At 42.0% G+C, this 144,179-nt stretch overlaps 5 protein-coding genes across 16 annotated transcripts in view; 4 read left to right on the top strand and 1 right to left on the bottom strand.

Moving 5' to 3' along the window:
• Window positions 1–5,820, top strand: part of cadm2b (cell adhesion molecule 2b) — a 361,274-nt gene extending 355,454 nt beyond the window's left edge. For all 3 annotated transcript variants that reach the window (XM_034293120.1, XM_034293119.1, XM_034293116.1), the window contains 2 exons: window positions 1,192–1,297; window positions 2,255–5,820. In XM_034293120.1, coding sequence (XP_034149011.1) covers window positions 1,192–1,297; window positions 2,255–2,372 — 224 coding nt within the window. In that variant the 3' untranslated portion in view covers window positions 2,373–5,820. The remainder of the gene's footprint in view (window positions 1–1,191; window positions 1,298–2,254) is intronic.
• Window positions 5,821–39,518: 33,698 nt separating this feature from the next.
• On the bottom strand, window positions 39,519–45,168 carry rwdd2b (RWD domain containing 2B). Of its 3 annotated transcripts, none has more exons than XM_010905527.3 (6): window positions 45,122–45,168; window positions 44,605–44,844; window positions 44,375–44,442; window positions 44,079–44,287; window positions 43,688–43,859; window positions 39,519–40,044 (listed from the first exon to the last, which is right to left on the bottom strand). In XM_010905527.3, exons 2-6 carry the CDS (start codon window positions 44,803–44,805, stop codon window positions 39,807–39,809), a joined length of 888 nt encoding a protein of 295 aa, XP_010903829.2. In that variant the 5' UTR covers window positions 44,806–44,844; window positions 45,122–45,168; the 3' UTR covers window positions 39,519–39,806. The 3 variants fall into 3 exon arrangements, with proteins under 3 accessions (XP_010903829.2, XP_010903830.2, XP_010903828.2); XM_010905528.3 differs by having other exon boundaries at window positions 44,605–44,749; window positions 45,122–45,149; XM_010905526.3 differs by lacking the exon at window positions 45,122–45,168 and having other exon boundaries at window positions 44,605–45,115.
• Window positions 45,169–49,263: 4,095 nt separating this feature from the next.
• On the top strand, window positions 49,264–64,598 carry usp16 (ubiquitin specific peptidase 16). The gene is made up of 19 exons (XM_013135914.4): window positions 49,264–49,512; window positions 49,827–49,886; window positions 50,764–50,963; window positions 51,066–51,169; window positions 51,446–51,561; window positions 51,716–51,987; window positions 52,167–52,262; window positions 54,229–54,359; window positions 54,626–54,713; window positions 58,562–58,637; window positions 58,886–58,977; window positions 59,346–59,399; window positions 59,795–59,977; window positions 60,296–61,163; window positions 61,318–61,512; window positions 61,846–61,940; window positions 63,025–63,111; window positions 63,481–63,628; window positions 63,882–64,598. Exons 2-19 carry the CDS (start codon window positions 49,832–49,834, stop codon window positions 63,998–64,000), a joined length of 2,979 nt encoding a protein of 992 aa, XP_012991368.3. The 5' UTR covers window positions 49,264–49,512; window positions 49,827–49,831; the 3' UTR covers window positions 64,001–64,598.
• A 347-nt stretch (window positions 64,599–64,945) lies between these two features.
• On the top strand, window positions 64,946–76,695 carry LOC105031215. Of its 5 annotated transcripts, none has more exons than XM_010905524.5 (5): window positions 64,946–65,848; window positions 66,698–66,965; window positions 71,026–72,741; window positions 75,658–75,864; window positions 76,306–76,695. In XM_010905524.5, exons 2-5 carry the CDS (start codon window positions 66,726–66,728, stop codon window positions 76,681–76,683), a joined length of 2,541 nt encoding a protein of 846 aa, XP_010903826.2. In that variant the 5' UTR covers window positions 64,946–65,848; window positions 66,698–66,725; the 3' UTR covers window positions 76,684–76,695. The 5 variants fall into 5 exon arrangements, with proteins under 5 accessions (XP_010903826.2, XP_010903824.2, XP_010903825.2 ...); XM_010905522.5 differs by having other exon boundaries at window positions 64,947–65,848; window positions 66,695–66,965; XM_010905523.4 differs by lacking the exon at window positions 64,946–65,848 and adding an exon at window positions 65,855–66,006.
• Window positions 76,696–84,063: 7,368 nt separating this feature from the next.
• Window positions 84,064–143,723, top strand: mtus2b (microtubule associated tumor suppressor candidate 2b). Of its 4 annotated transcripts, none has more exons than XM_029122613.2 (15): window positions 84,064–84,169; window positions 92,071–92,764; window positions 93,147–95,027; window positions 95,199–95,427; window positions 96,364–96,573; window positions 108,659–108,757; window positions 115,072–115,268; window positions 127,857–127,923; window positions 132,218–132,432; window positions 135,610–135,715; window positions 135,930–136,003; window positions 136,304–136,402; window positions 136,485–136,604; window positions 140,291–140,391; window positions 141,481–143,723. In XM_029122613.2, the coding sequence occupies exons 2-15, from the start codon at window positions 92,435–92,437 to the stop codon at window positions 141,737–141,739; spliced, it is 3,987 nt and encodes a 1,328-aa protein (XP_028978446.2). In that variant the 5' UTR covers window positions 84,064–84,169; window positions 92,071–92,434; the 3' UTR covers window positions 141,740–143,723. The 4 variants fall into 4 exon arrangements, 3 of the variants coding, with proteins under 3 accessions (XP_028978446.2, XP_028978448.2, XP_028978447.2); XR_004576019.1 differs by lacking the exon at window positions 84,064–84,169 and having other exon boundaries at window positions 90,183–92,764; window positions 141,481–142,563; window positions 143,034–143,723; XM_029122615.2 differs by lacking the exon at window positions 84,064–84,169 and having other exon boundaries at window positions 90,183–92,764; window positions 96,367–96,573.
• Window positions 143,724–144,179: the final 456 nt, after the last annotated feature.

Raw genomic sequence — 144,179 nt, 5'->3', positions numbered from 1 at the left:
ACGTCTATGGGGAGATCTGAAAAGTGCACAGGAGATGTCCTCGCAATCTGATGGATTTGGAGAGCTTTTGCAAAGAAGAGTGGGCAATTATTGCCACGCCAAGATGTGCTATGCTAATAGACTCCTACCCAAAAAGACTGAGTGTTGTAATAAAATCTAAATGCGCTTCAATTATGTATTAGTTTAAGGGTGTGCACACTTATGCAACCAGGTTATGGTGAGTTTTTTATTTGTTATTTTTCCCCCTCAAAGATTTCAGTTTGTTTTTGTATTTAATTGTTCACGTTATAGGTCACATTAAAGGTGGAAAAAGTTCAGACACGATTTATCTTTGTCTCATTTATCTTTGTCTTACATCACAAGAACCAGGCATTTTAACAGGGTTGTGTAGACTTTTTATATCCACTGTAAATGTATAAATCGTGATCTAAATGAAAACTGTTTAAATGCATTTAAATATACCAACAGCAATCTTAATTATAACCATTTAATTACTTTAATTTTATATCCACTCTAAATGTACAATGGTAATCTATATGAAAACCATTTAAATACATATTAATGTACCAACAGTGATCTACGTGAAAACCGTTTTAATACATTTAAATGGAACAATAGTAATCTACAATTTAGATACATTTAAATGTATTTGTCAGTGTTCTATTAGCATTTAAATATAACAAATACATGTATAATTATCAACAGTTTGTAAGGTAAATTGAGTTGCTTTTAGTAATTTAGTTGTATTTATATTTGAAGATGGAATCAATCATTTTTGTCTGATACTGTCGAGCCAAAAATGGCCCCTGAATATTGGGTACTATCCCTCTACTCCAGTCTCAAAGTAGACAGCCCATACAACCTCAGCCCTTGAATCAAGGACCGAGGGGACAGCTTTTCTAAACTGAACCGGTACTTCAGATCAAGGCAATTAAACCTGCATCTAGGCAAGGTGGCTAGGGCAAGTGCTTAGGGGCTGTCTACTTTGAGATTGGAGTAGAGGGTTTGTCATGTATATGCCGATTTGTGCCCCATGTCATCAAAACCACTCACTTTCAAATGTTGAATTTCATGATAGTAATACTTGTTATAGATTATGCACATATAAACAACATATTAAACATCCAGCCCAAACTGAATCTTTATAAACATCTTTACTGCGTGTGCTGAATAACTATGGTCTGTGGACAGGAACTTACCTAACACATGAGGCTAAAGGCTCGGAGGATGCCCCAGATGCTGACACAGCCATCATCAACGCAGAGGGAAACCACCTGCATGCTGAAGAAAAGAAAGAGTACTTCATTTAGACCTCTTTTGTTCATTCTGTTTCATTCTGTCTGTTTTCCTCAACTATTCAAAGTGTTTTCCTTTCCTTTGTTTCATGACCTGTTGGCCATCAGAAGCAGAGATGGACTCAGACCACAAATTGACCTGGCCATTTTGATCACGCTAGCCCATTGCTCTCCTCCAGGTGCATTATAAACCAGAAAATAGATATTCCTGACTGGCAATGCTACAGATAGACCAGGCCCAGGCCAGCAGAGGACAGTCGGTAACAGATTCAGTCTTTAGTTGACTCTGGTGCAGAGGAGTGTTCTGTAGTTAACTCATTCCTCTATTGTAGAGGAGTGGTCTGTAGTTACCTAGTTCTCCGTTGTAGAGAAGTGATCTGTTGTTACCATAGTGCTCTATTGCAGAGGAGTGGTCTGTAGCTACCTCAGTACTCTATTGCAGAGGAGTGGTCTGTAGTTACCGTAGTGCTCTGGAGCAGAGGAGTGGTCTGTAGTCAACTCAGTGTTCTGGTGCAATGGAGTGGTCTGTAGTTAACTCAGTGCTCTGGTACAGAGGAGTGGTCTGTAGTTAATGTAAGTGTGCTCAGCTGCAGAGGAGTGGTCTGTAGTTAATGTAAGTATGCTCAGCTGCAGAGGAGTGGTCTGTAGTTAACGTAAGTATTCTCTGGTGCCGAGGAGTGGAGTCTACTTATCTACTTTCACAAAAGAGAAAAGCTCTGAAAGTCAGAGAATCTTGACTTCTCTGACAGATTTGACTACATTTACTCACTGGTCAGAGAGATGAGCATCCTGTACAGTTCAGGAGAGCAGCCATAAGTCAGTAGGCATGCGTGATTTGAAGATGCCTAAACATAAAGCCCTGTTCTCCTTGGTCTCCTGTTGTCTTTGTTTCAAGTCTTGTTTTCTTCAGGATGCTGCGTCCCTGCCCCCTCACTGTGGCTGTTATGTCCCTGTTACAGATATTACCAGGAAGAGGCAAGAAATGTGCTTCATCCGATGCCGGAAAACCTTGGCTATACCAATAATTATGCTTTAAGAGAGGAATATGTGAAATGTATCAATGTGAACCATATTTGATGGAGTTTTGTTGTAAAAATTATTTAAGAAATTGTATCAGGGTGTCATCTGGACTTTACAATATTATTGGAGAGGCACCATGTGGTTGAATTCAATCTACAGAATAGTTAAAAAACTGACATTATATGGAAACTAAAAGTTTCATTGCAGAAAAAAGCACAATCCGTATGATTGTTGATGTTTGAATGTGGATATTAATCGATGGGATTTACTTATTTTCTTGGATTTATCAGTATATCCCTGTTTAGCTGAGAAAGCCTGGCCTAGTATCATGATTTCTTTTTTTTTTAACAGAGATTATAATAAAAGCACAATGTCCAAGGACACAAACACAGATATATTCACACAGTATAACAATTCAGTTTTCACTGCATCTAAATTCTCTGAAATGTTCAGACTAATGGGTGGAGATTTGGCCTGGGATTCATTCTGATTGCAGGTGTTTGACAATATTTGTGGTCGCAAATATATCGTTCGAGGTAAGACTGCATGCCATATCATTGGTTCAATTTGGCTTTAAAAGTGGTTGTTGACAACCCGTAGTCAAATGAAATCACCCTTGGCCTCTGCTTCAGATACTATGATGAACCCTTACTGAGTCACTAACTAACCATAATTACACTGACTATGTCACCTATGACTATGTCAACTATGACTATGTCAACTATGATGTCCCTAAGTCATGAACTAGTGTAATCCTGACTGAGTCACTAACTATGATGACCCTGACTAAGTCACTTAATAACCATAATGACCCGGACTGAGTCACTTATTAAATATAATGACCCTGACTGAGTCACTAACAAATTATGATGACCATGACGATGTCTTTACCTATGATGACTCTGACTAAGACACTATGTTAGCCCTGATAGTCACTAACTGACTATGATGACACTGACTAAGACACTATGTTAGCCCTGATAGTCACTAACTGACTATGGTGACACTGACTAAGACACTATGTTAGCCCTGATAGTCACTAACTGACTATGATGACTCTGACTAAGACACTATGTTAGCCCTGATAGTCACTAACTGACTATGGTGACACTGACTAAGACACTATGTTAGCCCTGATAGTCACTAACTGACTATGATGACACTGACTAAGACACTATGATAGCTCTGATAGTCACTAACTGACTATGATGACACTGACTAAGACACTATGTTAGCCCTGATAGTCACTAACTGACTATGGTGACACTGACTAAGACACTATGTTAGCCCTGATAGTCACTAACTGACTATGATGACTCTGACTAAGACACTATGTTAGCCCTGATAGTCACTAACTGACTATGATGACACTGACTAAGACACTATGATAGCCCTGATAGTCACTAACTGACTATGATGACTCTGACTAAGACACTATGATAGCTCTGATAGTCACTAACTGACTATGATGACACTGACTAAGACACTATGTTAGCCCTGATAGTCACTAACTGACTATGATGACACTGACTAAGACACTATGTTAGCCCTGATAGTCACTAACTGACTATGATGACACTGACTAAGACACTATGTTAGCCCTGATAGTCACTAACTGACTATGGTGACACTGACTAAGACACTATGTTAGCCCTGATAGTCACTAACTGACTATGATGACACTGACTAAGACACTATGTTAGCTCTGATAGTCACTAACTGACTATGATGACACTGACTAAGACACTATGTTAGCTCTGATAGTCACTAACTGACTATGATGACACTGACTAAGACACTATGTTAGCCCTGATAGTCACTAACTGACTATGATGACTCTGACTAAGACACTATGATAGCTCTGATAGTCACTAACTGACTATGATGACACTGACTAAGACACTATGTTAGCCCTGATAGTCACTAACTGACTATGATGACTCTGACTAAGACACTATGATAGCCCTGATAGTCACTAACTGACTATGATGACACTGACTAAGACACTATGTTAGCCCTGATAGTCACTAACTGACAATGATGACACTGACTAAGACACTATGTTAGCCCTGATAGTCACTAACTGACTATGATGACACTGACTAAGACACTATGTTAGCCCTGATAGTCACTAACTGACAATGATGACACTGACTAAGACATTATGTCAGCCCTGATAGTCACTAACTGACTATGATGACACTGACTAAGACACTATGATAGCCCTGATAGTCACTGACTATGATGACACTAAGACACTATGATAGCCCTTATAATCACTAACTGACTAAGACATTATGATAGCCCTGATAGTCACTGACTATGATGACACTAAGACACTATGATAGCCCTTATAGTCACTAACTGACTATGATGACACTGACTAAGTTACTTACTATTAGAAGTAAAGGGCATTAGCTCCTGTTTATCTCTCAGAAGAAGACAAGTAACAGAGGATTAGTACTGGATGGGCCATGAATAGGAGGATATTAGGTCTGCTCCCTAAATGGCACCCTATTCACTTCATAGAACATTACTTTGACCAGAGCCCTGAGTGCACCACCACAGGAAGGGGCTGCCATTTGGGACTGGGGCGTAACTTTATTTTTATAACACTCCCTTGTTCGTTTTGCTGTACATGACTTTGCTAATGTGATTATTACTGGTGGACAATATTGTTGAACTTTGGGAACCTGGGAACATTTAAATGTGTATATCAGACAACACAGCATATCTATTTAAAGTATTCCATGTGTTTTTTGTTGTTCTTTTTGTTCTTTTTCATTTCTTCAATTAAGAACAAGCAGTTTATTTCACAACAAGGGATGTAAATATTGTATAAGTATTACATTTTGGTAAAAAAATTACAAAAAAATGAATTGAATTGAATCTTTTCATTTCAGGGCAGAGCAGTTGGAGTCAATTTTCCTTTTTCATTGCTTTTAAAAAATTCTGTAAATGTGAATTCTAATTGATTAATTCAGACTCACAGATAATGAATTGATTCTTATTGATTGATTATATTGTACTATATTCATTGATAATATTACAATAGTAGCTGTCTGATGTTTACATTTCATAATTTTATTCAAATCAAGTCAATTATTCAAGAAATGTCTTTCATGAAAACAATAAAACAATCACCGTTATGGCCTTTGAGTTTGCTGCAAACAGTTGTTATGGCATGTAAAGGCTTTGGTGAACCAGGCTTCTCCACACTCTGTACATAGGTTCTTTATCAAAGACATTCAAACACATGACAGATATTCATAATACATAATGTTATTTTGTTTGTTCAGTTTAATGCTATTAATAAGTAATTTTTGTATTGAATCACTGTTATTGCGTTGCATTTAAGGACGAGGGGGGGTTTAGGTGGGGACTATGTGAGAGTGAGATTGGCTTTTTCAGTATTAAAGATCCATTTTCAAAACTATGCCACTGTAAAAAAATACATGAATATGAACACTGAGGAAAAGTGATGATTAAAAAATGAACAAACATACATCTGTTTATCTTGATTGATTGCTGTATTGTGTCATTTATTACCTATATTTATGCAGAATCAAACCAATCAAACCACCTGTGATGTCTCCTGGACTAGTCAGTTTAACACTCAGCATCCCTGTTGCTCCTCCTAGTTGATGAGAGTGCGCAGTAGGTCAGTGGTGAGCAAAAATGGTTCTTAGCTGAGAGACATTGGCAGGATGCAGTTGATGGTAACTACAATAAACCTTTAAAATATCTGCGATTTTATTAATTTATTAAAGAATCTAATGCTGCAGTATTAGACTAAAGAATCAGTATTCGTGCACTGTTCAACGGGGGGCAGACCCACCGACGTAGCCGCAAATCTGGGGCTGGTGCTAGCAAAGTCTAAAACTTGCAAGTATAGAGAGTACAGAGATATTGTTATTCATCAGGAGAATGTCCTCTTTTTAACAAAATATGGCTTGCGCCATTCAATGATTTCAAACGCTAGACTAGAAATAGTCAGAAAATTTGATTTTTTTATATACTTCCACGTAATGCAGGTAAATAAACTCAAAAACGACAAAAGAACGCTGGCTGAGCTGGAACGCTAGCGCGTCCCCATAGCAAGTGAATTGAAACAAACCTTTGTTCAGCCTCTTCAACCTGAATGAAGCTTAAAATTCCATAGCCTCAAAAAAGCACCAAAACAGGTCTCCTCTTTTATTTTACTAATCTAACCTCATTGGACAACGAAACTGAAAAATAACAACTAGCATAGGAAGTAAACATCTGGTCCTATATGGTATTAATTGCGCCTTAAACTGCATTACGTGGAAGTATATAAAAAATCGCCTTTTCTTACTATGGCGCAAGCCATATTTTATTAAAAAGAGGACATTCTCCTGATTAAAGTGATGGCCCACTTGTACTTCGAAACTTAAATGATTCACGTATTTCTTTTTTTTCAACAGCATCACTCATCTTGTTGTGAGTTTAGGTGTTTACTAATGCGGATGAGTATTAGTAAGTAAGAAACTGCAATGCAGACTTCTAGAGAAAAGCGGAAGTTCCTCACTACGCTGGTTCACAGAGTCTATTGCTGGCTGAAAACAGAGTTCTGCCCGTCGCAGGGGGTAGAGTTTGTACATAAATGGCCCTCTTTTTGGGACTCCCCCAGAAGTAGGGCCAGGCCTGACCTGCTGAAGAGTGATGGACTCCATCCTAGCTGGAGTGGTGCTCTTCTTTTCTCTAAGAACATTGACAGGAGTCTCAATCCTATAGCCTCACCATGAGTTAGGGTGCAGGTCAGGCCGCAGGCTGTTAGCCAGCCTGCTAGCAGAGTGGAGTCTGTCGATAGCATAGCTAGAGTAGTTAGTACAGTTTTACCTATTGCCACTGTGACTCGTTCCAGGCTGAGAAAAGTTAAACAAGTTTGTGCTAACAATAGCAACCTTATTAACATGAAGCCTTCCTCCACCCAAGGAATGCACTCTCTAAATGTTCTTGTCTTCTGCTCTGTTCAATCTTAGGAGGAAATTAGGTCTTGGCCCACACCTCCCGAGTACTAGGCTCTAAGACTTGTTGCTGCCACTGTCCAAAGTCCTTCTGGCTTTGTTGTAGATCAAGACGATACCTGACGATTCAAGCTGCTAGTCTGATAATCCCAAGGAGCAAACAGTAGTGTTGAATATCAGTGGATAGGAAAAACTCTCTCTTTCCCGTTTTCTCTCTCTCTTATCAAATAAAGCATATATACAGTGGGGTTAACAAGTATTTGATACACTGACAATTTTGCAGGTTTTCCTACATACAAAGCATGTAGAGGTCTGTTATTTTTATCATAGGTACTCTTCAACTGTGAGAGATGGAATCTAAAACAAAAATCCAGAAAATCACATTGTATGATAAGTAATTAATTTGCATTTTATTGCATGACATAAGTATTCGATACATCAGAAATGCAGAACTTAATATTTGATATAGAAACCTTTGTTTGCAATTACAGAGATCATACATTTCCTGTAGTTCTTGACCAGGTTTGCACACACTGCAGCAGGGATTTTGGCCCACTCCTCCATACAGACCTTCTCCAGATTCTTCAGGTTTTGGGGCTGTTGATGGGCAATACGGACTTTCAGCTCCCTCCAAAGATTTTCTATTGGGTTCAGGTCTGGAGACTAGCTAGGTCACTCCAGGACCTTGATACGCTTCTTACGGAGCCACTCCTTAGTTGCCCTGGCTATGTGTTTCAGGTTGTTGTCATGCTGGAAGACCCAGCCACGACCCCTCTTCAATGCTCTTACTGAGGGAAGGAGGTTGTTGGCCAAGATGTCACGATACATGGCCCCATCCATCCTCCCCTCAGTACAGTGTAGTCGTCCTGTCCCCTTTGCAGAAAAGCATCCCCAAAGAATGATGTTTCCACCTCCATGCTTCATGGTTGGGATGGTGTTCTTGGGGTTGTACTCATCCTTCTTCTTCCTCCAAACACGGCGAGTGGGGTTTAGACCAAAAAGCTAAATTTTTGTCTCATCAGACCACATGACCTTCTCCAATTCCTCCTCTGGATCATCCAGATGGTCATTGGCAAACTTCAGACGGGCCTGGACATGCGTTGGCTTGAGCAGGGGGACCTTGCGTGCGCTGCAGGATTTTAATCCATGACAGCGTAGTGTTACTAATGGTTTTCTTTGAGACTGTGGTCCCAGCTCTCTTCAGATCATTGACCAGGTCATGCTGTGTAGTTCTGGGCTTATCCCTCACCTTCCTCATGATCATTGATGCCCCATGAGGTGAGATCTTGCATTGAGCCCCAGACCGAGGGAGATTGACCGTCACCTTGAACTTCCATTTTCAAAAAATTGCGCCAACAGTTGTTGCCTTCTCACCAAGCTGCTTGCCTATTGTCCTGTAGCCCATCCCAGCCTTGTGCAGGTCTACAATTTTATCCCTGATTTCCTTACACAGGTCTCTGGTCTTGGCCATTGTGGACAGGTTGGTTTCTGTTTGTTTGAGTGTGTGGACAGGTGTCTTTTATACAGGTAACGAGTTCAAACAGGTGCAGTTAATACAGGAAATGAGTGGAGAACAGGAGGGCTTCTTAAAGAAAAACTAACAGGTCTGTGAGAGCCCGAATTCTTGCTGGTTGGTAGGTGATCAAATACTTATGTCATGCAATAAAATGCTAATTAATTATTTAAAAATCATACAATGTCATTTTCTGGATTTCCGTCTCTCACAGTTGAAGTGTACCTATGATACAAATGACAGACTTCTACATGCTAAGTAAGTGGGAAAACCTGCAATATCGGCAGTGTATCAAATACTTGTTCTCCCCACTTTATAATACATTTTTATATTCATATTTTTAAAGTGATTTAGCATACACCCTTATCCAGAGGAACATAAACTGAGTGGATTCATACTTTTATTTTAATACTTGTCCCCTTTAGTGTTTGAACCCAGAACCCTGGTTTTGTGCTATGTTATGTTCTGAAATGCACATGAAACCAGTTAGGATGTGCTGTTCCTATATATTGTCTACTAATAATAACATTTTAACAATAAGTACAGTTGTTTGTTTACATTGTTTGTAAATGTACCTAACTATTGAAGTTCCTTTTGATTCTGACTGAGGTGGATTTTAAAACCCAACAGAAACAAGGGGAACTGCTGAATACATTACCACTACATTACAAGGACATAAATTTGTATAGCATTTTATTTCAGTTAAAGAATAATATTTGCACATCAAAGAAGATTGTGCATTTGTTCCCAGGGAACAGGGAAGCTGAAAGCATTCATTAAGATACTTATTTTGAAAACGGTCAGACCATTCATAAAGCTACTGTCGGTAAATCAACGCTAGTGATTAATTGTCTGCATGTACCAGACTTGCTCACATTGAGATGTATTCCATAGAGGGATATAATATCCAAGCAGCGCTGTTTGATGACATACATCTGTATTAATGAGATCGCGCTGCAGTTCGCAGGCTTCTTCCCCAATGTCACGCTATGCTCTACATAGTACACAACCATTAAACCAGAACATCACAGGCCTTATACCAGAACCATGGTCAGAACTGGTGCACTAACTAGAATCGAGGGCGCCATTAGGACCACAGTCCATCTCTTCAGGGTCTCTGTGGAGAAATGTGAGTCTGTCTCCTGCTGTGGATGGAGGCTGGTAATATACAGCCTCTGTGGCATTCTGCAACAGTCCATTCTTCAGGTCCTTATTGACCTTGAGCATAATGTTGCTTCCCAGCAGACTAATGCTGCCATTAGAAACCCGCTGGCCAGCCAACCATCTGCCTGTGGTATCATACCAGCCCTCCTCTACGTCCTCTCTCCTCTCCAGGCCTACACACACGCCTAAACTCCCCCCTCCCCTCATATTTCATTATCTCACTCCCCTTCCCGAACATCTTCCCTATCCTCTCCTCCCTTGTCCATACGACTCCCAATCCCCACTTCATAACCATTACCGCAAAGAGCTCAGCCAAATCTGAAAAACACTCGCTGAGCCTTACTTCACAAAAGACCTTGAACTTCATATTAAAGCCTGATGCGTATGCATATTATAATATGTTTTTCTTGAATTACAAGTAAAGGGCAATAATGTATGAATACCAGAACTATTTGGTTGTTGATTAAACAAAATGAGATTTTAAAATTAGGAAAAATGAGAGGCCTGTATTTCCATTCGCTAGACTCCACTTCTGAAATTTTACAACTATATCCAAGGCATTAAGGCAATTCTAGCATGCTTATTGAGGACAAGATGACCTTGTGGGGGTTATGTTCCTGAGAGCAGAGCTACATGGACTGCATTGCAATTGGCATCCCATTCCCATAATATAGAACACAACCCTAATGGAACTATATTGAATACAAATAGTACAGTACCCTAATGGAACCATATTTAGTACATATAGTACAGTACCCTGATGGAACCCTATTAACTACAAATAGTATAGTACCCTAACGGAACCATAAGAAATAAATATAGAACACAATTCTAGGGGAACCATATTTACTATGTATAATACATAACCCTGATGGAACCATATTAAATACATATAGAACACAACCCTAAACGATCACTATTTACTACATATAGTACAGTACCCTAATGGAACCATATTAAAAACATATAGAACACAACCCTAATGGGATCCATATTTACTACATATAGTACACTACCCTAATGGAACGCTATTTAATACATATACAATAGTACAGTACCCTAATGGAACCATATTAAATACATATAGAACACAACCCTAATGGGAACCATATTTACTACATATAGTACAGTACCCTAATGGAACCATATTAAATACATATAGAACACAACCCTAATGGGAACCATATTTACTACATATAGTACACTACCCTAATGGAACACTATTTACTACATATACAGTAGTGCAGTACCCTAATGGAACCATATTAAATACATATACAACACAACCCTAATGGAACCATATTTACTACATATAGTACAGTCTTTAATGAAACCATATTAAATACATATAGAACACAACCCTAATGGGAACCATATTTACTACATATAGTACAGTACCCTAACAGAACCATATTTACTACCTATAGTACACTACCCTAATGGAACCATATTTACTACATATAGTCCATTACCCTAATGGAACCATATTTACTACATATATATGTAGTAAATATGGTTCCATTAGGGTAGTGTACTATAGGTATTAAATATGGTTCCTTTAGGGTAGTGTACTATAGGTAGTAAATATGGTTCCATTAGGGTAGTGTACTATATGTATTAAATATGGTTCCATTAGGGTAGTGTACTATATGTAGTAAATATGGTTCCATTAGGGTAGTGTACTATAGGTATTAAATATGGTTCCTTTAGGGTAGTGTACTATAGGTAGTAAATATGGTTTCATTAGGGTAGTATGCTATATGTAGTAAATATGGTTCCATTAGGGTAGTGTACTATAGGTAGTAAATATGGTTCCATTAGGGTAGTGTACTATAGGTATTAAATATGGTTCCTTTAGGGTAGTGTACTATAGGTAGTAAATATGGTTCCATTAGGGTAGTGTACTATATGTATTAAATATGGTTCCATTAGGGTAGTGTACTATATGTAGTAAATATGGTTCCATTAGGGTAGTGTACTATAGGTATTAAATATGGTTCCTTTAGGGTAGTGTACTATAGGTAGTAAATATGGTTTCATTAGGGTAGTATGCTATATGTAGTAAATATGGTTCCATTAGGGTAGTGTACTATAGGTAGTAAATATGGTTCCATTTGGGTAGTGTACTATATGTATTAAATATGGTTCCATTAGGGTAGTGTACTATAGGTAGTAAATATGGTTCCATTAGGGTAGTGTACTATATGTATTAAATATGGTTCCATTAGGGTAGTGTACTATAGGTAGTAAATATGGTTCCATTAGGGTAGTGTACTATAGGTATTAAATATGGTTCCTTTAGGGTAGTGTACTATAGGTAGTAAATATGGTTTCATTAGGGTAGTGTACTATATGTATTAAATATGGTTCCATTAGGGTAGTGTACTATATATAGTAAATATGGTTCCGTTAGGGTAGTGTACTATATGTAGTAAATATGGTTCCGTTAGTGTAGTTTACTATATGTAGTAAATATGGTTCCATTAGGGTAGTGTACTATATGTATTAAATATGGTTCCATTAGGGTAGTGTACTATAGGTAGTTAATATGGTTCCATTAGGGTAGTGTACTATAGGTATTAAATATGGTTCCATTAGGGTAGTGTACTATAGGTAGTAAATATGGTTCCGTTAGGGTAGTGTACTATATGTAGTAAATATGGTTCCATTAGGGTAGTGTACTATATGTAGTAAATATGGTTCCATTAGGGTAGTGTACTATTTGTAGTAAATATGGTTCCATTAGGGTACTGTACTATATGTAGTAAATATGGTTCCATTAGGGTAGTGTACTATAAGTAGTAAATATGGTTCCATTAGGGTAGTGGTCTATATGTAGTAAATATGGTTCCATTAGGGTAGTGTATTAAATGTATTAAATATGGTTCCATTAGGGTAGTGTACTATATGTAGTAAATATGGTTCCATTAGGGTAATGTACTATAGGTAGTTAATATGGTTCCATTAGGGTAGTGTACTATATGTAGTAAATATGGTTCCATTAGGGTAGTGTACTATAGGTAGTAAATATGGTTCCATTAGGGTAGTGTACTATAGGTAGTTAATATGGTTCCATTAGGGTAGTGTACTATATGTAGTAAATATGGTTCCATTAGGGTAGTGTACTATATGTATTAAATATGGTTCCATTAGGGTAGTGTACTATATCTAGTAAATATGGTTCCGTTAGGGTAGTGTACTATATGTAGTAAATATGGTTCCATTAGGGTAGTGTACTATATGTAGTAAATATCGTTCCATTAGTGTAGTGTACTATATGTATTAAATATGGTTCCATTAGGGTAGTGTACTATAGGTAGTAAATATGGTTCCATTAGGGTAGTGTACTATATGTAGTAAATATGGTTCCGTTAGGGTAGTGTACTATATGTAGTAAATATGGTTCCGTTAGTGTAGTGTACTATATGTAGTAAATATGGTTCCATTAGGGTAGTGTACTATATGTATTAAATATGGTTCCATTAGGGTAGTGTACTATAGGTAGTTAATATGGTTCCATTAGGGTAGTGTACTATAGGTATTAAATATGGTTCCATTAGGGTAGTGTACTATAGGTAGTAAATATGGTTCCTTTAGGGTAGTGTACTATAGGTAGTAAATATGGTTCCATTAGGGTAGTGTACTATATGTAGTAAATATGGTTCCATTAGGGTAGTGTACTATTTGTAGTAAATATGGTTCTATTAGGGTACTGTACTATATGTAGTAAATATGGTTCCATTAGGGTAGTGTACTATAAGTAGTAAATATGGTTCCATTAGGGTAGTGGTCTATATGTAGTAAATATGGTTCCATTAGGGTAGTGTATTAAATGTATTAAATATGGTTCCATTAGGGTAGTGTACTATATGTAGTAAATATGGTTCCATTAGGGTAATGTACTATAGGTAGTTAATATGGTTCCATTAGGGTAGTGTACTATATGTAGTAAATATGGTTCCATTAGGGTAGTGTACTATATGTAGTAAATATGGTTCCATTAGGGTAGTGTACTATATGTAGTAAATATGGTTCCATTAGGGTAGTGTACTATTTGTAGTAAATATGGTTCCATTAGGGTAGTGTACTATATGTAGTAAATATGGTTCCATTAGGGTAGTGTACTATATGTATTAAATATGGTTCCATTAGGGTGGTGTACTATATGTAGTAAATATGGTTCCATTAGGGTAGTGTACTATAGGTAGTAAATATGGTTCCGTTAGGGTAGTGTACTATATGTAGTAAATATGGTTCCGTTAGGGTAGTGTACTATATGTAGTAAATATGGTTCCATTAGGGTAGTGTACTATATGTAGTAAATATGGTTCCATTAGGGTAGTGTACTATTTGTAGTAAATATGGTTCTATTAGGGTACTGTACTATATGTAGTAAATATGGTTCCATTAGGGTAGTGGACTATAAGTAGTAAATATGGTTCCATTAGGGTAGTGGTCTATATGTAGTAAATATGGTTCCATTAGGGTAGTGTATTAAATGTATTAAATATGGTTCCATTAGGGTAGTGTACTATATGTAGTAAATATGGTTCCATTAGGGTAATGTACTATAGGTAGTTAATATGGTTCCATTAGGGTAGTGTACTATATGTAGTAAATATGGTTCCATTAGGGTAGTGTACTATATGTATTAAATATGGTTCCATTAGGGTAGTGTACTATATGTAGTAAATATGGTTCCGTTAGGGTAGTGTACTATATGTAGTAAATATGGTTCCATTAGGGTAGTGTACTATATGTAGTAAATATCGTTCCATTAGTGTAGTGTACTATATGTATAAAATATGGTTCCATTAGGGTAGTGTACTATAGGTAGTAAATATGGTTCCATTAGGGTAGTGTACTATATGTAGTAAATATGGTTCCGTTAGGGTAGTGTACTATATGTAGTAAATATGGTTCCGTTAGTGTAGTGTACTATATGTAGTAAATATGGTTCCATTAGGGTAGTGTACTATATGTATTAAATATGGTTCCATTAGGGTAGTGTACTATAGGTAGTTAATATGGTTCCATTAGGGTAGTGTACTATAGGTATTAAATATGGTTCCATTAGGGTAGTGTACTATAGGTAGTAAATATGGTTCCTTTAGGGTAGTGTACTATAGGTAGTAAATATGGTTCCATTAGGGTAGTGTACTATATGTAGTAAATATGGTTCCATTAGGGTAGTGTACTATTTGTAGTAAATATGGTTCTATTAGGGTACTGTACTATATGTAGTAAATATGGTTCCATTAGGGTAGTGTACTATAAGTAGTAAATATGGTTCCATTAGGGTAGTGGTCTATAGGTAGTAAATATGGTTCCATTAGGGTAGTGTACTATATGTAGTAAATATGGTTCCATTAGGGTAGTGTACTATATGTATTAAATATGGTTCCATTAGGGTAGTGTACTATATGTAGTAAATATGGTTCCGTTAGGGTAGTGTACTATATGTAGTAAATATGGTTCCGTTAGTGTAGTGTACTATATGTAGTAAATATGGTTCCATTAGGGTAGTGTACTATATGTAGTAAATATGGTTCCATTAGGGTAGTGTACTATAGGTAGTAAATATGTATCCATTAGGGTAGTGTACTATAGGTAGTAAATATGGTTCCATTAGGGTAGTGTACTATAGGTTTTATATATGGTTCCATTAGGGTAGTGTACTATAGGTAGTAAATATGGTTCCGTTAGGGTAGTGTACTATATGTAGTAAATATGGTTCCATTAGGGTAGTGTACTATAGGTATTAAATATGGTTCCATTAGGGTAGTGTACTATAGGTAGTAAATATGGTTTCATTGGGGTAGTGTACTATAGGTAGTAAATATGGTTCCATTAGGGTAGTGTACTATATGTAGTAAATATGGTTCCATTAGGGTAGTGTACTATAGGTAGTAAATATGGTTCCATTAGGGTAGTGTACTATATGTAGTAAATATGGTTCCGTTAGGGTAGTGTACTATTTGTAGTAAATATGGTTCCGTTAGGGTAGTGTACTATATGTAGTAAATATGGTTCCATTAGGGTAGTGTACTATATGTAGTAAATATGGTTCCATTAGGGTAGTGTACTATTTGTAGTAAATATGGTTCCATTAGGGTACTGTACTATATGTAGTAAATATGGTTCCATTAGGGTAGTGTACTATAAGTAGTAAATATGGTTCCATTAGGGTAGTGTATTAAATGTATTAAATATGGTTCCATTAGGGTAGTGTACTATATGTAGTAAATATGGTTCCATTAGGGTAATGTACTATAGGTAGTTAATATGGTTCCATTAGGGTAGTGTACTATATGTAGTAAATATGGTTCCATTAGGGTAGTGTACTATAGGTAGTAAATATGGTTCCATTAGGGTAGTGTACTATAGGTAGTTAATATGGTTCCATTAGGGTAGTGTACTATATGTAGTAAATATGGTTCCGTTAGTGTAGTGTACTATATGTAGTAAATATGGTTCCATTAGGGTAGTCTACTATATGTAGTAAATATGGTTCCATTAAGGTAGTGTACTATAGGTAGTAAATATGGTTCCATTAGGGTACTGTACTATAGGTAGTAAATATGGTTCCATTAGGGTAGTGTACTATATGTAGTAAATATGGTTCCATTAGGGTAGTGTACTATAGGTATTAAATATGGTTCCATTAGGTTAGTGTACTATAGGTAGTAAATATGGTTTCATTGGGGTAGTGTACTATATGTAGTAAATATTGTTCCATTAGGGTAGTGTACTATATGTAGTAAATATGGTTCCATTAGGGTAGTGTACTATATGTATTAAATATGGTTCCATTAGGGTAGTGTACTATATGTAGTAAATATGGTTCCGTTAGGGTAGTGTACTATATGTAGTAAATATGGTTCCGTTAGTGTAGTGTACTATATGTAGTAAATATGGTTCCATTAGGGTAGTCTACTATATGTAGTAAATATGGTTCCATTAGGGTAGTGTACTATAGGTAGTAAATATGGTTCCATTAGGGTAGTGTACTATAGGTAGTAAATATGGTTCCATTAGGGTAGTGTACTATATGTAGTAAATATGGTTCCATTAGGGTAGTGTACTATATGTAGTAAATATGGTTCCATTAGGGTAGTGTACTATATGTATTAAATATGGTTCCATTAGGGTAGTGTACTATATGTAGTAAATATGGTTCCGTTAGGGTAGTGTACTATATGTAGTAAATATGGTTCCGTTAGTGTAGTGTACTATATGTAGTAAATATGGTTCCATTAGGGTAGTGTACTATATGTAGTAAATATGGTTCCATTAGGGTAGTGTACTATAGGTAGTAAATATGGTTCCATTAGGGTAGTGTACTATAGGTAGTAAATATGGTTCCATTAGGGTAGTGTACTATAGGTATTAAATATGGTTCCATTAGGGTAGTGTACTATAGGTAGTAAATATGGTTCCGTTAGGGTAGTGTACTATATGTAGTAAATATGGTTCCATTAGGGTAGTGTACTATAGGTAGTTAATATGGTTCCGTTAGGGTAGTGTACTATATGTATTAAATATGGTTCCGTTAGGGTAGTGTACTATATGTATTAAATATGGTTCCATTAGGGTAGTGTACTATTGGTAGTTAATATGGTTCCGTTAGGGTAGTGTACTATATGTAGTAAATATGGTTCCATTAGGGTAGTGTACTATAGGTATTAAATATGGTTCCATTAGGGTAGTGTACTATAGGTATTAAATATGGTTCCATTAGGGTAGTGTACTATATGTAGTAAATATGGTTCCATTAGGGTAGTGTACTATAGGTAGTTAATATGGTTCCATTAGGGTAGTGTACTATATGTAGTAAATATGGTTCCATTAGGGTAGTGTACTATATGTATTAAATATGGTTCCATTAAGGTAGTGTACTATATGTAGTAAATATGGTTCCATTAGGGTAGTGCACTATTTGTAGTAAATATGGTTCCATTAGGGTAGTGTACTATAGGTAGTAAATATGGTTCCATTAGGGTAGTGGTCTATATGTAGTGGTGTTACATTATCATACTGAACTTTTTTTAACTATTATTATAGGTCATTATTGTTGTTGGGGTAAATAAATCCATGCATTGTTGATGTTGACTTAAATTAATACCAGCATTGTAGATATTGAGGATGAGTTAAATGAATCCCTGCAGTGTTGATGTTGAGGCTGAGTTAAATGAATACCATATTTATCGATGCTGAGGTTGAGTTAAATTAATCCTACCATTAGCGATGTTGAGGATTAGTTAAATAAATCCCTGCAGTGTAGATGTTGAGGTTGAGTTAAATGAATCCCTGCAGTGTTGATGTTCAGGTTGAGTTAAATGAATACCATATTTATCGACGCTGAGGTTGAGTTAAATGAATCCCACCATTATCGATGTTGAGGATGAGTTAAATAAATCCCTGCAGTGTAGATGTTGAGGTTGAGTTAAATGAATCCCTGCAGTGTTGATGTTCAGGTTGAGTTAAATGAATCCCTGCAGTGTTGATGTTGAGGTTGAGTTAAATTAATACCATATTTATCGATGCTGAGGTTGAGTTAAATGAATCCCACCATTATCGATGTTGAGGATGAGTTAAATAAATCCCTGCAGTGTAGATGTTGAGGCTGAGTTAAATGAATCCCTGCAGTGTTGATGTTGAGGTTGAGTTAAATTAATACCATATTTATCGATGCTGAGGTTGAGTTAAATGAATCCCACCATTATCAGAGAGTGCATTGGCGGGAAAAACTGCATATCTCAGCTGAATCAGAAATTGCCTTTACATATAGATTGCACAATTTGTAACGCTTTAGCTACACAGACTGAAGAGAGCCTTTACTTGATGCTTTTAGGACGCCTTTCCTCTCCATCCTGATGCAAATATTTGGCTTTCCCTTGGATTAGCGGCAACAGGCTTTGAGCAGAACGTGTGGAAATAACGTTAATTCCACTTACACTATCCAAGCATGATAAAGCCCTTCTTTAATCTGCTGAGTGATTTGGTGGGGAAATAAAGTGATGAAATAAAAGCATAAAAGGATTTATGAGATAAAGAGGGATTGTAAAATGAAGTATTGTTTGTTTGTCTATAGGAGTTAAAAGCATACACAAAGTGCTAAGGAGAGAGTTTAATCTGTTGGACACAGAACCCTTCGCTTCAGCAGACTCTTCTGTTGTATTCACCAGGCAGTTTAATGTAACAGTGTTCAGAATCATTTTTTACACCACTATCCTGTGCTGGGCCCATTGAGAAAATAAATCTATCTTATATTGAACAGCACTTTGTACTATGGCCTAACACCATCTACTTAGATCATCACAATAAGAAAACAAATAACTGAGTCCTCCTTAAATAGGTATAGTCCTCAAAATTGTTGTCCTGAGAATACTCAGAACTTCTCTGACCTGATGTCATTGGGGAATTTTTTGACTCGTTTTTGACTCGTTCACTAAATTAGTAATGAGTTCTAAACCCACAAATTATCACTAGACCCGATTCCAACAAAATTACTTAAGGAGCTACTTTCTGTGCTAGGTCAGCAAAATGTAGAACATAATTAATTGCTCCCTTTCCTCTGGATGTGTACTAAACTCACTAAAAAAAAATTCCCAACAACTGAATGCCTTCCTGAAGACAAATAACATATATGAAATGCTCCAGTCCAGTTTCATACCGCATCATAGTACTGAGACTGCACTTGTAAAGGTAATAAATGACCTTCTAATGGCCTCAGACAAATGTTCTGCATCCGTCCTGTTGCTTCTTGGTCTTAGTGCTGCTTTTGACACTATTGATCACTCCCTTCTCTAAGAGAGACTAGAAACCAATATTGGGCTACGTGGACACTTTCTAGCCTGGTTTAAAACTTATTTATCTGAAAGATGTCTGTTTGCATGTGTGGATGTCATGTCCTCTGATGAATCAAAGGTATGTTTTATTTTTCCTTACGGCTCGCTTTAAGGCCCATTATTGTTCTCACTATATAGGCTGCCTCTGGGTGATGTCATCCAGAATCACAATGTCAATTTTCACTGTTATGCTGATGAGACACAGTTTTTAAATGAAACATGGAGAAACCCCAAAATTAGCTACCTTGGAAGCATGCGTTTCAGATATTAGGAAGTGGATGATGGAGAACTTCTTGCTTTTAAACTCAGAATGCTCGTTTTAGGAAAAACAGAATGCTCGTTTTAGGACCCAAGAAACAAATGGTTAAATGGTTGGTGGCACTTTGGTTGATGCTTGGCAATGTGATTGGATTGATTTCCTGCCTATTGGGCTCTGAAATTTGGTTGATATCACCCACCCATATTATCAAATACCATGATCACACTGACTACCATTATCCATAGTAATATGGCCTAACAGCATCCATATCTACAGACTGACCTACACCAATTATACAAACAAAGACTAAGAACATCCAAATGTGCATAGACTAATTCTATTCCTTCTAACTTTGAAGGACAAAAATTATCTGTTTTTGGAGAGTTGGCATCGCAGCTTATTCTCATTAAGCATGTGCGTTTGTTTGCATCATGAGTGCTGGCAGGAAGTGGTCACTCCCTGCATATTGCAAATATTGTACATATTCTCCACCTCTGAGCTGTAGGGTAGCATTGCAAGAAGTAAAAATATGTTATGCTCTGATCAAGTTAGTCTTGCTATGGGGCTGCTTCCCTGTGCCTCAGAGTGAGAGGATCTTGTTAGGATAGGGAGACATGGCAATGATCCAATGCCAAATCAACAAAGTATTGGCTTGCAAAAAGGAAGATCAACAATCTTTAGATTGAAGTGGGTTATGCACAATAAATACCCTCACAATTTTACTGAGCTTGATCTGTTCTGCAAAAACCGTCGGGAAAAATTGCTAGGTTTGTAGACACCGATACTGGCCCTCATTCATGAAACCTTCTCAGAAAATATCTAAGTTTCTAACGTTGGGAGATACTTACGATCATCTCCAAGATTTACGAAATGGTCGTACCTTGTCAAAATTAGCCTAGATGTCATTGCAGATTGATAAATCGTATAAAGCTGTGGACGCGAGAACGCGCTGCACCTGTCTTTATTTACATATGGTACAACCGTAATATATGTGGGTGTGGCAATCAACAACCTATGAATTGACAGCTTTCAGCCTAAATTATAACCTGAAGTGGCTAATTAACCATTTGTCATTCACCATGACCAAATCAGCGCAGTTACGGAACACTTTCACATCTCAGCCCGAGCCAAGGTCTTTTAGAAGAGCAAGCTCTGCCATCATTAGGGTAACTCGACCCAGAAACCGTTGGTTTATTTATACTCTCACTAGTCTATTTAAGACCTGTTATCATGATGCCAGCCACCGAAATTATAACGACCATTTATGATCTCCAAGTATGTTGATAAGTCCTGAGTGACTCAGGAAAAGCAAGGCAAACCAAATGTATTTGCCTAGCGCATTACATACACAAAGGCAATTCAATCCTTAAAAACACATGAACAACAGAAATAAGACATAAGAAAATGCAGAATAAATTTAAATAAATAAAATAGACATTAATACGGTAGTGATACAATATTTAATATTGTGGTACGTTTGTATGTGTTATGTTCCTCGCCATCTTATTTTATATGACCTATTTTTATTATTATAATTGTGGTTGTTGTTACTGAGGCTGTTGTGATGGTTGTTTTGTGTGATAATGATGGTCTTATTGTGAATAAAGCATGATTATTTTTTTACATTGGTCTCCGACCAGATGTGAGTTTGATTGTAAGGATACTATGAGGATAATATTTATGAATACCAGCTCTGTCTGTAAAATGATCGTACGATCATTTTAAGACCAAATATGATCGTACACACGTTTCATGAATGAGAAACCACTGACTGCAGTAATCCAAGAAATGGGGCTTTGATATAGAATTAGTTTTGGTGCGTGCACATCTATGCAACAAAGGTATTGACAGTTTTTTTAAATATTATTATTAATTTTTATCATTTCCCAGAGTACTTTGTCTTTCAGGTGAATTTTGGAGTCTTTCACCCTTGGCTGTATTTGTCAGTAATATAGAGGATGGTTACATTGTTACTGCATTTATCTTCTTCCTGTTCCATGGACTTCCCCAAGTGAGATTCTCAGACATATGGCCTGTGGGCTGGATCTAGCCTGTGGGTGGCTGGATAAGATCATGTTGGAAGGAACAAACTCCATATCTAGTTTGATGTATTAATTTATCTGATTCTGCTCAAATGTAACATATGTTTACTAAACAAATCCAACATCTTATTAAGATTTATTTGCTCCCTTTATAGAGATTGTTGTTCTCTTTTAGATGCTTCAGGTAGTTTAATATGTTATGTCTTTCCAATCCTGGCAGTCATTCTGAATGAAGACTGCAGGTGATAAAATGTTGGATATTATCCCCCTGGCTAGGTTCCAATATGAATAACACATTGCCAGCAGGCATGATGTACGGTAGCCTGTAAAACATGAATTTGACTGTATTATAGCATTACTGTATATTTTATAGATTTGTTCCTCAAGGTATGATTGCAAACCTTGATATGTGCTGTCACTTCTATGTTCAAAAAACATAGGGTACCACCATTTAATTTGATTCATTTGTTTTTCTGTTCCAAATAAATGAATAAACAAAAGTCTCACCTTCTCCAACACAACTTCCCAGTATGCCTTGCCCTCTTGAATTCAAGAGCTACCATCCATGACTGTATTTTTTTGTGAAAAAGACTTGGCTGTTCAATCTGTTTCTTTGTCTCCATGTTAGTTCTGATATGTTTTGTCATTGCAATTTAAGTGTTTATGACAATACAGGATGTAAAGCATAATAATGTTTTCAAAGGCAGATTTAGGCTTAATGTAGGGTTATGAAATAACAGTAATGTTCTCTGAACTTCTCAATGAGAAATTCTGTATTTCCTACATTTTCCGTCCTGATTCCAGAGAACTCTTAATCAGGATTTCTGGAAAACTCCCCAAATTACCAGAATTTTGCAAACCTTAAAAGTCACTCTATTCAGTTTTTTTACTTACTAGTTTGTATTTTTTCACTTGACACTAGGCAACAGCTACTCTTCGTATGGTTCAAACAAAGTAAAAACAGAGCACATGCATAAAGTATATTATATTATGCTTTAAATATGTAAATACATATCTATATACAGACTTAGGTTTATTCACTACATCCCTCTATTTACCACAGTGACGTGGCCATGGCCTGTTATATAAAGCAGATGGGCGTCCAGGCATTCAGTTACTGCTGGAATGTTAGGACGGTCCAATGTGATAAACTTATCGAGTGTATCTGCTGAGAATGGGGTAATTTTATGAAATCCTATGCTACATTATGTATATCTTGCCTGCCTCTTTGTCACTTTATGATTCATTCTATATTGTTTTTCCATTTCTAATTAAAACAAACTTTCTGGTGTTGTATGTCTGGTTTTGCCACTCATATGCGGCCCTGGGAGAGCTCGTGAAACAGAAGCCCTGTCTCGGCTGGTCTGCTGAGGGGAAACCAAGTACCTGTGGCAGTGTGCTATGGAGGTGTATGCAGAAATAGTACCGCCATCTGTTTCCATGCTGATCATCAGAGATTCTAGCATTGCATCCAACTCACTGGAGACTCAATTAAAGTAGGCATATTAGTGGTTTGGGTGCAGGAGGCAGACTGATGTTGCTCCAATAAAGATGACAGCTGGGGGGAACGTACAGATGTAGCATCTTTATTTGATCGCTCTGTTGCAGAACTTTCTTGTTAGGCATGAACTTTGAGGTTTAAAAAGGCTTCTGAAATATTTTCCCCTTCATTTTATTTGTAGAAACCCCTGCACAAATGTCTATTATAATCAGGATTATTTATTGTTTTGTCGTAGTAGTTTCCTGCTGTCGCAAACTGACTAAAGATCCTGCATGTGCAGTAGAGAACAGAGGGCAGACTGGAGAAAATACTGTGTATCTGTGTTAACAACGTGCACAACCTCTCCTCATAAGGAAATCTTTAATCAACCAATCACATTTATTTTATAAAGCCATTTTAACATCAGCAGTTGTCACAAAGTGCTTTTACAAAACCCAAAGAGCAAGCAACAACAGGGTTGATGCACAGTGACTAGGAAAACCTCACTAATGCTATAGGTTCAAAACTTAGGGAGAAGCCTAGAGAGGAACCAAGCTATGTGGGATAGCTACATTCAAACAGACAGTCTTAGTTCCAAGGTGTTACGCTGCTATATTATTGTGCTGGGGGAATGCACTTTCTAACTTTTCTCAGACTCCTCCCGTTTTAAATTTTAGGAGGAGATGAGGTCCTGGTCCACACCTGCGGAGTACCTGGTTTGGGGGGCCCGTTGCTGTCCCTGTCCTTGTCCACCTGGTCATACTTTTGACCTAGTCTAGAATCAAATAGACTCTGGATTTAGCCCAGAGAAATGTATTTATTATTCTAATTGGACTCTTAATATCTCACCCGGCACAGCCAGAAGAGGACTGGTCACCCCTCTGAGCCTGGGTCCTCTCTAGGTTTCTTCCTAAAATTCGGCCTTCTTAGGGAGTTTTTCCTAGCCACTGAAATCCAACACTACTGTTGTTTGCACCTTGGGGTTTAAGGCCGGGTGTCTCTGTAAAGCACTTTGTGACAACTGCTGTTGTAAAAAGGGCTTTATGAATAAATTTGATTGATTGTTAAACCAGATTATTTAATTGTTCTGCATTTTGAGATTGACTGCTGCTCTAGGATGCCTCATGGGTAACTTGGGAAAGGCTTTTCAGTATTGTGATTTGTGGATGTACACACGCTGTGACCAAAGAGCACTGTGTTAAAATGTTATCTGACAGACATAGATGTTTTAGTTCCGGACTAGAATTCATCTTTGTCTGTGAAACCAGCCGTATATAGACCACCTATAAACCAACCTGTTTCACTGCTGATCTTCCCAACCTGCATGGTTCTCACCCTGCTCTCTGTATCACACAGTGCTCCCTCTCTGCTGCTTCCCTTTGCTTCCCTGTCCTCTCTCCCTCTCTCAGCCCAGCAGGCAATCTGAATGATTAAATAAAACACATTTGATATAGTCTTTGTGCCCTCTACCTCCACGCAGGGCTAGCTCTGGTCCTTGTTGTTAGGGTTGGGCTAGATATGGTCCAGGTTGTTAGGGTTGGGCTAGATATGGTCCAGGTTGTTAGGGTTGGGCTAGATCTTGTCCCGGTTGTTAGGGTTGGGCTAGATCTGGTCCCGGTTGTTAGGGTTGGGCTAGATCTGGTCCAGATTGTTAGGGTTGGGCTAGATATGGTCCAGATTGTTAGGGTTGGGCTAGATATGGTCCAGATTGTTAGGGTTGGGCTAGATATGGTCCAGATTGTTAGGGTTGGGCTAGATATGGTCCAGATTGTTAGGGTTGGGCTAGATATGGTCCAGATTGTTAGGGTTGGGCTAGATATGGTCCAGATTGTTAGGGTTGGGTTAAATCTGGTCCAGGTTGTTAGGGTTGGGTTAGATCAGGCTAACTTGATATTTCTACAGTATTCAAGCATTTTAAAAACAGACTTGTAAACACATATAATAGAAAAAATATTTATACGATTGTGTGTATATATATATATATTTGTGATGAATGTCACTTTTTGGTTGCTGATTAACAGACATGTCAGCTTTGATTTCATTCAGTGATGCGTGGTTCTGCCTGATATGAAATACATACTATTAGACATGTTTACTGATGTTAAAGAACTTCATCAAAACATCATGATAACTACATCTACAATCTACAATATTTTTAGAGACCCCTTGCTGTGTTTCCAACATTGGCAAAAAATACTAAATTGACATGCTGCTTACGAGGGCATTTCACACTCAGTTTCTGTTTCATGTAATGTTTATGTAATCTCAAATCAACAGCATTATACTAAAAATGTTAAACCAATAAAATTTCTCTGGCTAGCTTTTGCTACAGCCTATATCAATGACAGTTAGCATTCTGGGAAACAGTTGCTGCATCCAAAATAGGCATTTCACAAAGAAGACAAATATAATATTAGCCATTGTTTTATGCAATAATGAAAATAACGCTGTAATCAAAAGAAAATGACACTTTAAGCATAAACACGTTTTGGGTTCTGAACAGAACACCACCACGCCACAGGGAGCAGACGCTGATTAAAGACCACTGATTAAATACTGGTGAAAAGAGAAAAGAATATATGTAATCCAGACCGTATTTAGTATTCATGAAAAACCCATACTAAGGTTCACCTTGATAGGTCAGAACGGTTCTGAGTCTCAAATGACAGCCTATTCCCTATATAGTACACTAAATTTGACCAGCGCCCAGAACCCCTTATCAGGCTGTAGTCAAAGTAGTGCAGAATAAAGAGGATAAGGTACTGTTAGACACCCGGCCATGGGAAACTGTAGAACTGGAATCCCAGTGCTTTGCAGCCTGGCCAAGTTTAGCATTTAGAGCATTGGAAAACAACTGATTGTGTTTTTAATTGCTTTTGATAATCTTGTTGATTTAGAGGGAATTGAAAATGGTAAATAGAACCAATCCACTTGAGTAGAATTAAAAGCTGGATAGACAGGGGCAGACCTGGTTTTAACTCCACGGACACAGCTATGATGATGTCCCTGGGGCAGAACTGGTTTTAACTCCACGGACACAGCTATGATGATGTCCCTGGGGCAGAACTGGTTTTAACTCCACGGACACAGCTATGATGATGTCCCTGGGACAGAACTGGTTTTAACTCCACGGACACAGCTATGATGATGTCTCTGGGACAGAACTGGATTTAACTCCACGGAGACAGCTATGATAAAGTCATATCAATTCAGTTCCCAAACAAAATTCACTGAAACACTCAGTTTATTATATTTTGCAAGCATAAATATGTTGTATATGTTCCACACAATAATAGCTAATAAATCACTAAGTAACAACACTTTATGTAGAACCCACTGGAATAGATGTTACAGGCAAACACAACTTCATTACTGTAACTTAAATGAATGCTTCAAATAGAGCAGAAACTAAAAAAATACCTACTGATCAGTTAGTGTCTGCAGCAGAAGGCTCCCCATGCCTTTGACCAGGGCCTGGGAGCACCATGGTAACACAGTCCAAAGATATAATAAAAGATGGATGTTCTTCCCATACAGCGCTATACTAGACAAAGTACATAATACACTATTATGGGGAACACATAGTGTAGACAATACACCCTTAGTAGAACCTATTATGGAGAACAAGGAGTGTAGACAGTACACCCTCAGTAGAACCTATTCTGGAGGAAATAAAAAAGTTACAAATATATTTACAGCCTTTAGAATAAATAGCACTTAAATCCAGGTCAAAACGGTAATGTTGCACTCCATGGGATGATATATTACATTCGTTTGATACATTACTTATAAACTTTTCTACCGTGGATTACCAAACATTTTATAAAAACCTCAGTTTTATACATTACTTATAATACTTTTGTACTGTGGGTTACCAAGCATTTTATAAAAACATCAGTCTGATAAATAAGTTAGAATACTTTTCTATTGTGGGTTACCAAACATTTTATAAAACCATCAGTTTGATACATAAGTTAGAATACTTTTATATTGTGGGTTACCAAACATTTTATAAAAACATCAGTTTGATAGATTTATTGATGCAACTTCATCCTTTTACAAAGAAATCCTCCTTAAAGAAACAGATACATCTGTTAAATTTACATTTGATTTAATATGGATATCCATGATACATACAAAATTATGAAAACGCCAAACAAAATATTAACCACTTCCAATGAAGGTTCAGTGATGTTCAGATCTGGTAATTGGGGAGACCATGGAAGGTGTTTAACTTCAACCTGGTGAGTGATTATAAAACCACTCTTGAATTAGTTTATCAGTGTGTATGGGGACATTATCATCCTGGAATACTGGAACAACATGAGGGAACAGTGTTTCCACCTATTATTTGGCTGTTATACAACCATGCAGAGGAATCATCAGACTAAATGACTCCCACCAGATGGCTGCCAATATGATTATGGATCCCCCATTTTGTTTAACAGTTGGCAGCAGACATTGTGGGTTGAAGGCATCAAATTTGAACCTGTCCAGTTATAGGAAGTAGGGTGAAAAATGACTTATCACACCAGGAGGCTTTTTCTACTGCTCAAAGGTCCAGGTTCTGTGCTCCTTTTTCTACTGCTCAAAGGTCCAGGTTCTGTGCTCCTTTTTCTACTGTTCAAAGGTCCAGGTTCTGTGCTCCTTTTTCTACTGCTCAAAGGTCCAGGTTCTGTGCTCCTTTTTCTACTGCTCAAAGGTCCAGGTTCTGTGCTCCTTTTTCTACTGCTCAAAGGTCCAGGTTCTGTGCTCATTTTTCTACTGCTCAAAGGTCCAGGTTCTGTGCTCCTTTTTCTACTGCTCCAAGGTCCAGGTTCTGTGCTCCTTTTTCTACTGCTCCAAGGTCCAGGTTCTGTGCTCCTTTTTCTACTGCTCAAAGGTCCAGGTTCTGTGCTCCTTACACCCAGATATGCGTTTTTGTGTGTTGGTCTTGGATACAAGCGGTTTCAGATTGACAGCCCTGCCATAAATACCAGCATTGTGCTCACAATGTACTGTTTTGTTAAGACTGGATCACAGCAGTGCTGATTCAATTCTGTTGTTATTTTCGAGGATGTGGGAATGAGCACCTATCCTGTTTATTGTCCGTCTATCCCAGTCAGTCAGCTTCAACTTGTGTCCACTTTGCCAATGCAATTTGTCCGTGTTAAGGATACGCTGGCATGATTTGCAAAATGGTTCATTTCTACACAATAAATGTGCAGTTCATGTGACCAGTGCACCTGCAATTCAGGCTGTGACTATTTGGCTTTTTTTTTTAACTCTGTTAATGGCCTCATGATGCTTTATTTTATGTTTGAAAACTTAAATATCCTGATGCTAAATGTCAGACCTGTTACAGCTGACATATGTACTGCAAATTGTCCAACCTGTATGCCAAATGTGCCAGTGTTGTTTCACATTGTGTTTCCTAATCAGATTGTGTGGCTACTGGAGCACTGTTTAATCAATCATAGGAAATCAGTTGAGGCTCATTTGAATACTGCTCATTCCTAAACCGTCCTCCTTGGCAGCGCACATGATATGAATTAATCTACAGGTTGCTCTAGCAACCAAACATTCTTATTAGTGCTTTGACTTCAGTCACCTGCATGATTTGCCTCTTTTTTACTGACCGAGGAGTTTTATTTGACTGAACATAAAGTACATTGAAATGTGAGCAAAATTACACTGTCCTCTTTGTGTACTTCAATGGCTCACTGAAAATTTGCTAATTTCACAGTTTCAATGGTGTTATTTATCATCAAGAAATTGCCCTTTTTTCTAAAGGTTTGATTAGGTAGAGTACTGATAAATATATATCATTTCTATATTCATATGGACAAACACTGAAACTGTGTAATGAGAAATTATTTTACATGAACTGTTGTTCATAAGTATTTTCTACTCTTTATCATTTAAGATGATTAATTTCACACTATGTAATGACTCAGTAATTGTACACCTGCAATAATGGCTATACCCCAGGACTGTTGACACGGTAACTCGGATTGGAGTGATTTCTCCTACTAAGACAACTTCCCAATGGCTTCCCAATAGTTTTTTTCAAGTTTCTTTGAAGGACTGCATCTGTATCTCTGTTCCTACCAAGATCTTGAAGGACAGGAGATAACGTTGGAACCAAAATGTAGGATTAATTTCACACAAAATAAATTGTGAAAAAATGCTGTTTGTTTTCCAGGACAGGAGAGGTGAGCATGCAGGGAATAGGTAGACCCCAGGACAATTTTCCGTGAGTGAGATTAAGAAGAGTGAGACTATAACATAGGATGTTGTGCTTGTTGACCCTTTCGATCTGTCAACCACATCCTCATGAACAGCCACATCCTGGGGTTTTCAGAGGGATGTCCAACCTGTCTGAGTACAATGTGTCAGATCTGAGGGCCTTCTGTTCACTCATCTGGAGTTTCCATGGGTGTCCATCAAGGTTTGATTCTAGGGCCAACCCTGTTTGCTGTTAATGATGTTGCCCTGAGTAACTCCCTCATTCATCTATATGCCCACGGCACTATCTGTCGTGGCCCCTTACTGAGCACTCTGCTTTCCACCCTTCAACATAGCCTTCAAAACATACAAATATGGGACTGAGCTCGTGTATATCAACACCTACAGATTTCTTGATGTTCTGCTTGATTGCTCACTCTCATTCAATACCCATGCACTGCACAAACATTTGGCAATGGAACAAGACAATTTAAGTATATTTGAGAAAATATTTTCTTGAAATAAGTGAAATTATCTTCCAATTGACCAAGACAAATCACACGATATTCAAGGCATATTTTTGTTAACAACCATGCAATCATATTTTCGTTAACAAAAGAATAGACCCCATTTTAAGGATGGAAGGGCTTTTAACCTGAAAATAGGATAAATACACTTGATAAGCCACATTCTTTGCAGTGTGTTGCCCACCTACATTCTAAAGTAAAATCCAAAATTGGGTTATTTTTCCGCAATAAGGCTTCACACATGGTGCTGAGTACAAACTTGTAAACTACAGCAATATATTCTCTATCTGCTGCTAAAAACTCCATAAGTTAGATGTAATTTATCACTCTGCCATCCGTTTAGTAACCTCTACCCCGTCAACACTGTGACCTTTAAACCCTTGTTAACTGGCCCTCCCTTCACACTAAGTTAGATGTAATTTATCACTCTGCCATCCGTTTAGTAACCTCTACCCCGTCAACACTGTGACCTTTAAACCCTTGTTAACTGGCCCTCCCTTCACACTAAGTTAGATGTAATTTATCACTCTGCCATCCGTTTAGTAACCTCTACCCCGTCAACACTGTGACCTTTAAACCCTTGTTAACTGGCCCTCCCTTCACACTAAGTTAGATGTAATTTATCACTCTGCCATCCGTTTAGTAACCTCTACCCCGTCAACACTGTGACCTTTAAACCCTTGTTAACTGGCCCTCCCTTCACACTAAGTTAGATGTAATTTATCACTCTGCCATCCGTTTAGTAACCTCTACCCCGTCAACACTGTGACCTTTAAACCCTTGTTAACTGGCCCTCCCTTCACACTAAGTTAGATGTAATTTATCACTCTGCCATCCGTTTAGTAACCTCTACCCCGTCAACACTGTGACCTTTAAACCCTTGTTAACTGGCCCTCCCTTCACACTAAGTTAGATGTAATTTATCACTCTGCCATCCGTTTAGTAACCTCTACCCCGTCAACACTGTGACCTTTAAACCCTTGTTAACTGGCCCTCCCTTCACACTAAGTTAGATGTAATTTATCACTCTGCCATCCGTTTAGTAACCTCTACCCCGTCAACACTGTGACCTTTAAACCCTTGTTAACTGGCCCTCCCTTCACACTAAGTTAGATGTAATTTATCACTCTGCCATCCGTTTAGTAACCTCTACCCCGTCAACACTGTGACCTTTAAACCCTTTTTAACTGGCCCTCCCTTCACACTAAGTTAGATGTAATTTATCACTCTGCCACTCATGCCAGACCATGTAGTGCCTTAAAAGTGTAAGTAGGATTTTAAAATCTACTCTGAAATTCACTGGTAAACAATGTAGAGCTGCCAACAGTGGGGTTATTTGAAACCTTGATTTAATCCTTGTAAGAAGTTTGGCAGCTGAATTCTGTACAACTTGGAGTTTACCTAGGGAGTTATTGTGGAGGCATGCAAACAAAGCCATACAGTAGTCTAGGCAAGATGAAATAAAACCATGTATAATTTTCTCAGTGTCCTCAAAAGAAAAAACAGATCTATTTTAGCAATATTTCAGTTGGTAAAATCATGACTGCACCAGTTTTTGTGTTATATTCAAAATGTAAGTCTGGATCAAAGAACTCCCAGATTTCTGTCCACAGATACAACATTTTTACTAGAGCCAACCAAACTTCATCTGAAATAGATGGGGGGCCAATAATAAAAAAAAAAAATTATAATCTTACAGGTAATTATGCAGAACACAACTTGCTCAAGTCTACTGCCTTAACCGACAAACAAAACTGCGTATCATCTGTATAACAATGAAAAGAAATGTCATGCTGTCAAATTATACTACACAATGGAAGCACATACAGAGAAAACATGATTGGTTCCAGGTTGGAACCCAGCGGAACACCACATATGACAGGCACAGAGGAAGATTTATAATTGTTCATGGACACTATAAAATGCTCTATTTGACAGGTACGACTTGAACCACTCTATTGCAATCCCTGAGATCCCAACCCAATTTTCTAAGTCTGTCAATTAAAATATTGTGGTCTATGGTGTCGAAAGCTGCCCTAAAATCCTGTAACAACAAGATAGAAAAAATCCAGTAAACATTAAGATCTAATCAGTATTCAACAAGTAATTTGTAACCTTAATAAGAGCAGTTACAGTACTGTGTTTCTGACGAAAGCCTGACTGGAATTACTCAAAAAAAAAAGATTGTGTTCTATCACCTGTATAAGTTGCTTTGCTACAACTTTCTCAAAAATTTTGGAGGAGAAGGTCAACTTGGAAATAGGCCTGTAATTATTAAAAACAGAGGTGTCAAGATAAAAAAAAAAAATTGGCACTAAGAGGCCTAAAGTGTGCCAAGAAAACATCCCCCACACCATTACACCACCACCACCAGCCTGCACAGTGGTAACAAGGCCTGATGGATCCATGTTCTCATTCTGTTTACAAATTCTGACTCTACCATCTGAATATCTCAATAGAAATTGAGACTCATCAGACCAGGCAACATTCTTCCAGTATTCAACTGTCCAATTTTGGTGAGCTCGTGCAAATTGTAGCCTCTTTTTCCTATTTGTAGTGGAGATGAGTGGTACCCGGTGGGGTCTTCTGCTGTTGTAGCCCATCCACCTCAAGGATGTGTGTTGTGGCTTCACAAATGCTTTGCTGCATACCTCGGTTGTAACAAGTGGTTATTTCAGTCAAAGTTGCTATTCTATCAGCTTGAATCAGTCGGCCCATTCTCCTCTGACCTCTAACATCAACAAGGCATTTTCGCCCACAGGACTGCCGCATACTGGATGTTTTTCCCTTTTCACACCATTCTTTGTAAACCCTAGAAATGGTTGTGCGTGAAAATCCCAGTAACTGAGCAGATTGTGAAATACTCAGACCGGCCCGTCTGGCACAAACAACCATGCCACGCTCAAAATTGCTTAAATCACCTTTCTTTCCCATTCTGTCATTCAGTTTGGAGTTCAGGAGACCACACCCCTAAATGCATTGAAGCAACTGCCATGTGATTGGTTGATTAGATAATTGCATTAATGAGAAATTGAACAGGTGTGCCTAATAATCCTTTAGGTGAGTGTATACTGTATATGCTTACAGTTGTGCTCAAAAGTTTGCATACCCTTGAAGAATTTGTAATATACCATTTGTAAAGAAAACATGAGTGAGCAGGCAAAACATATATTTTATTTCTTATGGGATTCACATTCAACTGTAGTTCATTACAGAATTGCACAATCATAAAACAACACATGGCAACAAAGAAAAAAAATTAACTCACCCCTGTTCAAAAGTCTGCATACCATTAGTTCTTAATATTGTGTATTGCCCCCTTTAGCATCAATGACAGCATGAAGTCTTTTGTAATTGCTGTCTGTGAGGCCCCAAATTCTTGCAGGAGGTATAGCTGCCCATTCGTCTTGGCAAAATGCCTCCAGGTCGTGCAAAGTCTTTGGTCGTGAACTGCACGTTTGAGATCTCCCCAGAGTGGCTTGATGATATTAAAGTCAGGAGACTGTGATGGCCACTCCAGAACCTTCACCTTTTTCTGCTGTAACCACTGGAGGGTCAACTTGGCCTTGTGCTTAGGGTCATTGTCATACTGGAAAGCCAATAGCATCCCATATGCAGATTTCGTGCAGAAGAATGCAATTGCCTGCCAGTATTTTTTGATAACATGCTGCATTCATCATGCCATACATTTTCACAGGATTCCCTGCACATTTAGAGCTTACACACCCCAAAACATCAATGAGCCACCATCATGCTACACAGTGGGGATGGTATTCTGTTCCCTATGAGCTTTGTTGTCCCCTCTCCAAACTGTGAGGCATGTCAAGGTGTTGTCGGCCATATTGTAACCAGGCTTCGTTGTGGCATCTGGCAACTCGTCCATGCAGCTCATTTTTGTTCAAGCTCCTTGAAACAACCACACCATCTTTTCCCAGAGCAGCCTGTATTTCTCCTGAGGTTAGCTGTTGTATCTTTGATCTTTCGTTTAGGGTGGTTTTGACAAGTTCCTCTTTGTTTGATGAAGCAAAAGAATAATTCCAATTGCTGGGAAAAAGAAAGTACAGTGGATATAAAAAGTCCACACACCCCAGTTAATATTCCAGGTTCTTGTGATGTAAAAGAATGAGACAAATATAAATCATGTCAGAACTTTATCCACCTTTAATGTGAACTATAACGTGAACAATTCAATTGAAAAACAAACTGAAATCTTCAAGGTGGAAAAATAAAATAACAATAACCTGGTTGCATAAGTGTGCACACCCTTACTTTGTTAAAGCACCTTTTGATTTTATTACAGCAGTCGGTTTTTGGGGTAGGAGTCTATTAGCATGGCACATCTTGACATGGCAATATTTGCCCACTCTTCTTTGTAAAATCGCTCCAAATCTGTCAGATTGGGAGGACATATCCTATGCACAGCTCTCTTCAGATCACCCCACAGATGTTAAATTGGTCTGAGCTCTGGCTGGGCCATTCCAAAACATTAATCTTTTTCTGGTGAAGCCAGGCTTTTGTGGATTTGGATGTGTGCTTTGAGTCGTTGTCGTGCTGAAAGGTGAACTTCCATTTCATCTTCAGCTTCTAACGGATGACTGGGGGTTTTGTGCCAAAATTGCCTTGTATTTGGAACTGTTCATAATTCCCTCCACCCTGACTAAGGCTCCGGTTCCAGCTGAAGAAAAACAGCCCCAAAGCATGATGCTGCCAACACCATCCTTCACTGTGAGTGTGGTGTTCTTTGTGTGATGTGGAGTGTTGTTTTTGCGTCAAACATACCTTTTGGAATTATGGCCAAAAAGTTCAGCCTTAGTTTCATCAGACCATAACACATTTTCTCACATGCTTTTTGGGGACTTGATGTTTGTTTTTGCTAAATTCAGCCGGGCTTGGATGTTTTTCTTTGCCACCCTACCCCATAGCCCATTCATATGAAGAATACGGGAGATAGTTGTCACATGTAGCACACAGCCAGTACTTGCCAGAAATTCCTGCAGTTCCTTTAATGCTGCTGTAGGCCTATTGGAAGCCTCCCTGACCAGTTTTCTTCTCGCCTTTCATCAATTTTGGAGGGACGTCCAGTTCTTGGTAATGTCTCTGTTGTGCCATATTCTCTCCACTTGATGATGACTGATGATGACTGTCTTCACTGTGTTCTATGGTATATCTAATGCTTTAGAAATTATTTTGTACCTTTCTCCTGACTGATATAGTTCAACAATGAGATCCCTCTGATGCTTTGGAAGCTCTCTGCGGACAATGGCTTTTTCTCTGAGATGCAACTAAGAAAATGTCAGGAAAATCCTACTAGAACAGCTGAACTATATGTATGATTAATCAGAGTCACTTTAAATGATGGCAGGTGTGTAATAACTTCTATTTAACATGAGTTTGAATGTGATTGGTTAATTCTGAACACAGCCACATCCCCAGTTATAAGAGGTCATTGTAAGGTTTTTATTTTTCATTTTTCCCCCTCAACAATTTCAGTATGTTTTTCTATTGAATTGTACCCATTATAGGTCACATTATGATTTATCTTAATCTTACATCCCAAAAACCTTAACTTTTTCTGGAGCTGTATATATAGGACACACATCTACAAAACCACAACATTAAGGGACACTGCATTTAAAACAATAAATACAATAATACTGTGCAACATTTTTTTTTTTATAAATACAGTACAATAAATACACAACATCAGCTATTCAGCAGCCTAACTGCCTGTGGGGGAAAAAAAACTATTATTAAGATGGGTGGTGTGTGATTTGACGTTACGCTATAATTTTTTAGATGGGAGGAGAAAGAACAAGGCGTGAGAAGGGTAGCTGGTGTCTTTAATGATGTTTTAGGCTTTCCTTTTACAGCGAGTGGTGTTAATGTTATGAGGTTGTGATAGTTCTGTGCAAAAGATTTTGGCTGCAGTCTTTATAGTCCATTGTATAAGTCTGCAATCGTGACCAATCAGGTTGCCAAACCACACTGTGATACAGCCTGTCAATATACTCTCTATGGTACAGCGATACTGCCGAAACATTTGAGACGCCTCAGAAAGTACAGTCTCTGCTGAGCTTCTTGAGGATGCAGTTTGTGTAGACTGAGCATGTGTTTATCTGAGATGTGTCTACCAAGAAGCCTAAAATTATCAACAGTTCCAACTAATGACCCATTGATAGAGATTGGAATGTGGCCTACTCTGTTCTTCCTGAAGTCAAAAAAAGAGGTTGTTATCATGGCACCACGTGGTAAGCTCTGCTACTTCCCTCCTATAGGCTGTCTCATCCCTGTTGCTTATTACCCCAATCACGGTAGTGTCACCTTTGGCAACACAGTCATGTGTGAACAAACTGTACAAAAGGGGACTGAGACCGCAGCCCTGAGGGACGCCGGTCCTAAGAACTAATGTGAATTAATCGTTTTTTCACAGTGGGGTCTGCCTTTTAGAAAATCAAATAACCAGTTACAGAGTTGCCCAATCCAAGATCTTTGAGTATCAACACCAGCTTGGATGGTACGACTGTATTAAAGCAGAGCTATAATCTATAAACAACATTATCACATAGGTATTTTCCTTTTCAAGGTGTATTAGAGCAGCATGCAGAGCCAGTGAAATAGCGTCATCTACAGTTCTATTGGAACAGTATGCAGATTGACATGGTTGAAGACTAGCAGGAATGTTACATTTAATATACATATAACCAGTGTTTCCAAAGCGACAGGTCGATAATCATTGTGGCATGAGATTGGTGTTTTCTTAGGTACAGGCCCAATGGTAGTTTTGTTAAAACACAGTGGAACTACACACAATGACAGAGATAGATTAATCTATCAGAGAGACTATTTTGGTTATAGGCGTAGGGCTACTGTATAATTTTATATTGTATGCTCTGTTAAATGTTACTAAGCATTTATGAGCCCAGTGTAGTGAAATAAGTATTCAACCCCTCTGCAAAACATGACTTAGTACTTGGTGGCAAAACCCTTGTTGGCAATCACAGAGGTCAGACGTTTCTTGTAGTTGGCCACCAGTTTTGTACACATCTCAGGAGGGATTTTGTCCCACTCCTCTTTGCAGATCTTATCCAAGTTATTAAGGTGTCGCCGGACCCCCCTGTCTCAGCCCCAAGGTCTTACGCTGTATTATTGTGCTGGGGGAGTAGGGACAGTTCTCCTTTTCCACTATAAATCCTTGTAGATATAAGGAATGCATTTTCAAAATGTTCCCTGTCTCCTGCCGTTTTGAACTTAGGAGGGCATGAGGTCTTGGCCCACACCTGAGGAGTACCTGGCTTGAAAGACCCGTTGCTGTCCATGTCCAAAGTCCTCCTGGTTATGTTGCAGATCAAGACGATACCTGACGATTTCAGCTGCCACTGTGCTGACACCTCCCCCTCCCCTGTGTTGTCCCTGTCCTTGTCCATCTGGTCATGCTTCCGACCTGGACTAAGTTTAAATAGACTCTGGACTCAGCTCACATGCATTTATTAATTATAAACATTTTTACTCTTAAGATCTCACCTGGCACAGCCAGAAGAGGACTGGTCACTCCTCTGAGCCTGGGTCCTCTCTAGGTTTCATACATGTGGAATATGGTCATCATCCTGGATTCAAACCACCTGGTTTATTATGTGAGATCCCTCATAGATCAGCCTGCTAAACCAATGACAAATGCCTACAGTCATCTAGCCAAGGATAGTCCAGGCCTGGTCAATAAAATGTAGAAAGCATATAAATACATGCACGCTCAAGCACATCTCAAATTTCTCATTGTTATTCTCCTAAAACCCTTCTGAGCCATACTTGGCTTTCCACTCCAAGTACTCAAGAACAATACCAAACAATATGTATTAGTTCATTCAGTCTGAATGAATAAGATCAACTAAAAAGAAAGACGACGAAATCCTCATGTTTAAATACCTTACCCTGACTTTCAGAACTAATTCTATTATATGCATCAACACTTCAGTATAGAACTGTGCTGTTGTCTCAAATAAAACAGACAAATGCACTTCTAGCTGTTAATACCATTTGTGGTTTACTGTGAGGAAAGAAAATTGATTGTTTTCTCAAAACCAGAAAAGTTTCATAAATGGGATTTGAAGAGCAGAACCAAGTGACAGAAACAATTTTCCTTTTACCGTTTTTCACTTCTTACTCCCTGCCTCCATCTATCAAGGCCAGACACAGAACTGGTTAGCATCTTGACACAGGAGAGAATTTAACACTCTTCTGCCTTTTGTTATATTGTCTTTGTCCCAACCGGCACACTTTGTCCCACAGGTCCACAGTAGCGCACTAAGGAGTATGAAGTAAAGTGCTATTTGGGACACGATCATCATCTCAGAATAGAAAACACCCAGAGTGCAATAGTACAGCCGATGAACAGAGAAGGTGGCACCATTTCATCCAAGGCTGTTATTGGAATGCTCTTTTGTAAAATGTTATAGAAAGTAAAGCACATTTTCAGAGACCATTTTTAAAAGGTAAAGAAGAAGAATACAACAGTCGCGGTACCATCAACATTAGAACGTGATGTTGCACTGTCCATACTTATTTCCTGATCTGGTTTAGGCTAAGTCGGTACAATTCGGATGTCTGGTACTACAAACACAAATGTGACTACATTTTCAGTTCTTGCTCTGCAACCTGCTCCTTGATATGGGAATCCCTAAAAGGTCACACGGCACCGATGAGCCCTAGGCAATAGCATACTATGAAGAGAATAGGGTGCCATTTGGGAAGAATGTGGAGACATTTTACATTGAAGATCATATCTGGTATGACAAATGAAAGCAGAGCTATATTTACAGATATTGACCACCAGAATCCATCAAACCAGTGGCAGAGCGAAGAGACTGACTAATCAGAATGTCTGGATTCCAATGCTGTGTCCTGTTACAGCGCTATGAGATCATTGGGCTAAAGCAGGACTATCATAGGGTTAGAACAGGACTGTGTGATACTTAAAATGAGCTAGGTATTACCCATCTTTTACCTCTGGTCCAGGGGGATACTTTCAGCATATTTTATGGCCTGGTCTAGATGTTTTGGACTTTTGTGGTGCCAGATTGATATTTGACAGAAAAGTCAGAAGATGGAATTAAAAGATTGTTGTCAATGACAATGGTAATATAAAATCAGATCATGAGTAAACACTGGTAGAAAACACTTTGAGACTGTGTAGTTTAATAGCAAACATTGCCATCTACTGGGGTGAGTCAAACATCACAGCACAATGTGAGATACAAAACCCATTAAATAGGGTACGTTATGAATCACACCACAGCTGCAGAAGAGCTTTGCCATTAAATATCCTTGTTTGTCCGCTTCATATTATAATGATACACTTGATACCACTTTGAAAAACCTTTGGATGATATGGTAAAATTGTAATATTTTAGTTCAAACTTCAGCAGCTTAACAAGGCACATTGTGCCTGTCAAGTTCTGTAATATAACTACCTTCCTTCAATCCCAAAGTAAAGCTGAAAGACGTATCCACAGCCTCTCTGATTGAGGTAGTGGTACAGCTGTCCAAGGGCCATGTGGTTTCTCCTGTTCCCGTGTGGATCAAACACGGCCTCCTCAAACCCACTGAACCTCCGTAGGGAATCCACATCATCCAGGCTGCCTTCCGCTACATCAACATCCTCTCTGTGGCGAATCATAATCTTCTTCCAGGTTAGAACCTTCACCCTGTAAAGCAGACAGACAGGTTACAGCTTTCACCCTGTAAAGCAGATAGACAGGTTATAGCTTTCACCCTGTAAAGCAGACAGACAGGTTACAGCTTTCACCCTTTAAAGCAGATAGACAAGTTACAGCTATCACCCTGTAAAGCAGACAAGACAGGTTACAGCTATCACCCTGTAAAGCAGACAAGACAGGTTACAGCTATCACCCTGTAAAGCAGACAGGTTACTGCTTATACACTGTAAAGCAGACAGACAGGTTACAGCTATCACCCTGTAAAGCAGACAAGACAGGTTACAGCTATCACCCTGTAAAGCAGACAAGACAGGTTACAGCTATCACCCTGTAAAGCAGACAAGACAGGTTACAGCTATCACCCTGTAAAGCAGACAAGACAGGTTACAGCTATCACCCTGTAAAGCAGACAGGTTACTGCTTATACACTGTAAAGCAGACAGACAGGTTACAGCTATCACCCTGTAAAGCAGACAAGACAGGTTACAGCTATCACCCTGTAAAGCAGACAAGACAGGTTACAGCTATCACCCTGTAAAGCAGACAAGACAGGTTAAAGCTATCACCCTGTAAAGCAGACAAGACAGGTTAAAGCTATCACCCTGTAAAGCAGACAGACAGGTTAAAGCTATCACCCTGTAAAGCAGACAGGTTACTGCTTATACACTGTAAAGCAGAAAGACAGGTTACAGCTATCACCCTGTAAAGCAGACAAGACAGGTTACAGCTATCACCCTGTAAAGCAGACAAGACAGGTTACAGCTATCACCCTGTAAAGCAGAAAAGACAGGTTACAGCTATCACCCTGTAAAGCAGAAAAGACAGGTTACAGCTATCACCCTGTAAAGCAGAAAAGACAGGTTACAGCTATCACCCTGTAAAGCAGAAAAGACAGGTTACAGCTATCACCCTGTAAAGCAGAAAAGACAGGTTACAGCTATCACCCTGTAAAGCAGAAAAGACAGGTTACAGCTATCACCCAGTAAAGCAGAAGACAGGTTACAGCTATCACCCTGTAAAGCAGACAAGACAGGTTACAGCTATCACCCTGTAAAGCAGACAAGACAGGTTACAGCTATCACCCTGTAAAGCAGACAAGACAGGTTACAGCTATCACCCTGTAAAGCAGACAAGACAGGTTACAGCAATCACCCTGTAAAGCAGAAAAGATAGGTTACAGCTATCACCCTGTAAAGCAGACAGACAGGCTACAGCTATCACCCTGTAAAGCAGACAGACAGGCTACAGCTATCACCCTGTAAAGCAGACAAGACAGGTTACTGCTTTTACACTGTAAAGAAGACAGTTTTAAACCACTACCCAGACAGAACTTGTAGTTTGTTTTAGTTCAACAATGAACAGCAGGGTGGTGATATTTGGACCAAATGTAGGTGTGAAGTTGAAATGGCTTGAGAGCAACACATGGTTATAGAACCATGCACACCACATTCTACAAGGGAAACCCCTTTATGTAATAAATTAATTATGGTAAAAACAACCAACACTCTCTAACAACAAGCATTACACATTTAGAAAACAGATGAGAAATCACTTTTAGACAGCACCACCTTTGATTTGAACAGAACGTTGCACTCAAATGTGCACTTCACTTTTGACAGTGAAATGTAGTGAGATTCAAAAAAAACATCAGTCACTAAAATGTCTATTACCAGCATTTTGAGCTACAAATTACTAAGTTATAATTTCGGAAAGGAAATGTTACTGTGAATGCTAGCACATAATAGCTTGCAACAAACAATGGTGTTGATTTACAAGGCACACAAGCTTTAATATCCATCAAAATGTAAAATATCCAATATCCATCTGAATTAATACATTATTTTAAATAAACATCTAGCTACATTGTAAAATCTGATTGAGTGGAAAAAAACATCTCATCTCATCTTCATCCGCTTATCCGTTTTGGGTCGCGGGGACAGCAGCTCCAGCAGGGGAAAAAACATATTAGGCTATTTTGTTAAATGCCTTCCAGACTCATGGGCATCAATTATAATTATTGGCATGGTGTTTAAAAAAATTTGATTTGTTAAATTGGGATATATTCATCAATTAATGCGATGGGAATTTAGCTCAAATATCCATCTGCCCAAAAATGTAAAGGAAAATCTTTGAGGTGATGTCAGCTGCATAGGCTCCTTTCGTCATCCAGTGGAGACACACAGTGAATATTTTATCTGTCCATCGCCATTGCAGTTAACTGGAAAGCAAAAATGCTGCTTAACTTGACATTTTAAAAAAGCTGGAAGTTTATCACATTGATGTTATTCCAGGGTAACAGCAATGGATATACAGGCCTCTTTTACCACAGTCAATGTTGAAGTGCCTGAGCCAACTGTCAGAAAGAGACAGCACAAACATGGCTACATGGGAGGTTAGGAACAAAGAAGCCTGTGTTCTCAAAAAATATTATCAAGACACAGTGGATGTTTTCCAGACAACACCTTGATAAAGACCGAAACTACTAGAATAATCTGCTCTGAACAGATGAGTAAGAGATGGAGTTGTTAGGCCACAAGGCCAGATGCCATGTTTGATGGAAACAAAACCCTGCCTTTGAACAGAAGGATCTCATACCATCTGTAAAGCATGGAGCTTTCACCCTGGTTTGGGGTTGCTAAGGGCCTGTCCAACATGCCATCATTGAGTCAACTATGAATTCCATATTGTATCGAATAAATTGGAAGGAGAATGTATGACTATCTGTCAGGCCAAAGCTAAACCAAACAAGGATCTGACTACTGCACAATCATCCAAAACACACAAGTAAAGCTTCAACAGAATGGCTCAAAAAGACGAAATGGAGGTTTATGCGATTGCCGAGTCAAAGACCAGATCTTAATCCTACTGAAAAGCTGTTGGGGGATTTGAAGCAGGCTGTGCATGCAAGAAAGCCCTCGAACATTACAGCTGAAGCAGTACTGTAAAGAAGATTCTGCAAATATTCCTCCCAGTCGATGTAAGAGAAAGATAGATAGTTACAAGAAACAGCTACATGGATTCATTTCAAAGTGAGGCAGCACCAGCTATTAAAGCTAGAGATGTACTTATTTTTCTGCACTATGAAATTGCATCTTTGTTGATTTTTACAACAGCAGTTGGGGTTTCAAATTCTCCACACAATACACTATAATGACAAAGATTTTTTTTTAATGTTGAGGTCTTACCAAGATTATCTTGAGATTCTGATTTAATATACAGTGATTTTTTAATAATGCAGTCACTGGGACTTGTTACTGTAACAATAAAATAGTGACAGTTTGAGGGTATCAAGTGCAAGATAAGAGAAAATAAGGCTCCAAATAAAAATTGATGAACTTCCTTCAAATAATGTATAATCAGCCAATGTATGGCACCAACTCTGTATGCAAGAGCATGTCTCAACACAAACACTTTAGAGGACCTAGAATAAGGTCAAACATATTCATTGGTACATCTTTTTAGTGTGCTGACGGCAGCAGTCTCTTTTTATCTTGAATATTTGACATTTAGGTCGAACAGACATATTCCAAGGATTTCTACAATGGGCAAATATATATGAAAGGTTCAGTTAAAATCAAAAGCTGTGGTTTCAAAAAGTGATTGAATCCAAATGGATTTACCCAGCAGCTACCTGGCCCAGAAGTCTTCACAGGCCAACTGAGGTCCCTCCACACAGATGATGCCTGGCTGGCCCGGCATACTGAACCCCGACAGACCCAGATCCTTGGACCACTCCAGAATGTTCTTCCTTTTACTCTTATTATAGATGTGATGGCTATAGATCCACAGCCGACTGAACTGCTCTAGGTTAGGACAGAGGTCACTTTTAACATCTTGGTACATTTGAAAATATCATTATTAACAGACTGACCAGTTTGGATTTTTATTTGAAATGTTTGTAGTTTTGTCTTTGTCTTTGAGTAGACCTAAGGAAGAGTAGCTCCTTCTAACAGTTGAAAGGGGATCCTAACTAAATCCTACAATGTAAATTCACATAAAGTTAGGCCAAAGGAAAATGCTACCTTTGGACTGTGGGGATGACGCAGACTGTTCCCTGCCAGGACTGGTTGTTGGGGCTGACATGTTGTCATCCTTTAGGTACTGGTGTGCTTTGTCTCTGACCCACTCCACAGCTGAGAGGACACAGACCTCCCCTAGGCAATTCTCCGACAGGTAGGAGTTCATGTCAGATTGAAGTTTGGCCTGCTGGGATCGACCCAGGACAGGACACCTGGAGGAGAGCTCAGTTACATTAAATTCAAACATAATTTTGCTTTGACTTACTTGGTTCATATTATAGGGATGTAAACTGTCTTACCTCACAGTGATTTCAGGTAAGGCATGTGGATATTCAGATGAGTAGGAGCATGACATTGTCACATTCACCTGAGATGACAAAAGGAATGGAAGATAAATCACATCAGGCCTGGAACCAATCAGGTTGAGAACTATGTAATAGACATGCCTAATACGCTTCCATTTGGGGCATTATGCTGAGCCATGCAAAATGAATGTCCTATTGATCGTCAAGTTCTGTTTTCTGCCTACCCCGTTCGCGATGTCCAACTTCTGCTTGATGAGGAAGTGTGGTCTGGACAGGGGCAGGCTGTTTGCCGACCCCTCCACATACCCTCTTAGCTCCGCCACCGCTAGCTGGTCAGTGATCTCCAGCTCGTCTTCACCGGGGAACATACTGGACAACAACTCAATCTCAGCCAGCTGAGCGTCTGCATTATCTTTATAGTTCATTATGCTGGCTTATGGCGAATGTTACCACAATTGTATTAACTGCAGGTGTCAAATAACTAAAGTTAGTTACACATCATCTGCCCTGGTAGCGTCATGTCTAGCCTTGTTAGAGACGGGTCTGAACCGATTAAATGAATACTTGCCAGCTAATAATGTAGCATGCAAATTGTGGAAAACCTTGAAAGCATTTAATATATAAATGAGTACGGACAGAAACTAATAATCAGATCCATAATCTAAGAGAAACTTCAGATCCAATTCTTGGCACCATATATTCACAATAACAAACAGATATAATTGAAATTCATGGAATTACTTTTTGATATCATCGACTTGATCAGCGTCTTGTGAGCAACATTAAAGAAACACTTCCGGGTCACGAAAATCTGGAGTTTTTCAAAATAAAAGAGACCAACGAATTACTTAATAACTGGGATAAATTTAGTTTATTAATTGTTTGAGAACATGTACCTCTCAAAACATTGACAACAATTCAAATATGATCATATTTAAGAGTAATTTCGATAAAAAGTGGGTGTTAAAACACGTTCCAAGGGTAAAATTCAGACAATGCCAGTGACAGAATATGGAATATTGCCTCATAGCTCATAAACTATTGAATATTCCAAAGAGAAAGCAGTGTAGGAAATGTCCAGGAGAATGTGTAGAGTAAGACAAACCTGTCTAATCGTGGGGAACGGTGTGCTACATCTAGCAACACAATGCAACTCAATGGATATGAAATACATATTGCCCTGTACAGAAAAAACTATTCTATATTCCGCAGTGAATGTAATGAAGGAAATGTTCAGGAGAATGGATAGAGTAATTATATGCAAAATAATCAAGGGGCACTGTGTATTTGCAATTGTTGCTGGTGTTTTACTCCGCCCACCCCATTGGCCACAATGTAACTGCATATGAAACATATATTGGGCTATAAAAAAATACTGTTCTATATGCCGCAGTGAATGTATTGTAGGAAATGTTCAGGAGACTCTATACAGTGATTATATGCAAAGAAAACAAAAGGCACTATGTATTTGCAATTGTTGCTGGTGTTTTACTCCACCCATCCCATGCAACTCAATGGACATGAAATACATATTGCCCTGTACAGAAAAAACTATTCTATATGCCGCAGTGAATGTATTGTGAGATTTTGAGTGAAAACTTCCTTCCATCAGCAAGGGCATTGAAGATGAAACATGGCTGGGTCTTTCAGCATGACAATGATCCCAAACACACTGCCCGGGCAACGAAGGAGTGGTTTCGTAAGAAGCATTTCAAGGTCCTGGAGTGGCCTAGCCAGTCACCAGATCTCAACCCCATAGAAAATCTTTGGAGGGAGTTGAAAGTCTGTGTTGCCCAGCGACTATAAAATGAACTTGTGCTATAGTTATCCCAATCGTCCTTTCAGTTGCCAGGTAGCATCTCGTTCACAATCTCTCATTTGATAGGTCGGTAATATATAACCAGGTTAGTAGGACCAACCCCATTTGCAGACAGTCCTTGTTTGGACTCTGCTAGGATCAGCTTACATTTGTACTGAATCACTGTTAAATCTTTTCAAGAGGCTTTGTTTCTTCATCAGGTTGGCAATTTCTTCTCAATTTGTTGGTTTTGCTATTTGATTCATGTTGGTATGCATATGTTGTTAATTTCTTTTGCCTGAGCAAAATTCTGATTGATTGAATGATTTTTGTAGCCAAATATAGAGGCAGAAAATCAATACACACAGCTTCTCCTTATTGGCTTATTTAGAAACTCTTAAAAAGTATTCATAGCAATATTCCCAGAGAGGTCTTTAAAGCACCATGGACATCTCTATGTAAACAAATTTATAGTATATGTCTGGCCCTGAATGTTGGTCGCGTAGGGCCAAAAGCCAGGTCACATTACTGACTTATTTTGACTGGGGATACCATCTGAGTACAGTTGAGTTGGTCTGAGTGTTAACTTCCTCTAAGAAACAAAACAAAACTGTCCTGGTCATTGGTAATTCTCATCTCCGTGCATTAGTGGATAACATTGTCCCCATGCCAAATCAGGCTGATATCACTGGTCGATCTACCATGGCTTTTGGCTTCATGTCCACTCCTGGAGCAAGAGTTTCACATCTGATGGCAGATGTTCGTGGTCATAATATGTTTGATCATTCCTGGTAACAACCTTGAAGCCAGCCCATCCATCTCCCAGGCAATTACCAAGAACTGCTGGCCCTGGAGTATGAAACCCAAGCATGGGATCTGGATATGACTTACGGATTGGAGACGTCCAGGGCCTTCCAGGCCCTATGAGCAGTGGCCGAAAAGATTAATTCGAGCAATGATTTTGAGAAGCCAATTATGGCTACCCTGATCAAGGACACTTTGTTTAAGGAAATACAGGTAATCGATACAACTAGACCTCATTGTGCTGGGGCTCAAACTCCTCTTTGCAGATCTTCTCCAAGTCATTAAGATTTCGAGGCTGACATTTGGCAACTCAAACCTTCAGCTCCCTCTACAGATTTTCTATAGGATTAAGGTCTGGAGACTGGCTAGGCCACTCCAGGACCTTAATGTGCTTCTTCTTGAGCGACTACTTTGTTGCCTTGGCCGTGTGTTTTGGGTCATTGGCATGCTGGAATACCCATCCAAGACCCATTTTCAATGCCCTGGCTGAGAGAAGGAGGTTCTCACCCAAGATTTGACGGAACATGGCCCCGTCCATCGTCCCTTTGATGCGGTGAAGTTGTCCTGTCCCCTTAGCAGAAAAACACCCCCAAAACATAATGTTTCCACCTCCATGTTTGATGGTGGGGATGGTGTTCTTGGGGTCATGGGCAAAATTCCTCCTCCTCCAAACATGTCAAGTTGAGTTGATGCCAAAGAGCTCGATTTTGGTCTCATCTGACCACAACACTTTCACCCAGTTCTCCTCTGAATCATTCAGATGTTCATTGGCAAACATCAGATGGCCTGTACATGTGCTTTCTTGAGCAGAGGGACCTTGCGGGTGCTGCAGGATTTCAGTCCTTCACGGCGTAGTGTGTTACCAATTGTTTTCTTGGTGACTATGGTCCCAGCTGCCTTGAGATCATTGACAAGATCCTCTCGTATAGTTCTGGGCTGATTTCTCCGTTCTCATGATCATTGTAACTCCACGAGGTGAGATCTTGCATGGTGCCCCAGACAGAGGGAGATTGATAGTTATTTTCTGTTTCTTGCATTTGCGAATAATCGCAACAACTGTTGTCACCTTCTCACCAAGCTGCTTGGTGATGGTCTTGTAGCCCATTCCAGCCTTGTGTAGGTCTACAATCTTGTCCCTGACATCCTTGGACAGCTCTTTGGTCTTGGCCATGGTGGAGTGTTTGGAATCTGATTGATTGATTGCTTCTGTGGACAGGTGTCTTTTGTACAAAATCAGCAAGGCATCAATAATTTTTTCCCCTCATTGTACAATACAAGCCTTCATACGTCTCAATTAAAACATGTATCTTTCAATATAAGGACAAATACATATTTTTTAAATAGCTGGAATGTAGTTGCAATAAAAGATATCCTTCTAAAAGAGTTGATGAAGTTGAACTTATTCTAGAATGTAATAGTTGGAAATTGGTTATGATTTGAATTTGTTGTAAAAATTATTTTGCTAATCAAAAAGGTATAAAACTGTAAAAGCTTTTGGACTCAACTACATCTCTAAAGGTGGTACAACAGGGTAATGACCAGTTAATATATGTCATTGACAACTACATTAGATCATTGGCTGAATTGTTAGGTAATCACCAAGTGGTGATAATCACCTCCATTAACAAAAGGAATAATGGATCTAAAGGCCATTCAGCAATTTGGAATGTGGCCAATGGTATGGGTGGAGTAAAACACCAGCAACAATTGCAAATACACAGTGCCCCTTGATTTCTTTGCATATAATCATTGTATAGAGTCTCCTGAACATTTCCTACAATACATTTTTACCATATACACTAAGCAAAGTGTCAAAATCGATACATTTAATATTAAAATCGCGTTTTACCGTGGACTTCTATTTTGAAGGCAAAATCCGAAAACCGGAAGTCTTATTGTTGCTACGGAATCTCTAATGTTGCCAGCATGACACTAGTAGCGACTTGTATCAACATCTTGTAAGCAACATTAAAGAAACACTTCCGGGTCACGAAAATTTGGAAAAGTTTCAAAATATGTGTCCAACGTATTACTTCAAAATCTCTCAAAACATTGACAACAATTCATATTTTATCATATATAAGAGGAATTTCAATAAAACAGTGGGCATTAAAACACGTTCCAAGGGCAAAATTCAGACATTGCCAATGACTGAATATGGAAGACATATTGCCTCATAGCTCATAAACTATTGAATATTCAACAGAGTATGCAACGTAGGATGCTAGCGTTGCTAACTACCCGGAGGTATTTTGGGCTGGACCGGATGTACATCCGACAGGATATACTATAGCACTGCTGCACGTTTTTCTTTTCTTTCAGATTTGTTAACCGGGTGTAAACTGGGTTTAGCCGGCTGTTATTTTCTTACAACATGGATTTTTAATATTTCGTGTTGTCAGTGGTATTTTATGTAATGGTTTTCTTAAGTTTGATAGCTATAATTGAAAAAAGATATGTATAGTTTGGAGTCCTCTACAAAGAAAGGAATTCGGAACTGCCTACTGTGATTCGCAAATCACGTTGCTTGGTATGGCTGACAACCACCTTCCTAGCTATAGTACTAGATATAATTTTTGCTTAAGTTATATTCTCTTTCTTTATTGTATGATTTCACTTCTGACAATTAGCCAGATGGATGCAGGAATTGAATGAATGCTAGATCTAATGTGACATCAGTAGTATTGCTGCAGTATTAACATTGATGACTATGACAGTTTCAGACTGTAGGACTGACGTGTTGACGACTACAGTAAGAATGTTCAAAGTGATTTAACTTGCTATCTGAAACACCATCGCTGGTTCTATCTGCCCACTGGTGACCCCTGGTCATTTTGTCTTCAGATAAGATGGTGAAGAGGAGGCAGAGGGTACCTAAAGATGTTGATGTGATTGACCTGACTGGTAAGGACCAGCTACAGTACATGGAAGTTGTTCCCAACTGGCTCCCTATTAAGCTCACTACTTTTAACCAGTGATGTTAATGGCTCTTGTTAAAAGTAGTGCAACATGTATGGAATTAAGTACTATTTGGGATATCCCTGTTCAAAAGAAGTGCACTTTATATGAAAGAAGGCATTTTGGACACACAGGATGCTGTTAAATACTGTAGGGTGTTAGTAACTACTATAGGATTTTAATAGTTACTATGGTGTATTATTAGTAACTACTATAGGATGTTAGTAACTACTATAGGATGTTAGTAACTACTATAGGATGTTAGTAACTACTATAGGATGTTAGTAACTACTATAGGATGTTTGTAACTACTATAGGATGTTTGTAACTACTATAGGATGTTAGTAGTTACTGTCAATCAAATTCAATCAAATTTATTTATAAAGCCCTTTTTACAACAGCAGTTGTCACAAAGTGCTTTTACAGAGACACCCGGCCTTAAACCCCAAAGAGCAAACAACAGTAGTGTTGAATTTCAATGGCTAGGAAAAACTCACTAAGAAGGCCGAATTTTAGGAAGAAACCTAGAGAGGACCCAGGCTCAGAGGGGTGACTATGGGATGTCATTGGATGTTTTAGCAATTATGGGATGCCATTATGCAATGTCAGTTGATTCTATGCTATGTCATGGGATGTTGTTAGTTCCTATGAGATGTCATTATTGGATGTTGTTAGTTCCTATGAGATGTCATTGTGGGATATTGTTAGTTCCTATGAGATGTTATTATTGGATGTTGTTAGTTCCTATGAGATGTCATTATGGGATGTTGTTAGTTCCTATGGGATTTAGTTTGCCATGGTGTGACCCTCTATTTGGTGGCAGGTCCATCTTGCATCCACATCCGTAAAGGTTTAGACCATGGTTTCCTCAAGAAGACTGGAATAGACTCAAGCTGTTTCAGCTGCCAAGACTGCAGCATTGTGGAGAAGCCCACTGCGAGTACAGACTGTCCTTCCGATGAGGAAGAAGATGAGACCAGCCAAACACCAACAATATGGATGTGCCTGAAATGTGGACACAGAGTAAGGCCCCTGAATACATTAGAAGTGTGAGTGTGAGAGAGAGCGAGTGGTAGAAAGTGAGGAAGACATGCATACACTTCACTAACAGCCCTGTTTTGCAAGGGCTGTGGACGGAACTCTGAGGATAAACATGCTATCAAGCACTATGAGAAGCCTCGCTCCGACCCTCACTGTCTGGTCCTCAGTCTGGACACCTGGAGTGTCTGGTGAGTGTATAGAACATCTTATGGTCTGGTCCTCAGTCTGGACACCTGCCGTGTCTGGTGAGTGTATAGAACATCTTATGGTCTGGTCCTCAGTCTGGACAACTGTCGTGACTGGTGAATGTGTAGAACATCTTATGTCAATGAAAAAAGTAAATATTTATTCCATTTATAAATGGTCACTTTTTAACTGCTCACCTGTTGACATCCCTGAACGTTGTCTTCTGCTGTTTTTTCCATTGTGATGATGATGACGACATTACCTGACTTGTTGCATAGGTGCTACATCTGTGATGAAGATGTTCAGTACTCTAAAACAGGCCAACTGGCCCAACTGGTCACCAACATTAAGAAGCAGGCCTTAAGTGAACCCAGGATACAAACTCCACAGAGAAGTGAGTACCGTTCTCAATGGAGAACCTACCTGGGCATTGTCATTACTACACACAGTAACAAAACATTCTGTTTGGGGCCTAGCAAAACAGCCCAGAGGAGCAGTAGATGTTACTATTATTGTATGATAACATTAAGTTTTAAATTTATAAACAGAGCATTCAGTAGTGAAGTTGGATAGCAGCCTGATCGAGCCACCACATGAAACCAAACCGGAAGTGAAACAGGAAATGATGGAAGGAAAAGAGAACACAGAACCACAGCTGAAGGAAACCCAGAAGAAGATGGTCAAGAAAGACAGCCGAATGAAAGAGAGCTTCACTGGTGTAAACAAAGGGCAGAACGCTGGGGGAGGAGCCAGCAGGTCAGTGTCTGTCCGAGGGCTCAGTAACCTTGGAAACACCTGTTTCTTCAATGCCGTTGTTCAGGTGAGGAACATGACACTGTGTGACCCTATTCCCTACATGCAGCACTACTGTCCATATGTTCTGTGCACTATGTAGTAAATAGGGTGCCTCTTGAGTCCTTGGTCTGAAATTCTCCTCTTGTTAATATCGGTATAGTCTTAGATTAATATTGAGTTTTTGTCTGCTTGTTTCTATACCAGAACCTTTCCCAAACCCATATGCTGAGGCAGGTCATCAACCAGGTGACAGCTGAACAGAACACCAGTCTTAAAATCTTGCCTGGGGGCTCTGATCTGGTAGGTCTACTTTCCTTAGAGTCTGGTGTCTCGTCAGACCTGTTGGGTTTATTTTTAATCTTTGATGTCTCACTTCACCAGGGGGTTGTGTTCTTTGAATCCAAAACATGTTCAAAAGAGAAATAAATTTTTTCTATTGTACCACCTATTTTCAAGGTTGTCTCCATGTGTGACTTGCACTTCATGATGATGACGTTAGCGGTCATGATGATGACGTTAGCGGTCATGATGATGACGTTAGCGGTCATGATGATGACGACGTTGGCGGTCGTGATGACGACGTTGGCGGTCGTGATGACGACGTTGGCGGTCGTGATGACGACGTTGGCGGTCGTGATGACGACGTTGGCGGTCGTGATGACGACGTTGGCGGTCGTGATGACGACGTTGGCGGTCGTGATGACGACGTTGGCGGCCGTGATGACGACGATGTTAGACTTCGTGATGATGACATTAGCGGCCATGATGATGACGATGTTAGCCTTTGTGATGACGATGTTAGCCTTTGTGATGACGACGATGTTAGCGGCCATGATGACGACGACGTTAGCGGCCATGATGACGACGACGTTAGCGACCATGATGACGACGACGTTAGCGGCCATGATGATGACGACGTTAGCGGCCATGATGATGACGACGTTAGCGGCCTTCGTGACGACGACGCTAGCCTTCGTGACGACGACGCTAGCCTTCGTGACGACGACGTTAGCCTTCGTCACGATGGCTAACGTCGTCGTCACGAAGGCTAACGTCGTCGTCACGAAGGCTAACGTCGTCGTCACGAAGGCTAACGTCGTCATCATCGTGACGACGACGTTAGCCTTCGTGACGACGACGTTAGCCTTCGTGACGACGACGTTAGCCTTCGTGACGACGACGTTAGCCTTCGTGACGACGACGTTAGCGGCCATGATGACGACGACGACGTTAGCGGCCATGATGACGACGACGACGTTAGCGGCCATGATGACGACGACGACGTTAGCGGCCATGATGACGACGACGACGTTAGCGGCCATGATGACGACGACGACGTTAGCCTTCGTGATGACGACGACGACGTTAGCCTTCGTGATGACGACGACGACGTTAGCCTTCGTGATGACGACGACGACGTTAGCCTTCGTGACGACGACGACGTTAGCCTTCGTGACGACGACGTTAGCGGCCATGATGACGACGACGACGTTAGCGGCCATGATGACGACGACGTTAGCCATCGTGACGAAGGCTAACGTCGTCGTCACGAAGGCTAGCGTCGTCGTCACGAAGGCCGCTAACGTCGTCATCATCATGGCCGCTAACGTCGTCATCATCATGGCCGCTAACGTCGTCATCATCACGTCACGTCACATCATCACGTCATGATGATGACGACGTTAGCGGCCTTCGTGCCATGATGATGACGACGTTAGCGGCCATGATGATGACGACGTTAGCGGCCATGATGATGACGACGTTAGCGGCCTTCGTGACGACGACGATGATGATGATGATGATGATGATGATGTTGGCGGTCATGATGATGATGATGATGATGATGATGATGATGTTGGCGGTCATGATGATGATCATGATGATGATGATGTTGGCGGTCATGATGATGATGATGATGATGATGATGATGTTGGCGGTCATGATGATGATGATGATGTTGGCGGTCATGATCATGATGATGATGTTAGTGGTCACGATGACGTTAGTGGTAACGATGATCATGTTAGGCGCCACGATGACGTTAGCGGTAACGATGATCATGTTAGGCGCCACGATTATCATGTTAGCCGCCACGATGATCATTTTAGCCGTGACGATGCTGAAGTTAGCCGTGACGATGCTGAAGTTAGCCGTCACGGTGATGATGATGACGATGATGTTAGCTGTCACGATGATGATGTTAGCAGTCATGATGATGATGATGATGATGTTAGTGCGGTTATTAATATGCTGCTGTTTCCTGCAGGAGCCAATCCTTGTGCAGCTAGCTCCCCCTGGGTCTCTGACTGTAGCAATGTGCCAGACAATAAACGAGATCCAGGAGACTAACAAGGGGGTGGTCACCCCAAAAGAACTCTTCAGTCAAGTTTGCAAGAAGTACGTATGAAGAGTTCAGCATCAGCCTTCTGTGGATGGAGAGTTAGTTATGAACCATCAGAGTCATAAATAGATATTCTAGAGTTTGTCTGTCAGAGCCTGGTGAAATCAGTGTCTTTTTTACCAAAATCCCCAACTCTCCCTTTAACGTCAAAACTTTCTCTGTCCTTCTGTCTGTTTTCACATCTTCCTTCCTAACGTCTCTCTTTCTTGCGCTCTCTCTTACTCTCTCTTTTGGCTCTGTCCCTTTCTTTGTGCTTCCTCAGAGCGGTGAGGTTTAAAGGGTTTCAACAGCAGGATAGCCAGGAGCTGCTTCGCTACCTACTTGATGGGATGAGAGCTGAGGAAATTAAGGTTAGACACTGCTAACATTAACATATATAACTATAGTGGAGGATGTTTAAACCCTGCTAACATTAACATATATAACTATAGTGGAGGATGTTTAAACCCTGCTAACATTAACATATATAACTATAGTGGAGGATGTTTAAACCCTGCTAACATTAACATATATAGCTATAGTGGAGGATGTTTAAACCCTGCTAACGTTAACATATATAACTATAGTGGAGGATGTTTAAACCCTGCTAACGTTAACATATATAACTATAGTGGAGGATGTTTAAACCCTGCTAACATTAACATATATAACTATAGTGGAGGATGTTTAAACCCTGCTAACATTAACATATATAACTATAGTGGAGGATGTTTAAACCCTGCTAACATTAACATATATAACTATAGTGGAGGATGTTTAAACCCTGCTAACATTAACATATGTTACTGTAGTGGAGGATGGTTGGATGGTTAACATACAGCTCTGGATTAAATTAAGAAACCACTCCTCATTTTTCTTAAATCAGCATCTCGACATGTATGGCAGCCATTCCATTCCAGTGTCTGTTAAATTCCAATACAGGCACACCTCATTTTACTTAATGAGGTACTGATTAGATGATTACCTGAACCAAATCTAATTTAACAAGTATGTATAAAAACCACTGCTGTAGTCATCACTATCCTCTTGCAATAGGACCCGCTGGATGGCAAAAACAGTGCAAGTAGTACCTCAAAGGTAATTTGAATTAAAAAAAACTATTCAGCATGACAAAAGAGTTGCAAAGAAAGTATTTGAGTGAGGAAAAGAAGGGTTCAATTCTGGCTTTACTGGCAGAGGGATACAGTGAGCGACAAGTTGCTTCTATCCTGAAAACTTTGAAGACGGCGGTTCATAAGAACAAGGTCAAGCAACAGACATTGGGGACAACACAGCTACAGACTGGCAGAGGGCGAAAGTGACTGACCGAGGCTGACCGAGATGACCGTCAACACATTGAAATGTCACTCAACAACCGTAGGATAACATCAAGTGACCTACAAAAAGAATGGCAAACAGCAGCTGTGGTGAAGTGCACGATGAGGACGGTTCGAAACAGGCTCCTAGGGGCAGCGCTGAAGTCGTGCAAAGCTAGAAAAAAGACCAATCAATGAGAAGCAAAGAAGAGCCAGGCTGAAGTTTGCAAAAGACCATAAGGATTGGACCATAGAGGAATGGAGTAAGGTCATCTTCTCTGACAAGTCAAATTTTCAGCTTTGCCCAACACCTGGTTGTCTAATGTTTGAAGAATATAAACCGAGCAGGGCTCTTAGATCCATGAACACAGGTCAGCTAGTAGAGCCCAGAGTCCAAACTAAACATGGAGAAGCTGCATTTAGCACTCATGCTGTAAACAACTGGAATAAACTACCAGAAGGTCTTAGACGTGCACCAAACGTATACATTTTTAAATCCAGGTTTAAAACACTTCTCTTTTCACGTGCCTATGACTACGCTCTTAAACTTAACCACACTGTTGAGCCTTATTGCTTCCTATGTTTTCATGTATTTTCTTATTTTATGTTTTATTATTAAGTATTTTATATTTCTCTTTTTAATTTATTTTGTTATTTAATTTATATTTTAAATATACGGCCGATAGTAGAACCTCGGATTCAGGAGAAACAGTGTGGTTTTCGTCCAGGCCGTGGAACACTGGACCAGCTCTATACCCTCTACGGGGTGCTGGAGGGTTCATGGGAGTTTGCCCAACCAATCCACATGTGTTTTGTGGATTTGGAGAAGGCATTCGACTGTGTCCCTCGCGGCATCCTGTGGAGAGTGCTTCGGGAATATGGGGTCCTGGGTCCTTTGCTAAGGGCTGTCAGGTCCCTGTACGACCGAAGCAGGAGCTTGGTCCGCATTGCCGGCAGTAAGTCAGACTTGTTCCCAGTGCATGTTGGACTCCGACAGGGCTGCCCTTTGTCGCCGGTTCTGTTCGTAATTTTTATGGACAGAATTTCTAGGCGCAGCCAGGGGCTGGAGGGTGTCTGGTTTGGGGACCACACGATTTCGTCTCTGCTCTTTGCGGATGATGTTGTAGTGTTGGTCCCTTCAAACCAGGACCTTCAGCATGCACTGGGACGGTTTGCAGCCGAGTGTGAAGCGGTGGGGATGAAAATCAGTACCTCCAAATCCGAGGCCATGGTCCTCAGTCGGAAAAGGGTGGCTTGCCCACTTCAGGTTGTCTCCCGGCTGGCCTGGGAATGCCTCGGTGTCCCCCCGGAAGAGCTGGAGGAAGTGTCTGTGGAGAGGGAAGTCTGGACATCCCTGCTTAGACTGCTGCCCCCGCGACCCGGCCCCGGATAAGCGGAAGTTGATGGATGGAATTTATATTTTGCTATCTCTTACCAAACATGATGCAAGTTCTGGTGCTATCAGAGGAATAACCTCTGTATAAATGTTGCAATCTGCAGATGACGGATAATGCAAGTTCTTGTACTGCTGTTTAGACATCGATGTAGGGTATTTTCTCACAAAAGGACTGACAAGTTTATCCAAGCACTGGAGCGTGAGGTTTGAGATACCAGGGTGGTTCAGTAAACAGTTTTGGTAACTGTAATTCATTGAGGATGAATATTAAATGCTTGTACAGACATGGCATAAATGTCCCCTGGAGAGAGCCAAGTAAGCCATTGATGCAACGATTATCTCATTGGAATGCAAGGATTGAGATACTGGGATTTTGAAGTTTATGCAGTTCCCCTGGAGACAGCTGAGCTAGAGAACTGTAACAATGACTGTTTTAATTCCATTGCATTTTGTATTTTCCACTGTAAAGCACATTGAATTGCTTCTATGTATGAATTGTGCTATATAAATAAACTTGCTTGCTTTCTAATGGTTAGACGGAGACCTGGAAAGGCCTACAAGCCACAGTTTCTCGCATGAATCTACCCAAGTACAAGGTTATCCTGGAAGAACACCTGCTCCAACAATGTTCCCCAACTCTGAGAATTGTTTTTTCCAGCAGGACAATGCTCCATGCCACACAGCCAGGTCAATCAATGTGTGGATGGAGGACCACCAGATCAAGATCCTGTCATGGTCAGCCCAATCTCCGGACCTGAACCCCATTGAAAACCTCTGGAATTTGACAAAGTGGAAAATGGATGGTCACAAGCCAACAAACAAATTTTTGTGCCAGGAGTGGCATAAAGTCACTCAACAGCAATGTGACAGACGGAGAGCAAGGTGGAGACCATGCCAAGACACATGAAAGTTGTGATAAAAAATCAGGGTTATTCCACCAAATCTTGATTTCTGAACTTGTCCCGAGTTAAAACATTAGTATTTTGTTTGTTGAAAAATGAATATGCATTTTACATGCATTGTTTGAGGTCTGAAAACACATCATATTTTTTGGGTTAATTTGACCTGTTGATAATTTCTACAAATAAATACTCTAAATGACTATTTTTATTTGGAATTTGGGAGTAATGTTGTCAGTAGTTTATAGAATAAAGCAAACCTGTTTATTTTACTCAAACACAAATCATTTTGCAGTGGTATTTTTTTCCAGGGCTGTATGTAACTAGTGGAGGATGGTTAGACCCTGCCAACATGAACGTATAACTATAGACTCTGCTAACAATAAAATATGCAACTAGAAATTAGATGGTTAGGCCTTGTTAATATTAACTTCTTTAATTACATTGTAACAACTTGAAAAGCTACAGTGGTAAAAAGCCATGCTGGCTCTACCTAGAAGTCACTCTTTTAGCCACATTGAATGGTTGGTTATTTAGCTGACCAGGGTAATTCTATTTTGGTGAGGTGTTGAATGCCTGAGGTGTATGTATTGTCCTATTTTTTCCAGAGAGTGAGTTCTGGAATATCAGAAGCACTAAAACAACAAGGGAGAGATGCTGAACAATGTAAGAAGTTAGTCAAAGGTAAGACACTGCATCCCTTTTTTGAGGTTCTGAATCTGAAAGGCACTTTGTAATTGCAGATGGAAAATAACTCAAATATTTTGCATAGGAAACATAGTTATTATAGTTAAATATCCCATGCAGCTAGTCTAGGCTGGTGGTTATCTATCCTTCTCCACGTTGTCTGGTGGTTATCTATCCTTCTCCACGTTGTCTGGTGGTTATCTATCCTTCTCCACATTGTCTGGTGGTTATCTATCCTTCTCCAGAGTATGAGAGGAATGGAGCTCCTAAGACCTTTGTAGACCAGGTGTTTGGTGGGGAGTTGACCAGTACGGTGATGTGTCAACAGTGCAAGACGGTACGTACAGAACCCTTTCAGACCTATGAATACTTATAACCCTTAATTAATCCTAGAAACTACTGGATCAAATAACAGAGGAACTGTTTTCAGTCCTATTATACCTTAAACCAGTGGTCCGAATTTATACCAGCAGTTGCTGTTGTTTTTACTTCTGTTCATCAGTTTAAAGCTTTTGAGTACCCCAATTGCTTATTGCAGATTTCAAAATTTCAAATAAAATACATATATTGGTGGATCATTTAGAATCAATTTTCTTAGTGCATGTAAAATATTTAAGCCTTATTATCATCAGATATTTAAAATATTCTAAATGTATTCATATGTACATTTCCTAATAATGTAACATGTTTCTCTTCATCTTGAAGGTGTCATTAGTCAAGGAGATGTTTTTGGACCTTTCCCTTCCTGTTTCAGATGAGGTGATTATGATAGTCATGTCTGATTACCCTTTTGGGATACAATCTGCTGTGAGTCAATTAAGGAACAAGCAGTTGTTGTGCAGTTTATGGCCAATATACCATGACTAACTAACTAAATTCTTGGGTTGCAGCATTTGGCACTGTGATGCATTATCTGCATTATCAATCAGCTATTTTACTGGATACTGGGTTCTAAGGGTTTATAAGGATATATGTATCCTTTGCTTTATTTTATTTTTAATGCTAAGAATATCGCTATTTGCTTTATGCTATGTTATGCAATTTTAAGTAAATATGTGTATTGTCATTTCATGTAATGTCATGTAATGTTATGCTATGTTATGTTTGGCTATGATTCATAATGTCCCATCACATCATCATGTTATGGTCTCCAGGCCTACCGGAAAAAGATTCAGAAGAAAGGTAGCCATAAGGTTAGCAGTGAAGTGAGCCCTGTCAGCAGAGACAGCCCTAGCCCTGTCCAGATGGCCAATGGGGATGGAGATGACCTTCCTACTGGGGTCGGCAGCAAGTACCAGCAGAAGAAACAGAAGAAACAGGCCAAGAAACAAGCCAAGGTACTGATCTGAGGGCACTGTTAAAGTAACCATGCCCTGTACCTCTGTCCGCTATAAACTGAGTACAGCAGTGTTCTGTAAAGAGAGAATAAGGTTCCATTAGAGTAGTGTTCTATATAGAGAATAAGGTTCCATTAGAGTAGTGTTTTATATAGAGAATAAGGTTTCATTAGAGTAAAGTTCTATATATATTATTGTTGTACACACCAGTATTTCTGTCTAACCCCCACCAAGGTACTGGGTCCTATCCCCAAAGGGAACAAGTATGAGGGCTGTAAGAGCAGCTGATAAATGACCTAACATGTATTGTATCTACAGACTCAGAGAAGGCAGCAGAGATTGGATGGAAAAATCACCCTGGATAACTTGACACCTCAGGAGGACTTCCCAGTAACACCTCACCTGGATGACCTAAAACCTCAGGAGGACATCCCAGAAACACCTGACCTGGATGACCTAAAACCTCAGGAGGACATCCCAGAAACACCTGACCTGGATGACCTAAAACCTCAGGAGGACATCCCAGAAACACCTGACCTGGACAACCTAAAACCTCAGGAGGACATCCCAGAAACACCTGACCTGGATGACCTAAAACCTCAGGAGGACATCCCAGAAACACCTGACCTGGACAACCTAAAACCTCAGGAGGACATCCCAGAAACACCTGACCTGTGTGACCTGAAACCTCAGGAGGACATCCCAAAAACACCTGCCACAGCCCAGGATGGCGAGGGGGCTAGGGCTCAGACAGAGGAGGGGGTTACGATGAAAAACGGAACACAGAGAAAGGATGAGGAGCCTCTGGGTGAGAACCAATCAGTACAGACAGAGAGTTGTGAAACCACTCCCATAGAGGAGGATGAAGCGAACCCTCAGGAGTATGGGTGCAGGGGTGAAGATGAGGAAGAGGATGGTTCGACTGAGGCCTGTGAACCAGCAGGCTTGTCTTCTGTGTCTGGCAACCGAGTCACCGCCCTGGCCAATGACCCCCGTGACCCTGCCACAGAGGAAGCAGGCACCGCAGAAGATGGATTCGAGCACAGAAGAGAGGAAGAGGAAAACGGAGATGGTGAAGAGCTGGAAAACGGAAAGCTGACTGTCAAGCTAGATGAACTGTCTCTGAACGAAGGCTTTCTGGCCTCAGAGGACACAGACCTGGAGATGGACACATCTGTTGATACAGGTAGTAATAATAATAACGCATTATAATTGTATAGCACTTCTCAAGGACCCAAAAAACGCTCTACAAAATGGACATGGAACAGAAACAAACAAAAACAAATTATTATATTCAACAGTGTAAAATGTCTGATTTTTAATTGTGTCCCCAAACACAGAGCTGGAGAGGGAGTGCACTGTGTCTCAGCTGGACCCCAAGCAGGCCTTTCACACGCTGGCCAGCAGGGCGGTGCCAGAGAAACAGGAGTGCTCTGTGCAGTCCTGTCTCTATCAGTTCACAGAAGTAGAGATGCTGACCCAGAACAACTGTCTGCAGTGTTTCACCTGCACCAAACGACAGACCAGCACTTCAGGTATCTCTTCATTCTTTACATTTGTAGTGTTTGTGTCAGTTTTAAACACTATGTAATCAGTGGGTGTGATTTTGACTCTTTAAGAACTTGTGCTTTGTGCATTAAAAATGACTTAATGTTATTTAAATTGGATAAATAAAATGTAATGATTATTATACATTTTGAGTACTTTTCCTGCCACTTTATTCTTACTGCCCCAATTCAGATCTCTTTGTACTTTATTAATATACTTAAGTGCTAAAATAACAATATATTTCACTGTAAGTCATCTAATATTATACATTTATACATTATTTTTTTCTCTTGATTTTGTATGGTGTTTGTATTGTTTAGGCTCCAAGAAGAGTGTTTACACAGAAGCCCTGAAGCAAATGTTGATCTCATGCCCCCCAACAGTCCTCACTCTTCACTTGAAGAGATTCCAGCAGGTAATCCTTTTAACAACCTGAACCTACACTCAGCCCTCTTACTTACCTGAGGCAGGATTCTGTCAGTCTCGCTAAAGCCCTAACAGCTAGACTAACGATGGGTTCCTGGAGACCCAAAATGCTTCACACTTCTGTTTATGAATTTGTACTAAAACACCTGACACCTGAATAAGATTAGATCATTTGTTTCATATAAACAGAAGTCTGCACCTCTTTGGGCAACGATGCTTTAGTGCTAATGGGTTTCCCTTGGTTGTTTTTACAGATGGTGTTCCAAACATGCTAAGGTTTAACGGTCATCTCTCCTCCTCCTGATAGGTTACAGTGTGTTTAAGGTGTAACAGTCATCTTTCCTCCTCCAGATGGGGTACTGTGTGTTTAAGGTGTAACAGTCATGTACAGTGTGTCTAAGGAGTAACAGTCATCTCTCCTCCTCCAGATGGGGTACAGTGTGTTTAAGGTGTAACAGTCATGTAAAGTGTGTTTAAGGTGTAACAGTCATGTACAGTGTGTCTAAGGTGTAACAGTCATCTCTCCTCCTCCAGATGGGGTACAGTGTGTCTAAGGTGTAACAGTCATGTACAGTGTGTCTAAGGTGTAACAGTCATCTTTCCTCCTCCAGATGGGGTACAGTGTGTTTAAGGTGTAACAGTCATCTCTCCTCCTCCTGATGGGGTACAGTGTGTCTAAGGTGTAACAGTCATGTACAGTGTGTCTAAGGTGTAACCGTTATCTCTCCCCCTCCAGATGGGGTACAGTGTGTCTAAGGTGTAACAGTCATGTACAGTGTGTCTAAGGTGTAACAGTCATGTACAGTGTGTTTAAGGTGTAACAGTCATCTTTCCTCCTCCAGATGGGGTACTGTGTGTTTAAGGTGTAACAGTCATGTACAGTGTGTCTAAGGAGTAACAGTCATCTCTCCTCCTCCAGATGGGGTACAGTGTGTTTAAGGTGTAACAGTCATGTAAAGTGTGTTTAAGGTGTAACAGTCATCTCTCCTCCTCCAGATGGGATACGGTGTGTTTAAGGTGTAACAGTCATGTACAGTGTGTTTAAGGTGTAACAGTCATCTCTCCTCCTCCAGATGGGTTACGGTGTGTCTAAGGTGAATCGCCATGTTCTGTTCCCGCCCATTTTGGACCTGGCACCATTTTGTTCTGTCAACTGTAAGGTAAAGCACAGGGTGCAGCACATTTAGGAAAAGAATGTGAGATGGATGGACAGGCAGGCAGGCAGCATGGTTCAGTCCCAGTCTCCACAGTCTGACTGCCATTTCTCTGGAAACATATTCTCTCTGGTCTGAAAGAACAACATCAAAGCTTTCAGTTCACCCAGAATCATGATAATGAGGACGGCTGGCTCTTGCATTCTGAGGAAACCTCCTGTCCTGTTGCCATGCATTCTGTTACTCAAGGAGACATGAAAATCATGAAATAGTTACAACATCTACAGGACCCACAGTGCTATGGCAACTCCAGAATGTTGTTGTTGAATGCTGATATGGGTGTGTTTCTATGGAGGTTGTTCATTGTGTGTCCAGGGTGTGTCTGATGGGGGGCGGGTGCTCTACAGCCTGTATGGAGTAGTGGAACACAGTGGGACCATGAGAGGAGGTCATTACACAGCCTATGTCAAAGCCAGACCCTCCTGCCCCCCCCCCTCCTCACACAACAGAGTGGACGTGCAAGGTAGGATTGTGAGCACTGTGCCATAGGTTCTATTGACTGGCTTACTTAATAGATATGCTTCATGTATATGTATGTCTTTAAAAGGAGCAAACGGAGATTAGTACATCCAAGAATTGTAATATCAGATTCATGTTATGGCCATCTATTGAAGTCCGTAGCTAACAACTGCCTTGTGAGAACCTGAAATATAAACTTGTTTTACTCCATTTATATAAATGATCAAACCGGTCCAAATGTCTGTCTCCTCCCCCAGATCCGGGGTCACTGGCTGGGGTGTGGTTCCATGTGAGTGACAGTAGTGTGCAGCCAGTCAGCGAGAGCAAAGTGCAGAGCTCTCAAGCATACCTCCTGTTCTACGAGAGGATCTCATAAACCCACACCCAAATGGCAGCCTATTAACTTCGTAGTGCCCTACAGTCAGCCTGGGTCGTCAGGCAGTCTTCTGAAACCCAGGTCAAACTGGACACATCCCTGCAGGACAACCGTCCAGCAGACCTGCCAACTGTACAAACGGACTGAACGGGTCAGAATGCCAGTATGTCTTCTTATCAAGTGGCTAGTGGAAGTTGTTCCCCACCCGAGGCCGTGCAAAACCAAGTGCCCAATAGTACCAGGAGGTCACAGGTGGGCGGTGCTAGAGGAGGGGCAAAGCCATACAAAGTGTAGAGTGATGAATGATTGTTTTTCTAATCAATGGAAATGACATGTCTCAAATGTTACCCTATTCTACAAAGGAAATGACATGTCTCAAATGTTACCCTATTCTACATGGCTCTGGTCAGAACTAGTGCGCCATATGGGGAATAGGGTTTTATTTGGTATGTGGGAAGAGGAACATAGATCACATTATGAAATCATGATCAGTAACTATTAGGGATGTTCCTAAAGGATTTTTTTTTTTCAAGTGTTTTTGTCAGTTAACTCACTGTATCAGCAACAGGTGAATAAAAAATAAAGTAATTTAACTGGATTTCAGAGAAAGGTTGAAGAGGCAGCATGAACCGCTAATGGGATCCCACCATGGTGGCCAAACTACTATGGCTGTCAAAACTATTCACCCCCTTTGGTTTTCCACAGTTTGTGTTAAAACAACTCACAAAATAAAATCAGTATATTGATAGAAATGAATTACAACTATGAAACTATGAAAATAATTGATTGCATAAGAATTCAACCTCTTTGCCCTCCACACACCTGAATTAGATGTTGTGTCCCATAATTAGTTGAATGGGGTCCACCTTTCTGCAGTTGTGTTTCACATGATTTTAGGCTGAATACATCTGTCTCTGGGAGGTCCGATAGCTGGTTAGTACAATTCCTGTCAAAAAGTACATATGGGTGTGTGGATGTTTTCCAGAGTTACTGTCTGCCATTATTTAACATTAATTTACTAAATAACATGAATTATTGAACAGAAACATTTGGGGGTTCTAATAATGATTTTACTTTGTGTTGAACAGTCACTGATTTGTTTGATCTTTACAAAATCCCAATTTTGTAAGCATAATTTTGTCATTTCTAAATATCATTGACATGGGCAGTAGCATAAGCAAGCTTGAAGATCTGTTGTACTGGTTTAAGGTTTTTTGTGTAATTGAGATGATTGACACAACCATGTTGAGCAGGACATTTTACAAGCCCAGAAATGTCATAACCCAAAACTAGTTTGAAATACTGTTGTAACTAAGTATATACTTTTTGTGCTGGGAACTTTCATGGTCAAACCATTAGTCTGAAATGGCTAAACGATAGCTTTATTTAATAATTATTATTATATCAGTTATTTTTTAACCAATCCGGCAGTCTAAACGGTTAGACTGTCGCAAAGAAATGAAAGTAATGGTTGTCATGCTGCGTCACGTTGTTGCTTAGGTAGTCGTCAATAAATCCGTTGTAGAAAGACAGGGCCGAGAAACGGCACATTTATAAGGGTAAATTAAAAAACAATAAGATACAACATAGGACGAGTTATAGGTCTAAAATCATGTTAATTTAGCTCCCTTCACTCATAATTACCCATTATGTTTTGGAAACGAAACCAATTGTGGTTTATAGATTTCAAATCTCCCCGAAAGTGTCTCATGTTTTCGAAAAATACTTCCTGATACATTTGTCACATGACATCGGGTTTCACTAGTGGAATGTAGTTTACGGCTATCCCCTTAAACATGGACACATAACCATAAAACGGATGTATCTGTCGTTGTGGTGACATGACAGGTAAGATTAAAAAATGTTCTGTTCTAGCAAGTATGATAGGCGAGTGTGGAATGATACAATGTAGCTGCTTGCTGCGTCAATCTTGGTCCAGCACAAGGACATTTCCCCAAGTCGACATAAAAGCAATATTTATGCTGTGGCAACATGCACTGAAAATAGTGAAGGCATTTACTCTAAAAAGTATAATTTTATCGTTTGACCCGCATTGGTGTAGATGAGTAAACCCTTAGGCGAACTAATTGTTTACATCTGAAAACCGTTTTAGCCTAGCTAGAAGTTACATGAACTGTAGGCAAGTAAGTATACGGTCTTGATACGGAAAATTGAAATTAACCTCAAAATATAAAAATAGATTTCAGAGGAAGTTCTGAAGAAAACAGAAATGTTTTTATATATTGCCTATGCATGAGTCAGCATGTCCTTTTTGTTTCGCAACCGCACGAGCGCGCTCATAACAGGCTTATGGACATTAATTTATTCAGTGGTATATAGAGGAATATGCAGTTATTAGAGAGAATTCATGGTTTCCTTACACCTGATGGGCTGTCTACCTCCATTAAATCTGTTAAATGCCTGATCTATATTTTATTTAGAATAGCTCATATGCTTTGTTTACAAAGCCTGTCCTGATCTTTTTTGACCAGTCTGGTATTATTATAATTTTTTTCTAAAGCTTATCTGATTGGTCAGTAGACCAATTGTGATTAAAATAAAATCTGAATTTTCCTACAAAGAATGTTATTGTTAAACTTATGTCTTGGAGGGGCTGATCCTAGACCAGCACTACAAGTCTGAGGCCCTTGATCAGTATGACCTCTGATTTTGGGGTGTATGTATTTCTTCCAGCAGCTTGTGCCTGTGGAAAGTGCTTACCATCATGTCTCTCTCGGGCCGCCGCACCTCTGTGTTCACGTTCCAGTCAGCAGTTCACAGCTCCCATGTTCTTACCCGCCTGAACGATCAGAGGTTGAGGGATGTGTTGTGTGACATCACCCTTGTGGTTGGTGGCAGGACTTTCCGGGCTCACTGCTCGGTGCTGGCCTCATGCAGCGACTACTTCCACAGCCGGATCATCCACAACACCCGTCCCAGCATGGTGCTCAATCTGCCTGACCAGGTCAGTCATCTGGATCTTGAACTCTAATTCATTACATTACAATACATGGCATTAAACTACACTCAAATACTGTTCACTACAATATATGGCATTAAAATGCACTAAAATACTGTTCACTACAATACATGGCATTAAAATACACTAAGATATTGTTAATTACAATACATTGCATTAAAATACACTAAAATACTGTTCACTACAATACATGGCATTAAAATACACTCAAATACTGTTCACTATAATACATGGCATTAAAATACACTCAAATACTGTTCACTACAATACATGGCATTAAAATACACTCAAATACTGTTCACTACAATACATGGCATTAAAATACACTCAAATACTGTTCACTACAATACATGGCATTAAAATACACTCAAATACTGTTCACTACAATACATGGTGAGAGTGCGCATCGCAAACTTTTCAATAAACTCGCTCCGTGTCCAATAGAAAACAAGTCACAAACACCGTTTTCTTCAAGTAAAAACCTTCCTTTAATCCAGACTCGTTATTAAATAAAACTAGTAATGGAAAATAAACAAATATAATCTTAAATCCTTAATATCACGGATGCGGTAAAGAAAACTGCGACTCCACTCTATTTTCTAAAGGATGAACAACCCCATCTCTTACAGTCACAATTCTTAAAGGGCCAGTGCACAATTTTATCATATAACATATTTAAATGTAAATATAGATAATTATGTATCTAAATAGTACACACAAATAAAGAAAGTTTACAATCAAACACAAATATTAAAATACTGAAATGTAACACCTAATTTTCAATAATTGTCACTGAACATAAGCAAATTAGGCTCCTACGCATGGCATTAAAATACACTAAAATACTGTTCACTACAATACATGGCATTAAAATACACTCAAATACTGTTCACTACAATACATGACATTAAAATACACTCAAATACTGTTCACTACAATACATGCCATTAAAATTCACTCAAATACTGTTCACTATAATACATGGCATTAAAATACACTCAAATACTGTTCACTACAATACATGACATTAAAATACACTCAAATACTGTTCACTACAATACATGGCATTAAAATTCACTCAAATACTGTTCACTATAATACATGGCATTAAAATACACTCAAATACTGTTCACTATAATACATGGCACTAAAATACAGTACAATACAGTTCACTACAATATATGACATTAAAATGCAATATAATAGTTCACTATAATACATGGCACTAAAATACATTTCATGACAATACATGACATTAAAATATGAAAAAAAAAATGCAACAGAATAAAAAAACTGTCAAATTGTTACAATTCTCTAACCACTCTCCAGGGGGACTCTCCACCCTGGTATCTCAATCCTTGCACTCCAGCGCTAGAATGAACCCATCAGTCCCTTTGTGAGATAATCTCTGCATCGATGTGTTACCCAGCTGTCTCCAGGGGGACACTTATGCCATGTCTGTACAAGCATTTAATAGTCATCCTCAATGAATTACAGTTCCCAAGACCGTTTACTGCACCACCCCGGTGTCTCAATCCTCACGCTCCAGCAATTGGATAAACTTGTCGGTCCTTTTGTGAGATACATCAATGTCTAAGGCCGAAAACCAATATTGGATGGCCGTGATCTTCGGGCCCTCAGACGGCACTGTATCACTGTCTGTGAACACAATGTCATTGCATCCACAACTGCAAGTTAAAATTCTACCATGCAAAGAAGAAACCAGATACACCAGTGTTTCCCAATCCTGGTCCTTGGGACCCAAGGACATTTTGTTTTTGCTCACACCTGATTCAAATGGTGCCCTACCACTCAACACACCTGATTCAAATGGTGCCCTACCACTCACACACCTGATTCATATGGTGCCCTACCACTCACACACCTGATTCAAATGGTGCCCTACCACTCACACACCTGATTCAAATGGTGCCCTACCACTCACACACCTGATTCATGGTAATCAACCTATCAAGTCTTTAATTTGAATGGGTGACTTGCACTTGCATCTGTGAAGGAACCATTAATGCTGAATAATACATACAGGTTTTGGAGCAGGATATGCTGCCATCCAGACAATATATTTTTCAGGGAAGACCTTGCTTATTTCAGCAAGACAATGCCGAACCGCATTCTGCCCATATTACAACAGCATGGCTTCGGAGTAAAGGTCTGGGTGATAAACTGGCCTGCCTGCAGTCCAGACCTGTCACCCATTAATAACATCAATGGTTCTTCTCAGCAGTTGGTTTCCTCAGTTCCAAAACGCTTACAGAGTATTGCTAAAAGAAGAGGAGATGCAGCAGTGGTTGCTGGAACCAAATTAACTACATTGACTACAATACACTAAAATACAGTTCACTACCATAGATTACTCTAAAATATAAATATTAGATGACTATAGATTACTATAAAATATAATAGAGTTCACTGTAATACATTACACTGAAATCCACAACACCACCATTCACTACAATACACTACACTAAATAATACACTACAATAAAATACACTAAAATACAATTACATTACACTGAAATACACTATAATAAAATACTCTATAATACAGTTCGCTACAATAAATTACACCAAATACATTACATTATAATACACTAAAATACAGTTCACTATAATACATTATGCTGAAATAACATATATGCATTATATCACAAACAATTGTTGGAAAAGCAAAGTTAGTTTGATGTCTCTAGCTTGAATCGTTCAGTAGACATTGTAAATTAATGCTAAATATGCAACTATATGCACATTAAGATAGCTATCAGCGATTTTTTTTTTGGTTTTTAGAATTGTTCAGAGCCTATATATGTTAAACAAAAGCTTTAAAGTTTTAAGAGATTGTCAAGTTGGGATACCTAAATATGGGAACAAAAGCTGGTTTGATCTCTAGCTTGAATGGCTAAAAAAATCTACTCTTAGTGTTCCATTAATTTAACAAAGAAATTACATTTTAAGACAGTTTTAAATGTGTAATAAAAGTTTGAAAGAATTACTTGAAGTAGTACAAATAATGAAAATGTTAATACAAGCAACATAATCCAAACTGTTCTATCTTAAAGGGTTCATATGGAACATCATTCTAAAGAAATTAATTGATATGAATTATGCAAATGTAAAAGTGTAATAAGGTTGTGTGTGTGCGTTCGTGCACATTAATTGGGACTTGCCTCCTCCTCTGCTTTCTAAACTCAACAGTCTTCTTAATGTTGTTAGTTGTTGCATTACCTAACTGAATCATTACACAGATTTACAAGATACATAATTATGGCTGCTATGTAGGAACTCAATGTAATTTGAATGTTAGTTCAACCGTTAACAGTGAATGTTAGTTCACTACTTAAAAAGCCCAAGTTGTGACTTCGGAGCAGCTTACCATTTTTATAGTTAATGAATCTATTGTGAAATGTGACAACTATAAATAATATCCTTGACTAGCCTTGAAAAAGTAAATCCAGTATCTCCCTATCTCCTGTAATTATTGTCAGCAGCCGTCAGTAGCAATAATGCTACGATATGGGTAATGCTACGGTATGGGTAATGCTACGGTATGGGTAATGCTACGGTATGGGTAATGCTACGGTATGGTATGGGTAATGCTATGCTAGGCATGATAAATAGGGAGTAGGGAGAATGCCGGGCGAGAGGACGCATTCTGGTAAAGACCTTTGGCAGGTCTGCTCTTTGGTAGTCTGTGGGACTAACACTGGAATGTGAAGCCTCAGAGTAACAGAAGGAGTTCCTTAATAGGCACTGTTGGTTACTGTATTAGGACCAGTTCTCATATGGTAAAAAGCATGGAAACTGTTTATTAACATTATTTTAACTGTTGTCTTCTGTAACTCTAGAGTTTCCATTTGACACAGATTATTTTTCTATTCCTTGAAGATGTAGTTGGGGAATGAGATCAGCACAATTGTTTTTTCAAATATGTTCCCTGAAACAGTACCAAACCCTGGATAAAACAAGTTTGCTGTAGGGAATAAAGTATAATTTGGGATGCAGACTTACTTTAACCTCCTCCTTCCAGGTGACAGTGGAAGGATTTGAACCATTGCTCCAGTTTGCCTACACCTCCCAGCTGCTTTTTACAAAAGACAACATCCTGGCCATCCACAAGTGTGCCAGTTTACTAGGGTTTCACAACCTGGAGACGTCTTGCTTCGACTTCCTCTTACCCAAGCTCCAGGAAGGCAGTAGGACCACCGATACAACCGAGGAGCCCAGGCGAGGAGAATTCTGTCTGGCCCAGGGAGGGTCCCCTAATGACAGTTTAGGCCACAAATCAAACAAAGGCAGAGACGGCAAGTCCTCGTCCAGTGTCCATATAGCTTACAGTACACGTTGTGGGTCTCAGAATGCTCCACCCGACCTGGGCGCTCCACCCGACCTGGGCGCTCCACCCTGCAACAGTATAACCGTGAGAAGAGACAGAGACCCAGACATAGCTGTGAACGCCCAGCACCAGAGCACCATTCCAGAGCAGTTCTGTCTGCAGACATGTGGTCCTCACATGTCACCCTTATCTGTCGGGGGACTTACACCTTCCGGGGGTGCTGACGTTGGTGTGTGCCCCGTCCTAGCCCTGCCATGTCCTGGTGGAAGTAACTCCCAGGCAGGCCCTGGCTCTGCCGCCACGCTCAGTGTCAGAGACATCCAAGACATGACAGCAGCAGTGTGTCCGATGGCAAGGAATCAGGGTGAGGGGAATCCAAGCCAATGTCCGCCCTCCTCTGACATTCGCCCATCTGTCCTGATGGAGGCAGGAGATGGGGAGATGGATAGTGATGTGCCTGTTGTTGGGAGTCTGCTGGGTGAGGCGAACCCGGGGTCACTGGGAGGCTCCGGGCCGGGAGAGAACGCTGATCTGCAGCTGCCTGTGTTCCATCTGCTGGCTACAGATGAAAGTCCAGCGGAGAGAGAGGCGGAGGACACTGGTGGATGCCCTGTGTTCCTCAGGGAGCCAAGAGGATCAGGTCGAGAACCTTTATTAGAACAGAGAGGGCAGCCTTGTCCGGTTGTAGGGGCTCATTTCCCTGATTCCACCCTCAGTGACGCTGGCCTCTCAGACCCCTCACTCTGTGGTCTGAAATCGGAGGAGGGGGGATTTGGACTCGTAGAGCGGACCAGCGTCGAGAGGGAGGTGGCGGAACATTTAGCCAAAGGATTCTGGCCTGATCTAAACCCCTTACAGACGGACCCTCCCTCTAATCTCTCTAATCTGGATCCCATGGAAAACCAAGATCTAGGGAGAGTTCCTCATCTGGATCCCATGGAAAACCAAGATCTAGGGAGAGTTCCTCATCTGGATCCCATAAGTAATAGAGGTTTGAGGAGACTTCCTACTCTGAACACCATGGAGCGCAGTGGTCTTGGGAAGGATGCAGACTTCCACTGGCAGCTGGACCTAACCTCCAATCCCGGGGACTGTCCCTTCCTAAGGGAACTGGGGACTGGAGAGGTAGTAGGGATGGAGGTAATGGGAGAGGATGGAGGGATAGAGGAGATTGGAGAGGGAGGCGGGATGGAGGACATGGGAGAGGGAAGAGGTATTGAGGGTATGGAAAGGGCAGTGGAGGAAAATGAGTTAGAAGAGACTGTAGAGGGCCGAACACCTGGAGGAAACGACAGCCTTTCCCAGTCAGAGAAGAGTCCCTACATGTCGTCTGTTAACTCAGGAGAGGACTCTGATCCAGACACAGACGGAGATACGGAGAGAGAGGCCAATGACAGGAGAGCACAAGAGGTATGTGGAATTATTGTTTCTATTATAGATGAATCCAGAACATTTAGGTCAGATATAACTGAAAGACTGTAGATTGTGTTTGACACAGTTTTATATCATATATGTCAGGGTGATGTAAAATCTATATAGGGAGTATGTCAGGGTGATGTAAAATCTATATAGTATGCCAGGGTCTTTTAAATTATGTAGTAGAGTATGTGAGGGTGATGTAAATCATAGTGAATATGTCAGGGTGATGTAAATCATAAAGTGAATAAGGTGCTATTATTACGTAAATAGTACAAAATATTTCGGCAACAAAAATGGATGGCATATAAGGAAAAGTACCTGATACCCACACAAAAATATGGTCGTATTAAAAAAATTGTAATCCAGAAATACATGCAAGTGTTTTATTTAAGTGTGTCCTATATTTTAGTTTTTCTAATCCTTTTACATCCCTTTTTCCAAAAAAGTTGGGACGCTGTGGAAAATGCTAATAAAAATAGAATGCAATGATGTGCAGATCATTTATCCCTATATTTCATTGAAAATACTACAAAAACAACATATCAAATGTTGCAACTGAGAAATGTCATTGTTTTTGGATAAATACATGCCCGTTTTGAATTTGATGCAAAGATGGGACAGGGGCATGTTTACCACTGTGTTTAACACCTCTTCTTTTAACATAAATCTGTAAGCTTTTGGGAACTGAGGAGACCAATTGATGTAGTTTAGTGAAATGTTTTCCCTTCTTGCTTGATATAGGATTTCAGCGGCTCAACAGTTTGGGATCTCCTTCTGTATTTGTCATTTCATAATGCGCCAAATGTTTTCAATGGGTGACAGGTATGGACTGCAGGCAGGCCAGTTTAGCACATGGACTCTTACTACGGAACCATGTGCATTATGTGGTTTGTCATTGTCTTGCTGAAATAAGCAAATAATTCCCTCAAAAAGACGTTGTCCAGGATGTCAGCTTATTTTGCTCCAAAATCTGTATATATTGTTCAGCATTAATAGTGCCTTCACAAGTCACCCATGCCATGTGCACTAATGCACCCCCATACCATCATGGATGCTGGCTTTTGAACTGTGGGCTGATAACAAGCCGGATGGTCCCTCTCCTCTTTAGTCGTGAATGCAATGATTAGCACAACATTGCATTCTGTTTTTCTTTACATTTTACACAGTGTCCCAACTGTAGGCAGTAGTTATAAAACAAATAAAAAGATAATGTGAAAAACTAAAGTTTATCATATCATTTTCAAGACTTTTGGAAAAGCATTCCAGGGTATCATGAAGCTGGTTGAAAGACTTGACTGAATACTATAAAAATTGTAGTGCATTTAAATTCCACTGTTTCTGTTGTGGAGAAATGTAGAACTCACGAAATTTGACACTAATTGGTTAATAAATCAGTAACGTAGTGAATGGTTAGCTAGCCGGAGCTAAAGGGACTCAAGTCGATCACCGGTTTGTTGGTGAAAAACTCATCCATGCATTCAAGATTAACTATTTCTCAATAAAAAAATGTACTCCATGAATACAAATGTGTATTATCATTGTATCAATTTGCTTACAACGCGTTTTCTCTTTAAATGCTCAGACATTACAGTCGTGCTCCAGTGTAATGAGACTTCTGCTTTACATATTTTGGAATAAAACAAAAAGATGTTTCATCTCATTATGCCATACCAAAATATACCAACATTTTATTAATTGGTTTTATTTGAAAAGTCTTGAATATGTGAGCTATCTATGTTTTTACATTTTAGCCGGCCTTGAAGGGCGAATGTCTCTTACTGACTGACTCAGTGAGTGACTGACTGACTTATTACCCCTTGTTAAATAGTGTAATGGTTAGAGATGCGGGTTTCGGAAGAAAAGGTCCCGTGTTCGCCTCCCGTAACAGTCAGAACGCGTTATGCCTGAGGTTCAGGACAGACACAATTTTTTGCTGGCTACAAACTTATTTAGCTAAAATAAAACAGTTCTGGTGGATATTAGGATTTGCTCAGGATAGAGAAACACTTCACTGGCTACACGATCCTCACGTCTTTTCACTTGATGAAAAAGTTGGTTATCGTCACCTAGCAGCAGGATATTATGCTGGCAGTACTCACATCTTCTTTATCACAATAAAAGCTATCATTGAAATGTATAGGGCAATATAGTTAACAATCTAGTCTTTGAAAAAGAACAGACAAGAATGACATTGGAATGGACATTAAACATTAAATATACAGACTAGATTTTTAACTATATTACCATATATATTTCAACAATGCCCTTTATTTTGAAAAATAAATTAGTTAGCATTGCTAGCATAATATCCTGCTGCTGGAAGAACGGTAATTAAGCCTTGAATGGCTGTCACTATCATCACCTATGTTGATTGATACTGTGTCAATGTAATTCACAGATGTCTAATTAGCTGTTAAAACAGCCAGTGGTAAAATAGGATTTGTTCAGGATAGACAAGAGTCTCGTGCAGTCAGCAAAATGTTTGTCTTTTCACTTGAAAAAAACGTCCATTATCGTCACCTATATTGATACAGTAGTTATTGTATCAATGTCATTCACAAAAGCTAATACGCTGTTAAAAGGGCCAGTGGCAAAAGCCATGAAGTTCATAGATAATATTTGTGGTGGAGGTAGACTTAATAAGAAACGTTACTCAGTTTAACACAATGCTTAATGATGTCTTAACGAAATATTCAAACTTGACGTGATGTTAATGCGTGACAAAATTATATAATATCAAGAGGCTATACCGATATCGATTCTCGAGAGGGCAGCCACGATCCACACATTGTATTGCAGGCTGGCTGAACTAGGCTTGCTGGTTTCTTGTTCAGACATGTATTTTTATGACTTTCATAAAAACATGTTGGCTGTTGCTAGTTACTGTCTGTGTGGTCTTGTCCGCAGGTTTGTCTACCCTTCCCGGTGGATCAGATCTTGTCGGTCAGCCGTAGTGCCTTTCAGCAACTCATCAGACGGCAGCATCTGACCCCGGAACAGTTAGAGTTTGTCCATGACGTCCGACGCCGTAGTAAGAACCGCGTGGCCGCCCAGAGATGTCGGAAGAGGAAGCTGGAAGGAATCAGTAAACTGGAGAATGAGATCAGCACTTTGGTATGTTTGCCATTTATTATCATCTGCCTGTAAATAACATTTTTATTCCAATAACTGATCACCTCAGTTCCATCAGTTCATCTCCCTTATAAGAATGTCAGTATTTTGTTGTGCAAAATGTCCAAGATCTGTGGAAGAAAACGACACAGGTCATTTTAATATGGCGGCATGATTTTATTAGAAATATTTATTCTACAAGATGCATTCAATTGATTAGTTATACATTGCTCAAGTCGCTCCGGATAAATGAAAAATTAACTGTCTTAACTCTGGTTTGAAAAATCTAATTTTAAAATTGTACTTAATTTTAACTTATTTGAAAAATAAATGCTCCCCTTGTCTTATTATTAGCAGGGGGCTTTGTTTCATTGGTCAAGTAAGTTGTGATGTAACTCCCTTTTTATGAGGGTTTGCTGAAACTTAGTTTCCTCTTGGCAACAGAATAGAGAGAAGAAGAGGTTGATGGAGGAGCGTGTCATGCTACAGAGGAACATGGAAGAGACGTTACAGAGTCTAACTGGTCTCTGTCAGAGCGTTTGTCCTGAGCCTGACCTAGCCAAGTACTGCCCTGACTTCCCTGTCTCAGCCCTGCTCACTCCGCTGGCCTCCCCATGCCTTCCAATCTCCTCCTCCTGCCTACCCCCAGAAAAGGAACAATGCCAGGTGGAGACTTCCTCTGAGAACCTCTCAACTGTCCCTGCAGATCGGACCCCAGGTCCTTCCATCACAACCGCAGCCCCAGACCCATGCCAACCTCAGCCTGCCATAGAGAATTTCCCCTCAGCCTGCCATAGAGAATTTCCCCTCAGCCTGCCATAGAGAATTTCCCCTCAGCCTGCCATAGAGAATTTCCCCTCAGCCTGCCATAGAGAATAGCCCGTCGGCCTGCCCTAGAGAACTGCCCGTTGGCCTGCCCTAGAGAACTGCCCCTCGGCCTGCCCTAGAGAACTGCCCCACGGCCTGCCCTAGAGAATTGCCCGTCAGCCTGCCCTGGGGAACTGCCCGTTAGCCTGCCCTGGGGAGCTATTCTTTCAGCCTGCCATGGAGAACTGCCCGTCAGCCTGCACTAGAGAACTGCCCGTCAGCCTGCCCTGGGGAACTGCCCGTCAGCCTGCCCTGGGGAACTGCCCGTCAGCCTGCCCTGGGGAACTGCCCGTCAGCCTGCCCTGGGGAACTGCCCGTCAGCCTGCCCTGGGGAACTGCCCCTCAGCCTGCCCTGGGGAACTGCCCCTCAGCCTGCCCTGGGGAACTATTCCTCAGCCTGCCATGGAGAACTGCCCGTCAGCCTGCACTAGAGAACTACCCGTCAGCCTGCCCTGGGGAACTGCCCGTCAGCCTGCCCTGGGGAACTGCCCGTCAGCCTGCCCTGGGGAACTGCCCGTCAGCCTGCCCTGGGGAACTGCCCCTCAGCCTGCCCTGGGGAACTGCCCCTCAGCCTGCCCTGGGGAACTGCCCCTCAGCCTGCCCTGGGGAACTGCCCCTCAGCCTGCCCTGGGGAACTGCCCCTCAGCCTGCCCTGGGGAACTGCCCCTCAGCCTGCCCTGGGGAACTGTTCCTCAGCCTGCCCTGGGGAACTGTTCCTCAGCCTGCCCTGGAGTACTGCCCCTAAGCCTGCCCTGGGGAACTGCCCGTCAGCCTGCCCTGGGGAACTGCCTGTCAGCCTGCCCTGGGGAACTGCCCGTCAGCCTGCCCTAGAGAACTGCCCCTCAGCCTGCCATGAGGAACTGCTCTTCAGCCTGCCATGGAGAACTGCCCCTAAGCCTGCCCTAGAGAACTGCCCGTCAGGAGTTGAACAGCCACATGTGTAATTGCCCCTGTATTAACACTTTAGACTTTAGTGCAGTTTGCTAACACAGTATGGTGACATCCAGGAGGCCTGGTCCTGAACCCTGGTCCATCACAAACCCTTTGAAGTACTTACTGTATTGTATCTTTTCAGGTAATTCCCTTTTTCATAATGTTTATGAATGAATATTTTTACAGAGTGCATATATGGCCAAATGTACCATGTGCAAGCAGGCCTCCTCCCTACTCCATTTCCATATTCCTTTCTGCCTTTTTTGTGTCATAATTAACCATTTAATTTGAATAGAGTCATTTCTGTCAGACAGTCAGATAAAAGGTTCACATTCATCAGTCTTACATATGTATGAATGATCGAATGAATGAACGATTTAATGAACAAATTAACTCAAACTTGTGTACTAGGGACAACAGCCCAGCCACTTGTTCATCCGTCCATCTGTTCAGTCATTATTGTTGCTGAGTAAGGTAATGAAGATTGATTTTAACAAATCTACTTTTTGTCAGTTAATTAATTCAGATGGCAAAATCTTTGAGGAAATGTGTCAAGGTTCAATGTTGGAAAGTATATATACTTATAATGGTTATATTTTGTCTGGTACAGTACTAACAGTATTATAAGATAGAAAGCATCCATGTGATATATATATATGTTTTATATATATTTGTGTGTATGTGTGTATGTATGTATGTATGTTTTTTATATATATAGAAAACATACACAGTATGTATATACACAGTATGTATATATGGTATGTGATATACATTGCTCAAAAAAATTTATGGAACACGTAATCATCACAGTACAACACCAAGTCAGTTTAACTTCAGGGACATCAATCTGTCCGGTTAGGAAGCATAAGCAATTGTGAATCAATGTCACCTGTTTTGGTGCAAATGAAAGTGACAACTTGAGTGCACTGGAGAGGCAACAGCAAGACAACCCCCAAAAAGGGAATGGTTTTGCAGGTGGTGGCCACAGACAATGGCTCTCTCCTTATCCTTCCTGACTGATTGTTCTCTAGTGTTGCATTTTGCTTGTGACCTTGTCACTACTGGTAGAACGAGGCGGTACCTGCAGCCCATTCAGGTTGCACCGGTAGTCCAGTTCCTTCAGAATGGTACATCCATACGTGCCGTCGCCAGAATGTTTACTGGACTGGGCTGTAGAAATGCATCAACCCAACAGCAGGACTGGTATCTGCTCCTTTGTGCAAGGAGGAACCGGTGGAGCTCTTCCGGAAACCTACTAAATAACCTCCAGAGGGCTCCTGGTGTGCATTTTTCTGACTAAACCGCCAGAAACAGTCTCCATGAGGGTGGCATGAGGGCCAGAGATCCTCTAGTGGGACCTGTGCTTACAGCCCATCACTGTGCAGCTCGATTGGCGTTCACCAGAGAACACCGGAATTGGCAAGTCCACCATTGGCATCCCGTTCTCTTCACAGATGAGAGCAGGTTCACACTGACAGATGTGAAAAGTCTCTGGAGACGCTGTGGTGAATCTTATGCAGCCTCCAACATCATCCAACATGACCAGTTTTGCATTAGGTCAGTGATGACCTGGGGAGGCATATACTTGGAGGATCGCACACACCGCCATGTGCTAGCCAACGGTACCCTGAATGCTGTTAGGTACCGAGATGAAATCCTCAGACCCATCATCAGACCTTACGCTGGTGCAGTGGGCCCTGGGTTCCTCCTGGTGCAGGACAATGCCCAGCCTCGTGTGGCCAGAGTGTGTAGGCAGTTCCTGGATGACACAGGCATTGATGCCATTGACTGGCCCTCAAGTTCCTCAGACCTGAATCCAATTCAGAACCTCTGGGTTGTTATGTGTCTGTGCATCTGGTGCTGCCAAGTAGTGCCACAGACTGTCCAGGAGCTCACTGATGCCCAGATCCAGTTCTGGGAGGAGATCCCCCAGGACACCATCTACCGTCTCATCAGGAGCATGCCCAGACATTGTCAGGAGTGCATACAGGCATGTGGGGGCCATACACACTACTGAGTCACATTATGAGTTGCCGTGATTTCAATTGTTTCCTTAGATTTTCGGTGTGAGTTTGAATCCTGCCCTCAGTTGGTTGGTGATTTTGGTGTTGTGGTAGAAATTTGAAACTGAGAAGTACTATATGATGTTTTGAGGTTATTATTTTATATTACATTGGCAGTTATGAGTTTATATTAATTTCTATGGTGGTTTCATTTAGTATGCTGTGACCTAGGTAAGTGAGTAATTAACAGACCATAGGGTCCTTTGTTTATCTGTTGAAGAGATTTTAGATTGAACAGAGAATGAGCTAGTATCTGTTTTGTGTTCAATGTGTGAGTAATATGAGTAGGGGGCGTGGCCAGTGAACAAGCTACAAAGATGACTGTGGTATCTAGATTCTTTGATTACTCGTAGTGCGGTCTTACTAGGTGATCTGTCATACCTAGATTCTTTGATTACTCGGAGTGCGGTCATACTAGGTGATCTGTCCTACTAGATTATTTGATTACTCTGAGTGGGGTCATACTAGGTGGCCATATTTCCATTCTCCCATGTGCATGTAAAAATATACAAATATAATTTTCTTTTACAGTGTCCAGTGATCGATATGTCATTTTGTTCTCAACGAATTACACAATATACAGTAAAGAGTTTGATCCTAAATATATTTAGTTAATCAAGACCTGATGTGTTATTTGTGTTTCATAAAAACATTTTGAGCAGTGTATATATGGTACGTGATATATTCATGGTATGTGATATATATGGTATGTGGTATATCTCTATATCTACAGTAGTGCCCATAGGGCACTTTAAAAAGAAATGGTTCTTAGAAGATCTTTTAGAGTTTCTTGAAATTGCTATCAGGTTTTTGAAATGGTTCTTCACAGATCCTCTGTTTACTGAAGAATCTTTTTTGTTTTAAACTCCCAACTTCACAGGTGTTCCCTTACAGTTTTAATCCCCTAAAGGATCTTCTGATAACCTCTCTTTATAGAGGATCTGTAGTTCTTTGATCTGCTGGTGTGTGCGTGCGTGTGTGTTTAAAGACGTCAGCATTAAGTGTGTATTTGCTCGTAAAAACAATTTCAATACAAATATACACACACACACACACACACATAAAGTGCCCTCCACAATTGTTGGCACCCTTAGTAAAGATCAGCAAAAAAGGGTTATAAAAATCTGCCTTTTGGTGAATTAGCTATGAAACAAATGAAACCTTTAATTGCAGTAAATTCTGAGAGAACCTAATCTGTCAAGAAATCATTATTTCTTTTAAAAAAACATGTGTGCCCCAGTTATTGGCAACCCTAGATATTCTTAAGAACAAAATGTACTGCTACTCTTCTAAAAGCATTGGATCAGAATGCCTCTTTTGAATCTTTTATCCAATTATAACTGAATACATTTTTCCATTTAGATTTTAAGTTGATCATACTGTGTAGGAACTTTCAAGTATTAATCACTTCCTGTTTCACTGGGGTATAAATATGAGGTGACACAGAGGCCAATATTCCCTATATCAACATGGGAAAGATAAGAGAACACACAAATCAAATGAGGGAAAGGTGTGTTGAGCTTCTTAAGTCAGGGAATGGCTATAAAAAATTGCTAGTCACCTGAAAATGCCCATCTACCATTAGGGCAATACTAAACAAGTTCAGAGCGACTGGAACTGTTAGAAACTTGCCTGGAAGAGGACCCAAGTTGATTATTTGGAAGGCATGCCAGAAAAATGCTGTTCCTGTCCACCACAAACATAAGTGCCTAGAGTATGCTAAGCACTACTGGAACTTTGACTAGAACCTAATACTATGGTCAGATGAAACAAACACCCAAAGTGGGTTTAGCACAAACAGAAATATGGCTATACCGAAAATAATCTGATCCCCACTGTTAAATATGGTGGAGGTTCCGTGATGTTCTGGGGTGTTTTTTCCTCCAAAGGCCCAGGGAACCTAGTTAGAGTACATCATGGAATCCAGGAAATACCAGGAAGTTTTAAAACTGAAACTGACTGCCCCTGCCAGAAAACTAAAACTGGGTCGTCATTGGATCTTCCAGCAGGACAATGATCTTAAACATACGCCCAAATCAACACAAAAAAAGTGTTCACTGAACACAAAATCAATCTTCTGCCATAGCCATCTCAGTCCCCTGACCTCAACCCCTTTGAATACCTGTGGGCTGAGCTGAAGAGGAGAATGCCTAAGAGAGGACCAAGGACCGTGGATGATCTGGAGAGATTCTGTAAAGAGGAATGGTCTCAGATTCCTTGCTCTGTGTTAGATGTTATTGGAGAACCTTCATATTACATGTTACAGGAGAAGACTCAGTGCTGTTTTACTGGCAAAGGGAAGTTGTAGAAAGAATTGACTGCAAAGGGTGCCAATAATTGCGGCACATGTGGTATTGTTAGAAATTATTATTTCTTGATGACAGAATTTATTTTTCTCAGAATAATAAATTTTTTATAACCCATTTTTATCTTTTCTTGGGGTGCCAATAATTGTAGAGGCCATATGTATGTGTGTGTGTGTGTGTGTGTGTGTGTGTGTATATATATACACCCAATAACAGTCAATGGTTTGGACATACCTCCTCATTCAAGGGTATTTCTTTATTTTTACTATTTTCCACATTGTAGAGTAATAGTGAACACATTACAACTATGAAATAACAGATGGGATCATGTAGTAACCAAAATAGTGATAAGACATTGCTTAACATTGTATAATTGTGTTAAGAATGGCTTGAACCCAGTTTTCTCTGGGGGTGTAAGACTTTTGCACAGTCAAATCTCCAAACCAGTGGTGTTTTCTGCAAAAGTAAATACAGCCTCAATGCAGGATGTCAGAACCCTATCCTGGTCCCTGCAGCTCTCTGGGTAAGAATGTGGTGTTTGTAAGACCAGTTGCGGGTTCAAAATGTTAGGAAAATAAAGCACTTAATATTAGTTGTTTTGAAAGAGCCTCTGTTAAATGACTGAAACGTAAAATATCTTGGTGCAGGATGTCCCCACTCTCTCCCTGCACTCAATGTAATAAACCCCCTCCTCCAACCTGGCAATATATCAGAGGAATGGTAAAAGTGGGGGGGTACAAATGAGACCAGGTGACCTAAGACAGAGGGTGTGACCTTACTGATCTGTTGTGAATCTTTTCATTTTCATCCACCTCTGATGGAGTGAATCTGCCCCGATTGTGTTTTTGTTTATGTAGCTTTGACAGAAATTTTATAGAACCTTGATTTGAACATGTAACGTGAACAGTATTATGCTTTTTCTAACCTCCACAATAAAGGATTGGTAAGAAATCTGTGGCTGTCTAGTTTGCTAGTTTGCCTTCAAGTAGGACAAGGAGGGAGGTGGGTTCATCTGGGAGTTAAACTCTGTTTCCCGAGGGCTCATGGACAGCCCCCCTTCCCCCAACACACACACATATACACACACACACACACACACACACACACACACACACAGGTCCTGGTGAAGGATTTAACTGGGCAACACTTGCTGGATGCATAGTGTTTGAAATTTAAAAAGGTTTTGTACATGTGTAATTTTCACGTACAATGTCCAAAGATCACCCCAGACAACAGTCTACATGATCATACATAGAAAAGCACATATCCTACTGCTGTAGAATCAGGTTTTTACTGTAATTAGGTTGGTCAGAGTAAGTGCCTACATCTGGGGTGATTTAATTCTAGCTCCGAGCTGCTGCACTGTGCTGTTTAAGCACATGCACGAAATGTCCAGTTTGGGGCAGTGTAACTGATTCCTAATCCAGTAGATTAGGAATCATCCTAAATACAACTACAGAATGTTACTACTCTTCTAAAAGCATTGGATCAGAATGCCTCTTCTGAATATTGTCACATTTTTGGGAAAAGGAGCAAGGAAAATCCTGCTAAAAGGAAATATGCTGCACTTAAGAAGGTGTGTGTAAGGGGACCGGTTTGTGAACTGGTTGAGCTCAGCGGACAGGACCCGTGTGTAAACTGGTTGCACTAAGCAAACAGCCCAGGTGTGTGAAATGGTTGTGCTAAGCAGACATGCCAGGTGTGTGAAATGGTTGTGCTAAGCAGACAGGCCAGGTGTGTGAAATGGTTGCGCTAAGCAGACAGGCCAGGTGTGTGAAATGGTTGTGCTAAGCGGACAGGTCAGGTGTGTGAAATGGTTGTGCTATGCGGACAGGTCAGGTGTGTGAAATGGTTGTGCTAAGCGGACAGGTCAGGTGTGTGAACTTATTGTACTAAACCGGCATGATCGGTGTGTGAACTGGTGCACTGCAGGTGAGTGCGAAGAATTACCGAGCTCCGCCACAGCGCGGCGATCTAACATCCCTCAGAAATGGGGCGTTGAAGCGAACCCGCGAGTTCTCATTACACCTCCATCTCCTTCTCCTGCTATTATGGTTTCTGGTGATGCTGCAGAATGCTGTGTACAGTTCAGGTCTTGTGGATATACAGTTTGCATTCGGAGACCCGACGATTTTTAAGGTAAGGTATGCGATATCTTTTTGCATTTACTTATTGAATGTATAGCCAAGGGCGGTGACACCGTTACACAATACATACGTTGTTGGTTTTCATTAAAACTGACAATTTGTCAATTCCCACCTCTGCGTTGGTTCGATAACATGCATGTTGTGATGAAACGGCTATTTGGTGTGAGATTTAGACGCTAATTTCCGGGCCTGCACCAACATTAATGCTATCTGGACGTTTTATTTTTCATAAATAACCAATAGTTTACCTTTTAGAAATGCCATACCTCAATAGCATTACCATTAGACTAGAGCACACAGCAATGTAAGGTTAGGCTTAGAATACAATGGGTAAAAATATTCAAACTCAAGTATATGGTCGGTCAGGCTTTTGTGTGTGTGTGTGTGTGTGTGTGTGTGTGTGTGTGTGTGTGCGTGCGTGCGTGTGTGTTTAAGAGAGAGAGAGAGAGAGAGAGAGAGAGAGAGGCGTTCCAGCTCCTGTCACAACAACCTGCTGTGCAACAGTCTCAACCAAAAAGAGCCATTGACTTCTTAAGCAGCTCTTATCATCCAAACGCATGATAATGCAGTGATTTACAAACTGCAGGTCACCGCATGAGATTTTATTTTTTTAATTTTATTAAATAGAGCCATGGTTATGTAATTATAATAATGTAGCCAGGGAATAAGCACTGTATAATGATGTGTCTGTCTTCCTTTCCATCTCCTGCACTGTTACATTTCACAGTCTTAATAGGCATGGGAAACATTTGTTTACAATGCCTAGAAAGTGGCAAATAAGAGCACTTTTAAAAATGATTCAAAATGAACAAAAGTTAAAGACAGTCAGATATTCAAAGCATCTCCCTTACCTTTCCCCTCCTCCCTTCCTCCCTCTTTCTTTCCCTCCCTCCATTTCTCTCTCCTCCCCCCCTCACTCTTTCATTTCATCCCATGCACAGCAATGATACTTCCTTATTCTCCATAGTTTTTATGGCAGTGGGTACTATGCTGTGCCTTTTGGCCTTCCTAGAGTACAACAAGGATGTAACAAGCACAGCAGAGGTTCTATAGCAGTAGTTAGCTGTAGTTGTCATTTCTAGACTCCCAGTGGTAATCTAGTGCTAATTGGCTTAAGGCTCAGACAGGTGTGTGATCCTGATTATACAGGTGAGGGGGAGTGCTCCTCACTGGTGCAGACTACAAACCTGTTTATTCCTTAGTCTCAAAGCACAGAAACTGTTTACTTCAAATGGAAAATGCTTTGCAATGTATACAGTCTGTATTTGAATGAAAACTGTCCCTATTCTGATTGGTCTCTTCGTGCTTAGTTCTGTTGCCTTTTGCTTGGTTCCTAGTAAATGCATCTTGGCAGTGTGAGTGTGAGTGTGAGTAATTAATTAGCATTTTATTGCATGACATAAGTATTTGTTACATCAGAAAAGCAGAACTTAATATTTGGTATATCTTTAGTTGCCCTGGCTGTGTGTTTCGGGTCGTTGTCATGCTGGAAGACCCAGCCACAAGCCATCTTCAATGTTCTTACTAAGGGAAGGAGGTTGTTGGCCAAGATCTCGCGATACATGGCCCCATCCATCCTCAATTCAATACGGTGCAGTCGTCCTGTCCCCTTTGCAGAAAAGCATCCCCAAAGAATGATGTTTCCACCTCCATGCTTCACGGTTGGGATGGTGTTCTTGGAGTTGTACTCATCCTTCTTCTTCCTCCACGGTGAGTGGAGTTTAGACCAAAAAGTTCAATTTTTGTCTCATCAGACCACATGACCTTCTCCCATTCCTCCTCTGGATCATCCAGATGGTCATTGGCAAACTTCAGACGGGCCTGGACATGCGCTGGCTTGAGTAGAGGGACCTTGTGTGAGCTGCAGGATTTTAATCCATGACCAGGTCCTGTCGTGTAGCTCTGGGCTGATCCCTCACCTTCCTCATGATCATTGATGCCCCACGAGGTAAGATCTTGCATGGAGCCCCAGACCGTGGGAGATTGAGCGTCATCTTGAACTTCTTCCATTTTCTAATAATTGTGCCAACAGTTGTTGCCTTCTCACCAAGCTGCTTGCCTATTGTCCTGTAGCCCATCCCAGCCTTGTGCAGGTCTACAGTTTTATCCCTGATGTCCTTACACAGCTCTCTGGTCTTGGCCATTGTGGAGAGTTTGGAGTCGGTTTGATTGAGTGTGTGGACAGGTGTCTTTTATACAGGAAACGAGTTCAAACAGGTGCAGTTAATACAGGTAATGAGTGGAGAACAGGAGGTCTGTGAGAGCCGGAATTCTTACTGGTTGGTAGGTGATCAAATACTTATGTCATGCAATAAAATGAAAATTAATTATTCATAAATCATACAATGTGATTTTCAGGATTGAAGTGTACCTATGATAAAAATTACAGACCTCTACATGCTTTGCAAGTAGGAAAACCTGCAAAATCGGCAGTGTATTAAATACTTCTTCTCCCCACTGTATCTGTTTGATCATCCCTCTACACACAATACCTCATACTGACAAAGCAAAAACATTCATTTAGTGTGCCAATTTCTTGAAAATGAAAAACTGCAGTATCACATTTAAATTAGAATTCAGAACCATTTGTATGACACTCCAAATTCAGCTCAGATTCATCTTGTCATTTTATCATCCTTGAGTCTCTTGAACTTGATTGTACTCAATAAAAGGTCTGAATACTGAAGTACTGTACCGTAATTGTGATATTTCGTTTTTTTACATTTTCAATAAATTGGCTTGGTATAAATGAGAGTGATGTTGGCCTTGAGAATGAGAGTGGTTTTGCTTTTTGGATGAGAGTAATGTTGGTCAGTGGATGAGAGTGTTGTTGGTCCGTGGATGAGTGTGGTTTTGGTTAGTGGATAAGAGTGGTGTTGGTCAGTGGATGAGTGTTGTAGGGTTGTGGATGAGTGTGGTTTTGGTCAGTGGATGAGTGTTGTAGGGTTGTGGATGAGTGTGGTTTTGGTCAGTGGATGAGAGTGTTGTTGGTCAGTGGATGAGTGTTATTGGGCTGTGGATGAGTGTGGTGTTGGTCCGTGGATGAGTGTTATAGGGCTGTGGATGAGTGTGGTTTTGGTCAGTGGATGAGAGTGTTGTTGGTCAGTGGATGAGTGTTATAGGGCTGTGGATGAAAGTGTTTTTTATCAGTGGATGAGAGTGGTGTTGGTCCTTGGATGAGTGTTATAGGGCTGTGGATGAGTGTGGTGTAGGGCTCTGCTACTGAGACAAAGCAGACAGATAGACAGAAGGAGGGAGGGAGGGGAAGCCACGCCTTCCTCTACATCTTTAATATTTAACAAGGATTCCAGTTGGGATAGCAGAAAGGAAGAGAGAAACAGCCATCCTCATCTGAATCCTGGAGGGGAAAAATGGGATGGGTTTAACTCAATGGAGTGGTATGACACAAACACACATCCATACCAACACATACACACACAGCAAAAACACAGATAGGATAGCAACTTGTTATGGATGAAGGCTTCTGCCTAACCATGTTGTGTTAGCAGGGTAGGGGGGGGGAGGGGCTAACCTGCAGAAACATGGGGCCCTACAAATAAATACAAATAGTGTATGTTATCATTTCTTAATATACTTTTGTCTAAAATGTCTGTGTCTGGGATTAACTGTTCAGGGTCTCTTTATTTTCATTGTCTGGGATGCCCTGTTCAGGATCTCTTTATTTATTTTCAGTGTTTTAGCCTCTATGTTCACAATCCATTATATTCATTTTCAGGGTCAGTCACACGTTCGTGAGCATGTTTGTTATTGAGAAATTACATTATACACAAAATGTAATATGCTAAATAATGTTAATATTTAATAAAATAGTAGTATATCTGTTATTTATTTTGAGCAAAATTTGGTCTGGTTGTCAATCCACCCTCCCCCCCAATCACTACATCACATTCTCTATATTAGGTGTCAGGGTCTATGTTCAGAGTCTTTCTATGTTCAAAGTCTTTGTGTTCAGTGTCAGGGTGTCTTTATGTTCAGTTTCTCCTTATGTTCAGTGACAGGATAAGCACATTTTATATTCACACCATTTATTTGCAAAGAGAATATTCTAGTAGTCTTTAATGACTGTAGGGCTTCAGACAGACAACACAGCACTTGCTTCAAAGGTATTGGGAGATAAAGACTGCGATGGATAGAGAGATTGAGAAAAGACAGAGAGGCACTTTTTGCAAATTTTTGGATAACTGTATATAGCCTATAATACAACATTCATACAATCTTTATCGTTTTTTTAAACTTGGGCCTGATGTTGACCTATAATTTTTTTTTTGTTTTCACTGGCCAATATAGCCCTTTACATTGAAGTGAGAGAGAGAGAGAGTTGCATTGAGAGGAAAAGAGAGAAGGAGTAGGATAGATGGTGTTAAACTGAATAATGTCTGGTCAGTGTGTTAACAGAAGACAGAAGATGAGAGGTTATTCTCTTACCTGGATGATGTTGTAAATGCAGACAATAGTACATCTTCTCTTCCCTTTACTGTCAGCTACATTCCTCTCGACTACTCTTCCCTCTTTTCTTTTATCTACTCCTTTTATTTCCTCTCAACTCCTCTCCAGGTCATTGGTTAACACCGTTTCCCTCTTATGAACTGGCTGCCAGGTGTTTATGAGGAACACTGATAGGAATCGGTGTGTGTGGTCAATATTCTGGTCTGGATTTATCAGGATTAAATCTCATTGGTAGAAGTTACAGTTTCCATATGATTTCTATTCATTATGAGTGTAGGCTGGGACACTCACTGTCACATGTCTGTGACATGCTGCTTCTCAGCTGTTAGTCACACGCCACTACAATCTGATGTCTCTCCTCTCTGCTCCTCAGCTGTTAGTCACACGCAACTACAATCTGATATCTCTCCTCTCTGCTCCTCAGCTGTTAGTCACACACCACTACAATCTGATGTCTCTCCTATCTGCTCCTCAGCTCTTTGCCACTACAATCAAGTGTCTCTCCTCTCCTCAGGTGTTTCCCACTACAATCCGATGTTTCTCCTCTTTGTTCCTCAGCTGTTTCCTATTATAATCTGATGTCTCTCCTCTCTGCTCCTCAGCATTATAATCTGACCTCCTCGTGTTTTGGTCGGTTGATGATCTTGTCTATGAAGGAAAAATAATGTAACTGCAGTTTTTAATACCTATGTGTTAATTCCAGCAATGGGATCTGTTTCTTTGCTAGGACAGGAACATTTTGCTACTTTCTCCATCTCTCTCTTTCTCGTCTTTCCATTTTCTTCCTTGGTTTTTCTCATCATCCCCCACTTCATCTTCCGCTCCTTTTCTCTCTCTCTCTCTCGCTCTCTTTCCAAACATACATACACACATTAGGCGATTCTCACTGTGCATACTGCCATACTCCAGACTCTCATGCTTTCTTGGAAGGAAAGATAAAAAGGAGGAGAGCTAACGACTGACCAAAAATAATTGGAGGATCAAACCAAAACAACAGAAATCTTCTTTTATAATATATATTTCTAATTAGATAAATATGACTACAGTATAGTGAAGACTGGGTTAAGGACTACATAAGTAATAAATTAGGTCATGAAAAGAAAGGTATAAGGAGTTTAAAGGAGCAGTCCCAGAGGGTCATGGAACCACTTCTGTATCTGCACTAGTAAACTGGGTTTAAACTGAGGTTTGAACTCCTCTCCTTACTTAAACAGCCTGTTTGCTATGTTAGGCAGCTTTTCCATTATTACAGGTCTGTTCTCTGGAAGATGACAAATGAATGTGCTCCAGTTGGTTTGGGATGGTTTGGTATGTAGATGTGTTCATTTTCATTAAAAACTTCCTGAGGGTTTCTATTCAGTGTTCCATATTTGAGTCGGTATGTGATTGTATCCACATGATGTGTTTGAAAGTAGGGCAGACTTCTCAAAGGAGATGGAATGAGAGGTGTACAGGGGGAGGTGTGAGGGAAGGAGAAATCTATGGGGGGGTGAGGGAAGGAGAAGGGTACGGGGGGGCACCTCTGTCACCAACATACAGTCACTGGTTGATGTTTGTTGTGTTGATAATTTAGTATTTGTGTGAACAGTATGTTGATAGTTTAGTATTTGTGTGAACAGTATGCTGATAGTTTAGTATTTGTGTGAACAGTATGCTTATAGTTTAGTATTTGTGTGAACAGTATGCTGATAGTTTAGTATTTGTGTGAACAGTATGCTAATAGTTGAGTATTTATGTGAAGGGTATGGTGAAGCAGCATGCTGAAAAGGTTCTTCATCATTCAGATGCTTTCTAGATGCTTCATCATTCAAGTTGGAGGCTGCCTGGTATCTGCTGACACTAGTTCTAGGCTCACAGACTTGTGTGTGTGTGTGTGTGGGTCTGTGTGTGTTTGTTTGTGTGTGCGTTTGTGTGTGGGTGTGTTTGTTTGTGTGTTTGTGTGTGTGTGCCTGCCACAGATGCACTAATGTTTAGAAATGGTTGTTTATAACTTGGTATAGACATGCATAACATGGTCAAATGTCATTATATAAATATACACTCGTGGTCAAAAGTATTCATACCCTTTGCCTGAGATATCAATAATTCCACATTTCATGAAAAAACATTGAAAGTGAAAATGTTTTGCTTTGATCTCACAGGAAAAATAAAATAAATATCTACACTTAAATAGTGCATACAGTTTTCATTAAAACATAAATGGCCTAGACAAGATTATAGGCAGGAGAATAATTTGGAGAATTCTAAATAATTAGATTATTTTCAAAATGATTGTCATTGAACAAATACTGGTACAGTACAATGAAATGCAGCTGGCACCTAAGCAGAAGTGCAAATAAAAGATTGCAGAAAATGTAAAGTAAAACAATCAATACAATTTATGTTATAGGTGGGATATATAAATGTGCAATGAAGGCAAACAAAAGTACAAATGGCATTTCTAAACATGCAATGAAGGCAAATAGAAGGTGCAAGGTAGTTCCTGAGATAGACATGTGCATGAAACAACTGAAAATATCAGAGTCCAGTAGTACAAAGAGAGTAGTGCAACAAGGTCCCTGAGAGGCAATACTAAGCGGTGGACAGGTGGGTATGGTTACTGTCTGGTTTTTAATTAGGTTAGAAGCTGGTGATTCTCATTTACTGGAATATTTTCGTCAACTGTGTTCAGTTGCAGGTGCGTGCAGAGTATAAATTGCTCCTCAATAAGGTTTAAGAAAGAGCAAAAAGAACATTCTGGAAGGGTTTGTAGCTGTAGAGTGTGCCAGTTGCCAGTAGAGAAGCACAGGAGCCTTGCTGATGGTTACAACAACTGTTTAATTTACAGCTGTTACCTTTGTCAAAGGATGTGCTACCAACTTCCTGTCCCTACCATCTGTTTCTTTTCTGAATAACAGTACATTAACAAACATAAGTGGCAGTTGCTGTTGAATTAAATAATTGTTTTGATTTCATTGAATTAAATCCTGAATAATGAAATAGGAAACTATTTATCATTTAATGCAAGGGTTTAAATGTAAAAGTCAGAACCTGTAAAAATCTTGGCAGCATTCCATGCAGTTGTTATTATAATAGTGGTCTCCAACCCTGCACCATAACTGTATATTTTCAGTCCAACCCTACTAGTTGGGCCTGATTCACATTAGTTACAACTGGGGTTGGAGCAAAAACCTACATGATGGAAACTCTTGAAGAACAGGATTGCAGGCCACTGAAGCAGAGAAGAATGTTAGAACAAACAGCATATCAGGCAGGCTAGTTTGTGTTTTTGCTAATTCTTGGATTTACAAAGCATTGTAAAAAGGACACTGGCTTGTGTGATCGGCTTGGTTCTTCTTGTTGTTGTTACAGGTTAAATCCCTGATTTCATACAATGGAGCTCCTTCCCCCAGTGAGATGTCTAACCATTAAACTCTTGACCTGCAGAACTTCAACTCCCCCACACTTGTAGAATTTTCAGTCCCTCAGATCTCCAGTCCTCTACATCTCCAGTCCCTCAGATCTCCAGTCCCTCAGATCTCCAGTCCTCCAGATCTTCAGTCCCTCAGATCTCCAGTCCCTCAGACCTCCAGTCCCCAGTACCCCTAGTCCCCTACTTCTCCAGACCACAAGTCCTCCAGATCTCCAGTCCCTCAGACCTTTTGGATAAAAACAGATTTGAGGTCTCATTCTGGAAGGCACCACTCTAAGCATTGTTGCTGGACTGCATCATCGAATGGAAGCCTGAAGGGACTGTAGTAGCAGCCAGTCTGAGTGAAGGAACTCAGAACTGAACTGAGGGCAGGTCAAAATGAGTCGTCAGATTGGAGAGTCGGTTTTCACCGTCCATGTTGGTGAGGTCAAGAACAACAACCAGAATCAGCACTTCATCAGGGGTGTAGGCGGAGGAGGGGTGATATCCGATGGGGATTCTAACGCTAACCAGATCACCCAGACTGGGGAGTCAGGAGACGCGACGTCAGGAGACGCGACGTCAGGAGACGCGACGTCAGGAGACGCGCCGGCAGGAGACGCGCCGGCAGGAGACGCGCCGGCAGGAGACGCGCCGGCAGGAGACGCGCCGGCAGGAGACGCGACGGCCAGAGATGCGATAGGAAGAGATGTGGGATCTCTTAAGTCTGTATGTTTGATTAATTCGTTTTTCGATTTTTGATTATTTAATGGCAGTATGATGATTTATATATATTTTTTATGATTTAAAAGCAGTGTGATTATTATATTATTATTTTTTTGATGATTTAAAGGCAGTATGATGATTTGAATCTGCTTTGTCAGAAAACTTTACTAATCAAATCATTGCCTTACTCATTCTTATTTAGCTAGTTTCTGTCCAAGCTCATGTGATGAAAGGATTGAATGGCTGGTGATTGAACCAAAGACCATTTAGAGAAACTGAGGCAAAAGGAAAAGGATGTGACGTTTTCAGAGACTCTGAAAATAAGTTTTTAATGTGTTGTATCTCAGTTTGTTTCTACTTTTATAATGAATTTAAATCTTAACAGGTGTCTCAAATGACGACAGTGATAAAGGAACCGCAAGACAAGATCATCATCTGGGGTACGGACTCCCAGTGTGATGACCCCGAGCTGGCCGAATTTGAGATGCTGGAGTGCCAGGAGCTGGAAGCCTACCTGGTAGAGGAGGAGGAGGAAGGAGTTATGCAGGGAAAAAGAGTCGGAAATGGGAACATCCTCCTGGACCAGCCCGTATCTGTGGTGGGGTTAGTTTCTAACCAAAGCTCCAAGAGGGAGCAAGGAGGGTCGAAGACCATCCTACAGGACCCAACTGAGCAAGATGCTGCTACCGTGTCCCATCTATCCGGGACTTGGACGATGGGCATGGGGGTAGTGGACTGTGTGGCCAAGGCAGAGTTCAGCTCTGACAATGATGTCTTTGTGTCCTGCTTGTCCACTGTGTCCAGTTTGGGTGGCAGTCTGGCCAATGCTCTGGATACTGCTGGACAGACCCAGGCCACCACCACAGACTCCTGGCCTGTCCCCTCAGGACCTAACAGAACCATAGCAGATGATCTGACTCTGGCTTCTCAATCCTCTTACATAATATCAGACTGCAGAATATCTTCCCAGCAATCCAGAAAACACCAGGCACCATTTAAAAGCACAATAATAGAAGCTGGGCAACCTCAAGCTGAATCTAGAAGCACAATACAACGAGCCAAACAACCTCAGGTGCCACATGAAAGCACAACACAAAAAGGTGAGCTTGACCTGAACCAGAATAAGTCTGACAAGGTTGCCGATGTAAAAGCACAAGCTAGTAATGGCGTAATAGTGGGTCAATGTAAAAGTCAGACAAACATGAGGGAACAGGGCCACAAAGAGCACAACCAGAACCTGGAGCTGAGGTACAGGGAAGTTGGAGGCAGTGCTGAGGAGGACAAACATGTGTTTTCCCCTGATGTGAACCACAATTCACCCGCCAAATCAGTTACCAAGAGGATTCAATCTGTTGAATCCAAAGACTTCAAGAAACAGGACTCTTTTGAAAAACAAATGAAAAAACAAGGTTCCTTTGAACAAACCATGAAGAAAACCACCTCGTTCGAACAGAGCACGAAGAAAACAACCTCATTTGAAAACACCACGAAGAAGTCAGCCTCGTTTGATAGAAGCTTGAGGAAAGAACCTTCCTTTGACAGAACACTGGGGAAGCAGGGTTCGTTTGAACGTAGTGCCAGTCCTTCCAGTCTGGAGGGGAGGAAGCCTTGGGGAAGCAGAAGCCCTAGCCGGCCAGCCACCCCTCCCTGGTCTCCCAGGAAACAAGCCCCCAATTCCCCTGCCAAGACCAGCACCAGACCAGCTTTGTCCACATCCCCGTCTAAGACGAGCAATCGAGCCTCCAGCCAGGACACCGGTGGTTCCCCCCAGCGAGGCATCCCCACTGGCCTCAGAGTGCCGAGTAAGGTCTGTGTGACCAGCAGCATTCCAAAACCCATGTCCCCTCTGCCACCTGCTGTCCCCAGGAAGTCATCACCAACTCACCAACCCAAAACCGCCCGCCCTAAGATCATCACCTATGTCCGTAAAAGCCCCCAGGTACAGGTCCAGTCCCAGGAGACAGAGATTGGCCAGTATGAGTCTTCTACGCTCCCTCCTCGTTTACCCACCTCCCAGCCCAGCCCTCCTGCAGCCCAAAGGGAGCCCCATAAGGTTGGGACTCATTCTAAGGCCTCACAGGTGCTTTGCTCTTCCAACACCATCTTTGATAAGTACCGCCAGGAGATGCAAAAAGCAGGATTCTTCCCTGCGGGTACCGGCATGACTTCGCTGGGCATCAAGCCTCCCAGTCACCCTCCTTCACACAGGCTCTCTGGGAAGTCTGGCAGCTTCCATGGAGAACTTCCAAACCGCTACATGTTGGAGGTAACAGGGTGGATGCTAATGCTAAAACAGTTTCTATTTCTTGAAGCATTTGTTTGTATTTTAGCATACTTGCAAATCCTTTATACTTGCTAAGTGTTGACGGATACAAAACTTGTATTAAATCTGCATTGATCTGATAATGCCTGATAATCACTGATGTTCTCTCTTTAGTTGGGTCTGGCACCTCCAGTGCTGTCTCCCCAGGAGGGTACAGGTATGTACTGCTCTCCCAGGCCCAGAGGGCCCCAGCTGGGGTTAGGGGCTGTCACCCGCCAGCCAGCGGCACCCAAGGCCAGGAACGCGCTCCAGGGTCCGGGCCAGATGGGTCAGAGATCCGGGGTCACGACCCTCAGCCACCCAGGACAGCCAGGGACCACTCAGGGACACCATGACCCCACAGGTAAGAATGTTAGGGAGTTAGACAGAGCCACAATGGAGGGAAAGAGAAGAGGATAAAAGAGAGGGAAGGAGACAGATAAAAAAAAAGGGGTGCTTCATTTTGCATGCTGTGGTAATTTGCAGCATATATTGTCTGATATATATTGTCTAAAATGTTGATGATCTCATTTAGTATTCAACTTTCCAAGCAGGTATGTGGGCTGATTTCTAAGTGGCTCTCTTGACCTGTCAGAAGCATGATCCAGGTTAGAAGCATGATCAGATGGACGAGGACAGTGACATATCGGGGGGGGGCGGGGGGGGGGGGTGGTGTTGATTGTGCATTCCTTGGATTTACAAGGATTTACAGTGGAGGAGGAGAACTGACCCAACTCCCCCGGCACAATAATATAGCAGCGCAAAACCTTGGGGCTAAGACTGGAGGATCCAGTGACACGATGACCCCATTTGGGGGAGGCCCCAGACAGGGCCCAAAAGGCCGGAAGTAAATCCACCCAAGCACTGGGCTTGGTTCATATATTCAATCTTAGAGAAGTTACTGGATGAAATGCAATGACAATTTCAGGTTTGGAACATGTATGAGGCTTGATTACAGGAACACTTACAGTATTTTGAAGTGCAAATGACTTGACTGTAAGGGAACTTAAAGCTTTCACTGCCAAGTCTTCATTTAAACATCTCAGTTAAAATCATTTCCCCACTCTGACAGAGCTAACAAATACAATATTGCTCATTGCTTATGTGCTGTATCTGCTATGACAGTCATGCACTATATGACTTTACACGAGAGCACTCATTAAAGGTCCTAGTGGGGTCACTTCTGAATTCCTACATACTTCCTGCAACTATTCAATGCCTACACATCTTTGAAAGTTGTTAGGATCTAGTATTTGAGGGAAATGACTCAACGTGATCCTTTTCGACCCCACCCTCCCAGTAGACCACAGAAGACCAGGCCCTGAGGCCACCCAGTCCAGGATCTTTCTTCCTAAAGCTGGTCAGTCTGGTCTGCGACATCCAGGCTTCTCGGCCCTGCCACCTGCCCGTCTGGCCACCTTCGGCTTTGTGCGGAGCTCCTCCATCTCCTCTGTCTCAAGCAACCAATCGACAGACAGCAGCCACAGCGACCCATGCAGACCTTCTCAACGTGAGTCACAGGAACGAGCACGGATGTACAGTCTTAGACATACAAGCAGGGGTTAAAATTGACAAACCAGTAGGAGCTGATATCCTATTGGAATGAGACCTCGGGGATCTGAGCTCCTGTACTTCCACTGGCCAGAAGTTTAACATTAGATTCAACTGGAAAGTAGAAACTTTCCCAAATCCCAATTTAACCCCTACACACAAGCACAGAGGTTACCATGACAAACACCCACACAGTGTTAAAGGACAAAAAGAAAATTGTCCATGGCTATTTAATCTATTTAATGAGTGCCAACATTTTCACACACACACATCCTGTTAAATCCCTGTTTCTGTTCCCTGATCCATTATTCAGGCTAATCAATATGCCTGATGATTAGCCAAATCTCTATATGTGACATCTCTATCTGTGTCAACACCGGTCTTAATATTACTGTATTATCAGCACCAACACTGGTCTTAATATTACTGTATTATCAGGGCCAACACTGGTATTAATATTACGGTATTATCAGGGTCAACACCGGTATTAATATTACTGTATTATCAGGGTCAACACCAGTCCTAGAATTACAGTATTATCAGGGTCAACACCAGTATTAATGTTAATATATTATCAGCACCAACACTGGTCTTAATATTACTGTATTATCAGGGCCAACACTGGTATTAATATTACGGTATTATCAGGGTCAACACCAGTATTAATATTACTGTATTATCAGGGTCAACACCAGTCCTAGAATTACAGTATTATCAGGGTCAACACCAGTATTAATGTTAATATATTATCAGCACCAACACTGGTCTTAATATTACTGTATTATCAGGGTCAACACTGGTATTAATATTACTGTATTTTCAGGGCCAACACTGTTATTAATTGTACTCTATTATCAGGGTCAACACCGGTATTAATATTACTGCATTATCAGGGCCAACACTGATATTAATATTACTGTATTATCAGGGCCAACACTGGTCTTAATATTACTGTATTATCAGGGCCAACACTGGTATTAATATTACTGTTTTATCAGGGCAAACACTGGTATTCATATTACTTATAGATGAACAAATATGTATTTTAGGTGAAATACCAGAAAATGTCAGTTTTACATCCAAATAATTGCCAGAGATATACAGTATCTCACAAAAGTGAGTACACCCCTCACATCTTTGTAAATATTTGATTATATCTTTTCATGTGACAACACTGAAGAAATGACACTTTGCTACAATGTAAATTAGTGAGTGTACAGCTTGTATAACAGTGTACATTTGCTGTCCCCTCAAAATAAAACAACACACAGCCCTTAATGTCTAAACAGCTGGCAACAAAAGTGAGTGTAAATGTCCAAATTGGGCCCAAAGTTTCAATATTTTGTGTGGCCACCATTATTTTCCAGCACTGCCTTAACCCTTTTGGGCATGGAGTTCACGAGAGCTTCACAGGTTGCCACTGGAGTCCTCTTCCACTCCCCCATGACGACATCATGGAGCTGATGCATGTTATAGACCTTGTGCTCCTCCACCTTCTGTTGAGCACTCAAGCAGCCCCAGACATTGACACTCCCACCACCATGCTTGACTGTAGGAAAGACACCCCTGTCTTTGTACTCCTCACCTGGTTGCCGCCACACACGCTTGACACCATTTGAACCAAATAAGTTTGTCTTGGTCTCATCAGACCACAGGACATGGTTCCAGTAATCCATGTCCTTAGTCTGCTTGTCTTCACCAAACTGTTTGCGGGCTTTCTTGTGTATCATCTTTAGAAGAAGCTTCCTTCTGGGATGACAGCCATGCAGACCAATTTGATGCAGTGTGCGGCATATGGTCACAGCACTGACAGGTTGACCCCCCACCCCTTCAACCTCTGCAGCAATGCTGGCAGCACTCATACGTCTATTTCCCAAAGACAGCCAAAGACGTGCACTCAACTTCTTTGGTCAACCATGACGAGGCCTGTTCTGAGTGGAACCTGTCCTGTTAAACCGCTGTATGGTCTTGGCCACTGTGCTGCAGCTCAGTTTCAGGGTCTTGGCAATCTTCTTATAGCCTAGGCCATCTTTATGTAGAGCAACAATAATTTTTTTGAGATCCTCAGATAGTTCTTTGCCATGAGGTGCCAAGTTGAACTTCCAGTGACCAGTATGAAGGAGTGTGAGAGCGATAACACCAAATTTAACACTCCTGCTCCCCATTCACACCTTAGACCTTGTAACACTAACGAGTCACATGTCACCGGGGAGGAAAATGGCTAATTGGGCCTAATTTGGACATTGTCACTTAGGGGTGTACTCACTTTTCTTGCCAGCGGTTTAGACATTAATGACTGTGTGTTGAGTTATTTTGAGGGGATAGTAAATTTACACTGTTATATAAACTGTACACTCACTACTTTACATTGTAGCAAAGTGTCATTTCTTCAGTGTTGTTACATGAAAAGATATAATCAAATATTAGCAAAAATGTGAGGGGTTTACTCACTTTTGTGAGATTCCGTATTTTTGCACGATGTCCTTTCATTAGGTTGAAGTATTGCACAATACCAGGATTTGTGTCTATTGTCACTGTAATAATGTGTTCTACCTGTCATATTGTCCTGATTCAGCCTGTAGTACCTTTAGGCAGATCTCTTTCTGACAGGCTCCAGGCATCTCTTCCATTTCCCTGTGGCTTCAGGTACAAGAGCTGAGTACTGGGCTGAGACTAGCTGTCAGGGAGAAGCTGATGCTCATTTCCTAATGTTCTTCTTGCTTCCTTTTACTGTACTTATACGTCCAACATACATCATTTTACAATTTGATGTTCATGTTGGTAATTTCTGTAAATGCTGGAATTTCTTTTGCGGTTTAGAAACTATGTCATGAGTGGTTATTGACTCCTCGCAACAAGCTTGTTCTGATTGGCCGATCATTTGTGTTCAACTCTGGTGGCTTTTTTGTGTGTCACAGCATTTGTTCCCTGGTGGCGAGATTCATACAGCTGGAAGATCCTGGAAGCTAAATGCTTTAATCTCTCACTGCTGGACAGTTATTCTGGGGCTGCTACTGCTAGAGGCTGGACTAACACCTGCTGATTTACTTTTACTACTTTCGCTGGCTGGCTGACTGACAGGCTGGCTGGGTAGCTGGGTTGCTGACTTACTGACTGACTGACAGGCTGGCTTGGTAGCTGGTTGGCTGAATGACTGACTGGCAGGCTGGCTGCCTGGGTAGCTGGGTGACTGACTGACTGACAGGCTGGCTGGGTGTTTCTGCCAGAAGCCATGTCCAGCACCCGGGGTGTCCAGATTAGGGATAGATTGATAAACAGCTGTCTACATAACATTGTTGGGTGGATCTCATCCCAATTCAGTACTCATTTCTCTCTTTATCTTTCTCTATTTATAAAACCAACCATTTGTTCATGAAGCTATGGCAGCTATGTGTCCAACAGGCGGACTGAGACTTGCTGGTGGGAGAAGATAATCTTCCTAAACGGTGTTTGGCTGAAAACACTGACAAGAGACAGACTAAAAGACAGACAGACAAAGAGACAGAAAGGACAGACAAATTGAGAAGCAGGCTGAAGGAGAGACAGACAGAGAAAAAGACAGGCAGTATAGTAACTTATGTTACACCTTAAGCAGATTGTTAGCAGGATAGCCACCAGTTCCAAGCCTTGAAGAGCAACAGAGTAAAGCTGGTTTCAGACAGAAATATTTCGAAGCAAAGTGAATGGCCATATCTTGGTATAATAACGGATACTAGGAGTGACTTCAGCCATACGTTCTCTATTTCCTCCTCCTCCTTCACTGTAGTGTAGACTGGTGGACTCCTGTTATTGATTTCCCCCAAGACAGATCAGCAGGCAGGAATTTCCAATGTATACACTATTGGGATACTTCGTACCTTTTCTAACACTGGTTCTTCAGAAAGTGTCTACTAATGCAGGTCAGGAAGAACTGCATTCATGTAAGTCTTTCTTCTCTGTGGTGAGCTTTTCATACATGCTGCGTTACATCTTTCATTTAGGCTGTTTCATCTTTAATTGAGGCTTTGTTACATCTTTCAATAAGGCTGTGTAACAATTTTCACTCAGGCTGTGTTTCGTTTTTCATTCAGTCTATTACATCTTTAATTAATGTTGTGTTACATCTTTCATTGAGGCTGTTACATCTTTCATTGAGAATTTATTAGCATTTTTCATTCAGGCTGTGTTACATCTTTCAATGGATCATTCCGCAGGGAACCTGCTTGGCTCACCCTTACCTCTTCATACAGACATCTAGTAGTACACACACACCTCTAGCAGTACAAACACACCTCTGGTAGTACACACACATCTCTGGCGGTACACACCCACACCTCTAAAACTACCACTACTGTGGTAGGGTCTTTGCTGAACTTTCAGCATTGCTCACTAAAATACTCTTTCTAGCTCTCTGTCTCTCTCGATTTCTCACCTTGACTATAATTATCACCTGGCCTTCTGGCCTCATGTCCCATTTATTAGCTGGGACAAGTTGCTTGTGTACTCTGGCCTGCATCCCAAATGACTCCCTTATAGGGCACTACTTTGAACTGGGCCTATGAGCAATAGGTTGCCATTTGGAGCGTAGTATCTCTGTCTGTCTCTGTTCTGCCTGGTATGTTAGCTCAATGTGTTGGCTGCTGTCTGCTGCTGACTGGGCAGAAGTACTTCCCCAGGCCAGCGTGAACTGGGATGCTATTGGAAGTCTAAGTCTGGGCCGTGTTCTGTTTCACTTCCTGGTCTATCGTTGTTGGTATCTGTGTACTGGATTGAACAAGGACTGGGATTGCTGTTTCACTATGCACTTTATTCTCCAAGTAATAGGGTGCTTATTGAGATACTCTCTCTTCTTTGCTATCACAGCTATTCATCAAGCCTACACCCAGGTCTTCACATAGTTGCAGGTCAATTTAGCCCACGTTGTAAGAGAAATGTATGTTAGAAATTAAATTAACATGACAGTGGCTTAGCATCTCCCTGTACTACTGAGCCAGACATGTCTGCTTTGGTTCAAAAGCCCTGAGAGGAGGCATGACTCACTGATAATTAGAGAGAAATGGGTGTTAAAGCTGTCAGAGAAAAGCCTTCTTGAAAGAATTCTCCTTTTTTCTCCTCCTGCCACTTCCTGGTCCTGTCACCTCCACTTTAGATGCCTGTGTTACTGTCCATTTAAGTGTCCTTTCACAGTCCTTTTGAAGACTTGTTGGACATGGTCAGAAACCTGGGGAATTGAAGCCATTCATGGTTCCTTTGTATCCTTATTCAGGCAGATGTTTGTTGGACAGGTGGATGTGGCTTGTGGGAAACCAGCCAAGGCCTGTTCCTTTGTGGGAAGTTGAAATACTGCTCCATCCCACTGGCTGTACCAGTGACAGAATATGCAGCGCCAGTGTGTCTCTCTGGTTCAACCAGCAACCAAAAGGAAACGATCAAAAGGATATAGAAGAGTGCCATTTTACTGGCTGTAGAATATAATGACCACACCAATGCTTGGAAACACCTCAACCCTGCAAACCTAGAAAACATGACTACTGAGTTTAAAATAACACTCCTTAAATCAGGATCCTGCTGGCGCATACTGCTTTTACAATGCTCCCTCTGAATGCTCCCACAGAATGCTCCTCCTGAATGCTCCCACAGAATGCTCCTCCTGATTACTCCCACAGAATGCTCTCACAGAATGCTCCCACAGAATGGTCTTCCACAATGCTCCTCCTGAATACTCCCACAGAATGCTCCTCCTGAATGCTCCCACAGAATGCTCCTCCTGAATGCTCTCCCAGAATGGTCTTCCACAATGCTCCTCCTGAATACTTCCAGAGAATGCTCCTCCTGAATGCTCCCACAGAATGCTCCTCCTGAATACTCCCACAGAATGCTCCCATAGAATGCTCCTCCTAAATGCTCTCACAGAATGCTCCCATAGAGTGGACCTCCACAATGCTCCTCCTGAATGCTCCCACAGAATGCTCCTTCTGAATGCATGTCCACACTGCTCCTCCACCTTCTGTTCAAGCAGTCAACCATGAACTGCTACTTTGCCCTTTACAATGTTTTTATGGAGGTAGTCGGAATCACCTCTACGCACGGCTTGGGCTCTGGAACCACACTCCTTGAGAGAGGATGGACTCTTCACCACTCTGGAGTTGCCCATGGTGAGAGGCGGCGGGCTGGTGTGGGTTTGCTTATAGCTCCCCAGCTCTGCCGCCATGTGTTGGAGTTTACCCCGTTGAACGAGAGGGTCGTTTCCCTGCGCCTTCGGGTCGGGGATAGGTCTCTCACTGTTGTTTGTGCCTATGGGCCGAACGGCAGTGCAGAGTACCCGACCTTCTTGGAGTCTCTGGGAGGGGTGCTGGAAAGTGCTCCAACTGGGGACTCTATCGTTCTACTGGGGGACTTCAACGCCCACGTGGGCAACGACAGTGACACCTGGAGGGGTGTGATTGGGAGGAACGGCCCCCCTGATCTGAACCCGAGTGGTGTTCAGTTATTGGACTTCTGTGCTAGTCACAGTTTGTCCATAACGAACACCATGTTCAAGCATAAGGGTGTCCATCAGTGCACATGGCACCAGGACACCCTAGGGCGCAGGTCGATGATCGACTTTGTTGTCGTTTCATCTGACCTGCGGCCGTATGTCTTGGACACTCGGGTGAAGAGAGGGGCGGAGCTGTCAACTGATCACCACCTGGTGGTGAGCTGGATCCGATGGCGGGGGAGGAAGCTGGACAGACTCGGCAGGCCCAAGCGGACTGTAAGGGTCTGCTGGGAACGTCTGGCCGAGTCTCCTGTCAGAGAGATCTTTAACTCCCACCTCCGACAGAGCTTCGACTGGATCCCGAGGGAGGCTGGAGATATTGAGTCCGAGTGGACCATGTTCTCCACCGCCATTGTCGAAGCGGCCATTCGGAGCTGTGGACGTAAGGTCTCCGGTGCCTGTCGAGGCGGCAATCCCCGAACCCGGTGGTGGACACCGGAAGTAAGGGATGCCGTCAAGCTGAAGAAGGAGTCCTATCAGGCCTGGTTGGCTTGTGGGTCTCCTGAGGCAGCTGACGGGTACCGACAGGCCAAGCGGACTGCAGCCCGGGTGGTTGTGGAGGCAAAAACTCGGGTCTGGGAGGAGTTCGGTGAGGCCATGGAGAAGGACTATCGGCTGCCCTCGAAGAGATTCTGGCAAACCGTCCGGCGCCTCAGGAGAGGGAAACAGTGCCCTACCAACGCTGTTTACAGTAGAGGTGGGCAGCTGTTGACCTCAACTGGGGATGTCGTCGGGCGGTGGAAGGAGTACTTCGAGGATCTCCTCAATCCCGCCGTCACATCTTCCATTGAGGAAGCAGAGGATGAGGGCTCAGAGGTGGACTCGTCCATCACCCGGGCTGAAGTCACCGAGGTGGTCAAGAAACTCCTCGGTGGCAAGGCACCGGGGGTGGATGAGATCCGCCCTGAGTACCTCAAGTCTCTGGATGTTGTGGGGCTGTCTTGGTTGACACGCCTGTGCAACATCGCGTGGCGGTCGGGGACAGTGCCTTTGGGATGGCAGACCGGGGTGGTGGTCCCTCTTTTTAAGAAGGGGGACCGGAGGGTGTGTTCCAACTACAGGGGGATCACACTTCTCAGCCTCCCCGGGAAAGTCTATGCCAGGGTTCTGGAGAGGAGAATACGGCCGATAGTAGAACCTCGGATTCAGGAGGAACAGTGTGGTTTTCGTCCGGACCGTGGAACACTGGACCAGCTCTATACCCTCTACGGGGTGTTGGAGGGTTCATGGGAGTTTGCCCAACCAATCCACATGTGTTTTGTGGATTTGGAGAAGGCATTCGACTGTGTCCCTCGCGGCATCCTGTGGAGAGTGCTTCGGGAATATGGGGTCCTGGGTCCTTTGCTAAGGGCTGTCAGGTCCCTGTACGACCGAAGCAGGAGCTTGGTCCGCATTGCCGGCAGTAAGTCAGACTTGTTCCCAGTGCATGTTGGACTCCGGCAGGGCTGCCCTTTGTCACCGGTTCTGTTCATAATTTTTATGGACAGAATTTCTAGGCGCAGCCAGGGGCCGGAGGGTGTCAGGTTTGGGGACCACACGATTTCGTCTCTGCTCTTTGCGGATGATGTTGTCGTGTTGGCCTCTTCAAACCAGGACCTTCAGCATGCGCTGGGACGGTTTGCAGCCGAGTGTGAAGCGGTGGGGATGAAAATCAGTACCTCCAAATCTGAGGCCATGGTCCTCAGTCGGAAAAGGGTGGCTTGCTCACTTCAGGTTGGTGGAGAGTGCCTGCCTCAAGTGGAGGAGTTTAAGTATCTAGGGGTCTTGTTCACGAGTGAGGGAAGGATGGAACGGGAGATTGACAGACGGATCGGTGCAGCTTCTGCAGTAATGCGGTCGATGTATCGGTCTGTCGTGGTGAAGAAAGAGCTGAGCCGCAAGGCGAAGCTCTCGATTTACCGGTCAATCTACGTTCCTACTCTCACCTATGGTCATGAGCTTTGGGTCATGACCGAAAGGACAAGATCCCGGATACAGGCGGCCGAAATGAGCTTTCTCCGCAGGGTGGCTGGGCGTTCCCTTAGAGATAGGGTGAGAAGCTCGGTCACCCGGGAGGAGCTCGGAGTAGAGCCGCTGCTCCTCCACATCGAGAGGGGTTAGCTGAGGTGGCTTGGGCATCTGTTTCGGATGCCTACGGAACGCCTTCCAGGGAGGGTGTTCCGGTCCCGTCCCACCGGGAGGAGACCCCGGGGAAGACCTAGGACACGCTGGAGGGACTATGTCTCCCGGCTGGCCTGGGAACGCCTCGGTGTCCCCCCGGAAGAGCTGGAGGAAGTGTCTGGGGAGAGGGAAGTCTGGGCATCCCTGCTTAGACTGCTGCCCCCGCGACCCGGCCCCGGATGAAGCGGAAGAAGATGATGATGATGATGATGAATGTTTTTATGAACTGTTTTATATTTTTTAGTTTTTATTTTAATTTGATTTAAATAATCCATTATCATTATGAAGAAATGACGCTTTGCTACAATGTGAAGTAGTGAGTGTACAGCTTGTATAACAGTGTACATTTGCTGTCCCCTCAGAATTACTCAAAATACAGCCATTAATTTCTAAACCACTGGCAACAAAAGTGAGTACACCCCTAAGTGAAAATGTCCAAATTGGGCCCAAAGTGTCAATATTTTGTGTGGCCAACTTTATTTTCCAGCACTGCCTTAACCCTCTTGGGCATGGAGTTCACCAGAGCTTCACAGGTTGCCACTGGAGTCCTCTTCCACTCCTCCATGACGACATCACGGAGCTTGTGGATGTTAGAGACCTTGCGCTCCTCCACCTTCCGTTAGAGGATGCCCCACAGATGCTCAAAAGGGTTTGGGTCTGGAGACATGCTTGGCCAGTCCATCACCTTCACCCTCAGCTTCTTTAGCGATGCAGTGATCATCTTGGAGGTGTGTTTGGGGTCGTTATCATGTTGGAATACTGCCCTGTGGCCCAGTCTTCGAAGGGAGGGGATCATACTCTGCTTCAGTATGTCACAGTACATGTTGGCATTCATGGTTCCCTCAATGAACCGTAGCTCCCCAGTGCCGTCAGCAGTCATGCAGCCCCAGACCATGACACTCCCACCACCATGCTTGACTGTAGGCAAGACACCCTTGTCTTTGTGCTCCTCACCTGGTTGCCGCCACACACGCTTGACACCAACTGAAGCAGAGCAAAAGGTACAAATGATCCCCTCCCACTTACAGTGGGATCCCATGTAGCTTAGATTGTAGAGCACAGCACCTTTCACACCAGGGTAATGGGTTTAAATCCCACCGGAATTGAAAATGACTGAAAACATATCGTAAAAATAGAAAGCTACTATAAACACTGGGTTCTGATGCTTCTGCTCTTTCGGCTGTACGGTACTGTACATTGGGTTCTGTTTCCCTTTAGGACAGGCTATAAGGTACTATAAAATGGGCTTCTGCTGCTCTTAAGTGATAAATGGCTGTTCTCACCATTAGAGGGTTTTCAAACTTCTCATCAGTGACCGGTAACCGCCATATTTATGACCTTTTCCAGAGCTTACACCTCAAATTTAATTTGTACTAATTATCTCTCTCTTCATTAGGGGAAGCTCGTTCAGTGTCGGTCCTTGAGGACACATTTGGGAACTGCTGCTACATGACCTTTTAAGTAATTCAGCAGATGTTCTTAGCAAGACTGATCTACAGTAGTGAATTAATTCATTTTCAATTCCTGTGGGATATAAACCCATAACCCTGGTGTTGAAGGTGCTGTGCTCTACAATCTAAGCAACATTGGATCCCACGGTAAGTTAGGGTTCTGCATTGTAAAATTATTTTTTTGTTCTGTGATGTAAACTGGATTTATACTGTCTACAAGTGGTAGAATGCTGTTTTGTATTTTAGACTGGGGATCAACCGCCATCGAGTGATAGGAAGCTCTTCTGTACTGTACACTGGGGTTCTACTGTCCACATGTGGTCATAAGCTGTTCTGTACTGTACACTGGGGTTCTGCTGTCCACATGTGGTCATAAGCTGTTCTGTACTGTACACTGGGGTTCTGCTGTCCACATGTGGTCATAAGCTGTTCTGTACTGTACACTGGAGTTCTGCTGTCCACATGGGGTCATAAGCTGTTCTGTACTATACACTGGGGTTCTGCTGTCCACATCTGGTCATAAGCTGTTCTGTACTGTACACTAGGGTTCTACTGTCCACATGTGGTCATAAGCTGTTCTGTACTGTACACTGGGGTTCTACTGTCCACATGTGGTCATAAGCTGTTCTGTACTGTACACTGGGGTTCTGCTGTCCACATGTGGTCATAAGCTGTTCTGTACTGTACACTGGGGTTCTGCTGTCCACATGGGGTCATAAGCTGTTCTGTACTGCACACTGGGGTTCTGCTGTCCACATCTGGTCATAAGCTGTTCTGTACTGTACACTGGGGTTCTACTGTCCACATGTTTTCATAAGCTGTTCTGTACTGTACACTGGGGTTCTACTGTCCACATGTGGTCATAAGCTGTTCTGTACTGTACACTGGGGTTCTGCTGTCCACATGTGGTCATAAGCTGTTCTGTACTGTACACTGGGGTTCTACTGTCCACATGTTTTCATAAGCTGTTCTGTACTGTACACTGGGGTTCTACGTACAACAGCCTTTTATTTTCATCTTTGCCATTAATTCTTGAGATTAACTTATTTAATTAAAACTCCAAACACGTCATCATGAGTGATCCACCAATTCATTATACTGGACAACTTCAACCTCAGTGGTGCGGTCCATTCTGGTTCCAGTCCAGCTGTTCTTTATGAATTATAATGCCTATGTGCAAAAAAAGTTATTTTGCTGATGAGTTTTGTACTTTCAGAGAAATGTGACTGTTAAAAAACTAAATAACTCCTAAAAAATAAATATATTATTGCTGTGGTGCGCTGTGTAAAATCCTGCCTCAAACCTTTACAGGACTGAATTTTAAACAATGACATGACTTGTCTCTTAGAAAAACATATTTGAAATCTTATCATAAAACATGAAGTGCAGATGTCTTCTGCTCATTGAGGATTATCATTAGTTAAAACAGAACATGGATTCTGTCAGTCCCCAAGTGTGATGTGATGTTGATGGGTATATCGATCTGCTCACCACTCTCTGCTGTTTTGTCAGCAACGTGCCACCATGGATGGCACTCTGGGCTAATCCATGGATGGATGGTACCTAAGATAATTGACATTTTATTGTTTTTCCTGTGTTGAATCCAGCCCTAATCAGCACACCTTCTTTCCACCTGGTTCCAGCCAGGACAATGTAGGAGGAAAACTGGTACATGATGACACCTAGTGGACACCTAGTAACACATTGTTCTGTTAGACTTTTTAGTTCTGTTAGAATCTCTCTCATAAACATTTTAAATGGTACACTGTTATTAATAGTATTAGACTGTTTCACTGGGTGCTATACACTGAACATTAGTGACATGATTTGTGATCTATCTGAACACGATTAGAGAGCTGTATCAATAAGGGTGATGTATGCATGTGATATAAGTTATATCCCTATTTTATGCTCAGCTTCTAGGAAGGCGGATCAGAGGGCTGTAGATGTGGTCCAACCCACTGTCTCCTCCCCTAAACGCTTTGCAGTGGTCCCACCCAAGCCTCATTCTCCAGGTCAGTGTCCCGCCCAAGCTTCATTCTCCAGGTCAGTGTCCCACCCAAACCTCATTCCTCAGGTCAGTGTGCCACCCAAACCTCATTCCCCAGGTCAGTGTCCCATCCAAACCTCATTCCTCAGGTCAGTGTGCCACCCAAACCTCATTCCTCAGGTCAGTGTGCCACCCAAACCTCATTCCCCAGGTCAGTGTCCCACTCAAACCTCATTCTCCTGGTCAGTGTCCCTTCCAAACCTCATTCTCCAGGTCAGTCTGCCACCCAAACCTCATTCCCCAGGTCGGTGTCCCACTCAAACATCATTCCCCAGGTCAGTGTCCCACCCAAACATCATTCCCCAGGTCACTGTCCCACTCTATCTGTTTGTTTTCTACCACTACCATTCAAAAGTTTGGGGTCACTTAGAAATGTCCCTGTACATTTCTTGTCTGTTAAAATAAACCTGCATGACATTGGCCCCACACCCAAAGCAAAACTTTGGCAAAATAGACTTAATTGTTTGTGCTCCATTTGTTCTGGTTTGTGCCATTAACATTTTCGTTTGTGCTGCTATCATTTCTTTTAGATATTAATGATAGGTCATTCTGAGGTTCCTTAAGCACCGAATAGGTTCCAAATTCACCCAAAACAGTTTCATTTGTTTGTACTTAGTTTGTGCTCCCACACACACACACGCACATTAGGGTTGAACGATATTGACAAAATGTGATCTTGCGATATTGATCATGAATATTGCGATATCAATATTAATTTCAATATTTTTAACTTTTGTGTTTTCACATATGTTTATGGGAAAACCCATCAAAATACACTCACCTAAAGGATTATTAGGAACACCTGTTCAATTTCTCATTAATGCAATTATCTAATCAACCAATCACATGGCAGTTGCTTCAATGCATTTAGGGGTGTGGTCCTGGTCAAGACAATCTCCTGAACTCCAAACTGAATGTCAGAATGGGAAAGAAAGGTGATTTAAGCAATTTTTAGCGTGGCATGGTTGTTGGTGCCAGACGGGCCAGTTTGAGTATTTCACAATCTGCTCAGTTACTGGGATTTTCACGCACAACCATTTCTAGGGTTTACAAAGAATGGTGTGAAAAGGGAAAAACATCCAGTATGCGGCAGTCCTGTGGGTGAAAATGCCTTGTTGATGCTAGAGGTCAGAGGAGAATGGGCCGACTGATTCAAGCTGATAGAAGAGCAACTTTGACTGAAATAACCACTCATTACAACCGAGGTATGCAGCAAAGCATTTGTGAAGCCACAACACGCACAACCTTGAGGTGGATGGGCTACAACAGCAGAAGACCCCACCGGGTACCACTCATCTCCACTACAAATAGGGAAAAGAGGCTACAATTTGCATGAGCTCACCAAAATTGGACAGTTGAAGACTGGAAGAAAGTTGCCTGGTCTGATGAGTCTCGATTTCTGTTGCGACATTCAGATGGTAGAGTCAGAATTTGGCGTAAACAGAATGAGAACATGGATCCATCATGCCTTGTTACCACTGTGCAGGCTGGTGGTGGTGGTGTAATGGTGTGGGGGATGTTTTCTTGGCACACTTTAGGCCCCTTAGTGCCATTTGGGCATCGTTTAAATGCCACGGCCTACCTGAGCATTGTTTCTGACCATGTCCATCCCTTTATGACCACCATGTACCCATCCTCTGATGGCTACTTCCAGCAGGATAATGCACCATGTCACAAAGCTCGAATCATTTTAAATTTGTTTCTTGAACATGACAATGAGTTCACTGTACTGAAATGGCCCCCACAGTCACCAGATCTCAAGATAGAATTAAGGCAGTTCTGAAGGCGAAAGGGGGTCAAACACAGTATTAGTATGGTTTTCCTAATAATCCTTTAGGTGAGTGTTGATTCATAACATGAAAACAACAAGTTCTTACTACACTAGGTTTTATTTCAAGTGACAGTCATATTGGACTGGTACAACAGGAATAAATAAAGACCATGTCTACAGAACAGAACATGTTGTTCTGGTGGTACAGCAGACCTGACAACCCTGGCCAACGTTTTAGAGTACCAGACCTGTGTGGAAAATTGGGGTTCAGAACTGCCATTTGCATTTGCGTTTGCCTTCATTGCACATCTATACATCCCACTTGAACATACATTATACTTAATACTTACACATTTTCTGCCCTCTTCTATTTGCACTTCTGGTTATATGCTAACTGCATTTCATTGTACTGTATTTGTACGTTCAATGACGAAGTTGAATCAGTGCATAAATCATTTTAGTTTTTTTTTACATTGTTTAAATCTCACATTTTTTATTATTATAACCTTTATTTAACCATAAAGATAACTCATTGAGATTAAAAATCTCTTTTCCAAGAGCGTCCTGGCCAAGACAGACAGCAGCACAATTAACACGGTTGCAGACATAAAAACATATAACATCAACATATAACAAATTATGGCAATAATAAATAGTGAATTTCAAGTTCATAAAATATCATAGTTTCATTAATGTTTATCACAAGCAATAGACAACAGCAAGGATCGTCCGAATAGTCAGTCATAACATCTACAGCCGGTTTGTGTAGCCTGCATGTCATTTAAAAGTAATTTAAAACCAACTAACGAAACCGGCGCTTGAAGTTTCAGGACATTTTGCAGCAGATTCCAAGCACAGGGGGCTGCATACTTAAACGCCCCTTTTCCCAATTCAGTCCGGACGTGAGGGACAGATAAAATGATAGGTCCTCAGAACGATGACAATATCTTCCGGTACCTTTCTTTGTGATGTAAGATTTAAGGTATGGGGGAAGCAGACCAAGAATAGCTTTATAAATGAAAATGTACCAATGATTAAGCATACGGGTGGACAATGCAGACCAACCAACCCGATCATACAAAGAACAGTGATGAGTAAGTGATCTAAAGTTTGTGATAAACCTCAGAGCTCCGTGATAAACAGTATCCAGCAATTTCAAGCTTGTATAGGACGCATGCATGTATATAACATCGCCATAGTCCAGCACTGACTTGAACGTAGCAGCAACAAGCCTCTTTTTAGCCTCAAAGGAAAAACATGACTTGTTTCTAAAATAAAAACCCAGTCTCAGCTTCAGTTTTTTCACCAAATGCTGAATGTGAGGTTTAAAAGAGAGTGAATCATCGATTAGGATACCAAGACACTTGTATTGAGATACAAACTCAATCTCGGAGCCGTGAGAAGTGGTGATAGGTAAAAGGTTCTGTGACTTAGATTTTGCACTGGAAAACAACATAAGTTTTGTTTTGTCGTCATTCAAAACAAGTTTTAAATCTAACAAGGTACGTTGTACAGTATCAAAAGCAAGTTGTAGCTGACAGAGAGCTTGGTTGGGAGTTTGTACAGAGCAGTATATCACAGTATCATCGGCATAGAAATGAAACTTTGCATTGGAGACATTTGGATCAAGAATGTATAATATAAATAGGAGTGGTCCCAGCACTGACCCCTGGGGCACACCCTTGGATATACTAAGAGGGCCGGAAGTGAGACCATCTGCCTGTACGCACTGAGATCTGCCTGATAAATAGCTTTCAAACCAGCAGACTGTATGTTCTGACAACCCGACTCTGAGAAGTCTTTGTTTTAATATTGCGTGATCCACAGTATCAAAAGCCTTGGAAAGGTCAATGAAAAGAGCTGCACAATGTTGTTTTTTGTCTAAAGAGTCAATAAAATAATTTACTACTTTTAGGGCTGCTGTAGTTGTGCTGTGTATTTTACGAAAACCTGATTGAAAATTAGACAAGTTGGTAGTTAAGAATTCTTTAAGTTGTTCATTCACCAGAGTTTCCATAACCTTGGCCAGGACAGACAGTTTTGAGATGGGTCTGTAATTATTTAAATCTGTCGGGTCTCCCCCTTTTAACAGAGGAAGAACAAATGCAGATTTCCAAATAATTGGAATTTCATTGGTTTCCAGAGATAGATTAAAAAGATAAGTCAAAGGCTGTGCAATGAAATCAGATGCTAACTGTAGAAAATAAGGCTCCAGGTTATCAGGACCAGCCGATTTTCTAGTGTCTAAAAGAGTAAGGGCTTTATGCACTGAGACTAAAAATGGATTAAAACTAAAAGAATTACTGACTCTAGTATGACCCTGAGTATGGCCTTTAGGATGATTCTGTTGCGAGATGTTGAGGGAATCGAAAAAGGAACCAGAGGAAATAAAATGCTCATTAAAACAACCAAGCATTTCAGCCTTATCAGATAATTCACGGGAGTCCTTAAGAATACATGGTGGCAGCTGGATGCCAGTTTTATTTCCAGCCAAGGATTTGATTGTCTTCCAAAATTTTAAAGGATTATTTAAATTGTTTGAAGTTTCCGTTAAAAAGTGGTCTGCTTTAGCCTTTCTAATAGCCACTGTGCACATATTGCGTAGTCGCCTAAAGAGCAGCCAATCAGAATCCAGGCTTGTTTTCCTGGCTTTTGCCCAGGCCTTATTACGCTCGTGAAGAGAGCTGGCTAGATCTACAGTGAACCATGCATTGTTTCAGCCTTTTACTCTGTTCTTTCTGAGGGGAGCGTGCTTGTCAACAATTTCTTTAAAACCATTATAGAAAAAATTCCAAGCATTTTCGACATCAGCAATAAGATAAATTTTATCCCAGTCAAAATAAAACAGGTCATAAAAAAAACATTGTTCCATAAAAAGTTTAGTGTCACGCTTAATAATGATGCGTGGCTTGGTTTTGGGAATTTTTGTGTTTCTGACTGTGGCAACAACACAGTGGTCACTAATATCGTTTGCAAAAACAGAAGCTACTGAGTATTTATATGGAACATTAGTTAGGATAAGATCAATTAAAGAAGATTTTTCTGGAAATTTCAGATTAGGTCTAGTGGGACTATCGACAAGCTGAAAGAGATTTAACGAGTCACAGTAAGCTTTAAAATCATCAGATACTGGATGTAACCAGTTCCAAATTAGATCACCAATGACTACAATTTCATTCAGGTTCAGTCCTGATAAAAGCTGCATTAGCGAAGGCAGAGCATCCCTGACAGCTGAGGGTGTCCTATAGCAACTAACTACCGTAATGTGGAGAGTCCTAGAGACCTCAAGATCAATGGCTAAAAATTCAAATTGCTTACTCACCGATTTAGAGAGAAGCACATTTGCACAAAACTTACTTTTGATATATACTGCAACACCCCCACCCCTTCTGGGACGATCAGTTCTATATACATCATAACCATCAATACTGATATCCTCATTTGGAACAGATTTGCTTAACCAAGTTTCTGATAAAACAATTACATCAGCATCAGTTGAGTGTGCCCAAATACGAATCATATCCATCTTTGTTATCAAACTACGAACATTCAAGTGAATAAAACCGAGACCAGCCCTAGATTTAAAGTCAGCAGGGGTATTAAAACTTATAACAGATTCTGGGCCTGGATTGGGTTGCACATTTCCAGAAATCAACAGCAATAGAACAATTAAACACCTCAGCTTAAGTGATTTAAATGATTGATTAGAGGGTTTGTTCTTAGAACTTGTTTTTAGTACAAAGCTACGAAGGCAGTTTTCAGAAATAGTAAAATTGTCTTGTATGGCCATAAGACTGATCAGACGGGCCAAGTCTGCAGCATCAGAGAAAAAGAACAGAGGCAGGGGCATTGATTTAGTGTCTGACACACAGACAGATGTGCACGTCCCCCAGCGTATTGTGAGTGTATTTGAGAGACCTGCACGGGAGTAGTTGGTCCTGTGAAGGCTTCCACACATTCCGCTCAAGGTTAGCGCAGTCTTTTAAACCTCAGACTCCATTTAATGCCAAGATGTTTGTATTTATTTAGGATTATACGTTTGTAGTGCTTTTTGTGACGTGGATCAAAATGACAGTTACAGTTTATCACGTAACTTTTTGGCCACTAACGTTTCCTCTTCGTTCTCTGTTGTTCAAATTGTCTCCCGGAGCCACACTCATCGTACTTTTCTGTCGCTCCTCTGACTCGCTTCACTCTCTCTATCTCTCTCTTCACTCACACGCTGTGCACACACGTCACGTGGTATGCTCCATAGGGTGTGTTCATGTAGTGGACCCATGTGCTCACACTTGCAAGTGACAAGACAACCAGCCAATGGAACATGACCATTATATAGTGGTGTCAAGCGGGCTCTAAATGAAGCACAGCCAACGGACGTGCCTCTCCACAAAATAAACGGAATATCGCATAATTTTGCTGACATTTCCGATTGTGTAACTGTATTGAGGCAATATATCATGCACCCCTAACACACCTACACAATAACTACCTCTATTCTCTCTCCATAGTACGTAGATCCAAAACAGGTTGTGGTGGGTTGGATTTCGGAGGTCAGGAGGATAAGTGTGACCTTGCTCTAGTGCAGCAGTTGAGGGAACGCTGTGACAAGCAGGCCAGACAGATCCACAGTCTCCAGACTGAGCTAAACAAGGCTTCTCTGGGACTTCAGGTGTTCTCCATCACCACACAACACTTCCACCAGAAGGTAATATGTCACCGATAACTGTATTTTTTTATTAATGTGCATGTGCATATTATATTCATATATTAGAAGATAATATTATTTGTATACTTTTTTTTTGGGTTACACACTATTTTGAGAGTCCCAATTTCCATCTGTAGATGTTCTGTAGATAGTAATACCATCAGCAAACTTTAAACAAACTATTGGTTGATAAACAACTGCTTGCTAAGGTTAAGGGTAGGTTTAGGGTAAGGGTTAAGGTTAGGGATAGAATAAAGGTTAGGGTTAGGATATAGATAAAGGTTAGTAGATTGTTAGTCAAAATGTTACAGATAGCAGTAGACAATCTTTAGAGCATCTAAACGCACAATTTTGGGACTCACATGTGTTACCTTTTTTTGTTCATATTTTTTTCATATTTAGTGATAAAAAAAAACATCACAGTACATTTACAGAAGGACATTTTCAGCAAACCTTTGTTCCCTAGGACGGTAAGGCAGCATATTCTAACCTATTCAAGCCTGCTTACTTAGTATTTTGTTCATATTTCCCCTGAGACACACAGAAGGTATATTTGGATTTGTGATGTAGTAGAATACGGCCGATAGTAGAACCTCGGATTCAGGAGGAACAGTGTGGTTTTCGTCCGGGCCGTGGAACACTGGACCAGCTCTATACCCTCTACGGGGTGTTGGAGGGTTCATGGGAGTTTGCCCAACCAATCCACATGTGTTTTGTGGATTTGGAGAAGGCATTCGACTGTGTCCCTCGCGGCATCTTGTGAAGGGTGCTTGGGGAATATGGGGTCCTGGGTCCTTTGCTAAGGGCTGTCAGGTCCCTGTACAACCGAAGCAGGAGCTTGGTCCGCATTGCCGGCAGTAAGTCAGACTTGTTCCCAGTGCATGTTGGACTCCGGCAGGGCTGCCCTTTGTCACCGGTTCTGTTCGTAATTTTTATGGACAGAATTTCTAGGCGCAGCCAGGGGCCGGAGGGTGTCAGGTTTGGGGACCACACGATTTCGTCTCTGCTCTTTGCAGATGATGTTGTCGTGTTGGCCCCTTCTAACCAGGACCTTCAGCATGCACTGGGACGGTTTGCAGCCGAGTGTGAAGTGGTGGGGATGAAAATCAGTGCCTCCAAATCCGAGGCCATGGTCCTCAGTCGGAAAAGGGTGGCTTGCCCACTTCAGGTTGGTGGAGAGTGCCTGCCTCAAGTGGAGGAGTTTAAGTATCTAGGGGTCTTGTTCACGAGTGAGGGAAGGATGGAACGGGAGATTGACAGACGGATCGGTGCAGCTTCTGCAGTAATGCAGTCGATGTATCGGTCTGTCGTGGTGAAGAAAGAGCTGAGCCGCAAGGCAAAGCTCTCGATTTACCAGTCAATCTACGTTCCTACTCTCACCTATGGTCATGAGCTTTGGGTCATGACCGAAAGGACAAGATCCCAGATACAGGCGGCCGAAATGAGCTTTCTCCGCAGGGTGGCTGGGCGATCCCTTAGAGATAGGGTGAGAAGCTCGGTCACCCGGGAGGAGCTCAGAGTAGAGCCGCTGCTCCTCCGGAACGCCTTCCTGGGAAGGTGTTTCCGGTCCCGTCCCACCGGGAGGAGACCCCGGGGAAGACCTAGGACACGCTGGAGGGACTATGTCTCCCGGCTGGCCTGGGAACGCCTCGGTGTCCCCCCGGAAGAGCTAGAGGAAGTGTCTGGGGAGAGGGAAGTCTGGGCATCCCTGCTTAGACTGCTGCCCCCGCGACCCGGCCCCGGATAAGCGGAAGAAGATGGATGGATGGATGTAGTAGCTATGTAATGATTATTAAAACAATATATATTTGTTGGTTGTATTAAGGGTTTATTTAAGCTATAACGCAGAAGGGGTTGTAATATATGGCAAATATACCACAACAAAGAGCTCATCTTAGGCACGACACATGACAGAGTGCCTGGATACAGCTCTTACCCGTGGTATGTTGGCTTATACTACAACCCCCTTTTGACAGCTATACTCGGTTACCAACGTAATTAGAATAGTAAAAAACAATGTCATACTTGATGTGTGATATAACTTGTGTTATGAAGTGTTTGTTAAATTATATGTCCTTTATTGTTTGTAGTAAGAGTTTAATTTGGCAATATGGCACAACGGGGCAAAGTTTACGGCCAACATACCTTCCGTCAGAGTTTATTCTACACTTTTTTTTTCGACTGCTAATATGGCCGTTAAAATTCCAGTATTATAGAGTTCCTAAAGCCTATTTGGTGCGCTTCAGTTGAGCTCAAACCCTTCCCAAGATGTTACTTGTAGTCTTGAATGAATGCAATCCAAAGCCCTTGCTTTATGTTAAATCCACAGCAGAAAAGCCCTACACATGTCTTGCGTTGTAGAACTATCCAGTTAATCTGTACGTCCTCCCAGCTTGTGATCCAACATTTCAACACCTGCTACTGGTACTTCACTTTTCCAACCCGCAGGCTAATCTGATGGTTAACATATACGACTATACTTTAACACAAAATATTAAAACAGACTTATAGTTTTTTTCTTTTTTTCTACAAGTGTTGATAAGTGTCATTCTCTTTTCCACTTTCCTTGGGGCGGGGACACCGACAGGATTCCCAGGGCCTGTGAAAGAATTTAACATTCACAGTCACAATCAGCCATTACTTATCTGCTAAATACAGTATCTCACAAAAGTGAGGACACCCCTCACATTTTTGTAAATATTTTATTATATCTTTTCATGTGACAACACTGAAAAAATGACACTTTGCTACAATGTAAAGTAGTCCGTTTATAGCTTGTTAAACAGTGTAAATTTGCTGTCCCCTCAAATTAACACAACACACAGCCATTAATGTCTAAGCCGCTGGCAACAAAGTGAGTACACTCCTAAGTGAAAATGTCCAAATTGGGCCCAAAGTGTAAATATTTTGTGTGGCCACCTTTATTTCCAGCACTGACTTAACCCTCTTGGGCATGGAGTTCACCAGAGCTTCAAAGGTTGCCACTGGAGTCCTCTTCCACTCTTTCATGATGACATCACGGAGCTGCTGGATGTTAGAGACCTTGCGCTCCTCAGCCTAGGTCTGGAGACATGCTTGGCCAGTCCATCACCTTTACCCTCAGCTTCTTTAGCAAGGCAGTGGTCGTCTTGGAGGTGTGTTTGGAGTTGTTATCATGTTGGAATACTGCCCTGTGGCCCAGTCTCTGAAGGGAGGGGATCATGCTCTGCTTCAGTATGTCACAGTACATGTTGGCATTCATGGTTCCCTCATTAAACTGTAGCTCCCCAGTGCCGGCAGCACTCATGCAGCCCCAGACCATGACACTCCCACCACCATGCTTGACTGTAGGCAAGACACATTTGTCTTTGTGTTCCTCACCTGGTTGCCAGTGACCAGTATGAGGGAGTTTGAGAGCGATAACACCAAATTTAACACACCTGTGATCTTGTAATACTAATGAGTCACATGACACCAGGGATGGAAAATGGCTAATTGGGCCCAATTTGGAAACTTTCACTTTGGGGTGTACTAACTATTGTTGCCAGCGGTTTAGACATACATTTTGAGGGGACAGCACATTTACACTATTATACAAGCTGTACACTCACTAATTTACATTGTAGCAAAGTGTCATTTCTTCAGTGTTGTCACATGAATAGATGTAATCAAATATTTACAAAAATTGAGGGGTGTACTCATTTTTGTGAGATACTGTATTTTCACGTTCTCTTTCAGATTTGTCCTTCCATTTCTTTGGTCCTATTTTTTTTTAGATTAGATACAACATTTTGCCATTGAACAACAAGTACAAGTACAGTACGCGCGCCCTGCACAGACACTATGATGGCTGGAAGCTGGGCACCTATCACACCGATGAACGGGTGGGGACCCAAATGCGGACACAGAGGCAGAGGAGGGCGGTCCAAAGTATTTATTGAACAACCAGGCAGTGGGCAGGCTCGTAGTGGTGGACAGGCAGGGTTCGTTATCGGGCGTTCAGATGGTCGAAGGTACAGGAGTGGGCAGGCAGGCTCGTGGTAGGGAACAGGCAGGGTTTGTTGTCGGGCGGTCAGATGGTCGAAGGTACAGGATAGGGCAGGCAGGCTCGTGGTGGGGGACAGGCAGTGTTCGTTCTCGGGCGTTCGGATGGTCGAAGGTACAGGAGTGGGCAGGCAGGCTCGTAATCCGGAAAACAGGCAAGGGTCGTAACCGGGGAATAGAAGGACGGGTAGACTGGCTGATGAACACATAGAACGCTGGAAACGACTGTACAGGACAAGACGATCTGGCAACTGCCAAACAGAGAACAAGGTTTAAATACACGGGGCTAATAGGGAACCGGGAACACCTGGTGAGGGGCGGGGACAAAACAACAGGTGAAACACATCAGGGTGTGACAGCACCAGTGATGTGCTGGGTCGTTTTCACCCCCCGTTGCAGGGTCTTCCGATCGGCTACGGAGTAACCACCAAACCACACTGTCCCGCAGTTAGTCAGAATGCTCTCAATTTTGCAGCGATAAAAGCTCACCAGGATCTTGGAAGATGGACGGCCCTTCTTTGGACGGGTCTTCTTTGATTTTGGAAGCTGCTGTGCCTTTTTGACCAGGGTTGAGGTGTTGAGGGACCAGGAGAGGTCCTGGGAGATGTGAACACCCAGGAATTTGAAGCTGGACACGCTCCACCTCAATGCCATCGATGAGAACTGGGGTGTGACTGCAGCCTTTAGACTTCCTGTAATCCACAATCCTTGGTTTTCTTTGCATTGAGGGCAAGGTTGTTATCAGTGCACCAAGTCGTCAGGCACTTGACCTCCTCCCTGTAGGCTGACTGGTCATTGTCACTGATCATGCTAACCACCATGGTGTCATCTGCGAATTTGACGATGGTGTTAGAGCTGTGTACAGGAACGCAGTCGTGGGTGAAGAGGGAGTAGAGGAGGGGGCTCAGCATACAGCCATGTGGAACACCAGTGTTCAGGATCAGTGTGGATACGGTGAAGCTGTCTAACTTGACAGACTGGGATCTGTTGGTTAGGAAGTCCAAAGTCCAGTTGCAGAGAGATGGGCTGATCCACAGGTCATGGAGTTTGTTGACCAGCCTAGAGGGGATGATCATGTTGAATGCTGAGCTAAAGTCTAAGAACAGCATTCACACATAGGTGTTGTTTCAGTTCCACTAAGGCCCGCTCCGCCTCCGCGGTCCTTCGCAACTGGGTCGCCCCACCCTTCAGAAGGAAGGTGATCAGAGCTGCGACCTGGCTAAAGCCCCGGATAAACCTCTGGTAGTAATTTGAGAAGCCTAAGAATCGTTGCACTCCCTTAACCATGGTCGGGGTCAGCCAATTACGCACGCCGTCAATGTGATGCTCCTCCATTGCCTGTGCGGGAAAAATTATACCCCAGGAAGGATATAGACGACTGCAAGAACAGACACTTCTCGGCATTCACGTACAGGTCATGCTCCAGCAGTCTAACATGCACCCTGCGTACCAACAAGACATGCTCAGCGTGGGTAGCCATGTATATCAAGATGTCATCGATATACACCACCACGCCTTCGCATAACATGTCCCTGAACACATCGTTGATGAAGGAGTGAAAGACTGATGGAGCATTCATCAAACCATACGGCATAACCAAATACGGAGGTGGTGCTGAAAACTGTATTCCACTCATCCTCCTCCCTGATACGCAACAGGTTATATGCGCTCCTGATATCCAGTTTTGTGAAAAAGCGGGCCCCATGCATCTTCTCGATCTCCACAGAGATAAGAGGAAGAGGGTAGCTGAACGGGATGGTGATCTTGTTCAGCGCTCTGTAATCGATGCACGGGCGCAAACCATGGTCCTTATTCTTCACAAAAAATAAACTTGGAGGGCCTACTGTAGGATACATGCAACCCATAGGGAGTGCGGCACTGTTAACAATGTTTATCGCGCAAACCCCTGGTCTGTGGTGGCGATACAGTGGCCTTAACCTTGGAAAAAAACGCAGCCAAATCCCTGTATTCAGGGGGAATTGGCAAGGCGGGAGCACTGTCCGGACTTTCGACCATAGTCGAACCAACGAAAACACCCAAACACCTACCTTGACACTTCCGCGACCACCCCGAAATACCCTGACTAGACCAGGAAATGACGGGGGCATGTAGAGACAACCAGGGGAAACCCAACACCACAGGGAACGTGGAAGAGTCGATGACGTGGAAGGAGAGGGTTTCACTGTGCCGACTGCTGGTGACCATGAGGAGAGGGATAGTGCACTCGGTGACCAACCCCAACCCTAGCGGCCAGTTGTCCAAAGCTGTCATGGGTAAGGGGTGGAAAGGACCTAAAGGGGAATGTGTGAACGCAAAGTGAAGGACTTATCAATGAAATTCCCAGCAGTGCCCGAGTCTACCAGTGCGTTACACTGGGAAAGCAGCGGAAAACCGGGGAACTCAACAGGAACGATGCATAGGGAGAGAGGAGAGGCAAGAGGTGAATGGGCATGAGCTAGCTGGGGTGACGTGGAAGTGCCGTTCCTGTCGCCTCTCGACTCGGGGAAGGAGGAGTAGTGTGGTGCAGCGGAACGGTCTTGTCTCTTTTAGAGGCACCCCACACCTGTCCTCCCCGACCTCTGCCTGGGAGTGCAGCTGCCCCCAGGTCCATGGGGACGGCGGTGTCCAGTTGCTGGGGTGGAACGGGCGAGCCTCTTCCGGGACGTCCTCGGGCAGCCAGCAGATTGTTGAGACAGATAGACAGTTCCATCAGCTGGTTGTGCCCCGACATGCCAACTCCCTCCGGACGTCCACGTGAAGACTGCCCCGGTAGTTGTTAATGAGAGCCCACTCGTTCCACCCAGACCCCACTGCCAGGGTCCTGAACTCCAGTGTGAACTCCTGGGCCAAGCTCGTCCCCTGCAGCAGATGGAAAAGACGTTCACCCGCCTCTCTCCCCTCGTGTGGATGGTTGAACACGGCTCGGAAGCGGCAGATGAACTCGGCGTAACTGCACTCGGTGGGACCCTCAGTGTTCTATACAGCGGTGGCCCACTCCAGGGCTTTCCCAGACAGGCAGGAGACAAGAGATTCTGGCGTCGGTCGGTGCAGAATGGATCGCTTGTAGCGATGTCCACTTGCAGCAAGAAACCCTGGCAGCGGTCCGCCATCCCGTCGTAATCCCGGGGGAACGGGATGTGCATCGCCCCCACACTGGGTGGTGCAGCCTGGGGTGGCGGCGGCATGGCCAGTGTTTTGCAGGGCTCTGCTGGCTCAGTTCTAGGCGCTGCACTGCTTTGAGAACGCTGTCCAGCATCAGCGAATGTTCCTTCACCAGATCCGCAACACCGGCTTCACTTTCGGCTCCTACCTGCTCCATGTTTCATTGTGAGTTGTATTTATTCTGTCAGGGCTTCGTAGGGACGAGGAGCAGGAGACGTGGAGTCGTTTGTTGAACCCAGTGTGTTTAATAATGAAAAACACTAACATATGCTCACAATGGTGAGACAATAACATGTGTGTGTTCTAAACAGGGTTATTATTTTATTTTTTTATAATGTTTTGGTGTTAAGTGCTATTGGGGGCCCCCAGAAAGTATAATGTTTACAAATCCATTAAATTAACTTTTGAACTGCAACATTTTCTGTTAGTCTCCACAATAAATTGCTGAATAGCATAACGTTTCCCCCTCACCATTAGAAAATCTGTTGAAATGCCGATAGTTCATAAAATATATAACATTTGCAGTGGGGGGCCCACTGGAGTTCGGTGCCCTGGGGCTGCATTGCGGTTATCCGGCCCTGTGTGCTCCACATGCCTGTGTGTGCTCGTGCATGTACTTGTCAGAATGAGGGCGCGTGGGGGTGGCTAGCCAAGCCAGGCTAGAAAAGGCAGACAGAGACACACAGCAGACAGAGGCAGTGTTGGCAGCAGTCTTTGTCCCAGCTGAGATCTCATCCGCCTATCTGAGGGACTCACACAGGCAGAGAGGTGAGGCTGGCAGGGAGGTGAGGCTGGCTGAGAGGTGTGGCTGGTAGAGAGGTGAGGCTGGCTGAGAGGTGTGGCTGGCTGAGAGGTGAGGCTGGCAGGGAGGTGAGGCTGGCAGGGAGGTGTGGCTGGCTGAGAGGTGTGGCTGGTAGAGAGGTGAGGCTGGCTGAGAGGTGAGGCTGGCTGAGAGGTGAGGCTGGCTGAGAGGTGTGGCTGGCAGAGAGGTGAGGCTGGCAGAGAGGTGTGGCTGGCTGAGAGGTGAGGCTGGCTGAGAGGTGTGGCTGGCATGCTGGCTCTTTAGTAATCTCATCTTCCCTTTGTCTCAATCCAGTCCTTCTCACTTCCCTCTTCTTTCTTTGTAATGCTGACATCACTTTGTAGTTCTACATCTCCCCTCTTTCCATCCTTTGTAGTTCTACATCTCCCCTCTTTCCATCCTTTGTAGTTCTACATCTCCTCTCTTTCCATCCTTTCTAGTGCTACATCTTCTCGCTTCCCTTTCTTTCTCTCTTTATTTCTCTGTTTATTCTTTCTATTTTTGTCTCCCCTGATTTCATCTTTTTTGTCCCTTCCCTTATTTTCCCTTCCCCCACACCTCCTCCCTCTACTCCCCTCTCTCCAGCCTCTCCTTCCTCCCCAGCTCTCTCTGTCTCCCTGTCCATATCTTTGGGTGTGTAGCAGCATCAGTGTGGAATGAATCATTGGTCTGCCCTGCAGCCTGCTATGGGCCACTGCTGCTCTAGCTTCTACCTCCAGGCTCAGCGGTTGGACTGCACGGTAAACAAGCGCAGCAGCTTCCAGCAGCTTCCATACGCAGAGAGATAGGAAGATGCATCAGTCCTTTTGGGTGTGTTTAACAGTTTAGAATTAGAGAAAGACAGAGAGGGAGAAGACAGAGTGTGTGTCCTCTATCCTGCTGCTCAGTGTCAGAGTTTGCTAGCTGTGCCCGTTTTGCTGTCTACGATTATGCTGAGTCAAAATAAGCTTGGTAGGTCTCTCTATGTCTCTCCTTCTGTCTCTCTCTTTCTGTTTCTCTGTCAGTCTTGGAAGTGTCCTTATATAACACTGCAATATGGCTGTGTTGTGGGTCTGTTGATGTGCAGATCGTTGTTACTCTGTGAGTTTGTTATTGCAGCATGAAGGAGGAAGGTACAACCTGTAGTTCTGTTATCGTCTTACTAATGTTGAGCTTCAACAACCTACGCTGACATTTAAATGTATGTTTTCAATTTAGCAGACTCTCATATCTAAAGGGGATAACTGTTCGTTTATTTACCTTAAGATAGCCAGGAACTACCACTTCTAATAGAATGTGGTAAATTTTGATTGGTACAGCCAATTCAGGACTGTCTTATCAGTCTTTCTGTTCACTTGACAAGGGGAACAATATGTCTTCCCATAGACAAATGAAAAGGTATGTTTCTATAGACTTTGATTCGTTGATCTTTATGGGATATAATGGGTTTATGTTTTCATGAAATCTGTTCTGCTGATTTGTAATATATTGTATTACTGTATTATTTAATATATTACTGTGAAGATCTGTCAGCTGGTTGTGGCTGCATTAGTTGTATGAAATGGGTGTAACAGAGGGAAGAGGGAAGATTGAATCATTGTCTAGGAGGAGCTGATGTCCTTGCAGATGTAAAGCAGCTTGATGACACGCCCTGGCTGTGTGTTCCAGGAAGTAAATGGATTAGGTTGCTGTGGTGATGGAATATGAGATGAGAGGGGAGGGGTTAGAATGCATGACATGGCCGTCCCATGGGAGTGGTCGGGGGTTCCTGACAATTGCAGTGAGATGGGGGGAGGGTGCAGGATAAATGCTGCAACATAGCTAATTGTTAAGAGCACAGTGGTGAGATACATATGTTTTGAAGGGGTATTCTGTTTTTTGAATTTCTTTTGCTAAATGTCCCAGACACCCAGACAGTTGTTGGGTCAAAGTTATAGTAAATGGACGAACTGTTTTCCTGACTGACTCTCTGTGGTTAAACCTGTTTTCCTGACTGACTCTCTGTGGTTAAACATGTTTTCCTGACTGACTCTCTGTGGTTAAACCTGTTTTCCTGACTGACTCTCTGTGGTTAAACATGTTTTCCTGACTGACTCTCTGTGGTTAAACCTGTTTTCCTGACAGACCCTCTGTGGTTAAACCTGTTTTCCTGACTGACTCTGTGGTTAAACCTGTTTTCCTGACTGACTCTCTGTGGTTAAACCTGTTTTCCTGACTGACTCTCTGTGGTTAAACCTGTTTTCGTGACTGACTCTCTGTGGTTAAACCTGTTTTCCTGACTGACTCTCTGTAGTTAAACCTGTTTTCCTGACAGACCCTCTGTGGTTAAACCTGTTTTCCTGACAGACCCTCTGTGGTTAAACCTGTTTTCCTGACTGACTCTCTGTGGTTAAACATGTTTTCCTGACTGACTCTGTGGTTAAACCTGTTTTCCTGATTGACTCTCTGTAGTTAAACCTGTTTTCCTGACAGACCCTCTGTGGTTAAACCTGTTTTCCTGACTGACTCCGTGGTTAAACATGTTTTCCTGACTGACTCTCTGTGGTTAAACATGTTTTTCGGACCAACTCTCTGTGGTTAAACATGTTTTTCGGACCAACTCTCTGTGGTTAAACCTGGTGTCCTGACATACTTCCTATGTTGTTGCTGTAAATTGGTCTTTTTAAGTATGTAACCTTTGATTACAGAACCCATGGCTGCATTGTAATACTCTGAATTGGTCTCCTTAATTAACATTGATATGAAAGGAAAGATGAAAGCATTATCCTGGATGCCTACCAAGTATTTATGTACATTCACTGGTCCCTTTTAATCCATATCATGGCATGCCATAGCTAGAAAACTAGGAGAGCAGGAAGAGGTGGAGGAAGACAAATAGACTATTTAGATGCAGACGTCAATACTCCTGTGGGGGGAGACCACATCATGATGACATCACATGTACTACTCATTAGGCTGAATCAAGTCCAGTGCTCTATTCTTAGAAGTATTAAATCAGTTGGAACTGTATCTATTCATGATGCACATGGGATGTGGTTATAATGTCTACCCACATATATGCTGAATCATCATGGGCCTGTTATTACCTGTTGTGTCTCTTTCCCTCTCTCTACTTTTGTCTCAATCATTCTGTCTGTCTGTCCCTCTCATTCTCAATAAAATGTTCTATATATATATATACATTGAGAAAAAAAAATATTGATCCCCTGCTGATTTTGTATGTTTGCCCACTGACAAAGAAATTATCAGTCTTTCATTTTAAAGGTAGATTTATTTGAACAGTGAAAGACAGAATAACCACACAAAAAAACCAGAAACCAGAAAAATGCATGGGGGGAGGGTAGTGGCTTCAGAAAGTCGGTGACGCCGACCGCCGGAGCCCAGGTGCACCAGCAGGGGGAGCCACAGGAGAGGGAGTCGTGACAAAAATGGGCATGTATTTTTCAAAAGAACTTTACAATTTCTCAGTTTCAACATTTTGTATGTTGTCTTTGTACTATATTCAATTAAATATTGGGATACATTATTTGTACATCCTTGCATTCTGTTTTTCTTTGCATTTTATGCAGCGTCCCAACTTTTTTGGAAACAGTGTTGTATAATAATGTAATATTTATATTATATTACTATGCAGACATTCAAAACATCAGCAAAGCATTCAAAATAAGTAATTTTGTGTCTGTGAGCAGTACAAAGTATCTCTCATAAGCACCATAATCAAGATTTTACTTTAAACTTTTTAAGTCTTTGACCTCCTAAGCCCTGAATTTCCAATTTTGGAAAAACTGTGTGTGCTATGCTAACACTTAAAGTGGTTTTAATATGGAAGTACTATTGTACTTCTAATTTACAATTAGATTTTGGGTTTTAGGACCTTTGTATCCATTTGAGTTGTTTTCCTATCTTTCCCACAAATTTCTACTCAGATCCTATGACACATTTGACAAGCCATATGCAATGCAATACCAGATTGCCTTCTATTGGCAAATTCAGTTTGACAGAACACAGTAAAAAATTATCTACCACCAACACTTAAAGAGCTACTTACAACCGAATGTGATGTCACTCCAAATAGCTGGCAAGACTGCACTACAAAGTTAAACTTGATTTCGGAGCACACGCACCTAATACATGTTTAATCTGTATATTTTTTATTTGTTCCATATAATCAGGCAGGTGTGCTTTTTATGACATGTAGCCTAACTAAGGCAGTGGATACAGATAAATGTACTCTACAGTGTTTTCCATTTGCACATGTAGCCATTTATTAGCTATTCATGAGTTTTTCAGTAGTTAGCTGTTCGTTAGCTTTTTATTAGGTAGCTATTCATTAGCTATTCAGTTTCCACCTGAACATTTGGCTATTAATTTGTTAGCTATTAATATGCTATTTATTCTCCACCTGCACATGTAGCTAATTATCAATTATGATAATGTTCCTAGCTCTTTTAAGGTGATTAACTGCAAACATTATCTAGTTTCTAGTTAGCAACATATTAATGACTTGAATGGCCACAAACATTTCAAATGTTTACATTTTTCCACCTCTGGTTAGCTGTTACATCTGACATGTCTCGAAAGTAGCAGAAACCATCCCAATTTAATACCTGTTTGTTTCGCAGAGTGAGAGCGCCATCGTGAAGGAGCGAGAACTGTCCTTGGAACTCACCAAGATCAGGGATGAAGTGGGTAAGTAAAGAGCTGCCTTGCTTGCTGGATGGTGGCTAATGTTGGATTCTAGTTGATGCTTGATGTTAGTTGATGTTGAATGATGTTACTTGATGATGGATGCTAGTTGATGGTGGATGCTAGTTGATGATGGATGCTAGTTGATGATGGATGCTAGTTGATGGTGGATGCTAGTTGATGGTGGATGCTAGTTGGTGGTGGATGCTAGTTGATGATGGATGCTAGTTGATGGTGGATGCTAGTTGATGGTGGATGCTCGTTGATGATGGATGCTAGTTGATAGTGGATGTTAGTTGATGGTGGATGCTAGTTGATGGTGGATGCTAGTTGATGATGGATGCTAGTTGATGATGGGGGCTAGTTGATGGTGGATGCTAGTTGATGATGGGGGCTAGTTGATGGTGGATGCTAGTTGATGATGGATGCTAGTTGATGGTGGATGCTAGTTGATGGTGGATGTTAGTTGATGGTTGATGTTAGTTAATGGTGGATGCTAGTTGATGATGGATGCTAGTTGATGATGGATGCTAGTTGATGGTGGATGCTAGTTGGTGGTGGATGCTAGTTGATGGTGGATGCTAGTTGATGATGGGGGCTAGTTGATGATGGATGCTAGTTGATGGTGGATGCTAGTTGATGGTGGATGCTAGTTGATGATGGATGCTAGTTGATAGTGGATGTTAGTTGATGGTTGATGTTAGTTAATGGTGGATGCTGATTGATTGTGTATTGTAAAAATCCTTTTACCACCTGTTGGTCTCTTTAGAGGCCCTATTAGCTGTTTTTTTGGCTGGTTTTATTCTCTCTGAAATGCCATTGGCTGTTAGTGTCTATAGAGATCCTATAAGCTGCTGACAGGATCAAGTACCCCTGACTGCAGTGTGTAGTTCGGGGGAGGATCACTGTGGGCGGGGTCAAGCATTTGACTATAGGCTACTGACAGTATATATACAGTATCTCACAAAAGTGAGTACACCCCTCACATTTTTGCAAATATTTGATTATATCTTTTCATGTGACAACACACTTTGCTACAATGTAAAGTAGTGAGTGTACAGCTTGTATAACAGTGTAAAATTGCAGTCCCCTTAAAATAATACAACACACAGCCATTAATGTCTAAACCGCTGGCAACATAAGTGATTACACCCCAAAGTAAACTTTCCAAATTGGGTGAAAATGTCCAAATTGGGCCCAATTAGCCATTTTTCCTACACGGTGTCATATGACTCTAGGGATATATACAGTTGTTTTCAAAACTTTGCATACCATTGGAGAATTGGTAATATATGTACCATTTGTAAAGAAAACATGAGTGAGCAGGCAAAACACAAAGCATTAATTAGCATCAATGACAGCGTGCAGTTTATTGTAACAAGGCCACAAATTCCTGCAGGTGGTATAGCTGCCCATTCGTCTTGGCAGAATGCCTCCAGGTCATGCAAAGTCTTTGGTCGTCTTGCATGAATCGCACGTTTGAGATCTTCCCAGAGTGGCTTGATGATATTAAGGTCAGGTGACTGTGATGGCCACTCCAGAAAACCTTCACCTTTTTCTGCTGTACCCACTGGAGGTTCAACCTGGCCTTGTACTTAGGGTCATTGTCATGCTGGAAAGTCCAAGAGCATCCCATGTGCAGCTTTCGTGCTGAAGAATGCAAATTGTCTGCCAGTATTCTCTGATAACATGCTGCATTCATCTTGCCATCAATTGTCACCAGAATCTTTGTGCCTTTGTGAGCCACAGTGGGGATTTTATTCTGTTCACTATTGTGGTGTTTAGTGGTTACTAAATCACTGCATTCATTCTCCTAATTTCTGTAAGTTACCTTTATTTTGCACCAGTGGGTTTTTATCAGTTTCTTTATTAAATTATTGAATAAACTTCATGAAAGCTTAAGCAATGAGGTTAATATTTGTATCTATGTAGGATAGGTTTGATTTGCTTTCGTTGATGTTGATACCTTCCTGAACCTCAGCTTGAGTGACCTTGAAGGATACGGGAAGGGGTCCGGTTAAACGTGTTTGACTCCGCCCACATTGAGCCCGGCCCCGAAATGCACACTGCAGTTAGGGCCTTCTCATCAGGATGGGGTTCAGAGAATAATTAAAGGGATAATTTGTCCAAAAATCATATTTCTGTGACAGTCTCCTTACCCCGAGTTAGTCCTTCAGGCACATTGAGTAATTTTTTAAAACAATCCATTATTCAACTCTGTCTCAGTCTGTAATTAGTGTTATTAGCATTGTACAAAATCATGAATAGAAACTGTATGTACCCCTATTGCAAAGCTGCACTGCAAGCGGAAAACTATTGTAAAACAGTCCAAACAAAGAAAAGTGGTGTTGTTTACCTCAAAGAACATGACGATGTTGTATTCCTCAAAATAAAGTTACATTTTTGCGATATTATTCTCCTTTCAAATAAACGGGTACTAACCTGTGTTTACCAGGCAGATTTTGGTCACAATTGTGTCAATCCACGAGTTTGTTCGGGAAGAGTAAGTGTATACATAGTAAACGAACGGTAGTATTCGCTAGCTAGAAAGCAAGTTACCTATTTTGTCTTCACCTCAGACAGTCAATCTTTATTTGCTTGAGAGAGAAAAGAAAATACATGTATATTATGTCTGACTGAATACGAGCAGGAAGAACATTTCTCGGGGGATAGAGCCTTACTTGTTCCATCTATAATACACAGATGATGAATTGACTGAATAGAAGCTTGAACAGCAGCTAAAGGGGGGCGATAGTGAACAAGTTAATCCCCAACTCTTACCCAGATAATCCAGAGGCAATGTGTACTTTGTGTATTATAACATAGCAATCGGAAGTATGAGTTACAACCTGTCTTGTCTTCATGGGTTAAACTGGGTAACTTTATGGAATTGCATTAGCCTTTAGTCCTCTTCAAAGTGAATATATAAAATGTTTCTCGCAAAAACGTTATGTCTCGTTGGCAAAGTTGCTCTAATGATTCTCCCACAATATGACTTGGGAGAGGCAGAGGTATCGTCTTAATTGCAGAGTGGGTAACATTTATTTAACTCAAGATCCATGAGCAGGCAAATGAGCAGTGAACATTGATACAAACAAAGGAAATCCAGAAGTTCAAAGTTCAAAGCTCAAAAGTTCAAAATGCACCGAATAACACATTGGAAACCTGCACAATGAAATTCTTGTGACATGGCACACATGTACGTAGTAAGAATTAAGAAATATATAAAGCAAAAATATAGTAATAATATACATAACAGTTAAACTAGCAGCAATGTTAGAAAGTGTAGGATGGGGAAAATTAACAATATGGGAAGAAATATTGAAAATTATAGATATAACAAGTATAGCAATATTATACATAACTATGTAAACTAGCAGGCAAAATACAAGTGTGAATGTCATAAAGTCTCAGGTGAATGTACTGAATAAGATAAGTTAAATCGAAACACGGAAGGCATGCTAGGATCAAAGAACATTAGAAAGCAATCACAAACTCTTGAACGGGCTTAGTATTTCGATGATTGGGAGCTGGGAGGAGTGCTGCGTTTGTTGTGTTTGGAATCTGGAGGCTCTTGGGATCTGGAGGCTATTATGTCGTTTTGGTGATGTGGTTGAGAGAGGGAACTGTGAACAGAGCTTACAGATATGGCAACGAGTGAAACCTCAAGACCTCTTGTCCCACTTCCCTTGCTTATGACTACGGCATTTTTCACAATTACAAATATTATTCTGATGTCCACTGACGAAAATGGGCCAGCTAGGCGAAGCAACCTAACTTCATATAGCTTGTTGAGGTTAAAGTTCTGCTGAAGAATCGAGGCTGTGTATGGTGGCTAAAGGAAATATTTGCTAGTGCCAGTTTGAATTCAGCCAATTCTGCTGGCTGTTTCGTCAGAGTACAGTTTAAAAAATCAATGCAACCGCGACAGATTACTGAATGTAGTTTGAAGTGTTTTAGAGTAGATTTCTGCTTGCAATGCAGCTTTGAGATAGCAGTACGAACCATTTCCATTCATGCATTTGGACAGTGGTAATAATACTAATTACAGACTGGGACAGTTGAATAATGGATAATTTGAAAAAAAATATTCTATGTGCCTTCTGGAATATCTCTTGTTTAGTGAACTTGCATTTTGAACGAACTATCCCTTTGATGCTAGTGAAGTAATTCTTGCTGATATTTTGAAAAATAATTGATAGTCATGATACTCATTCCCCCTTTCTCCTTCTGCCTGCCTTACCTGTTTCCCTCTGTCCTTTTCTCTCCTGCTCTCTTCTTCACCTCCGTCCGTCAGCGTCCAGTGTTTTGCGTTGGGAGGCTCTGCAGCAGGATAAGGAGGCGTTGGAGCGGAGGTTTGAGGGGGAGTTGGTGGATCTGCATGCCCAGCAGCAGAGTGAGTTGGCTGTGTTGGAGGAGAGACTGAGGTTGCAGCACAATCAGGAGGTCCGGCGCCTGGAGGCCCAACAGAAGGAACAGCTGGACACACTACGGGTACAGCATCTGGAGCAGGTGGGAGAGCCATACACACACACACACTAAACTGAATGGGATTGTGTATGTGATTGAGGTGTAATAGTGATGTTACTATGTACGTGATTGGGGTGTAATAGTGATGTTACTATGTACGTGATTGTGATGTAATTATGATGATGATATCATATATGTGATTGGGGTGTAATTGTGATGTTATCATATATGTGATTGGGGTGTAATTGTGATGTTATCGTGTATGTGATTGGGGTGTAATTGTGATGTTATCATATATGTGATTGGGGTGTAATTGTGATGTTATCATGTATGTGATTGGGGTGTAATTGTGATGTTATGTATGTGATCGGGGTGTAATTATTATGTTATCATATATGTGATTGGGGTGTAATTGTGATGTTATCATATATGTGATCTGCTGGGAACGTCACATATCATATATTTTTTGCCTCCACAACCACCCGGGCTGCAGTCCGCTTGGCCTGCCAGTACCCGTCAGCTGCCTCAGGAGTCCCACAAGCCAACCAGGCCTGATAGGACTCCTTCTTCAGCTGGACAGCATCCCTTACTTCCGGTCTCCACCACCGGGTTTGGGGATTGCTGCCTCGACAGGCATCGGAGACCTTACGGCCACAGCTCCGAGCGGCCGCTTCGACAATGGCGGTGGAGAACATGGTCCACTCGGACTCAATATCTCCAGCCTCCCTCGGGATCCAGTTGAAGCTCTGCCGGAGGTGGGAATTAAAGATCTCTCTGACAGGAGACTCGGCCAGACGTTCCCAGCAGACCCTTACAGTACGCTTGGGCCTGCCGAGCCTGTCCAGCTTCCTCCCCCGCCATCGGATCCAACTCACCACCAGGTGGTGATCAGTTGACAGCTCCGCCCCTCTCTTCACCCGAGTGTCCAAGAAATACGGCCACAGGTCAGATGAAACGACAACAAAGTCGATCATTGACCTGCGGCCTAGGGTGTCCTGGTGCCACGTGCACTGATGGACACCCTTATGCTCAAACATGGTGTTCGTTATGGACAAACTGTGACTAGCACAGAAGTCCAATAACTGAACACTGCTCGGGTTCAGATCAGGCGGGCCGTTCCTCCCAATCACGCCCCTCCAGGTGTCACTGTCGTTGCCCACGTGGGCGTTGAAGTCCCCCAGTAGAACGATAGAGTCCCCAGTCGGAGCACTTTCCAGCACCCCTCCCAGAGACTCCAAGAAGGTCGGGTACTCTGCACTGCCGTTCGGCCCGTAGGCACAAACAACAGAGACCTATCCCCGACCCGTAGGTGCAGGGAAACGACCCTCTCATTCACCGGGGTAAACTCCAACACATGGCGGCAGAGCTGGGGAGCTATAAGCAAACCCACACCAGCCCGCCGCCTCTCACCATGGGTAACTCCAGAGTGGTGAAGAGTCCATCCTCTCTCAAGGAGTGTGGTTCCAGAGCCCAAGCCGTGCGTAGAGGTGATCCCGACTACCTCTAGTCGGAACCTCTCAACCTCTCGCACAATCTCAGGCTCCTTCCCTGCCAGCGAGGTGACATTCCACGTCCCTAGAGCTAGTTTCCGTGTCCAGGGATCGGGCTGTCTAGGCCCCCGCCTTCGACTGCTGCCCGATCCTGGCCTGGCTCCCGGGTGGCCTGGCTCCCGGGTGGGCCCCCGGCTGCGCCATACCGGGCGACGTCACGGACCTCAACATTTTTATCATCATTAAGGGGTTTTGAACCGCTCTTAGTCTGACCCGTCGCCTAGGACCTGTTTGCCTTGGGAGACCCTACCAGGGGCATATAGCCCCAGACAACTCCTAGGGTCACGCGGGTACTCAAACCCCTCCACCATGTTAAGGTGGCAGTTCATGGAGGGCTTGGTACATAGAGCAGAAATCTAAAAGTACTTCGCAAGGCACTAGGAAATAGTGTCTGGTAAACACTCACCTAAAGGATTATTAGGAACACCTGTTCAATTTCTCATTAATGCAATTATCTAATCAACCAATCACATGGCAGTTGCTTCAATGCATTTAGGGGTGTGATCCTGGTCATGCCAATCTCCTGAACTCCAAACTGAATGTCAGAATGAGAAAGAAAGGTGATTTAAGGAATTTTGAGCGTGGCATGGTTGTTGGTGCCAGACGGGCCGGTCTGAGTATTTCACAATCTGCTAAGTTACTGGGATTTTCACGCACAACCATTTCTAGGGTTTACAAAGAATGGCGTGAAAAGGGAAAAACATCCAGTATGCGGCAGTCCTGTGGGCGAAAATGCCTTGTTGATGCTAGAGGTCAGAGGAGAATGGGCCGACTGATTCAAGCTGATAGAAGAGCAACTTTGACTGAAATAACCTCTCGTTACAACTGAGGTATGCAGCAAAACACAGTTGAAGACTGGAAGAATGTTGCTTGGTCTGATGATTCTCGATTTCTGTTGAGACATTCAGATGGTAGAGTCAGAATTTGGTGTAAAAAGAATGAGAACATGGATCCATCATGCCTTGTTACCACTGTGCAGGCTGGTGGAGGTGGTGTAATGGTGTGGGGGATGTTTTCTTGGCACACTTTAGGCCCCTTAGTGCCAATTGGGCATCGTTTAAATGTCACGGCCTACCTGAGCATTGTTTCTGACCATGTCCATCCCTTTATGACCACCATGTACCCATCCTCTGATGGCTACTTCCAGCAGGATAATGCACCATGTCACAAAGCTTGAATCATTTCAAATTGGTTTCTTGAACATGACAATGAGTTCACTGTACTGAAATGGCCCCCACAGTCACCAGATCTCAACCCAATAGAGCATCTTTGGGATGTGGTGGAACGGGAGCTTCGTGCCCTGGATGTGCATCCCACAAATCTCCATCAACTGCAAGATGCTATCCTATCAATATGGGCCAACATTTCTAAAGAATGCTTTCAGCACCTTGTTGAATCAATGCCACGTAGAATGAAGGCATTTCTGAAGGCGAAAGGGGGTCAAACACAGTATTAGTATGGTGTTCCTAATAATCCTTTAAGTGAGTGTATATACATGTGATAATGAGGTACGGGTGGTTGGGCAACGCAAGAGCTCGGAATTCTGGTGGTTGCGCTAAGGGAAGTAGGCTGCGTTCTGGGGACGTTCGGTGTGAACTAGAGCGTGTGCTTGAGACAGACCTTACAGTATGTGATTGGGGTGTAATTTTGATGTTGTGTTTTTGTCCAGATGGAGGAAATGACAGAGAATCATGAATCCGTCCTGACAGAGATGGAGTCTAACCACAACGACACATTGGCCACTCTGAAGGAAGAACATGCCAGGACCATCAAAAGTATGTGACTTACTGACCTTTAAATCAGAGGTTACTTAACTGGTTAGCATTGCGACAGACTAACAACGCATCTTGTTGTCTTGTGACCCAACCAAATCCACACTTTCTGACTAGAGCCCTTTCTTTAGTAAAGAGACCCAGCCTGGCCTAAGAAAGGGGCTGCTTGTTAAATGTTTCTTTCTGCAGACTGAAGGCCTGTTTGTGTTTTACTCAGACCTGAAGATGGCCCATGACCAGCAGAGGAAGTCACTGGAAGAGGAATTTGAGAAGCTCAGACTGTCCCTGCAGGTACCGTACAACCAGCAACACATAATTTAGCAACCAGTAAATCAGCTGACCGATGGAGTGGTTACATTTACCAACCAGTAAATCAGCTGACCGATGGAGTGGTAACATTTACCAACCAGTAAATCAGCTGACCGATGGAGTGGTAACATTTACCAACCAGTAAATCAGCTGACCGATGGAGTGGTAACATTTACCAACCAGTAAATCAGCTGACCGATGGAGTGGTAACATTTACCAACCAGTAAATCTGCTGACCGATAGAGTGGTAACATCAGATATTTTTTGCTGGCTTGTGTGCAGGACCAGGTGGACACGCTGACATTTCAGAACCGCAGTCTGAGAGACCGAGCCAAGCGCTTCGAGGAGGCCCTCTGTCGGAGCACAGAGGAGCAGATAGTGGTAACAGATATCCTTGACTCAATCAGTGGATTACTGTATTCTGGAAGATATGTTTCTCATCATTTCTTGGTTGTTTGTTCAGGAGGCACTAGCTCCGTATCAGCACATTGAGGAGGATCTGAAGAGCTTAAAGGAAGTTCTGGAGATGAAGAACAAACAGATCCACGAACAGGACATCAAAATCTCAGAGCTGGAGAGAATGGTAGGCTCAAAATGAATGGTACTTTATGGAAAGAATGGTAGGCTCAAAATGAATGGTACCTTATGGAGAGAATGGTAGGCTCAAAATGAATGGTACTTTATGGAAAGAATGGTAGGCTGAAAATGAATGGTACTTTATGGAGAGAATGGTAGGCTCAAAATGAATGGTACTTTATGGAGAGAAAGATAGGCTCAAAATGAATGGTACTTTATGGAGAGAAAGATAGGCTCAAAATGAATGGTACTTTATGGAGAGAATGGTAGGCTCAAAATGAATGGTACTTTATGGAGAGAAAGGTAGGCTCAAAATGAATGGTACTATATGGAGAGAATGGTAGATAGACTCAAAATGAATGGTACTATATGGAGAGAATGGTAGATAGACTCAAAATGAATGGTACTCTTTGCTAGTGGCTCCCAACCTTTTTCAGTTACTGTACCACCAACATAACTTTTATCTACTCTGAGTAACCCTGAAGTACCCACTCACGTTCATTTCACTAGTAAGCCTATGGTGTCATAATTGTTTTCATGGACCCCCTGTGAAGAGGCCATGTACCCCAAGGGGTCCTAGTACACCTGGTTGGGAACCACTGGTCTATAGAGAGAATGGTAGGCTCAAATGAATGGTGCTCTATGGAGAGAATGGTAGGGTCAAAATGAATGGTGCTCTATAGAGAAATTGGTAGACTGACAATGAATGGTACTCTAAGGAAAAAATGGTTGGATCAAAATGAATGGTCCTCTATGGAGAGAATGGTTGGCTCAAAATGAATGGTCCTCTATGGAGAGAATGGTTGGCTCAAAATGAATGGTCCTCTATGGGATCGGGATCCCATGGGTCCCACGGGACCCAACACAAATCTTGCGGGAGCGGGTGGTTTTAACTTTGCTGCGGCTGGGATTGGGCGGTCAAAAAATATACCATGAGTCCCGGGATTTAGCTAGCTAACAACAAGGATGGAGTCATCAAATGAAGTAGAAAAAAGATTAAAGCAGGTTTTTACTTTACAAACATAAAGCAACGTAAGCCTGATATTTGGACACATTTCTCAATTGTTACAGACAAACATTTTAAAGATTTGGACTTTGTCAATTGCAACAAATGTGCAAAAGTATAAACATACAACTTACACAAATCTGGCACCTCTGGGTTGTGGTGACGTACCTGCTCCGTTCTCCCGGGTCAAAGCAAGCTCCTCTTCAAAGAAAGACATATTAACGAAGATACTACAGAGCAATGTCTCACTTTGCTGTAGAGACATATGACTTAGTTGATTTGAAAGGCTTTATTGACAGTTCAACACTTTGTTATAGCCGCTAAATATGGCAGATTTGGTGTAAAAGATGTTCTGCCTCACCCAACCTCTGTATCCAGACATGTCGAGGGGAGAGCACAGGCACTGTATCCAGACATGTCGAGGGGAGAGCACAGGCACTGTATCCAGACATGTCGAGAGGAGAGCACAGGCACTGTATCCAGACATGTCGAGGGGAGATCACAGGCACTGTATCCAGACATGTCGAGGGGGGGAGCACAGGCACTGTATCCAGACATGTCGAGGGGAGAGCATAGTCACTGTATCCAGACATGTCGAGAGGAGAGCACAGGCACTGTATCCAGACATGTCGAGGGGAGAGCATAGTCACTGTATCCAGACATGTCGAGGAGAGATCACAGGCACTGTATCCAGACATGTCGAGGGGGGGAGCACAGGCACTGTATCCAGACATGTCGAGGGGGGGAGCACAGGCACTGTATCCAGACATGTCGAGGGGAGAGCACAGGCACTGTATCCAGACATGTCGAGGGGGGGAGCACAGGCACTGTATCCAGACATGTCGAGGGGAGAGCACAGGCACTGTATCCAGACATGTCGAGGGGAGAGCATAGTCACTGTATCCAGACATGTCGAGGAGAGATCACAGGCACTGTATCCAGACATGTCGAGGGGGGGAGCACAGGCACTGTATCCAGACATGTCGAGGGGGGGAGCACAGGCACTGTATCCAGACATGTCGAGGGGAGAGCACAGGCACTGTATCCAGACATGTCGAGGGGAGAGCATAGTCACTGTATCCAGACATGTCGAGGGGAGAGCACAAGCACTGCAGGCGTCAGTGGCCATGGAGATAAAGCCCATAATTGCAACATCTGGATGTGCCATCACAACAGATCTATGGACTGAGGAGTACCATAAAACATAATTCATATCCAGCACCATCCATTACACAATCAATTACTTCGGGGGTGTTGTTTGCATCTCCCTTCGAAAGTGGTGTGTCAAAAACACAACATATTACACTTGCTCTGATAGCCTACCATTAGCTAGCTACCTTAAACATGCTTAAAATGCCTAAATTCTGACACCGCAACGTGCAACAAATGTTTTAAAATAATTTAGTGTAAAGGGGGGAACACCCTGTGTGGTGCTTTACTTTAGCTTGACATGAACACATTTATCATGTGGTCCGTTAAATTTAACGCAATGTTTTATGTCTGTTATTCTGAACGTTTAGCTATCTCTATCACTATCTCTACAAGCTGTGACATGATGTTTTGGGTGTGGGCAGGACTGGAACACGTATGTTGCAGGATTGGGCGGTAATGGTCAGAAATTCAGCAGGAGCGGGCTTAAGACAGCTAAGTACTGTAGAAGCCAACAAAGTACTATAGAAGACCACTAAGAACTGTAGAAGACCGCTAAGTACTGTAGAAGACAGTTAAGTACTGTAGAAGACAGTTAAGTACTGTAGAAGACAGCTAAGTACTATAGAAGACCACTAAGTACTGTAGAAGACAGCTAAGTACTATAGAAGACAGCTAAGTAAAATAGAAGACCGCTAAGTACTGTAGAAGACAGTTAAGTACTATAGAAGACAGATAAGTACTGTAGAAGACAGTTAAGTACTGTAGAAGACAGCTAAGTACTATAGAAGAGCACTACGTACTGTAGAAGACCGCTAAGTACTGTAGAAGACAGTTACGTACTGTAGAAGACAGTTAAGTACTGCAGAAGACAGTTAAGTACTGTAGAAGACAGCTAAGTACCGTAGAAGACCGCTAAGTACCGTAGAAGACCGCTAAGTACTGTAGAAGACAGCTAAGTACTGTAGAAGACAGTTAAGTACTGTAGAAGGCAGCTAAGTACAGTAGAAGACCACTAAGTACTGTAGAAGACAGTTAAGTACCTATAGAAGACCGCTAGGTACTGTAGAAGACAGCTAAGTACTGTAGAAGACCGTTAAGTACTGTAGAAGACAGTTAAGTACTGTAGAAGACAGTTAAGTACCATAGAAGACAGCTAAGTACCGTAGAAGACCGCTAAGTACCGTAGAAGACCGCTAAGTACTGTAGAAGACAGCTAAGTACTGTAGAAGACAGCTAAGTACTGTAGAAGACTGTTAAGTACTGTAGAAGACAGCTAAGTACTTTGACTTTTTACACCTCTGCTATGGAGAGAATGGCCTGTGGCCTTCAGATGGCTAGCAAGGTACCGCTCTCTATCTCAGGTCATGAGCAGCCATATGGAGAAGTGTCACATGTACCCCTTGTGGTGCTGCGCAGTTGGTGAAGTCTTATTTTAATTGTACATTTGATTTGTGGCCTCAAATAAAGTAGTGTGTGTGACATTTATTGTAATTATTGAATTTAATGTGGTGCGCTGTTTTCCATGTGTTTTTGAGCAGGCCCAAAAGAACGTGTTCCTGGAGGAGAGAGTCCAGGTTTTACAGCAGCAGAATGAAGACCTGAGGGCCCGGATAGATAAGAACCTAGCTCTGTCCAGGTAAAACACAAACACGCTTTGTCCAGGTAAAACACACACGCCCTGTCCAGGTAAAACACACACGTCCTGTCCAGGTAAAACACACATGTCCTGTCCAGGTAAAACACACACGTCCTGTCCAGGTAAAACGCACACGCCCCCTGCAGGTAAAAAACACACGCCCCCTGCAGGTAAAAAACACACACGCCCCGTCCAGGTAAAACACACACACGCCCCGTCTAGGTAAATCCCACACACACGCCCTCTTCAGGTAAAACACACACACGTCCTGTCCAGGTAAAACACACACACACGCCCTCTACAGGTAAAACACACACACGTCCTGTCCAGGTAAAACACATACACGCCCTGTCCAGGTAAAACACACACACACCCCCTCTACAGGTAAAACACACACACGTCCTGTCCAGGTAAAACACATACACGCCCTGTCCAGGTAAAACACACACGTTTGTTTGTGGCTAATGGGGATCCAGTTACCTTAACAAGGTTAAGATGGTGGGCTTTCTTCAATATTAGTTTTTTTATTACTTATGTCATAACTTAATTTGCATGCGATCGCTCCTCTACCCTTCCATTCTTTATCCCTCGCCCCTCATCCATCCTTCCATTCTCTACCCCTCCCCCTGATCCATCCTTTCATTCTCTACCCCTCCCCCTCATCCATCCTTCCATTCTCTACCCCTCCCCCTGATCCATCCTTTCATTCTCTACCCCTCCCCCTCATCCATCCTTCCATTCTCTACCCCTCCCCCTGATCCATCCTTCCATTCTCTGCCCCTCCCCCTGATCCATCCTTCTATTCTCTACCCCTCCCCCTGATCCATCCTTCCATTCTCTACCCCTCCCCCTGATCCATCCTTCTATTCTCTACCCCTCCCCCTGATCCATCCTTCCATTCTCTACCCCTCCCCCTGATCCATCCTTCCAATTTCTACCCCTCCCCCTCATCCATCCTTCTATTCTCTACCCCTCCTCATCCATCCTTCCATTCTCTACCCCTCCTGATCCATCCTTCTATTCTCTACCCCTCCTCATCCATCCTTCCATTCTCTACCACCACCCCCCATCCCCATTCTCTTCATACAGACATCTTTCTGAGGAAAATGCCAACCTCCAGGAGTCAGTGGAGAAGGAGAGCAACGAGAAGAAACGTTTGAGTCGTAACAACGAGGAGTTGCTATGGCGGCTGCAGACAGGAGAGCTTAGTCCCCATATGTCCCCCACAGGGTCCCCTATCCACAGAGCGTCCCCCATCCTTCATGGATCCAACTCCTCCTCCCCTATAAACCACCGCTCCAGCCCTGGCCCTGCATCACCTGCACGACCACACTCCTACCACCAATGAGATGATCCACCCACACTCCTACCACCAATGAGATGACCCACCCACACTCCTACCAGCAATGAGATGACCCACCCACACTTCTACCACCAATGAGATGATCCACCCACACTCCTACCACCAATGAGATGATCCACCCACACTCCTACCACCAATGAGATGACCCACCCACACTTCTACCACCAATGAGATGACCCACCCACACTTCTACCACCAATGAGATGATCCACCCACACTTCTACCACCAATGAGATGATCCACCCACACTTCTACCACCAATGAGATGATCCACCCACACTCCTACCAACAATGAGATGATCCACCCACACTCCTACCACCAATGAGATGACCCACCCACACTTCTACCACCAATGAGATGACCCACCCACACTTCTACCACCAATGAGATGACCCACCCACACTTCTACCACCAATGAGATGACCCACCCACACTCCTACCACCAATGAGATGACCCACCCACACTCCTATCACTAATGAGATGACCCACCCACACTCCTACCACCAACGAGATGTCCCACCTACACTCCTACCACCAATGAAACTACTCCACCCTCTGCTCCTACCTCCAATGAGATGCCTCTTCCATCTGCTTTAACTCCACCTTCCAAACTGCCGTCTTCCCCAGTGAAGGGGAGGAAGGAACAACTTGCCTTCTGCCCCTAACAGCTCTCCATCCATCTAAACATCTATGGAACATTTTTGGAACCCTGGAAGGACTCTGGAACATCTCTGGAACTTTGGAACATCTCTGGAACTCATCTGAAACCCTTTTCCTGTTTTTCTGGGTGAGGAGGGTCCTGACGAGGTAGAATATCTTTCCAACTAAGTCTTCTTGATCCATTCCTCCAGAATGCATTTCTTTTTGTCCATATTTACCTGCATACCCAAGGATATTTCAGTTGGCTTCAAGATTTACAGAACCTATTGGGAAGTATGGTAACTTTGTATCCCTACAGTTAAGGTATAAACCTTGTAAATATCTGTGTTAAACTACTAGATGGATATAGACAACTCATCTCTGGGACATTCTGAGGTAACAGAGTACGTTCCCTAAATAAGGCCTGAAGAGCTCCCTCCATCCAATTTGTGTGTCTGACACTGTGTATTGTAAGTGTGTACTTTCTAACCACGGCCAATTTCAAAATGTATGTTTTTTTTCTACCCTATTTCTACAGTAGGCTGATGCTATGCGGATCCCCTTCTATTAATTCTGAACAGTAAACAGACTCCCTCTGCCATTTGGTTCCTCATGGTGCTTCCTCTATCTATCTCCAGGTTTTTACCTCTAACTGCATTGCCAGCTTCTATTCCTGGTTTCAGGATCATGGATTTACCAAAAAACAACAACAAAACTCATTATATACGCAACAAGGAATACAAGAAGCGCCTTCCCTGTCTTTTGCCATCCGCCTTGTTCGTACAGTAGGCAGCCCTTTCACCAGCAACACGGTAAAACATGACAACATGAAGAAAGAACTGAATGTGGATACCCTAAATTTTCCATGATATACTGCATATAAATGTTTTATAAGTAAGCTGAACCAGGCCTGGGCTGTATTCGGGTTGTTACATCTTTATAACAATGTTATGAAAAGCTGGACTATTTGTTACCAATGACACTGAACACAAAGGGAAAATTTTTCAACCCCAGCTGATCTTCTGTAATCCAAAAGGTTTGCAATGCAAAATATATATATCCAAATATGTCTGGACCTAACTGCATATATATAAACTGTTAGGTCCGGAAATATTTGGACACTGACACAATTTTCATAATTGTGTCTCTGTACGCCACCAGAATGGATTTGAAGTGCAGACTTTCAGCTTTAATTCAAGGGGTTGAACAAAAATATTATATGAAACGTTTAGGAATTGCAGCCATTTTCATACCCGGTTCAGTTGTTTCAGGAGCTCAAATGTAATTGGACAAATTAACATAATCTTGAATAAAATGTTCATTTTTAATACTTTGTCAACAGTCCTTTGCAGGCATTGGGTCTTTCTGTCTTAAATTTTATGAAATGCATGCTTGATCGGGTTGAGATCAGGTGATTGACTCAGCCATTGCAGAATATTCTACATCTTTGCCCTAAAAAACTCATGAGTTGCTTTCGCAGTATGTTTTGGGTCATCTGTAAAGTGTCCAATTAGCTTAGATGAATTTGGCTTAATCTGAGCAGACAATTAAATCCCTATGCACTTCAGAATTCATCCAGCTCCTTCTTTCTTCTGTCACATCATCAATAAGCACTAGTGACCTGGTGCCATTGGAAGCCATGCATGCCCATGCCATCACACTGTCTCCGCCATGTTTTACAGATGATGTGGTATGCTTCGGATCATGAGGCCAAAGCCTTCTCCATACTTTTTTCTTCCCATCATTCTGGTACAGGTTGATCTTAGTTTAATCTGTCCAAAGAA

This window comes from Esox lucius, chromosome 1 (genome assembly GCF_011004845.1).
Source record: "Esox lucius isolate fEsoLuc1 chromosome 1, fEsoLuc1.pri, whole genome shotgun sequence".
Taxonomy (NCBI): Eukaryota; Metazoa; Chordata; class Actinopteri; order Esociformes; family Esocidae; genus Esox; species Esox lucius.
Note: the sequence above shows the minus strand (reverse complement) of the source record. Positions and strands in the feature narration are given on the sequence as shown.

Bases quoted from the DNA above. Each gene is read 5' to 3' on its own strand.
- mtus2b (XM_029122613.2), top strand. From the start codon at position 92,435: ATGAGTCGTCAGATTGGAGAGTCGGTTTTCACCGTCCATGTTGGTGAG. The intron at 95,028-95,198 runs GTAACAGGGTGG...TTCTCTCTTTAG, and splicing joins CAAACCGCTACATGTTGGAG to TTGGGTCTGGCACCTCCAGT. The intron at 115,269-127,856 runs GTAATATGTCAC...TTTGTTTCGCAG, and splicing joins CACAACACTTCCACCAGAAG to AGTGAGAGCGCCATCGTGAA.
- LOC105031215 (XM_010905524.5), top strand. From the start codon at position 66,726: ATGTCTCTCTCGGGCCGCCGCACCTCTGTGTTCACGTTCCAGTCAGCA. The intron at 72,742-75,657 runs GTATGTGGAATT...TCTTGTCCGCAG, and splicing joins ATGACAGGAGAGCACAAGAG to GTTTGTCTACCCTTCCCGGT. The intron at 75,865-76,305 runs GTATGTTTGCCA...TCTTGGCAACAG, and splicing joins AGAATGAGATCAGCACTTTG to AATAGAGAGAAGAAGAGGTT.
- usp16 (XM_013135914.4), top strand. From the start codon at position 49,832: ATGGTGAAGAGGAGGCAGAGGGTACCTAAAGATGTTGATGTGATTGAC. The intron at 50,964-51,065 runs GTAAGGCCCCTG...CTGTTTTGCAAG, and splicing joins GCCTGAAATGTGGACACAGA to GGCTGTGGACGGAACTCTGA. The intron at 63,112-63,480 runs GTAAAGCACAGG...TTGTGTGTCCAG, and splicing joins TTTGTTCTGTCAACTGTAAG to GGTGTGTCTGATGGGGGGCG.
- rwdd2b (XM_010905527.3), bottom strand. From the start codon at position 44,805: ATGAACTATAAAGATAATGCAGACGCTCAGCTGGCTGAGATTGAGTTG. The intron at 44,288-44,374 runs GTAAGACAGTTT...GCTCTCCTCCAG, and splicing joins TTACCTGAAATCACTGTGAG to GTGTCCTGTCCTGGGTCGAT. The intron at 43,860-44,078 runs GTAGCATTTTCC...GTCCTAACCTAG, and splicing joins GTCATCCCCACAGTCCAAAG to AGCAGTTCAGTCGGCTGTGG.